The sequence below is a fragment of the Myodes glareolus genome, chromosome 1 (assembly GCF_982192425.1).
Source record: "Myodes glareolus chromosome 1, mMyoGla1.1, whole genome shotgun sequence".
In the NCBI taxonomy this organism is placed as follows: domain Eukaryota; kingdom Metazoa; phylum Chordata; class Mammalia; order Rodentia; family Cricetidae; genus Myodes; species Myodes glareolus.
In genome coordinates this window covers 30,025,742-30,128,571 of record NC_142026.1, presented here as the reverse complement: position 1 = coordinate 30,128,571, position 102,830 = coordinate 30,025,742, and the positions used below count along the sequence as shown (strand labels likewise).

Below are 102,830 nucleotides of genomic sequence, written 5' to 3'. Positions count from 1 at the left end.
GTAGAAGTGCTTGCTGCTTAAGAATAGGGGCCCTAGTTTGGATCCCCAGCACCCATAAAAAAAAGAAAAAGCCAGGCATGATTGTGTGTGTGTTTGTAACTTCGGCGTTGGGAGATGGTCACTCCTGGGAGTTTGGTGGCTGGCCATCCTAGCTCAAACAGGAAGTTTCAGGTTCAGTGAGGGTCCCTGCCTCAAGGAAATAAGGTGAAAAGTGACAGAGCAGGACATCTAGTGTCCTCTTCCAGCCTGCTCACACATGTGCACAGGTGTGTACATCCGGTCACACATGTGTACATGCACATGAAACATTAGAATGATTCATCAAACACATCTTTCACATAGAATCCCTACACTGTCCCTCATTCTGGTCTTTGAAGACACGTTAGTCAACACAAACACAAAACAAGATAATTGTTTGTTACCCTTCTCATCACCTCCCGTTGTGGTGGAGTATGAACTGGAGAAGACTGCCCCAATATGGGATTAAGCCATTACCACACTGGGTGTTTGGGATCCCAGGGAAGCACAGAAACCATGTTGTGGATTGACACACTTCAGTTAACAAGAACAGTTAGCTGGAAGTGGAACCATCAAAGCGAAAAAGCAAGTTTAGTACATTTTGAGATCTTTCCAGAACTGCGGACTTTGATGGATTAGGTCTTTGTTTTAGTTTTGGCAGGTGGTGCTGTGGATGTGCTAAGTCTAACAGCCTGAATGGTACTTCAGTCGAGTCAGTTGTGCTGAGGTCTGGGGCCTAAGAAGGTCTGTGGCCGTGTTTTATTTCCCACTGGTCTTAGGGAATGAGTCAAATCATGGACTCATCCTGTTTTAGTTTAAGATGCAGGGCCTCACTGTTAATCCAAACTGAATAAGAATTAAAGGCCCATCCAGTGCTGATAACAGAGTAGTTATCCAAGAGGACCAAGAGACTGGTACCAATTATTTCCCCAACCATGGCAAGATTTTCTCTAATGACTTCTGATCATTTAGCATAGAAACAACGGATCTTTTCCTCAAAGTCATACATAGTATTCTTTTGTTAGTTAGTCTGTTTGTGTTTTGGGGCAGGGTTTCTTTATGTAACAGCTCTGGCTGTCCTGGAACTCCCTTTGTAGACCAGGCTGGCCTCGAACTCACTGAGATCCACCTGTCTCTGCCTCGTGAGTGCTGGGATTATAGGCATGAGCCACCACCACCTGGCCATAGCATTCTTTAGGTTCGTGCGAATCTAAGCCTCTCGAATTTTGTAGGACCATTTTCTGCAAGAGAATCAACTGTTGTTTTAATTTAGAAGCTGAAACTTGCAATACCTCTAGGTCCTGATCAACCTATCTACTCAGTTTGGAAAGCATAAGAAGAGACACTTTTAGCTAAACCATTAGTGTATGCCCACCAAGTAGTCTCCGAGGCCCAGTAATGTTGTCATCCATATGAATTAACCCATAAGGCAGACTAACAGGCATCGGAATAAGAGGGAATGTCTAGGTTAAAGGTTTTGGATACCAGACAAGTTTTAGACCCTTAGAAATCTCCTAACTTAATTTGGGTGGCCCCCAGTCACACTGAGTTTTGTCAGTCAATAGCCTGACAGTCTGGTTCATTCCTAACCCTATGTGGTATGGTGGTTGAGTGTCTACGCATAATCAGCAATCCTGGTTGATTTTCTATCTCCAGGGTCCCTTCCTGTGGCACAGAGTCTGATTCCCCACGTTCTTCCTGTTTCTCAAAGGCCAGAATCTTTTAAAAGAATTTTTTAGGAAGCCTCAGTTTTATAACGCCAATTCTTGCAATGGAAACTCAATTGTTTTCTGGCAACCAGGGGGCCCAGTTACAGGGCATGTATAGAATTGTAAATTCCATGTTTCTATCTCAAAAGATAAATTCTCCTATCTTTTCTTTTCTTCATATAACCAGACATTTAAAGTAGGTATCAGTAAATAAGGATCAAGATAGGTTGCTGGTCTGTAGTCACACTAGCTAATGCCTTTCCAGTATTTATCTCCCTCAGTTCCCAGGTCCAGGCCTGAGGGCTGTGGGGGTTGAACCATAACCCTGTATTCATACCAAAACCAAGTCTCAGGAGGAAGAGGTAGAGAGGTAGGGAGTGGAAGGGCCTGGGGCTGAATGAAGCCTTCATTTTAATAGGTTAATAGACTGGAAACAGCAGTCTATTGGCAGCAGCATCTGTGGCTTTCTCTTTCTTGACCTGGATGACCCATACGGGTCTGCCTGGTCCTCTAGCACAAGGTAATGCTGAAATTGATCAATTGTTGATTGGAAGCATGTTGCAGGCCTTAGAATTTCATAAAGTCTATAATCAAACATGGTCGCCTGCAGAGAGTAACCCAAAGGGCACTCAAAGAAATGAAATCTGGCAGATGGATTTGTTCCACTTTATGGAATTTGGTAAATTAAAATATATATACACCATACCATAGTCACGTATTCAGGTTTTCAATGGGCAACTGCCCTGAGCTCAGAAAAGGCTGATTCGGTAATCACACATTTATTGGAAGTTATGGCCATCATGGGTATACCTGCACAAAGAAAGACAGACAATGGTCCAGCATATGTATCTAAGAAAATAAAATGCTTTTTTGCTTATTATAACATAAAGAACATTACAGGTATGCCAAATAATCCTACAGGCCAGGCAGTTATAGAAAGATCAAATCATACTATAAAGGATATGCTGAACAAACAGAAAGGAACGGAAAATACCCCCAAAAATAGATTGCTTAATGCTTTATTAACCTTGAATTTTCTTTTTTTTAAAAAAATATTTATTTATTTATTATGTATACAATACTCTGTGTGTATGTCTGCAGACCAGAAGAGGGCACCAGACCTCATTACAGATGGTTGTGAGCCACCATGTGGTTGCCGGGAATTGAACTCAGGACCTTTGGAAGAGCAGGCAATGCTCTTAACCACTGAGCCATCTCTCCAGCCCCAACCTTGAATTTTCTTAACGCTAATGAGAAAGGAACAACAGCAGCGGAGAGGCATTGGATAATGGAAAAAGCTTCTGAATTAAATCAACCAGTATATTTCAGGAATGTGTTGACTTCACAATGGAAACCAGGAGATGTACTACATTGGGGAAGGGGTTTTGCTCCTGTTTCCACAGGAGAGAAAAAAAATATGGATACCTTCAAAATTAATAAAGATTCGCTTTAAAAAGGAGAAACCTATTGAAACAGAAATGACAGCTCATCCACACTGGTGATAACCATACAGGTGGTAAGAAAAGCATTTAGGATAGGGGCAGGGTCCTGTTCTTGTCTTTGCAGGAAAATACTCATCTTGAAAAATTGAAAAGAAACCCCTGATGTTTGAATGACGACAGGTAGAAAAATAACTACCCATAAGGATCATCAAGAAAATCAAATATGGTTCGTAAGTACAAATGATACAATGTACACATTTATATATATGTATGTATGTATAGGTATGTATATATTTATGAATATATAGAGCTGGTTTTAGAGTTGGACAATGGCTCTGTCCTTCTTTAAATCCAAGCATGTTGTTAAAAGAAAAATCACAGAGTTTCTGTCTCATGTCAAGAGCCGTTTGATGTGGGACAGAAAGAAAAAAAAATTTAGAAAACATCTTTGCTTTTCTTCATATCTATTTTTGTCTTTATCATACCTTTCATTGAATATATATGTCTGTATATGTCTATATAAATAATGCTTAAGTTTTCCACAATGAACAATGAATTTTCCTGCAGTAATTTTTGAAGTTTCCAGGAAGAAGATGGGGCCCCATCACAATAACTCCACCTGGTTGATGTGACATCATGATACTGATAGCGCTACTACAAGACCTGTTTTGGGTACCAGCTGCACAAGACAGTTCCAACTTGGTTAGCTGAAATGGTGCACATCTTGTGCAACATTCTGGCCAGACCTCCACAAAATACTCAGAGACTATTTGCAATCTTACCAGACATTAATCTTGAAATTTAACCATCATTTTACTTTCACAGGATCCCCCAGAAAGAACATCGCCCCCATGACAGCTGGAAGTAATTCTAGGGGATGACGTCCCTTCTCCCAGTAAAGTTTGTCCTCGAGTTTAAGAACATCACTTAGGAGCTGATTATAATTAGTCTACGACTGAGAGTTGGGTGAGGAATTTTACAAGCTCAGGGATCTTTTGAAGAAAAAAAAGAGGAAAATTGGATGATGGGATAATAGATGGTTATTTGTGAGTTGTTGTTTATAGATAATTACATTGGCATATATTTTTGTATATGGATACAAAATTATTGTATGCATGCATGCTTCTACCTCTGTTAAAACATGTTTATGTATTGATATATATATATATTTACCATATTGCAGTGTACATTTCTACCTCTGATTAAGATGCTTATATATTGTTTATGTATTGATATATATATTTACCATATTGCAATGTATACTTGTACATTGTTTACATTTGGAGGTCATTGACCTCATTTATTGCACAGTTGTTTATTCTCTTAGTCTTTAAATTAGATAGATATTAAGAATTGTAGATCAATAGTCATCTATGTTTGTCATGTTTATAGTTAGACTAATCAGGTTCTTTAGATACATAGAGATTATATTCTGCATAAATAATCTTCAACCTCTTCAAAAAGCTGTAGAAAATGGCATTTAATTTAATCTTAGAGTTCTGTGGTAGTGAGACACAATCACTCCTAGCAACACCTATCTATGCCCAAGAGATTGTTGAGCACCAAAGACACTCCACTTGGAGCTTGTCTTCTTGGCAAAACCAGTCTCTGGGCAAGGAACAGCCCATACCTCAACTGCTGACAAAATACATAACATCCAGAAATGGATAAGCAGAACTGTCGAATCTTGCCAAGACAGGGTAAGGTGGTTTTGAAAAATTTCTTGCCTGTTAAAAATAATCTGTCAGTTATTCTAGGCCTTAGCTAAAGTTGGTTGCTTCAATGCTGCAAACATGACTTTGGGTGATTGCCCCGGTAGCCAGTTGTCTCTGTGATTTGTTACATGTTTTGGAAGTTGTTTGATTGCACTTCCTAATTACTCAGGTAACATTATTTCCCTTCTCAGTTCTTAGATGGGGTTGAAGAATATATAAATGTAGTTACTTTCCTCTAATGACTTGGCCAAGTTATTTATTATACAAGACTTAAGCTAGTTAGAATAGGATATTTGTTCTTATTATATATAATTTCATAGTAGGTTTAGAACTCTCTTACTTAAACAAAAGGGGGAGATGCTATGGGAGCTGCTTCTGCTCTGTCAGCCAATAGATTTAAAGATTGTAACATGAGGGTTGGGCTTGTTGGGGTTTCTGTCCCACCTGGTCTCCCATGCAGTTAGTCACAGAGAAAATCACACAGAGATCTCCATAAGTTATAAAACTGATTGGCCTATTAGCTCAGACTACTTATTAGCTCTTGTAGTTTATACTAACCCATTAGTCTTATCTATGATAGCCACATAGCTCAGTACCTTTCTCAGAGGGGCAGCTCACATCTTGCTTCTTCGGTGATCTGGGCAGGACTGCCGGAGGGAGCTTCCTGCTTCCCAGAATACTTCTGTTCTCTTTGCTCCACCCCTACTTCCTGTCTGGTTTTCTCACCTATACTTCCTGCCTGGCCAATCAGCATTTATTTAAAACATGATTGACAGAATACAGACAATTATCCCACACCATAAGATACCAGCCCACTTGGGCGTCTCATTTGCTTTAAAAAGCAGTGGTAGCTGTGTGCTCGCTCTCTTGTTTCCAGCTCCGCATCTGGCTACTAGACTCATTTTCTGATCTTGCAGGGGGCTGTTGTCTGGGACAGTGATCTGTAAGTTTTTTCCCTTTAAATAAATAACCATTCTATTAATCATAATTCCAAACTGGTGTGGGATTGTTTGTGACTTACACCTTCAGTAAACAAGGCCTGTCTATCCTTTGGTAGACTCTAATAAGAGTTTTGTTGAAGTTTTTTTTTCTTTTTTTTAAATGTTCTGTTTATTCTTTTCACCTGGACAGAACTCTAAGGTCTATAGGCACAATGAAATTTTTAATCTATGTTTAAAGCTTTAGCTATTATTTGAGAGGTTTTGACTATGAAAACAAGGCATTGTTGGACCCCATTGCTAGGGGGAGGATTCATCAGGGAGTCAGTTCCTGGAGGAGCTTTTTAACCACTGTTTGAGCAATTTTAGTTCAGGTGGGTAAAACTTTTTACCCACCTGGACCCTTCCCAAGCAGGCTGGATCTTGGTGAAGTCAGTTTTCTCAGTTGACTGGGGTGCTGGTCTCTCATTTGGACCCCTTCCTGGGTAAGGGTTCTCTGTTTTGAATTCACTTGAGCACAAACCTGGCATCTGGCTGAGACATCCCATGTTAGGCTGGCCCATGTCTAGGTCTAACATACCTTGGTCTGAGCAACTCAGAAAGTTTTGTGGACCCCAGCTGAGTAGCCTGGTGAAGGTTAGTTACCAACATTCTTGCCGGTTGTTTCTGGGAGAATGATCATTCTCTCTGGGGTCCTCCATTAATCTGTGGATGTAAGCTGTCCATTTCTTCTTTACCATGGAGTCTCAGGCAGTACCAGGACACATGTCATCAGAATGTCAACAGGCCCCACTGGCCTTAGAGCCACTTGTCAAAGGACAGGTTAGCAGACCAGCAGTGGAGGCCAGCAATATGTAAGAGAAGTTTAATAGCCTCCAGAAGGGCCAAAGCTTTTTAATGTCCTTTTTTTCAGCGGTAAGAAGCCCTCTTGCTCTATAATCGTGGACATGTCCAGTACTAAAAGTATGCTGGCTGGTGATCTTTGGATATGGTGTTGGACTTTCCTTTCCCCGCAACTGTTTTAGTTAGGGTTTCCATTGTTGTGAAGAGATACCATGACCATGGAAACTCTTATAAAGGAAAACATTTAATTGGGGTGGCTTGCTTATTGTTCAGAGGTTTAGTCCATTATCATCATGGTGGGACATGGTGGCGTGCAGGCAGACATGGTGCTGGAGAAGGAGTTGAGAGTTCTTACATCTTGACCTGCAGGCAGCAGAAAGTTGTCTGAAAGCTTGGTGCAGCTTGAGCATATATGAGACTTCAAAGCCCACCCCTACAGTGACACACTTCCTCTAACAAGGCCACACCCACTCTAACAAAGCCAAACCTCCTAATAGTAATGTGGGACAGCTACATTCAAACTACCGTACTTGAGAACCTGGGTCAGATGAATCAATTCTGCTCTCCGGGCTGAGGTACCTGACTTGGGTCCAAATCATTTCGGTTAAAGTAATGAATGTAGCTCCCATGTACCTGGTTTCATCTTTCATCTCCTAATAGTCATGGATGAGCACCTGCATCATTAGGCAAGAGGGTTCATTAAACCATCAGTTACCATCATAGCTCTTAGGTGGGCCGTCCTGTGCCTACAGGGTCTGTCTTAGTTAGGGTTTCTATTGCTGCAACAAAATACCATGACCATAAAGCAAGTTGGGGAGAAAAGGGTTTATTTGGCTTACACTTCCATATTGCTGTTCCTTATTGAAGGAAGTCAGGACAGGAACTCAAGCAGGGCCAAATCCTGGAGGCAGGAGCTGATGCAAAGGCCGTCTGGCTACTGACTCATTCCCCATGACTTGCTCAGCCTGCGTTTTTATAGGACCCAGGACCACCAGCCCAAGGATGGCACCACCCACCATGGGCTAGGCCCTACCCCTTTGAACATTAATTTAAAAAAAACACCTTACAGCCGGATCTCATGGAGGCATTTCCTCAACTGAGGCTCCTTCAGTTCTGATGACTCTTGCTTGAGTCAAATTGATGCACAGAACCAGCCAGTACAGAGTCCAGTCATCATTGGGCATTTTCATGGCCCCAGAGTTTTGGTTAAAGCTCCCTTTGCCTGGAAATTCTAAGACTGGAATAGAAGTCAGAGATGTTTTTTAAAGCCTCAAATGCTCAAATGCCTTTTGTTTAGTCTCAGTCCAGATTAGGGGATCAGAGTCCTCCTTTTTGCTGGTGCATAGAGACACTGTTATTTTTACAAACTCTGGTATTCAGAGGCAGCAATATCCAGCTGCACCTAGGAACTCATGAATCTGTCTCTTGGTCTTCACAGTTGGGATCTGAAGGACAGCAGCAATCCTACTCTGAGACAGTCTCCTTTTGCCTCCCTTCAGCTGGCAGCCGAGATAGGTAGTCTTCTACAAAGTTGGGCTGTCTTAGCCGACATTTTGTAGCCCAAGATCTGTAACTCCTGCAGCAGTCCCTCTTGGCTCTTTTATAATCTGTTCTTCCATGAAACCTCTGACAGAAGGGAAGGAAGTCTGCATTTAGTGTCTTTAAATCCTGGGGAGCAACCTGGTCCAGGTATGTTGCCCGCTAGAACATCCCACTGACTCTGTCCATTTAAAAGCAAAGATGAGTCAACTCACCTCTGCCAATGGGAGGCTGAGAAACATATCTTTCAGGTCCAAGACAGTATACACCTGTTTCTTTGGAAGAATCATGAGAACCAGGGGTAACAGATTCTGTCCCAGACAGGAGAGGTGAATTTCAGGGTGACTGGCATGGCACCAGATGCCTGTCTTTTCAAGCAAGGCAATACGGACTCATTTCCCCATTTGTTTCCAGGGTCATGGGTATTGTTTATTTGACAAAAGTAGCTGAACTAGTTAGTTGAACAATTATAGGAGCTTGGCATTGGACCAGTCCTGGGGGTGTGGGTGTTGGTTTCTCCTAACAGAGGACAAAACACCAAGATTTTGCTGGATATCTGCAAACCTAACTGTGTCTCATCATTAGAGAAGGGGATGGTGGCTTTCAGTTTAAGCAAAAGATCTTGTCCCTATCAGTTTTGTGTTGCTAAACACCCTTTAAGCTACCTCAAGCAACTGGAATCTGTTTTACCTTTAAGTTTTTTCAACTTTTATACCTTTTTTCCCTAATATCTTGGGCCAAATGGATGGCAAAAGAAATCTTTTTAACCGTTGTGTTTACTCTTTTAAAAAAAAATACCTAGTGAAATTGTTTAAAGTCTCCTTGAACTGAAAGGAAAATTTGTTCTGTCCAGGCTGGCCATCTAGCAGCAATCCCCCGGCATAGCCCAGCGGTGAATTTGTTTGTTTGTTTGTTTTTGTTTTTCTGTTTGTTTGTTTGCTTGCTTGCTTGCTTTTCTTCAGAGAATCGTAGGTTTTACAGATCACTGGCTGAAAATGAGACATAAATTATGAAAGAGAAAGGACTAGAATATTCTCTTTTCCCTTGGGCTCAGCATAGGGAAACTTTTCCCCTTCCCTGGGGCTGCTTAGAGCATGCAGAGAGCAGAGGGAATGCTTACCTAGGGAGCTATTTCCCACTCCCCCGTGTGCATTTGCTTAGATAGAGGAGCAGGGGAGAGAAGGTAGGGGCTCTGGATGAGAGGACCAGCCACTCCCTACCTCTCTACACAGGGACCAGCCCTGATGTGAGCAGGAGTTAAGCAACAAAACAAGCAAGTGCTGCTGCTCCCGGAGTGTGACGGAGGTTTTTTTTTTGTTGTTGTTTATTTGTTTGTTAGTTTATTTGCTTTTCTCTTTCTTTATTCCTTCCTTCCTTCCTTTCTTCCTTCCTTTTTTTCTTTCTTCCTTTCTTTCTTTTATTTTTCTGGGTGATCTGGCAGAATCAAAAGGATTCTGGTCCTGAATGGGATGGGGCACATGTCTTAAGCCAGGGGTTTCTCACACCAAAGAAAACCACTGGTCAATACAGGGAAACAGAACTGACAGAAACATATAGAAAGACACACAGAGACACAGTAAAGACAACCAGGAGTTGCCACCACTCAGTCATATACCTGGACAGAAGGATCCAATGACATTCCAAATAGATTCTGGACACTGGATCAGTAGCTGTGCCTGATCCTTCCTATGTGTCCAAACAGAAAGCACCTTAACCAGACTTACCTCCAGAGGTGACAGACCAAGCAACTTTCTAATTTGTTTCCTTCTTGGGTAGAGATATTAGGTCCCTCTGAAGCATTAGACAGCAATTAGGGAGTCCTGGGGACCTGGGACGTCCATCCAGGTTGAGCACCCTCTAGGACCCAGGATCTTGAGGTCTGGTCTCTGGGATCTCGCTGGGGCCTCCAGAAATGTAGTCACCAGAGAAGACTGTTCAAACATGGGATTAAGTCAATAGCAAGTCATTATTAGTCAACTGGTGGCTAAACTTGGTGTTCAAGATTCCAGAATAGCCCTTGAACCTTTCTCAGGGTGAGCTTTTAAACACAAAAACCATGTTCTGGGTTGGCATACTACAGTTAACAAGAACAACTATCCAAAAGCAGAACTATAGAAACCAAAAAGAAAAGTTAGTACATCTTGAGACTTTCCCAGAATTATGGACTTTGATGGATTAGGCCTTTGCTTTAGTTTTGGCAGGTGATGGTGTGCATGTGCTTAGTTTTACAGACTGAATGGTACTTCCATCGAGTCAGTTGTGCTAAGGTCTGGTACCTACTAAGGTCTGGGGTTAAATAGTGATCTCTCAAGTCATATGTTTCGGTTCAAAAACTTGCATGTATGGTTACCAGGTTATGCATATTTTTTATTGCCCATTTGGATACAGAAGTAGAACATGGATTTGCTTTCTGGGATTTTCAGATTCAATACACAAATGATTAATGGATTAGAACCAGAAGTAAATGTGCCAGAAATTGGTTTATAACAAACATTCTCGAAATGCAATGCCTCAAACAACAAATTATTTGCTGTCTACAATTTGGGTCATGTCTTTCTAAGTGCAACTGGGGTCAGTCATGCTAAGGGATTGCTGTGGGCTGAGGAGATACAGGTATTGAGGTACCATGTGGCAGAGTTCGCTTAGGCAGCTCTCCTGGTGATGTGGTAGGATCCAAGAGAATGAGAATAAATGAGAGGCTCTGGGGGCACAACTTGGAACCAGCATGAACTCCTTTATCAGCTGAGGCAAGTCAGGACTCCAAGGACAAAAATATGCCTCACCTTGAGAGGAAGAGTTTGAAAGTCACACTGGAAGGACACAAATATCAGGAGGGTAGAGATAGGGGTCATATTTTAAAATGACACACAGCATGAGTGTACAGAGCATGACAAGAAGCAACTTGCCCAAGCTGGAGAGATGGCTCAGTGGCTACTGCGCTTATCACTCTTGTAGAGGACCTAGGTTTGATTCTCAGTACCCTTATGACAGCTCACAATGAGCTGAACTCCTGTACCAGGGGACCTGATACCTCCACAGGCACCTGCATACACACAGTGCACATACATACATGCTGGTACTCACACACATATTTTTTAAAGCAAAATGTCCTTGAATTAATTGTCATGGAAGACACTAGACCAATGAGGATAGTGAGGAATTATTGGACTATGTTTGTTTTCCAAGTGAAAATTCTTATTATTTTTTCTTATCAGATGGAGACAATGATCTTATATTCACATGTGATCCATCCTTTTGGGTTATACTCCATTAAGTTTCCCACCTTTGTTTCTTTGGTTACTAACTGGAAACTAAGAAATGAATCTAAATGTATAGGTTGTATAAATATCATCTTTATCAGTTAATTGCTTCCTGTACTTCCTTATAGCAGCTCGAAGATAATGTAGAGGGAAAACTGTTACCAAGAGTGAACTCATTACTCCCCAAAGGTTGGAAGAACTTTTAGGATTGCCTAATGGGAAAAATTGGAAGAGAATGCTAGAGAAGGCTTACAATTCTTGAGACAAACATTGTGGGTAATTTTGGAGAAGAATCAGAAGAATTTGGTTATACTCTGTGTGTTCTGAGACTTTGAGAAAAACTCATCTTAGAAATGATGGGCTAGGGGCTGGAGAGAAGGCTCAGAGGTTAAGAGCACTTCCAGAGGTCCTGAGTTCAATTCCCAGCAACCACATGGTGGCTCACAGCCATCTATAATGAGATCTGGTGCCTTCCTCTGGCATGCAGGCATACATGGAAGGATTGTTGTATACATAGTAAATAAATAAATCTTAAAAAAAGAAAAGAAATGATGAACTAATCCGTTTTTATGTTGATTCATCTGAAGCTGAGTTTTGTGTAGGGTGGGACATAGTGATCTAATTTTATTCATTACATGCAGGTATTAAATTTGCATAGCATCATCTGTAGGAAAGTGCTGACTTTTCTTCCATGTGTACTGTGGCTTCTTTGTCAAAAATATAATAGATTTAAATGCATGGACTTATTTCTACATGTTCACTTCTGTTCCATTGGTTAGTGCACCTGTTTTAATACCAGTACCATGTTGCTCATATTTCTATAGCTCTGCACTATTACCTTAAAATCTGGAAAGGTGATACTTCCCACAGGGCTTTTATTGTTCGATATTGTTTTGGCTATCCTGGGTCTTTGGGAATCCATATAAAGATTGGTTGGTTTTTCAATTTATGTAAAGACAGGAATTTTGATGGAGGACAATATTGATGAAATATTGAAATAGATGGTTTCTTTGGTAAAATGGCTATTTTATCAATAATAATCCTACTAATTTATGAACATGAGAAGTCTTTCCATGTCCTGCTAGCTTCTTCAGTTTCTTGTTTCAGTGTATTAAATGTTCATTGAATGATTATTACACTTTCTTGGTTAGATTTGTTTCAAGATATTTTTGAAATTATTGTGAATGGATTTATTTTCCTGATTTCTTTCTTGATATGTTTTTCACTCGTATGTTTGGAGTCGTTGACCTCTGAGATTCTTCTGGACCCCCCAGATATTAAGGCTATTGACAATGCTCTTGTTTGCCTTCCAGAATTTGGTGGTAGACACTATTGCTGAATAGTGACATATACTTGAGTCACAGAATACAAAGAACTCAAGCTGGTACTTTTCTAGAAGCCCCACTCCTTCTGGATAATTTCAGATATGATAGAAGGTACTCTGTGCACTACCAGAGAAAAGTCATCACCAATCCTACCCCAACTATGAACACTGTGAGTTATAATAATGATTGGCCAGGCAAGACATGCTCACTGGTACCATGGTGTCAAAAAAGTTATGGGAGTAACCAAGCACTTTCTGAATGAAACTAAGACGTATTCTATAAGCTGAAATTTATACCTGCCACTAATTTCAGGTCCAAGATCCTGTGGTTAGACAGGTCATAGTCCTACGAGAGAAACTGCTACTATTGTTCTACTAAATAGGCACAGTGTTAAACTTGCTCCTAATGATTTGTTATTATACCCACAGGATAGAGACCTCTCAACCCTCATCAGAGAAGCTTCCTTTTGCACTAGATAACAATAAACTCAAAGGCCCCAAACTGGTTCAATACAGTGAGTAATATATTTTAGAATGCTCAGCTACAAAGAGAACATCTATATCATATACTTTCCTTCCAAGGCTCTGGGCTTATCATGGAAGGTGGGACAGATATATTGTAAGGGTCAGACATGATGAATGACTACAAAAAAACAGCAGGGAAGTTTCTGCATATGAATTAAAAAAGTTAAGACAGCATACATGAGACTTGTGCAAGTTCAAGCCAGACAAAATCCCAGCATGATGAGGGGAGGTGAGCATGAACTCCTATCCCTAGCTGAGATGTTATTGGTTATCAATAACCATGGGGAGTGCAAATATAGGATTTCTTTAAGGCTGTGACCTCTGGTGAGTTGGTCATACTCCAGGGTGTACAAGTAACATAACCTGAACTTGGCAGAGTTTTAAAAAATTAGACACAAGGTTGAGTAGGTAGGAAGGGCACTGGGTCTGGGGGGAGAAGGAGAGAGTGAATGTGACTTAAACAATTGTAATAAATTCTTAAAGAATTAAAAAGAAAGAAGAAAAATAAGACTCTTTTGTGGAGTTCTCAAAATAGAACAACATTAAAGTGATTGCCTGGTTGTTAGTATATGCTTCTAACCAAATTTGTAGTGTAAATCAGGCACAAAAATATTGGAACAAAAATGTTTTGAAAAATTGGAACTGGAGAAATCATTGAGTGGGCAGGATCTGAGTTTGAATCCCCAACACCCACATACAAAGTTACATGTGGCCACATGCTTGCCTAGAATCTCAACACAGGGCATCGGTGGTAGGGAGAAGAGGATTCCTGGAGTTTGCTGGTTGGCAGCAGAGCTCCAGACTCCAGATTCCTCTGGCCTCCCTGTATGTGCACAGGCATACATACCAGCTCACATGCGCAAATAGCTCCTCCTCAAACACATACAAAAATTGAAAAAAAAAAAGTTTGCAGCCTGGCCAGGAAATAAAAAGAAAGATCATGTGTAGTTGTGATCAATAAAATGCCAATAAAGTGGGAGTACGTGCTTTGAATCAGAAAAATAGGAACACTGCCTCAGCCTTAAGGGTGTTTGTGACATCTTCAAGGCTTCTACTCTCATGGGCTCAGAGACATAGAAATCTCTCAATCTGTTCCATAGGTTTTCCAGAACAAAGTCATTTCAGGAGAGAGATCCTAGGAACTTTTATGTTCCCATGGTCACTTAGGATTCATTTCTCTGCATCCAGCCAGCCTTCATTTGGTGCTTTCTGGCAAGAGACCCAAATGTCATTCATAGGACACTGGTTTTATCGTCACACAGAATGCATGTTATGGTGTCATGGAGGGTTCCACCAGATCCCAAAGCCTGGGAAACCAGGCAGAGCTGTCCAGCCAGATTTGAACACCCAATGCAGAGATAAGTAGCAGACCTGAGGGAGCCTTAAAAAGGATCCAAGGAAGGAAGAGAGGCCAGCAGTCTGCCACACTGATGTGGGATTTCCCCCTGTATGCGATGATTACCATTAATGAATAAAGAAACTTCTTTGGACCTATAGCAGGGCAGGGTGGAGCAGAGCTAGGCAGGAAGGACTGGACTGAATGCTGGAAGAGAGAAGCCATGGAGCCGCTGGAAACAGATGCTGAGAACTTTACCCGGTAAGCCACAGCCACGTGACAATAGAAAGATTAATAGAAATTGGTTAACTTAATATAAGAGTTAGCCAATAAGAAGCTAGAGCTAATGGGCCAAGTAGTGGTTTAATTAATAAAGTTTCTGTGTGATTATTTAGGGTCTAAGCTAGTTGGGAAGCTGGGAACCAACAAGCGACCTTCTTACTACAGATTGGTGCACCAACATGGGTAACTACATCCACATAAAAACCTAAGAAAGCTTAAAAAGTAATCCTAGATGCAAAAGAACAGAGTTAAGCATGGTTTGGTAGCGGCATTTTCTTGGGTGGGCTCTATTTGCTAAAGCAAGCAGAGGCATGGCTCCTTTAAGAGAGGTCTTACTGATTCAACAGTAAGAGCCACACATTTTCAAAATGGCAGCTTCCCAGTCATGGGCCATGCTGCTAGCACGAACTCTGATTCTTTCGAGGAACCGAGCATTTGAATGGGGTTTGTGAGCAGCATACTGAGGCTTGCTTGGTGGCAACGTGGACTGGCTGTGTGCCTGGAAGTGGGGTGGTGTGTGGCTCAGATGTGCAAGCAGCTCTGCCATGCTGGGCTGGGTGGGGCAAGTAGGAAGTATTGTATATACCCTAGTAATGGCACAGTTTAAGTTTTAAAGAAGCACTTAGCATTTAAAGAAGCGATCCTGGACAGTAAAGAATTACAGATAAACACTACAACAGATTAGGAGATAAAAGACCTCTAAATGGGTCACTGTGTTGGATAAATATACGTAGGCTTGGGAGAGAGAAGAAAAAGAGTATAGAGAATTATAAAAAGAAGTAAATGGTTAAAAAGGGGTAAAGTCTTTAAAGAGATAGTACAAACAGTCATAGATTAAAAGAAGTAAAGAAAAATAAGCCACATAAATATGGAAAATTCACAGAGAGTCTTGATTATGTATATTATTTGTTTTCTGTGAATTTTTTTGACCATGAAAGGGCTTAGTACAGAGAGATATTTCATTGTATGGGTTGCTAAGCTAAACCAGCATGTATATTAAAAAGGTATCTTGACTTCAGAATTTGGGTCTAAGGATATGTTGCTTTGGAAAAGAGGTTCTTTTTTGTTTCCACAGAGGATGAGAACCTGTGGAATCATTCCAGACTAATATGGTTTGATGGGCCAAGAGCCCCTGAAAGTTCTCCTTGAACACCCTTCAAAAATTATTTCGTCCAACAAACAGTAGGAAGAAGTTTGGACAAAACTATGCCTATGTTACCAAATATTATCTATAAATGTTTGTTTACATTTAAAGGGGGATATGCTATAGAGATTTGCATTGGCATAAATCATGGTTTGTTGATACAAATTTAATGTCAGTCTTGTTATATGTATATTTCTGATCTTGATTAAGGTATTGTGATTATGTAGTTCATTTAAAAATGTAATGTATAATTAAGAAATACCGGTTAATAGATAGTCATCTTTAATAGTCAAGCTTGTAGTCATGTTGGATTTTCCAGATGTACAGAGATATATTTCAGAAGATAGGCATTCTTCAAACCTTTCAAAGACTACAGAATATGGCATTTAAAATGTTTTAAGAACTTGGGACTTTTCATTCCTCCACCTGAAAGGGGCTGAGACAGAGCCTCTCTTAGCCCTGCCCTATGTCTGTCTGTCTTCAGTCCTCCAGAACCTCTATGGTTAATTTTGGTCAGCTAGTAGCTAGTTCTGTCCTCTGATTCAAAACAAACTTTATTGTCAGTCTTGGAACATCAGAATGTAATCAGAAGACCACACAACACAGCAACAGTGGTTCATCTGCCCTAGCAGCATTAACTGCGGCTGCATTAATGAGCCCTGGAACTACAGGTGATCCTCCACTTGTGTGCAGGGACACCTGTGTGAATCTCTTCGGTTTTCAAATTCGGTGTCACTGTCATGTAGCGCTTTTACAATCAGAGGGTATTTGACAATGAATAAATAAAACACCAATGGAGAAATAATAAATACAATTTGTCTGAGTTTATTAGTAAATTCTCAGTTTGGGAAACACTACAGAAGCTGTACTTGCCTAATATCCTTTCGCTTTCATCAACTCCAGATCTGCTTCACACAAGCAATAGCAATGATTATCTATCATCTCCGACACAGTCTCACAGCATCACCCCTCCCCCAGAGCTACGAAGGCTGCGCCCCCCACAACACACGAGCACGACAAGGAATGGCGAGCGCTGGAGGAGGCCACAACAGTCCGAGGATCCAGGTGAGGACTCTATCAGCTGAAGTGGGGGGGGGGCGGGGGGCGCAGTGATGATATGACAGGACATGGAACGACTGTGGGGCTGTCAAATTGACTACAGAGTGCCATTCTTTCCCAAGGAGATGGCAAGTATTGCCCATAGCTTCCCTGATGGCTGTGGTCAGCAATTAGATTGGCTTTATTTTAAAAAAATAATTGTTCTGAGTGTGAGATGTATGGCTGATTACTTCCCTAATAAAAGCAAAATAAATTTAACACTGATTCTGTTTTCAAGTGTCAAACTGATTGAAGAATGGACTGATACCTTCCCTTCACTTCCCACCCACTTCTCAATGGGTCTTGGATTTGTGTGACTTCTTAACTCCCTGCTTTTTCCCAAAGCATTTCCGGAAGCCATAGGAACAACATTTAAAGACAATGAAGACGACTGTCAACACGATGGCCAGGAGGAAGCCAATCACATCCAAGGAGTGGTACTGGTACCAGGTGAGGTCATGGGCAGCCGGACGCAGGTGTGGCGCCCCCTTGTTCCTCATCACGTACTCCACCCAGAACACAGCCAGGTCCAGAGGCTCTATGGGACGGTCCTTGTGAAGTCTGGAGAGCCGCATGATGTTCTCCTTGTAACTGAACACAAAGCGGTTGTTAGTCTTGGAACACCCACGTAACTGAGGAGAGCATCCCCCTAGGCTTGGCTCCAGTTAGGACGAGAAGCACATCCCTGTTATAACCAGAACAGCACACTCCCAACACACACTTAATCGATATTCTTTATCTCTAACAAGGAGGAGGAGGGATAGATGGTGAAATGCAGACAGAAGGGGAGGAAAGAAAGGAGAGGGTAGGGAGGAAAGAAAGCAAAAACAAAAAATAAAGTTATTTTATAAATATTTAAACTTTGTTTCCAATTTTTCGCCTTTTAGTGATTTCTTAGTAGGAAATTATATTATATCGTCATTATGGTAAAATGAAGTAAAAACATCAAAAAAGGAATCAGTTGCAGATGAAGGAGTAGCGTGGTTTGAATGCGCTGCCCACAGGCTCTTGTGTAGGAACTTTGGTCCCCAGTGCAAAGGTACAGAGAGGTGGTATAACCATGAGGAAGTGAGAAGTCATTGAGAGAGAGGATGGCCTTTGTTCCAGAGCTGGACTCTGTCACTGAGAGCGGGCTGTGATCAAGCAAGGGTGCCGCTTATGTTTCGTCTTTTGCATCCTTGGCAACATCAGGTGTCTACCATGGAGGACACATGGTAGCAGGAGACCCTTATCTGATGCAGCTGCCCCACTCTAGACTTACCACAACTTCTCAGACTCTGAGCTAAATAAACTTTAACCCTTCACAGATGGTGTGATTCTGGGTATTCTGTTATTGCAACAGAAAGCAGACTAGAGTGACGTGCCTGAAACTCTCTTACATAGATATTCCCGTAAGTATGCACACACGCTGCTCTTAGATTAAACCTACCACTGGCCATCATTTCTTCTTACAAACTTTGTGGTATTACTTTTAAGATTTAATTTTATTTTTTAATTGTGTTAATATGTCTGTCTCTGAGTGGGTATATGCACATGAGTGCAGAGCCCATGGAGGTCACTAGGAGGCATGGGGTTCCCTCTAGAGCTGGGAAACAAACTCAGCTCCTCTAGAAGATCAGCAAGTGCCCTTCTTAACTGCTGCACCATTGTGCCACCTCCCTGCCTTTTAAATTTTTGCTTGGGGTTTTTGTTATTGTTTGCTTGGTTGGTTTTGTCTTAAGACAGAATCTTGCTACACAGCCTCAGCCAGCTTGGAACTGGCTATATAGCCTTGAACTCTTCTTGAACTCATCACAATCCTCCTGTCTCTGTCTCCAAGTGCTTAGATTACAAGTGTCTGTCACCATGTTCGTCTTGCCATAGGTTTTAAGTAAAATAGTTCCAGCAACCTTGAAAGCAATACACTAAGTTTCAAGTAGAGACAAAGTGATCTCACAGTGTGCACGTGTATGTGGTGTATGTGTGTGTGCGTGTGTGTGTGTGGATGTGTGCGCATGCACACACATGTTTATATAGTCACTCATAGGCCATAAGACAATGTTTTGTTCTGTCATCGTCCACTTCATTTCTTTGAGACAAAGTGTCTCACTGGATCTGGAGTTAGGCTAGTGGCCAGCAAGCCCAGCAATTCTCCTGTCTCCCGCTTCCACGATGCTGAGGCCTGGCTTTTCACATAAGTATAAGTGCTGGGATTTGAACTCATTCCTCAGGCTTACACAGCAAGTGCCCTTGCCTATGAAGCCATCTCTCCAGCTCCACCCCTATGCACCTTTAAATGGAATATTTCGCTCTTTACAGGATCTTAGAGATGAGATACCTATTATGGTGACATTATTTTTAATTGAAGATTGTAAATCTAGGGAAACTAAAAAATTTAACAAATTCATATAAAGTCCTTTACAAGTAGGAATAATGCCCACTTTATCTTGTGTACGAATCCAGATTTTTATGTATTTGTTGCTGTGCTATTTTGCTGATTGCAAATGCTGTAGACACGAACACAAGCATGCTGATTGTTTTTCTTTTCCTCTAACTTACCTCTTGTCATTGATGACTGCTTTTAGAGCGTTTTCCAAATCATCAGCAGTCATTTCGAGAACATTCAGGGACACCCCAGCCCCTCGAGTTTCCATGCGCTTGGCATTGTCCATCTGGTCGCCAAACAAGGGCATCATCACCATTGGCACGCCATTGCATATCCCTTCATAAATACCATGGGAACCAGAGTGTGTGATGAACGCACGCGTCTTTGGATGACCTGAGAAGCACAGCAAAGAGGGACAACAGGTTCTTCAGCCTGACAATGTCTAAATTCTGAAAAGCCCAGAAGGATCATTATGTACGCATGACCATTGTAAAAACTCTGGGAGTGGGTGGGTGTGGGTTGATGTATGTGATGTGTCTCAGTCACCATTAAGCTAAGCAATCATTTAGAACATTAAAGTCTATCATTTCCTTAATTTAACCCTGGTTTGACCTACATGTCAGATGCTCCCAACTTACCAAGCAAATCATTCTGGGGTAGCCATTTTACAAGTATTGTGTTCTTCGCAAGATTCGATGGTCTAGGTCCAGTGTAGCGCCAGAGGACCTAGTAGAGACAAAAAGCACAGGCTCAATAAAAGAACACAATTTGATTTTTAAATCGCTAGCCTAGCTAGAAAGGCCAGTCCTATGAGTAAGAAGAACCCGGATGGGCTTTGCATGATGGGAGGTTTGGTGAATTGGAAGTCCCCAGAGTTCAAGAGCAACACTGGATCTTGATGCTAAAACTTGGCCACCTGAGTGTGAGAAGCCATCAGGCCTCCCTCAGAATTCCTTCATGTTTCTGCACTTCAAAGGGAAACTTTCTTAACAAGGCAAGCGGATGCAAAAACTCTCCAAGCAGGAACAAACAAAACAAAATAGTTTTGCGGAGAAACATTCTTCATTGATGTGAAAAAAAATCATGCTAATTTTTTAAACAACATTCTCTCTAATACTTGGGAGTTTCCTAGAGAAAATAAGAAATCTGAGTGAGGAAGACCATGATATAGGAATACCTGAATGAATTGGAAGAATAATAATCTATAATAATAATGATGATGATGATGATAACTTTGTGGAATGGCAGAGGAGTTTCACAACTCAGATTCCTGCATTTAGACACTGAAGTCTAGAGTTAGAGACTAAAAGCAGAGACATAAAGGAGTCTTGAAGAACCATCTCACCGTCTGAGGAATTCTGCCCAAAGCCTCGGCGATTTCCATAGCTTTCTTCTCCGGAATCTCCGAGACCATGGATCCCAGAGAGAAAATCACGATGCCATGCTCTCCAGAAGCGTTGACATAGGCTTCGAATTCCTAGAGTGGGAGAAGAAATTTCCAATTCATCTCTTTGTTCTCACATCCCATGGGAACTGCACATATTAGACTACAAGAAAGATACTTCCCTCTTATGAGAATCAGTAAAGGTATGTATGTAATAGACAAAAAACCATCACGGTAACTCTGTCTCCTTGTCCCCTGTCAATTCAGGAGGATTTCTTACTTACAGGGTTATCTGTGGGGTTCCCTGGAGATACAGAATCCAGGTAAGGTGCTGATTTCCCATAAAAGAAAGAGAGGCACATACAGGAGTGCACATACACATGACCGTGCACCCATGAACATGACACACGGCCATATACACATGTCTACCTATAGCCCTATACAGAAAACAGACATTGAGTGGCATGGCAGTTCTCTCCCGCTGTACATAGTTAGTAATCTAACTAACCATCAAGAGTCTCTCAGATGGATTCAGATGTTTCCAACGAGCGCGAACAGCATCAACGTGATGGCATGATGTAACAAGTTACACACAGCTGTGGGACTGTGTGGAACATGGTGCTTTTATTTCTAAACCCCAAATATTCCTGGGCAAAGCATGTCCTGACCCTCCCTACGTGTAGACACAGAGAGGCTTCTACTAAACTCTATCCTGAACATATCAGGATCCCATGCCCTGTGCAGTCTTCCCAGGGGCACAGCCCTCTTCCAGCCCTCCGAAGGTCAGGGTCCTGCAGTTCAATGGATGTCAGAGCATTGTCACGTTGGTCTCACTTACTGGGACAATCTAAAGACCCGGCTCTTCTGTCACTGTCCTGGATTTTGATCCAGAGCATCCTGGAGTTGGTTGCTCTGAAGCTGTTCTTTTCTAGGATCCCATCACATTTTTTTTTCTTTCTTCCCCTCGCCCTTCTCTCCTGGGGACAGGCATCCCACATCCTAGGGCCCTTTGCTTTCCTTCTGCCTCCTGATAGTAGCGCGTAGCTCACCTACATTCCAGAATCTTTGCTCCTTCAAGACATGTGCAATCCTGCCGGGAGAGGCACAGTCTAGTTGGCCCTCCCTTATGCCTTTGCGTGCCTACTCAGCAGCCACCAGTAGGTGATTAGCACAAAATCAGATCTGTAGGGTCATAAACATTCACAGTCAGATAGTATGATTTTAACTGAGGCTTAACTGGCACACAAGTTTGTGTACAGAGGCCCAAAGAGTAAGCCACAGAGGCCAGATAGTCAATGACCCACTCTGACTCAACTTCTGTGGGTTCAACAAGGGTGAGTCCTCTCCACTTGGTACAATATGCCCTAAACTTTGTCACAATATCACAGTCCTTGAGACAGCCAAACAGTGAGGCAACATATTAACTGGAAATAATCTTTGATCTCTGACTTGTTTCTTCTAAACATGATAAATGCTCTGAAAAAAAAAAGCCTTTTCTCTGGGGACAACCCCCCCCCAAGCTGGTGGGACCTTTAAACATTAATAATCTGCTGAGACCTGTGGCTTTGGTTCTGAGCTATGAACATGTTTTGCCTTCCCAGGATCCACTTAGACTACCGATCAGAAGCTTTTCACTTGAGCCAAGGACATGTACGTGAAGCAGGTCTGCTTATATGTTTGGTCTCTTCATTATCTTCACATCACTAGCCTCCAGGATCTCCTTATTGGCTACTTACTTCAGACCCAACATGTATGACTATGGTCTGTGTATTGTTTTCTCCCATCTAGACCGTCTCTCGTTCAGACAGAGGGCTGACACCTTGTCCTATTAGAAGAGGCAAAAAGCTGCGGGTACTAACTTCCTATAAGAAGTTCTATTTAACCAGGACCATAAAGGCAGTGTCTCTTGCCAGGAGTTATAAAGGTTAAAGAACAATTGCATCAGACTTGAAATGCTAGTGCCTGAATCCAGTGCCCCAGTCAAGTGCAAGCTTCATAATACACAGCTGTGTTCTCTGAGTAGCGCCCCAAACGCACGGTTCTTTTGACAGTTAATGTCAGTTGCATTAAACTGAATTCCACAGAACAAAAAGCCCAAGGTATAGTTTTCCAAAATACTGTCTACAAAGAAGGAAGTCAGAAGAGGATGCCAAAGATAGACAAATTCAAAACTGGGAGACTTAGGGGAGAGAAGTTAACATCCATCCCAGTTGAAACCATCCCAGCATGTTCAGTGAGCTCAGCACATACCTATGGAAGGTTCCTTTCCCGGAGAGAACATGGGCAAGGAGAGGCCCCACTCACATACACACCTGGGATAAGGGCTTTTTCTGAAGGCAGTTTATACCACCAATAAAAACCATGTTGGGCATGATGGGCCTGGGATAATCTCTCACAAAGTCATTTCTCATCAGCCAGATAGATGCAGAACTCAGAAGGTCCTTGACCGTCACCTCTTTTTGTAAGACTTCTGAGGCAAGCGGCTCATAGGGGGAATAGACCACTTTGCATAGAAAGTTCTCTGACAAAGCAATGAGCATGTTCTTCACTCGCTGTGGGAAGTTCATGCAATCTGTGTTTACAGACATACTCTTGGGCACGTAGGACAGTGGAAAGGGGCACTGGGTAGCTTCTGAATCCAGGCTGCACGGCAATGCATTCAAGAAGAAGACAGAAGGCAGAGCCAGAAACTGGGCCACAATGGGACCACAAGGAAGGAAGGGGTCTGTTAGCAGAACGTCAAAGTGGCTTTCTTCCAGAGAGGCCATGAACTCGGCATTGTGCAGTAGGTACGAGCAGCCGGACAGGAGCATCGCAGAGTCCCTTTTGACTTTCTTGTATGTTTTAATCAAACGCAGCAGGAAAGGGTCTTCCTCAAAGGCACTAAGCCCAAGTTCCACAAAAGAGGCTATCACGTCTTCCTTCTTGAAAGGCACAGGGTACTTCTTTAGAGTGTAAAAGGATTCTTCTTTTATGTACACTGAGGCTTCAGGTGCTATGACCACTACCTCGTGTCCCTTCTGCTGGAGCTGCTGAAGAACTCCAAGCATGCTGAGCCAGTGGCTGCCATCTATAGGGAGCAATAACAGCTTCCCAGCATGGGACACAGAGGGGCCAAGCACACACAACAGAAGGCCCACGAGAAGCAGAGGCAAATGGGAGCTCCAGCACGCCACAGTCATGGTACCTCTCCCTCCGGTACTCTCAAAAGATCTACTCAGGCCTGCTCATGGTTCATGACAATAAATTTGTGTAACCAGTTAATGTTTGACCATACCCCATGACTAAAGCTGTCGATTGACTGGCAGAGACCATAGAACATTTGCTTTTCAAGATGAGGGTGGAGCTTTACGGGGTTCCTTAGAAGATAACAACTTTTGAAATGACTGCAATTTCTCCCTCAAATCATGTCTTTGAGTGACTATAGCGAGCAAACCATCTCTGGCCACTTTGGATTCATTAAATTAGCATTTATTCATAAGTCTGAAAGGGTTACCATGAAGTGTCAAAGCATGGCACCTTCCCAAGAATAAAACTGAAAATTACTCAGAAGGTCTTTTGGAAAGGAAGAAACTGAGAAGGGCTGAAGCTCCACTTTTATCCACAAAAGCCCTAAGAAAGCCCCCCACTTCACTCGGGGCTCCTCTTAACCACTTCCATCACTTTTTAAAATGTGCGCATGCGCATGAGCGTGTGCCTGTCTGTCTGAGTGTGTCTGTGTATGTGGTATCTAGTCTGGAGGGTAACTTTGAGTGTCATCTCTCAGAGGCCATACATTTTGTGTTGAGATGGGCTCTTTCATTGGTGTAGACCCTTCCAATTAGGCTAAACTGGGAGACCACTGAGCCAAGGAAGTTTCATTTCTCTGGTTCCCTAGCACTGGGACTATAAGCATACCCCACCATGTCCAGACTTTTTATCTGGCTTCAGGACACTTTACTAACTGAGCTAGCTCCTTTACTGGCTGTTTTTACTTCATACTGAATGAATCTAGTAAAATGCTGGGTCTCAAAACTGCAGCTAAGACCAGCTGAGTCTCAAGTGTCCTGCCTTTCCAGGACTCAGGATCTATCAAGAGAAATAGATCCAGAGCTCAAGCTAATAAATGTGGTCCACTGAGAGAGAAAATGAATGGAGCCAGGCTGGGGTAGAAAAAGACAAAGACAAAGTCATACGAGTCTTCTCCAAGAGCAGAACTCCGTTCCCTCAGAAAAAACAGAAAGAAAGCATATTCCAAACAGAAAAATCACAATACATAAAAGCAGAAGGATTTCCCTCATTTTGCACACATTCTGAGGCCAACAGAAGCAAAGACATTTGCCAGGGTCCTTGGCAGAGCTAAGACACAGGCCCTAGTAAGAAGTTGAATGAAAAACTGTGATCCTCAAGGTCATGACCCCACCATGATGAATGGGAAAAGGGCAAAAGAGAGGACTTTGAGTCCAAGGAAGTGTTCAAACAGCACTATCTGGGGCCCTCCAAGATGAAGGGAAGAGCTGTTGAACAGAAATGCCTCCTGAAGTGGGCAACAGAGTGTGAGCAGAACCAGCCTTGTACCATTCCTGGGGATCCACTGATGCCTTATACAGTCCGAGGAAGGAAGCACAGATCTCAATACTGACCACAGTACTGGTCCTTCATGCATGGGGGTGTGCTGGGAATAACAAGGACAAACAATTTAACTTTAAAGCACTGGTGTTCTAGAATATACAGCTGGCAGGAAACCTCTCATTCGAGCACTTAAAGTCTCTTTTTCCTGGGCCTTCACCTTTCCTCAGCAGAGTCCCAGTTTTGCTTGTGTTTTTGCACACACACGCATGCACACACACATACAAAACTGGTCCACATATGCACTTTGAACTCTTTCCCCATGCTCAATCATTCCATCGCTCTTAATTCTCAGTAAGCAGAAAAGATGTAGCAATCCTTTTTTTTTCTGCACATTTAACTGAAATCCCAAAGCTCACAATCCAAGTTAAACTTAAGGATCAGTAACCCTTGGAAGCCCCATTTCGTGAGAACTCACCTGCAGCTTATGTGGAGCAAAGAACCCATAAACACAATGCTTTTATGGCTCTGTTCCTGTCCTTACTCAGAACCTTGAGCTTTTCCATTTAAATGGTGCCAGAGATGGAACCCAAGGCCACATGCAAGGCAGACAGTGTACTGCTTCAGAGCATCTTGCAGCCACTATGGACCTGAATGGTTTGGGCCCCAACCCTACCCTTGGCCAGGGAACACTGCTCACGGATCTAAATGCAAGGCAATCTATATTTCTTATTACCAACAAGGAGTATCACTTCAAAGAAATCCAATGATAAGTCTGTTCTGGAGCATGAGCAGATCAAATATATTTCAAACCCCTTCCTTCGGCAACATGCATGGAACATGTGGATTCTATGTTAGTACCAGAGCCAAAACTCAAATGACCAATGGCCAGTGCCTGTGAGGAGGGGTCCAGGGGTCAGAGAGGTGTCAAACAATTACAGGCCACAGCAAGATGTGCTCTGCAGGCTGAGAAAACAGAACACAGCGGCAACGTGGTCCTGCTTTGGAGGCCCTTGAAGAATGTGGTGTCTTTGAAAAGCCCCACTTTTCAAAGGGAATTTGTTTTTAAGCTGGAGCTAGAGTTAATATTCCCACTGGTGGGACACCTAGCTCCTTTGAGGGAATAATGGAGATTCACGCCAAACAAAGCACACAAGCTTGCCATCCTCCTTCGGATGAGCTCAGGACCTTCTAGAGGGAAAAGGCAGCTTTCCTCAAATCTCTGCAGCAATTTTCTCTATCCTGTCTCTCATCGTCTCGAAGTTCACACAGCGGTCTGTAAGCTAGACAAGGTCTAAACGGATACATTCCTCGTAGATAGGCTTGCAGGTTCGGAATCACTATCTCAGCCCAGGTGCCAGTTCACAGCCATGCATTCAGGAACTGTCTTTGTACAGACGTCATCTGCCTTTACTAATACTTAAGTCAAGTGCTCAGTCTCTCAGACCCAGCTGCCACGATCCTACTCCAGAGCTGCAGACCCTAGGTGGTCCTACCAACTCACTCTATCAGTTTGCCCCTCATCCCATACCATCACTGCTTCTGGTGCCATGGTCAACAGCTTCATTGGGCCCACAAGAAAACTCAAATCCTTTAGCCTTGCCCTTCCTTAGACCTTGGGTCACCTTTTGAAGATTATTTCGTCTCTCTCTCTCTTCTGGGTAGTTAATCCACCTGCCCTTTCCTCCTAATCAGGTTTCTATCACAATTTTATTACCAATTGCCAGTCCTACAGGTAGGTTCAAGTTCAGTCACTGGGTGTGACATGAACTCCAATGATTTTTCTGGTGCCCTAGTGCTACTGGTTAGACCTAGTGCCCTTCACGATAGAATCCTCAGAAGTTCACTGGTTAATCATTTCCCCTTAGGACCAAGTAACCTTTAAAGACATATGCTGCCTCACAACTGATCAAGTCAGATGTTCAAAAGTCAGTGTTCAAAAAAATCACACACACAAGGAAGTGAGACAACACAAGTGTTAAGCAAGGACAGAAGGAAACTCATAGTCATGATACCACAGTTAGTGGAAACAAGAACATCTCACCTAGAGGGCTACAAAACAGTCCACAAGTTCTAATTATTTTGTTCAGGACAACAATGGCTCTCCAAGTATTAGCTAGGGAACCCTGGGAACTTTTCAAGGGAATGTCAAGACTATTTCCATCCACGGAGATATTGGCTTTTTAAAGATCTTTTTTTTTCCTCGTAAGCATGTGGTGGAGTTTTCTAAAGGTTACTCCATGTGTGAGATCACAGCAGATTGAATACAGAAGCAGGAGAATCCAGCTTTATTAAGCCCAATGCTGAAGTTATTTAAAGAATATAAACATATCCCACCTTTCTGAGTTTTTGAAGAAGTTATTTCCTCATAGAACATGATTTATATTAGACTGCAGCTAACAGATATTGCTTTACTTTCTTGTGATCTAAGATCTAAGATCTTGGAACTAAGTCATAGAAATTAGAACAAAGGGTCCTGAAGCCAAAAACATTTGAGAACCTCAGTTTTTAATAAACCACTGTCCTTCAGAGTCAGACAAAAGTCACTTCTGTCAATTTTCCTATCCTCTTACCTGGCTAAAGGAAAGCTGACTTGGGGCAGGGCACAAAACCCCTTTTTAAAAAGTCGGCCTTGGTGAAACACATTTGTAAATCCACAGCGCGGGATGGAGAGGCAGCAGGGCATGACTGTGAGTTCAAGACTAGCTTGATCTACACAGCTGTGAGGAGAAGGCAGAGCAGCAGCGGCAGAAGGGGAGAAAAAGGAGAGGTAGGAAGGAGGAAGAGGAGAAAATAAGAAAGGAGGAAGAGTTGGAGGGAAAAAGGGAAGAGAAGCTGGAGAAGGAGGAAAAGGAAGAGGAAGAAAAAGTGAAGTAGTGCTTTTGTATGGCAGCCAGAATGATGGCCTCTCCCCTAAGTTGTCCTTTGTTCTTCAAAACAGACAAACAAAACAATCAACAGGACAAGTCCGCTAGACTCTAACCCTGAGCATCACCGAGCGTCACTGGACGCAGAACCAACCCTGGAGCCTTCCATTCTGATAGGCTGAGGCGCCGCCGCCCCCGCCAATGAGCGGCGCCTACATCACAAGGGCGCGCGGCGCCGGCCGGTAGGGGGCGTTCAGCAGCCGCCAGCCGCGCTGCAGCGCCGAGGCCGCGGGCCGGCCAGCCGCCATGGTGGACTACTACGAGGTGCTGGGCGTGCCGCGGCAGGCCTCAGCTGAGACCATCCGCAAGGCGTACCGCAAGCTGGCGCTCAAATGGCACCCGGACAAGAACCCCGAGCACAAGGAGGAGGCAGAGAGGCGGTTCAAGCAGGTGGCGCAGGCCTACGAAGTCCTATCGGACGCCCGCAAGCGCGAAGTCTACGACCGCTGCGGCGAGGTGGGCGAGGTGGGCGGCGGCGGCGCGGCCGGCAGCCCGTTCCAGGACGCCTTCCAGTATGTCTTCTCCTTCCGAGACCCCGCTGAGGTCTTCAGGGAGTTCTTCGGGGGCCGCGACCCCTTCTCGTTCGATTTCTTCGGAGACCCGTTTGACAACTTCTTTGGGGATCGGAGGAGCTGCCGAGGTAGCAGAAGCCGAGGGGCCGTACCCTTCTCGACCTCCTTCACCGACTTCCCAACTTTTGGGGGTGGCTTTGCTTCGTTAGATACCGGATTCACATCCTTCGGTTCTCCGGGAAACTCAGGCCTTTCTTCTTTCTCCATGTCCTGTGGCGGTGGGGCGGCAGGCAACTTCAAGTCGGTGTCAACCTCCACCGAAATAGTTAATGGCAAAAAAATCACCACCAAGAGAATCGTTGAGAATGGTCAAGAAAGGGTGGAAGTGGAAGAAGATGGAGAGTTAAAGTCCCTGATAATTAATGGCAAAGAGCAGTTGCTTCGCATCAATACTCAGTAAAGATGTAAAGTGCGTTTAAAGGACTATCAGGACTTTTTTTGTTTAAAAGCGTTTTCAAGGGAACTCTACTTTCAGAACATCTGTATTCAAGACATTCTATACAGTTCATGCAGGTGCCTCGTATTGTTGGGACTGCAGGGATAGGACCTCTCTTGGTCTTTATGCCTGTTGTAAATATATGTATGCGTTTGGCACTCATTAAACGTAATCCTGAGGCAGACCACCGTTATGTCTTAGTGGTAGGAAACACTGTTCACAGCACCTAAAACCGCACAATGTCCATTTTGTTGATATTTCGACCTAGAGAGCTTTCTATGAAGCGGAGCCATACAGCTCCACTTCCCCTCACTCACACTGTGATGAAAGATACTGCGTATGTTGATGATTTAGTTTAAAATACATCGAAAAAGTGGCTTTTAGTTTACCTAAAATGATGCTTATATTGGAACAATTGACTACTGTTTCAGTGAAAGGCTAAAACCAAGCCTTTGAAAGCAGTTAAGTTGGAGAAAGTACACAAAGTAGATTCTGGTCGCTGCTGCAATGCATTACCATGAATTTGGTCATGTCTATCACAGTTATTCTTTCCAAGTTTTGTAGGCTAGAAACCTGAAATCCATTTCAGTGGGAAAAAAAAAAAAGGAGGGTTGCCAGGACCGTGCTTTCTGAGGGTTCAGGGCTGCATTCTATCAGTCAAGGTAAGTGCTCAGCCCTAAATTTGTTCTACAACAGTGGAAGATACTGGAAGTGAAAAGACGTGTGTTTTGAAGGGTAACCAAGCTTTTCAATTTCCATATGTAACATATATGTAAATATGTATGTTACAGTAGAGTCCATTCTGTTAGCACAAGTGGGTGCTTCCTAGTCAGACCTGGCAGAAGATGGTTGCCTTCAGAGAGGCCACCACAGAATGTTCTGCCTCACTCCAGTGTCCTCTGTGAGGACTGCAAAAGACATGGGAGCAAAAGGGATCTGACTCGGTTTAAATTGCCACACTTTGTAACTCTCTACCAAAAGGGCATGGGACCCAAGCACATTATTATAAACCAAGACTCTATAAATAGGCTGGATACCCAAACGACCTTGAAAGTGTAACCTCATGCAGTGACGTGTACAGTTCACAGCAGAAACATGAGATTCAGCACTGTCCCCAGGGCACACAGCCTTTAGAAATCACACAATGGAATAGTCACTGCAGAACTGGGGTAGCTGTTTTCTTTCCAAGTCAGGCCAACTACCAGACTTAAAACAAATGTTTTCTTCAGCCTAGGGAGCTAATGGAGGGCTGGGGAGATGGCCCAGGGGTTTTGGTGCTTACTAGGCAAGCATCCCCAGAAACCCACATAAAGGTCTGATGTATGTGGTAGTCCTCAGAAGGCAGAAACATGGGATCCCCAAAGCCATACTAGCAAGCTCTGAATTTTTTTTTTCTTGAGAGACCCTGGATAAGGTGGATAAGTAATGGAGGATGATTCCTGCCATCTGCCTTGGACTTATGCGTGCACACACCACACACACGCACACCACATAAAAAAAAGTCACTGGTGTGGGTTTGTATCTGAAGGTAGGAGGTATCAACTGGATTGAGGAAATGAACATATCTGTGATGGTTACATGTGGAAATCACCACCCTGGGTAGGACAGAATGAGTGGGTCTGAAACCACACAGTGGAAGAAAGAGCTTGAGCAGAGAGCCCATGGTAGGCAAAGAGCCTGGCATAGCAAGGCCACTCCGGCTAGTTTTAACAGTTGAGAGCAAACACAGGAATCAATATTCATATATCCTGGATTAATGGTCCAGGATAAATGGAAAGTTCCTGGTTGGACTAGAACTCAGTATGTAGGCCAGACTGGCCTTGAATGCACAGCAATCTACTCCTCAAGTGTGGGAATTCACAGCATGTGCCACCAGACCCAACTATAAGATACATTTTTTTAATAAATTGTCAAGCTTGAGAATCTCTTCAAAATTTGCTTAGTCTCAAAACACTTATGCAGACATGCCTGTGGAAGGTCATCTAAGGGAAGGTTTGTCATAGTGGGCATAAGGCATTTCCTGTGCAAAGAGGAGCCTCTTGAATATACCAGAGGATCTATAAGAGCACGTTCCTGCACACGCCTGACTACTTGACTTTGATCCTTGGGACCTATGGTGGAAGGAGAGAACCGGCAACCGGAAGTTGAAGTTGTTCTTGACTGCCACATAAGCACTTTGGAGCACATGCACCCCCGGTCACACACACACACACACACACACACACACACACGTACATCTTCCCTAATTCTTTAAAGCATTCAGATCCACTACAGGGGATCCCCTCATGGAACCACTGGGAGAATTTTCTAGAATGCACCGGACAAGGAAGAGGAAGACAATGTAAAATCCAGAATACTAGGAGGCCCTCTTCCATCTAAAACAGGATCAAGAATTCCAAATGCCAGTCCCAGTGGCTGGAGGTTCACAGACAGCTATTTTAGGTTTAGCTTCGTCAACATGGAGGAAAGCATTTGGAAGAAAATACACTGTCTTCAAGTGATCATCGTCCCTTTGATTTTATGTTGCAGCCTCCAAGCTAGAAAGGTACCTTCTCCATTTTAGGAAGTCATTTACCTGTATCAACTTGTTTCCAGAATTTCTAGTTCCACATTTTCATCAGTTCTTTCTCCTCTCTTCCTTACCGTCATCTTCCTCATGGCTTTTTCCTAACCTGTCTCCTCACCCCTTTATTCCTCATCTTCCCCTCTTCCCCTCTTGGGCTCTCACTGTGTAAACCAGTTCAGACTCTCATTATGTAGCCAAGGATGGACTCATAATCCAGCCTCAGCTTATAAAGTGCTAGGATTACAAACCTGACATTCTAAACCCAGATCACAGGTTTTTCTCATTAATTTCCTTAGATCTCCATTAAACCATTTAGTATAGTTTTAATTACTCAGACAAGCTGACTGGACTGGGAAGTAGCCAGTAACCTCAGGACTATATGTACAAATTATTTTTCATCTCTACACTATGATAAAAAAGTTTTGTTATAGTAGACTTCTCTAGACTTTTTCTTTTAGTTTTCTACATACAAAATTTGAAATAGGCAATTTAGTTTTGTCATGGAAGATCTGCAATCATACAGTAGCTGCTCACACATCAACTATTGAGCAATATGTAGCCAGTCCGATTGATCCTATAAACTCATTAACTTGCTTCCAGGTTTGTTGAGTGCTCAAGCGTCCTATGAATACAAACCGACTTCATCCCTGCCACATCAACAACTGCCATTCACTGATTCCTTTATCCTTCAAAAAAAATCTGAAAGCAACACACCCTCTGATGAGTCAGGTTACAGCTTAATTTCTCAGCAACTGTGCAGACTTAGTATACTCAATAGAAAAACCATGTCCAGATACATGGGCAGTCCCAGTAGAGTCTCCTACAGCCCCTCAGTTCCATTGCTTTCACCTTAGCCCTTAGTCCACATAGTGGCCTCTGAAAATCTAGAGTATAGTGCTGTGGACACTTTAATAGGTGAATTTAACTGAAACCTCTTAAGAGAGATAGGTAACTTTGAACACATGAATAAATAAGCACTTGAAAGTAAAAAAAAAAAAAAATCCTGGAAAATTCTTGAGATAAAGGCAGAATACAGACCTGATGGAGTGGCTTCCTGTTGGCACAGTTTATACCCCCAATGAAAGCCATGTTAGGCATGATAGGCCTAGGGTAGTCAAATACAAAGTCCCCTCGGAACAGCCACATGGATGCATGGCTGAGAACCTCCACCAAGGACACCTCTCTCTGCAGAAGTTCAGAGGCCAGACTTTCATAGGGAGTGAATGAGATATGGCAAATGTACTTCAAGGTCAGAGGGTACAGCATATTCTTGACTCTTTGTAAGAAGCTCATGTGGTCAGAAAATCTTGTGAGTAGCCTTGGAACATATGAAGAAGGGTTTGGACACTGTGTGCTCTCATAGTCTATGTCGCAGGGAATGGAGCGTTGAAAAAACACGGCAGGAATCTGAAGGTACTTGGCCAGCACTGCCCCACAGGGAAATACAGGATCCGTTAAGACCACATCGAAGGAACTGGAGTTCAGTTGCTGGATCAGGGTCTCATTGTGCAGTAGAACAGCACAAGAATTTGCATGGAGTTCTGAAAATTTTCTTATAGTTGCCATAGTTTCAAAAAACATCTTCACAAAATGTTGTTCTTCAAAGGCCTTCTTAGTGTTGGCCAGTATGTTCTTCTGATATTCTTCCTGGGTGTACGGAGAGGGATAGGTCTGGAGGGTGAAGAAGTCCTCTCCTTTGACGTACAGAGTCACCTCGGGAGCCATGACCACAATCTGGTGGCCTCGGGCATGGAGCTCCCTGGTGACATCTTTCATGCTCAGCCAGTGGCTGCCATCCACAGGAAACACCAGCACCTTTGCACCTTCAGCCCAGCGCAGGGCACACAGCAGGAGCAGCAACCCTGAGAGTCCTGTGTCCATCTCCCTAGAGGCCCAGAGCCGTAGACTGTCCACACCCTGTGCCTCCCTCGTAAGTTTATTCCTCTTCTTATCACCAGGCCACCTATCGCTCTGCATACCATTGGGTAGTACAGTGCCCTTTAGTTAATGGTCACAAAATAAATCTCACCCTTCCTTTCACTAATGTACCCATCTGACTGCCTCACCCAGAGAAAGTTAAACCTTGCTTTTCTTGCCTAATAAAAACTCCCGTGACATGCTTCTCTCTTCCTAGGGCATACTAGTTCACTTCTTGTTTTCCTCCAGTTCCCCAAACAAGGCATTGGACACCCATTTCTTTCACGACCTAGACTTTTATTAAGTTGCCATTAAACTTGGAACAGTGCTCTTATCTCCCAAAACCCCTCTTCTGGATAAGACCCTACTTCAATAGCTCGTTAAGTCTCTCCTCCAATTCACAAGTAGCAGTCAATGTATCACAGCATTCAGAACACTGCAAAGCAAGCTAGACCAAACCAAAGACAATATCCCTAAATCATGGTTCCTATCCTTTACAGTACCAGGAATATAAGGATCAGGGAGTATGATTTGAAGTATCTTACTGCGGACAAAGATGGGAATGCTGGAAAGATCTCAAAGTCAAGACCAAAAATCTGACTCTGCTGGAAGATCTCTTCAGAGTCTTGTAACCACTCCATGGAATGAAGCTGATCTTTGTAAAGCCCCTCTGGACAACACCAGCCTCTTCACTGACATAGTGAACTCTGGAAGCATCCTGCTCCCTCCCGTAAGCTGATCTCCTTGAAAGGGACAAAGAGACTGCTAGGGCTATGGCTTAGTTTCAGGTTCTGTTCTCCTGGATACTGGGGCTGCAGGATCTAAGGGCCCTAGGTAAATATTTGTTTGGGTCTTCACTGCACTCTGAGGTTTGTGATTGGGTTTCCTTTTACAATCTGCACCAGACCAGAATCCTGACGAGGATGGAATTCCCCATAAAGCATGGGCTACAATTTTCTGGGGCACTGTGCTCAAATTCAAGAAAAGGTAGATTTGAGGCTAGATGAGGGCAGGACCCCAGTTGTGGGCACCATATACATAGCCAGGAATCTGTCCCTGCCTCAGAGAATTCCTGCCACTTGGGATGAGCAGTTGCTGCCACCTCCTTCCTTTACATGCCCTGGGGCTGGCTCCACTCTCCACTAGGCAAGCTCCTTGGGGTGTGACATTCTGCACCTCTGCATCTGTGTCATGCTGCCAGGATGGCCAGGCTGAGGCTTCCCTCTGGAGAGAAGCCACCTTCTTAGGATCCGACTGGGAGCAAAACCAGCAGCTGTTTATGTGTGAAATGCCTCATATGTGCCAGGTGGCTCTGTGCATGCAGCCTTTGTATTTCACCCTTTCATGGAGGCTAGGAGTCCAGAAAAATGTTCTGCAGATTCTTTTCCGAAGGCAACTTTTCTGCTTGCTTTTTTCCCTCTGCATATTTTACCTCACCTCATACCCCACTGTTTCCCTTCTATGGCTATCTATACAGAATTACTCAAGTGTAGGCCATAGCAACTCCTGTCCTTACCATGCGCATTAAAGGAAAAGAAGAGATGGAGCTGGTGGCTGAGCAGTCAGAACCTGAAATCTGTGATTGCTGCTTTAGCTGCTGATGTCAGCGTTAACAGGAATACTCCCATCACTACATCTAGTAGAAGAAGCAGGCAGCCAGGTCCTGAAGGCAGAACCCACTTCTGCCCAAACTCCGTATGCTGCTCTTGTGCAGCTGTTCTGGGGAAAAGCACACAAGGTAACTGGGTTGCTCCCCTCAGAGTGAGGGCCTGAGGTGTGCTCACAGATCCAAAGCATATAAGAGCAGGTTACCATGTCTGAACAGTTTCTACATAGAAGCTAGGCCAAAGGGCACTGCCAGTTCTGCTCACCGAGTGCCATAAATGTAGACTAGAATCGTGAAGGGTGCGTGGCAAAGATTGGCCTTTGCAATGTCCTTGTTTCCTTTTTTATTTTAAAATGTTGTGAATCTGTGGGTGTTGCTTTCACTGCCAATTATGATTAATCCCTAGGCAAACAGTATTATTCCTTGGAACTAGGAAATGATATTTAGCACAGCACTTCGATCCTTACATTTGCCCTGGGCTGGAAATGTGCAGGTCTAACTAACTGGCCCTGAATAGTTCATCCATCCTGGTGAAACAATAATATATTATCATCCTTAAGTAACACTGAAGTGACTCGGCTGTGTATGGATGCTGTGGATGTCTTAATAGCTGACCGTCACTTGGCTAAAAGTAAACCTTGCCTCTTTGAAAGTAGTGAAGCCTGACAACGTGGGCATTCTTAGTTTTGAACACTCTTGTATCAAATCATCCCACACTAGAGGACTTAAATACACATTTAATCTCTGCATGGTGTGGAAGCCACAAAGCTGTGTTACTGGAATCACACTCCATGCACCCTAAGAGTGCGAGGTTGGTTGGTGGGGTGTAAGGAATGGCCTCAGCTGCACCTTGGTTCTACATTTATGGTAGCTGTCAGAAATAGGAAGAATTATTTCACAAAGGCTATGTAAACCTCTCCATTGTCACAAAGCCGGCGCTTATTGGAGCCTGACAAAAGGCAGCTTTCACCCTAAATGTAGCCTTGCTGGGAATACTATACACACCTGAACAAGCCGGTTATACTGGCACAGTTTATGACTCACATAAAGGGCTTTTATAGCATGGTGGCCTTGCAAAGTCCAGCACAAAATCCTGCTCCCCCACAATTATCTGTATGGTCTACGATTTGAAAACAGCAGGACAGATGACATGGGCCAAAACCTCTGCAGAGAGTTCACAAGCGGCTACAAAACTGGGTTTGGATATAGTTCAACACCCTTAAAGACTTAAATAAATGCAGTGGGTCACACACACACACACACACACACACACACACACACACACACACACCCTTTGCATCCCACCCTTTCGAGGAGGGTAGGAATCCAGATAAATGCTCTATAGTTTCTCCTCCAAAGTTAGTTCCCTGCCCTCTTTTCCTCCATCTGCCTTCTGCACTGGCCACATCTCCATATGATTAACCTCATGTCAAATCCCATTGTTTCCCTTCTATGCAGAGTTATCTGAGTCTAGGCAGTTTATTTTTTAAAGTGTGTGTGTGTGTTTACGCTCAAAGGGGTAGCATGTGCCACAATGTGCACCTGAAGTTCCAAGAATTACGTTACTTTCAGGGAGTCATTTCTCCCTTTCCGACCACGGACATCCCAGGGAATCAGACTCAGGTCGTCAGACTCTGAGACAGCACCTTTACTTGCTGAGCCATCTCATTGGCCCAGACTGAACATTATCCTCGACTCCACTCATGTTTTAAAATGTTTTTAAGATGCGTACGCTGCTTGGCATCTATGCAAACCAGCAGCCACACAAGCCCTACGTGGGCCTCCTTGGTTCGGGGATCACTCCAGAAGCCCATAGCCGTGGAGCTACCTTGCCAGGCTGTGACATCTACCCTAGTTTACTCATTCCCTTATCTCCCTGCTCCCTAACGTTCAGCATGTCATTGTGTGGCACGGTGCCCTCCTTCCACTAATCATTACAGAAGAAATCCATCGTTGGCAGTGACTAATGGCTTACCCTTCCGCCTCTCCACACGAGAAACTACTCTTATCGCCTCTTTACCAGCCAAACTCCGGTGGCCTGTGGCTGCTGCCTAGTGACTATCAGAGTTCACCTCGTTGGTCTTCCTGTATTGAAAGCAAGGTTCAGCACACTCACTAGATTTAATCACTTCTTTCATTGAGCTCAGAGAAGAACCTGATGGCTGGCGCAGTGGTTTGAATGAGAATGGCCTCCATAGGCTCACAGATTAGGGCTCAGAGAAGAACCTGATGGTTGGTGCAATGGTTTAAATGGCCACCATAGGCTCATAGATTTGATTGTTCAGATCCTAGTTGGTGGTACTGAGTTGGGAGGGAATAGGAGATGTGACCTTGTTGGAGGAGGTGTGTTACTGCAAGTGGGACTTGAGATTTCAAAAGCCATGCCATGCTCAGGCTGTCTCTCTGTCTCCCTCCCTCCCTTTGTCCTCCTCCAGTTCCTACTCCTCTTCCTCCTCTCTAGGAGGAACTGCCTCCAACTTTTGGATAAAATATACGCTCTCAGCTACTGTCCCAGCTTGCTGCCATGCTCCCTGCCATGATTGCTCATGGTCTCACACTATCAACTGTCAATAAGTCTCCAATGAAGTGCTTTTTAAATAAGTTGCCTTAGTCATGATGTCTCTCTTCACAGCAATAAAAAGTAAAACAGTTGGCATCGATTCTACTCTGCTAGACATGATATACTCAGACACACTTTCAGGATTCTTCTCGCTACAAGTTGCTTCGGTACATCACAGAACATGCTTAAGTCAACTTTGAGAAACAAAGAGATTGCTGGATCTCCAGATTGGTGCATTTCTGGTACTGTAGTGCCATTAATGATGTGGGACAATGCATTACAAATGTCTGGCCTATGCCAAATTTCTCTTCTCCGAGTTGCTGAGAGCTGTAAGCTTCTGCGCTTGCTTAGAGGATCTAGGTGGGCACTAATCTGGGCCTCTGCTGCCCCCTGTGGTTTGTGATTAAGCTCCATCCCACAGTTCTTGCCAGCTCAAAATTCTTACAAGGCTGGATTCTCCGTAACATCATAGGCGGTCTTGTGCGACACTGCTCAAATAGCAGAATGACAAAGCAAATTTGAGATGTAGCCGAGGGCAGGGCTATAGCTGTAGGGACTGGGCATAGGGCCAGGAATCTGGCCCCACCTCAGGGAGTTGCTCTCACAAGTGCTTGCGGTTGCTGCCACCTCCTTCCTCTACATGTCCCCGGGTTTCCACTCTCCATCATGTGAGCTCTGCTGGGGTGTCCTGCACTTCACCTCACTGCTCCTGTGTCATTCTGCCCATTCAGCTTGGTTGTCCAAGCTGACATGAGATTTCCCTCTGCAGCAAAGCCATGCCGGTCATACCTAACTGGGAGCAGACTCAGCAGCTGGGCAGATGTGTATATGAAGATGCCTCCCATGTGCCGCCACGCACTGTGCAAGCAGCCTGCATATCCCACCCTTTCAAGGAGGGTAGAAGTCCAAATAAATGCTCTTCAATGTCTCCTCCAAAGTTAGTTCCCTGCCTCCTTTTCCTCCATCTGCTTTTGCACCTGCCATGTCTCTATAAGTTTTCCCCCACATCAAACCCCATTATTCCCCTTCTATGGTTATCTATGCAGAATTATCTGGGTCTAGGGAGTGGCCACTCCTGCCCGTGCAGTGTCTATAAAAGGAAGAGAATGGAGCAGTTAGGGTGAGAAGCCAGAACCTGAAATCTGTGTCTGCTGTTTCAGCTGCTGCTCCCAGCATTAGCAAGAACACTCCCAAAACCACATCTAGGGAAAGAGGTGGCCAGTTCTTGGAGGAGAGACGCTATCTCTGTCCCAGGCTCAGTGCGCAACTCTTGCGGATGTGTGACTGTGGAGGATGCCCATGGAGGAGCACACTGGGGACCATTTAATGGCTCCTCTCACTGAGAGGGTCTGCCCTGTGCTCAGAGCTTCAAAGCACACAAGGATCTAGATACTATGCTTGAAAAAAATACTCTAGGTATTGGGTGTGCTGTTGACTCTGCTTGGTCAGAACCCTACATCTCAACTAGATTCAAGAAGAGACTGTAGCAAAGTTTTTCTAACAGGTTTGACTTTGCCTTTTTAAATTTTTGTGAATACCTGCGTATCTTTTAGCATTAAACTATTGCTGAGTCAAATAATTTTATTTCCTGGAAGATTGATTGCCCAGCACCTTAAGACTTAATTTCCCCCATTTGGGGGAAAATCTGCGCCAGGGATCTTCCTCTGAAAAAGCTACAGTTTGTTCTCCAAAAGTGTAGCTAAAAGTTAAAAGGGAAATGAAACAGGCTATAATCTCAGCAACTTTTATGACACTCTGGGGTAAACAAATAAGTGGCTTTCAGATCATTTAATACATAATTACTAAACATATTTTTAAAATTTCTAATATTTCTCAATAATTGGCCACCCTTAACTTGGCTTTTTAAAAAAAAAGGTTAATTTTGTTGGACATGGTGATACATGCTTGTAATTCCAGGGTATGGAAGCAGGAAGAGCAGGAGTTCAAAGTTGCCATCAGGGGGCTGGAGAGATGGCTCAGAGGTTAAGAGCATTGCCTGCTCTTCCAAAGGTCCTGAGTTCAATTCCCAGCAACCACATGGTGGCTCACAACCATCTGAAATGATGTCTGGTGCCCTCTTCTGGCCTGCAGAATACTGTATACATAATAAATAAATTAAATAAATATTTAAAAAGACAAACAAACAAAAAAAAACAAAGTTGCCATCAGTTACACAGCATGGTCCAAGTCAACCTAAACTATAATGAAACCCTGTCTTAAACAAGTGAGTAACCTTGTAGAGTGGGTATAATGCTATTCCCATCATTCCTGTAACAAGTCATTAAGGCCTCAGGAAATCAGTTCACATTTATCCTCTCCAATGAAAGAATATCAGTGTTTCCAAGATTATTCTCTGCCTGAAAGTTTAGGGCCAAAATATAAGTGAATGCCTCAAAATTCCAGTATTGGCTAGTCCCATGCTAGGTCTACACTCAGCTTTAACTTGGCTTCACAATTACCACAGGTGTTGGAAATATCAAAAGAATTTCTAAAGTACATCAAACTTGTCATGGCGTCTAGGGGACAGAGATCAGAGCAACTTGACGAAAAGCTAGCTTTCACTTGAGTGACTGACTAGATGAGGCACCTTGAACACATCAGTAAAGTCCATGCTATCAGCAAAGATCAAGGTCTAGTCTGGTTGTGGGAAGTCCTTTTGTATATGTGTTGCCTTTATTGGTTAATGAATAAAGAAGCTGTTTCAGCCAGTGGCTTAGCAGAATACAGCTAGGTGGGGAAAACTAAACTGAATGCTGGGAGAAAGAAGGCGGAGTTAGCAAGATGCCATGTAGCCACCAGAGGGGAAAGATTCAAGCTGTCAGTTGTAACCTTGCGGGTAGGCCATGACCCTTGTGGTAAAATATAAAATAATAGAAATGGGTTAATTTAAGAGATAAGAGTGAGCTGACAATATGCATAAGCTAATAGGCCAAGCAATGTTGTAATTAATACAGTTTCTGTGTGATCATTTGGGTTCTGGGCAGCTGGGGCCAAACAAGTGGCCTCCTACAGCACCAATCCATTACTGCCTTGGGAGAGGCAGAAGGAAGAGAGCAGACTAAAGTTCTTGGGGCATCAGCAGAGAAAATCTTCCAGTTTTGAATGAGATTCAGCAGCTCACTCAAATGGATTGGTTGTCTGCTGAAGGCAAAGTAACGACACCAGACTGAACTGAGACAATGTTACATCATATGACAAAGAGAGTATAGCTGTCATTGAGGATCTTGAAGTGGAGAGACTGTCCGCATTCACATAAGTGGTCCAACATCATTACAAAAGATCTTGTTAGTAAAGGAGGGAAACATATGACTTAGAGATGTGGGCAAGCTCCACCACATCTCCATGGAGACAGAGTGCCATTGAATTACAAAAGAAAAACCAAGATGGAAATTTTCAAGAAAACCAATAATGTAAAAGGAATGGATTGTGAGAGATAAAATCAAGTCTATCCTATCTGAATAGCCAGAATTCTCACATCAAGAGGAATCAACAGGAGGGAGTTTTTAAAACACTGTTGAAACATGGAACCAAAATTCTAAACTATTTCATTAGACGTAAAGGTAAGAGCAATGTGAAAATAACACGAGATGGCAATGTTGGGAGCAGATAGGTAGGATATCTGAGATGTCACTTAGTGATCAGAGCAAAGTACATCGCCACAACGCTAGCGCCTCCGTGTACCGAGCCAGCTTCCATGCCTACCGGTGACAACTATCAAAAATGCTAATAAAACCTCTGCAAATATTGGTGACTATGAGGTTGGAAACAGAAGGTAGAAGACACCCTTTTGGGAACTGGGGAATCTCAGGAACACAGACATACAAAACATCAAATGTGACAATTTGGATGCACCCACAGAAGATTTAAAAACCCTGGTCCTGTGTGACTCTGGAGCACCTGAACGAAGGCTAGTAACCATGGAGACAAATGTAAATGAGACCACACATGCTGACAGCTTCTATTTCCACTCTCAAGTAATAGTGAGCACATTCCCAGGCCTCCCTAGAGAGAATCATTAAGGATTCATGGGTAAAAAGTCCCTTCATCTTGCTGCTGAAAACCGGAAAGCAATAAATGTCTACTCGAGTCAAGTCAGCCCTCAGTTCCTCTGCATCTGCTCAGCGTCAGAAGAACTTCACCCCTAGAAAGACAGTGCCCACACAGGTGAGGAGTGTTGCTGTGAGTCAGTCCCAGGACAGACAGACAGACCGTCGGTATGGCAGTGCAGTCCCCTCCGTGAACACTGTAAACCTCAAATGTCAGTTACGGATATTTTGAAAACTGAAAATATCAGAGACAGATTGTGGCACAGCCATATCTGATGGGAATGGCAAAAGTCATAAGGCCAGCCTAGCGGCCTGACACAGATTCAGCAAAGCTGAGTCACGTGATGGCCGCCACGCCACTTTTGGTTTTCATCTCTACCTGCTGCATATTTGGAGGTGTTGTGTGACATTTTATTTGTGTTCTGACAAATAAAGCTTTCCTGGAGATCAGAGGGCAGAAATAGCCACTAGTAAATCATAGAAGCTGGGAAGTGGTGGCTCACGCCTTTAATCCCAGCACACAGGGCAGAGACAGAATCTTTTGGTCTGAGGATTCAGAGAGGCAAGAAGTCTAATGGCTGCTGCTCTGCTTCTCGGATCTGTCAGTTTTTACCCCGATATCTGACTCCTGGTCTTTACTGATTAAGATTAATTAGGATCATGCTTTATGGGAGACTCTTAATATTTGCACAGTTTGAGGCTATTGTATTGATGGAAATTTTCTCATGAATTATTTTTGCCTTCTCCCAGTAACACTGCTTCTAAGCTTCTCCAGGAAAATCCTGAACATACTACCCTTCCCGCTTTTAGGAAAACATCCTTATCTACCTTAAGGTCTTCCTTATGCCTTGAAGGATATGACACACACAAAGAAGTCAGAGGTTTCTTCATGAGGCTTTGATATATTCTTGAAACATCTGTTCCTATCCTTAGGAACAAGATAATCAAAACAAAGCAAACTTAAAAAGGTTAACAAGATTCAGTGGGCTGGAGGAGTTGGCCACAGATCAGATTGCAAGCCTCTTCCCCTTATACACTCAGGCAATTACGTGGCATATACAGCAACAAAGTTAGGTTAGATGAAGTTACCTCTGCCCTATACAGAGACTTTAAGTGTTGGGCAAAGAAGGATGTAGAAAGATGGTAAAAAGAATGAGATGTCAGGACCTCCCTTTGTTAGAAAAGTTAGCACATGCTGAGCCACTGTGGTTTCATATGAGCAAGGAACAACAGAATGCCAGGATTAGACATAAAGACAAATTCTATAAAGATATAAAATACAAAGAGTATATTATGCCAGAATCTGGAAAATAACTGCAGCAACTTTAGTCTGAGAATATTTCTTGGGCACTCTGACCATTAAGAGTTAATAATACACTACTCAGGACATAGCAATCTGCCTGAAGTAGCTTGGAGACTTGGTTTTGGTCTAGCAACTGTGTAGTCACAAAGGATACCAGCCTGAGAACAGGCTGTCATATGCCTCTAGATTCTTAGAAACTGGGCTATGGAGTTCATGAGTAAAAATGGTTATAAAAGATAACTCTGTTCTGTCACAGTGTCTCAATGATGACTAAAAATATGCGAGGAAGAAGTGAAACACATGCCCAGAATCAAACTGTTATGATCTATGTTTTGGAACAACATTAATCTATCCCTGCTTACTAAATTCTGTATAAATAAAGAAGCACTCTGGCTGCCAGTCAGTCAGGCTGCAAGGTTCTCCTGCCCATGATGCCTGGCTCACTCCTTCCCTCATTGACTCCCTACATCCTCTCAGGATCTGTCTACCTCCAGGTTGACTCCTGGCAACATTCGAGAGTTCAAGGTTAAAAAAAAAAAATTCCCTGGAAAGCTAATGACCACATCAAAATGAGATATTTAGAAAACTAGACTGTTGTAAAGATAAATTATGGCTCCAATGCAGACCTGAGAGAGTGTCTTCCTGTTGGCAGAGTTTATGCCCCCAATGAAGACCATACTGGACATAAAGCCCCCTAAAACAACCATACAGATGCATGGCTGTAAATATTTACCAAGGACATCTCTCTCTGGAAAATCTCAGAGGTGTGGTGCCCCAAAGGAGTGGAACATATGTGACACACGTACTTCAAGGTCATAGGGTCAATGTGTTCTTGACCTTTTCTAGGAATCTCATGTGGTCAGAAAGCCTTGTGAGCAGCCTCGGGACAAGTAAGGGCTGAAGTCGGACATGGCAGCTTCAAAGTCTGTTTCACAGGGAATGATGCAGAAAAACCACGGAAAGAACACCCAGGTACATTGCAGACAGAAAAAAAAAATCAGGATCCGTTAATACCACATCAAAAGAACTGGAGTTCAAGTGTGGGAGCAGAGCCTCATTGGGCAGCAGACCCCTCAAGTTACCTCATGGAATGTTGACGCAGTGTTTTTTACTTTCTGTTATTTTTAAAGGCATCCTCACAGAAAACTTCACTTCTCAGAAAATTAATTACCAATTAGTACTGAAAGCGACATCTATATTATTCCCTGGTGTATGGAATGCCCTAGGGATTCAGAGAGCACATGGCCTCTCCTGTGAGAGCCAGGTTCACTCCAGGCTTACTGCCTGCTCTAGGAAAAGGAACTGCCCCTCCCTGGAGCCAAGATCTGAATCCCCCAAACTACTGCTGAGAGTTGGAGAGCAGGCTCAGTTTCTCTGGTCTGGGGCTCCCAAGATCCTGGAAATAGCATGTTCAGGTGGGGGGGCACTGTCCTGACTAGTGGACATGCTCAGTGGACACCCACCACAGCTCCTTGGTCCCATTAGACGCCCTCACTATTGCCTCCCGTTCTTCTCACTAGACACTCAGATCCTGACTCATCGACAGAGGACGCCTTAAGGATTTAACCCACCAAAGCTTTTGGAAAGATGAGCAGGTAAATGAGCAACTCAGAAAAAAGACATAAGGAAACCAATATTGGTGGAGCAGACTTTGGATAGGGGCTCAATACAGACCTGAGAGAGTGGCTTTCTGAAGGCACAATTTAGTCCCCCGACGAAAAACATATTGGGCATGATGGGCCGGGGGTACTCAAACACAAAGTCCAACCTGAAGAGCCAGATGGATGCGTGGCTGAGAATCTCCGTGAAAGACACCTCTCTCTGAAGAAGCTCTGAGGCCAGGTTCTCAAAGCGGACATAAGCGATGCGGAAAATGATCTTGTATGGCAGATTGTAGAGAATGTTCTTTACCCTCTCCAGGAAGGTCATGTGGTCTGAATTCCTTGTGAATGCCCTTGGAACATATGAGGGAGGGCTTGGAGCCTGGGCAGACTCAAATTCAATGTCCGAAGGAACGAAGCGCAGAAGAAACACAGTAGGAATATTCAAAATTTTCGCCAACACTGCCCCACAGGGATACACAGGGTCTGTTAACACGACTTCATAGGAACTTGAGTTCAGATGCTGCATAAGGTCCTTGTTGTGCAGTAGACTACTGCAAGCACTCAGGTAGAACATCGATATGTTTTTCATAAGTTCCATATTGTTTAAAAACATCATGACAGAATATTCTGTCTCTAAGAACATTTTAAAGTAACCCAGCGAGTTATGTTCATAGTCTTCCTTGGTGTACGGGACAGTGTAGCTTTGCAGAGTGACAAAATCCTCTTCTTTGATGAACGTGGACACGTCTGGAGACAGGACCACTGTCTCGTGGCCTCGGGCATGGAGCTCCCTCACAATGTTCTTCATGCTCAGCCAGTGACTGCCCTCCAAGGGAATCGCCAGGACCTTCCCACCCTCAGTCCAGGGAAGGGCACAGAGCAGGAGCAGCAGCCCTGAGAGTCCTCGCAGAGACACCAGGAGTCCCGTGGCCATCTCCGGAGAAGCCCGCAGCAGAGGACCTTCCTTGCCTGTCTCTACCTCCAACATGAGTTTCTTCATCTTATATAACCATAGAGTCACGTTGTACAGTGGCATGTCATAGGTGGGACAAGGCCCACCGTCAGTTAATCATTGCATTATTAACCCATGCCTGGCCTTCACCTTTGTCTTACCCTTCCAGCTCTGCACAGAGAAAAACCACTCTTAACATCTCTCTTCTAGAAAGACTCCTGACACCTGCTGCTGCTCTCTGATGAGCCTCAGTGATGTATGCTATGAATATGTTCTATTGCCATTGGTTAACAAAGAAGCTACTTTCGTCAGGGAAATAAACTGTGCTTTCAGAAAGCCACTCTCTCAGGTCTGTATTGAGCCCCTATCCAAAGTCTGCTCCACCAATATTGGTTTCCTTATATCCTTTTTCTGAGTTGCTCACTTGCCTGCTCATCTTTCCAGCAGCTTTGGTGGGTTAAATCCTTAAGGCGTCCTCTGTCGATGAGTCAGGATCTGAGTGTCTAGTGAGAAGAACGGGAGGCAATAGTGAGGGCGTCTAATGGGACCAAGAGCTGTGGTGGGTGTCCACTGAGCATGTCCACTAGTCAGGACAGTGCTCCCCCCCCCCCCCCCGAACATGCTATTTCCAGGATCTTGGGAGCCCCAGACCAGAGAAACTGAGCCTGCTCTCCAACTCTCAGCAGCAGTTTGGGGGATTCAGATCTTGGCTCCAGGGAGGGGCAGTTCCTTTTCCTAGAGCAGGCAGTAAGCCTGGAGTGAACCTGGCTCTCACAGGAGACTGTGACCCTGGCTCCAGATGTGTCTGTGTGTATCAAAGCAGAGGCCATGTGCTCCCTGAAATCCTAGGGCGTTCCATACACTAGGGAATAATATAGACGTCACTTTCTGAACTAACTGGTAATTAATTCTCTGAGAAGTGAAGTTTTCTGTGAGGATGCCTTAAAAAATAACGGTAAGTAAAAAACACTGCGTCAACATTCCATGAGGTAACTTGAGGGGTCTGCTGCCCAATGAGGCTCTGCTCCCACACTTGAACTCCAGTTCTTTTGATGTGGTGTTGATGGACCCTGATTTTTTCTGTCTGCAATGTACCTGGGTGTTCTTTCCGTGGTTTTTCTGCATCATTCCCTGTGAAGCAGACTTTGAAGCTGCCATGTCCGACTTCAGCCCTTACTTGTCCCGAGGCTGCTCACAAGGCTTTCTGACCACATGAGATTCCTGAAAAGAGTCACAAACACTCTGGCCTCCACAGGAACAGACTTGAGTCAGCAACTTCCTCTGGAGCAGGCCCTATGTAGTGACCTCCACAAGGGCAGGCCTGAGTCAGCAATTTCAACAGAGGCAGCGCCATCCACAGAGCAGATACAAGGAGCAACCTCCAAGGGACCAGGCCCAAGCCAGAGACCTCTGTGGGACTGGGCCCCAGCCAGGGACCTTTGTGGTATCAGGCCTGAGCCAGCAACTTCACCTGGAGCAGGTGTGAGCCAGCAACTTCCACCTGAGCAAGCCCAAGGCAACGACCTTCAGAAAGGCAGGCCTGAGCCAGCAACTTCAGTCAGAGCAGGCCCAAGGTAGCTACCTCCACAGGAGCAAGTACAAAGGAGTGGCTGCCGAGGGAGCAGGCCTGATCCAGAGACCTCTGCAGGACCAGGCACAAGTCAGGGACCTCCATGGAGCAGTACCAAGCTAGAGACCTCTGTAGGACTGGGCCCAAACCAGGGACCTCTGTGGGAACAGGCTCAAGGCAATGAGCGCCACAGGGGCAGGTTGAAGGGAGCCACCACTGAAGGAGCAGGCCTGAGCCAGAGACTTTGTGGAACTGGGCACGAATCTGCAACCTCCACAGGAACAGCCCCAGGCAAGCAACCTCCATGGAAGCAGGGCCGAACGACCCGGGATTGTAGAGCAACTCCCAGGAGTACTGAATGACCTCTGGGAACACGGAACCTCTGGGGTGACTGGAACTGTGGCCCTGACTGCACCACAAGGAATAACCATCTGAGCCTTGCATCCACTGGCACCTGGAAGATTGATAGCCAGAGACATAGCCCCAACTACACCAATCAGAGGAAAAGATGGGTAGACAAGGTAAAAACACACTCAACACCACAAAGAGCAACACAACACCAACAAAAATTAAGTGGCCCTAAAACATCAAGGTGTGAACACCCAAATATAGATGAAGCAGAAGAAAACAAATTAGCAGATAACTTTAGGAAAATGTTTGAGGTTCTTAAAGAGGAAATGAAAAATTCCCTCAGAGGAGGAGGAGAGGGAGTGGGGGGAGTGGGAGGGTGGTGGGAGGAGAGGCGGAAATGAAAACCTTTATAATTTAATAAAATAAAAAAAGAAAAAATAGAAAAATTCCCTCAGAGAAATGGAGGAAAAGACAAAAAAAATGGAAGAAATCAACAAATCTCTTTAAAAAAAACACACACACAAAGAAAAAGCAATCAAACAGATGAAAGAAATGATTTAAGACTTGAAAACCAAAATAGAGACAATAAAAAAACCACAAACTGAAGGAATTATAGAAATGGAAATTATGAGAAAATGATCAGGAACCACAAATGCAAGTATAAATAGCAGAATACAAGAGATGGGAAAGAGAATCTCAAGTGCTGAAGATACAATAGAGGAAAAAGACTCATCAGTCAAAGAAAACATAAAATCTTACAAAAGCTTAACACAAAATACCTAGGAAAGATGGAACACCATTAAAAGACCAAACCTAAGAATAATAGGGATAGAAGAAGGAGAAGTCCAACTCAAAAGCACAGAAAATATATTCAACAAAATTATAGAAGAAAACTTTCCCAACCCAAACAAAGATATACGTATGAAGATGTAAGAAGCTTACAGAACATCAAATAGACTGGGTTAAAAAAAAATTTCCCTCACCACGTAATAATCAAAACACTAAACATACAGAATGAAGAAAGAATATTAAGAACAGCAAAGGAAAAAGACCAAGTAACATTTAAAGGCAGACCTACCAGAATTACACCTGACTTCTCATTGGAGACAATGAAAACCAGAAGGTCCTGGTCAAGTGTTACGCAGACATTAAGAGACCATGGATGCCAGCCCAGACTACTATACCCAGCAAAACTTTCAATCACCATAGACGGACAAAAGAAGATATTCCATGACAGAATCAGATTTAACCAATACCTAGCCACAAACCCAGCCCTACACAATGTACTAGAAGGAAAACTCCAACCCAAGGAAGCTAGCTACACCCACAAAAACAGACAATAGATGATATTATAGCAGCAAATCCCATAAAGGGAAAAACACCCACAATAGCACCACCAACAACAAAAAATAAAATGACAGGAACTAGCATTCACTGGTCATTAATATCTCTTAATATAAATGGACTTGGTTCACCTATAAAAAATACAGGTTAACAGATTGGATACAAAAACAGAATCCCTCCTACTGCTGCATACAAGAAAAACACCTCAACCTCAAAGATAGATATCGCTTCGGAGTAAAGGGAAATTTTCCAATCAAACGGACCTAAGAAACAAGCTGGTATAGCTATTCTAATGTCTAACAAAATAAACTTCAAACAAAAATCCACCAAAAGAGACAAAGAAGGACGTTTCATATTAGTCACAAGAAAAATCCATCAAGAGGAAATCTCAATGAAAAGATTTTGTTCCTCAATAAACTTCTATGCCGATGCAATAATCTAAATCAGACCAAATCAAACTGAATTAGAAAAGGCCCAGGTTTAATGGATGCCAGTGCTCCCAAGTGGCCTTCCAGCTCCTCAACAAAGAGATGGAAAGGAACACCCGAAACAATGTGTTTGTTCTCTGGGTTGGAGTTTAAATACCCTGTGGGAGTGGTCTTGAGCATCTCTGAGGAGGAGTCATCCTTTTGGTGGGCTTTTTGGGGGGTGGAGACCAGATTGAGGCACTCCTAGGGGAGGGGACTTGGGATGGAACTTTCTACTCAAACATCCCAGACTCTTTGGATATATGTATGTCAGGGACTGGGGTGACGCTTCCAACCAAACACTCAATACTGAACATCTATGCCCCAAATACAAGGACAGCCTCATATGTAAAAGAAACACTACTAAAGTTTAAATCATTCATTGAACCCCATATACTAACAGTGGGAGACTTCAACACCCCATTCTCACCACTGGACAGGTCTATCAGACAGAAAATTAACAGAGAAATAAGGGAACTAACAGATGCTATGAATCAAATGGACTTAACAGACATCTATAGAACATTCCATCTAAACATAAAAGAATATACCTTCTCAGCACCTCATGGAACCTTCTCAAAAATTGACCAAAGACTAGGTAACAAAGCAAACCTCCACAGACACAAAAGAATTTGAATAACTCCATGTATCTTATCGAATCACCATAGCTTAAAATTAGAATTCAACAGCAACACTAATTTCAGAAAACCCACAAATTCATGGAAATTAAACAATGCTCACTTGTTTAATGAGTCAATGTGTCAAGGAAGAAATAAAAGAAGAAATCAAACACTTCCTAAAATTCAATGCAAATGACCACACAACATACCCAAATTTATGGAACACAATGAAAGCAGTGTTAAGAGGAAAATATATAGGAAAATAAATGCCTACATAGAAGAGCTGGAAAAATCCCACACTAGTGAGTTAACAGAACCCCTGAAAATTCTAGAACTAAAAGAAGCAAACTCACCCAAAAGAACTAGAAATAATCAAATTGAAAGGAAATCAAATTAGCAGGAAATAATCAAACTGAGAGCTGAAATCAACAAAATAGAAACAAAGAAAACAATACAAAGAATCAATGAGACAAAGAGTTGGTTTTTTGAGAAAATCAACAAAATAGACAAACATTTATCCAAACTAACCAATAGGCAGAGAAAGAATATCCAAATTAACAAAATCAGAAATGAAAAGGGGGACATAACAACAGACACGGAGGAAATACAGAAAATCAACAGGTCATATTTCAAAAACCTGTACTCCACAGGATTGGAAAACTTAAAGGAAATAGACATTTCCTGTATAAATTTCACTTACCAAAATTAAATCAAGACAAGATAAGCAAGTTAAATAGACCTATAACTGCTAAAGAAATTGCCATCAAAAGTCTCCCAATCAAAAAAAGCCCAGGATCAGATGATTTCAGCACAGAATTTCCAAAGAAGAACTAACACCAATACTCCTCAAATTGTTCCACACAATAGAAATAAAAGGAACATTGCCAAACTCTTTTTATGAGGCTGAAATTACCCTGATACCCAAACCACAGAAAGACATTACTGAGAAAGAGAATGACAGACCAGTCTCACTCAAGAACATTGATGCAAAAATACTAAATAAAATACTGGCAAATAGAATCCAAGAACACATTAGAAAAATCATCCACCATGATCAAGTCAGCTTCATCCCAGAGATGTAGGTATAGTTTTACATGCGAAAATATGTCAATGTAATCCACCATATAAACAAACTGGAAAAAAAATCACATGATCATTCCATTAGATGCTGAAATAGCCTTCAACAAAACACAACATTTCTTCATAATAAAGGTATTGGAGATAGCAGGAATACAAGGAATATAACTAAACATAATAAAGGCAATGTAAAGTAAGCCAATAGCCAACATCAAACTAAATGGAGAGAAACTCACAGTGATCCCACTGAAATCAGGAACAAGATAAGGTTGTCCACTCTTTCCATATCTATTTAAAATGGTACTTGAGGTTTTAGCTAGAGCAATAAGACAACAAAAGGAAATCAAGGGGATATGAATAGGAAAAGAAGAAGACAAACTCTCACTATTTGTTGATGATATGATAGTTTACATAAGTGATCCCAAAAATTCTACCAAGTAACTTCTACAACTCATAAACACTTTCAGTAATGTAGCAGGATACAAAAAAAAAATCAGTAGCCCTCCTTTACACAGATGAGGAAGAAATCAGAGAAACATTACCCTTCACAATAGCCACAAATAACATAAAATACCTTGGAGTAGATTTAACCAAGCAAGTGGAAGACCTGTATGACAAGAACTTTAAACCTTTGAAAAGAAAAATTGAAGAAGACACCAGAAAGTGGAAAGATCTCCATGCTCTTGGGTAGGCAGAATTAACATGGTAAAAATGGCAATCTTACCAAAAGCAATGTACAGACTCAATGCAATGCCCATCAAAATCCCAGTAAAATTCTTCACAGACCTCAAAAAAACAATACTCAACTTCAAATGGAACAGCAAAAAAACCCAGGATTGCCAAAATAATCCTGTACAATAAAGAAACTTCTGGAGCATCACAATCTCTGACTTCAAACTCTACTACGAAGTTAGAGTACTGAAAATAGCCTGGTATTGGCATAAAAACAGACAGGAGGACCAATGGAATCTAACTGAAGATCCAAATATTAATCAACATACCTACCAATACCTGATACCTGATTTTTGACAAAGAATCAAAAGATATAAAATGGAAAAAAGAAAACATATTCAACAAATGGTGCTGGCATAACTGGATATCAACATGTAGAAGAATGAAAACAGATCCATATCTATCCCCATGCAACAAAACTCAAGTCCAAAATGGATCAAACACCTCAACATAAAACCAACCACACTGAAACTCATAGAAGAGAAAGTGGGAAGTACACTTGCACTTGAATACATTGGCACAGGAGATCACTTCCTAAATATAACTCCAGTAGCACAGACATTCAAAGAAACAATAAATGGGACCTCCTGAAACTGAGAAGCTTCTGTAAGGCAAGGACACGGTCAACAAGACAAAACATCAGCCTACAGAATAGGGAAAGATCTTCACCAACCCCACATCGGACAAAGAACTTAGGAAATCGGTCATCAAAAAACAAAAAAAAATCCAATAAAAATGGGATACAGACCTAAACAGAGAACTCTCATCAGAGGAATCTAAAATGGCTGAAAGACACTCAAGGAAATGCTCAACATCATTAGCTATCAGAGAAATCCAAATCTAAACAACTCTGAGATTCCATCTTACACTGTCAGAATGGTCAAAATCAAAAACACAGGCTCCACCTGTTCTGATTGGAGGAAGAGATGGGCAGACAACAGGGTAAGAATACACTCGATAACACAAAGAGCTAGGCAGCACCACCAGAAACCAGTGGTCTACAACAGCAGAACCTGAGCATACCAGTGCAGATGAAGCAGAAGAAAACATCCTTAAAAATAACTTTAGGAAGATTATGAGACCCAGGATCTCTTAATACAAAAAGCCCTGTAGACTCTACAAATGAAAAGAACATATCTCGATACAGCATAAGTTGTGTACCAGAAAATTATAGCCAACATTATAGGAAATGGGGAGAAATCCAAAGCACTTCCACAAAATCAGGAACTAACCCAGGTGCCCACTCTGTCCACTCACTGAGTCCAGTGCCAGGATTCTTGCTAGAGCAAGACGGGAGAGAAACAGAAGGGCACAAATAGAAAAGGAAAACAGCCAAGTGTCCTTATTTGTATACGATGTGGCTGTACACAGAAGACTCCTAAAGACTCCACCTGAACTTCTGAGAGATGAGAAACATTTTCTTCCAAGTGGTAGAAGATGAGATTAACAGTTGTCTTCCTAATCACCAACGGCAAACACTGTGAGACTAATCAAGAACACAACTGCACTAACAACTGCCTCAAAAAAGAAATACCTTAGAATAAAGCTAACCAAGGCTGCAAACGAACTCTACAACGAAGATTTTTAGACCCTGAAGAGAGACGTTGAAGGTGACACTAGATGACATGTTGCTCGTGGAATCAACAATTGGCATCTGAAATCCCTTTATCCCTCTGCTAGACATACGCAAGTGGCGTTCCTCCTGATAGGTCATGTCACGGCTCAATGTCTCTGTTCCCCCAGATTCAGGAAATCTCACCCTCAGGAAGACGGTACCTAGACACATGGAGAGCCTCAGTAGAGACCCACCACCACTCTTCAGTCTGTCGGCGACCCTTGCCTCAGTCACTAGTCCTATCAGCAACCATTGAATAATAGAAGGATCCAAGGCTGGAGAGATGGTTTCTCTTCCAGGGGAACTGAGTTCAATTCCCAGCACCCACATGATGGCTCACAACCATCTGAAATCCCAGTCCCAGAAGATCCAATTCTCTCTTCTGTTTTCCACAGTCACTGTCTGCATGTGCTACACAAATATACACACAGGAAAAACTCCACACACATAAAATAAAAGCAGAAGGATCCAACTCTGATAACTTATTCAGAAAAGGCTATCGGAAACATGGGAAGAATCATTTAAAAGATGAGTAGGAAAGTTAGCTTTAGAAAATATATTCTGCATAGAATATTGATTGGTTAAAGGCTTCAATACAGACCTGAGAGAATGGCTTCCTGATGGCACAGTTTATGCCCCCAATGAAGACCATGTTAGGCATGATGGGCCTGGGATAGTCGAACACAAAGTCCCTTCGGAACAGCCATACGGATGCATGGCTGAGAACCTCCGCCAAGGACACCTCTCTCTGGAAAAGCTCAGAGGCCAGACTCTCAAACGGAATAAAAGACTTATAACATAAGTATTTTAAGGTGAGAGAGAACAGCATGTTTTTGGTCCTTTGCAGGAAGTTCATGTGGTCAGACAGCCTTGTGAGTAGAGTTGGAACATATGAAGAAGGGTTTGGACACTGTGAGGCCTCATACTCAATGTCACAAGGGATGTAGCGCAGAAAAAACACCACAGGAATATGTAGGTACTTGGCCAACATTGCCCCACAGGGGACAACTGGATCCGTTATGACCACATCAAATGAGCTAGAGTTCAGATGCTGGATCAGGGTCTCGTTGTGCAGTAGATCTGTACAAGACTTTAACAATTCTGTTGACACATTTTTGAAAGCCTCGGCTATTTTGAAGAATGTCTCCACATAGTTTCTGGTTTCAAAGACCAGGTTAACGCCTCTTGCCATTTGTTGCTTATATCTCTGCTTAGTGTATGAAATGGCATAGGTCCGGAGGGTGAAGAAGTCCTCGTCTTTGATGTACAGAGTCATATTTGGAGCCAGGATCACAATCTGGTGACCCTGGGCATGGAGCTCCCTCACAACATCCCGCATGCTCAGCCAGTGGCTGCCATCCACGGGAATCACCAGCACCGTCCCGCCTTCAGCCCAGGGCAAGGCACAGAGCAGGAGCAGTCCCACCAATCCTTGCAAGGGCACAAGGAGCCCCGTAGCCATCTCTGTAGAAGCTCACGGGAGCAGATCTTCCTCACCGGGCTCTGCCTCTTGCTTTTGTTTTTTTCATCTTATATCCAGCCCAACCTGGCCACATAACTGGGTGGCACAGGCTCCCAGACGTTAATCATTGAAGATTGAACTATCCTTGACTCCTGCTCAACCCTGCTTCTAAACAACACAATATTGATCTGATTTCTTTCTTAGAAAAACTGTGACAGGACACTATCTTCCTTCAGGGGACATCCTCGTTCATATCTTGTTTTCCTCCAATTTAAAATTAAACAAGGCTGTGTATACCCATTGCATCATCTCATCCTCTGTTAGCATATTCTAACAGGCTGGCCCTGATCATTATGATCTACAATGACACATTTTTATCTGTAACTTTATCGGGTAACTCTCTAAAGCCTCACTTCCTCTCCACAAGGAGAACTCAGTACACTGTTAAGGTAAGGATCATCCTTAAGTCAACTTGCCCCAGAAAAAGAGGATATGTGGCTCTCTGGTGAGGTTCATTTACCTATCTATTTCTGTAATGAGCAGGGAACAGTTTCTGAAGGTTGTTGCCAAGTGTGGGAATAAAGGAAGATCCTTCAAACTCAAAACTAAATGGCTTGATTATAAAGCAAGGTCTGCTGAGAATTCTGTGTGCACCTGTGGATAAGAGTCACCAAAATCTAGGCTAGTCCAACCCAGGCAATGACATAAAGTGGGCTTAACGAGCTGTTTCCCACGAGCTCCTCACTTTGCATTAGCCTAGGGTATGGCTCTGTCTAAAGTGCTATTCTCCTGGATGCTGGGGGTTGAAGGCTTCTGTATTCACCCTGGCCTCTGAGTCTTCCCAGTGGACACTGCAACCACAGGCACCTCAATAGTTTAACTTGGTGTAGGAGGTCCTTCTGTTTGTGTGTTGCTTTCATTGGCTAATGAATAAAGAAACTGCTTGGCCTGATAGGGCAGAACTTAGGCAAGCGGAGGAGACAGAACTGAATTCTGGGAGGAAGAAAGCAGAGTCAGAGAACTGCCATGGAGTTGCCAAAGTCAGACATGCTGAATCTTTCCCGGTAAGCCACGACCTCGTGGTGATGTACAGATTATTAAAAATGGGTTAAATCAAGATGTGAGAGATAGCCAATAAGAGGCTAGAGATAATGGGCCAGGCAATGATTTAATTAATACAATTTCTGTGTGGTTATTTCAGGTGTAAGCTAGCTGGGCAGCCGGGACAAACAAAGGGCCACCTTCCTTGTGCAACATTAACTCACCAAAGACTGTGGGAAGGAATGGAGAGATCTTTGGAAAGATTAGACATGGAGGAAATTAGTTCTTACAGAATGGGTACTGCCTGAACCATAAGCTGGCTAAGGCACCAACAGAGACCTGACATAGTAACTTCTTGCTGGGATGTGTACATCACCAGTACCTCATCACAGGGATAAAGAGGAACCCTTAAAACCACATCAAAGGAGCTGGAGTTCAGTGACTAATCAGAGGTGTGTGCAGGAGACCCTGGCAGGACTTCACACAGAAGGCAGATAACTTTCTCAAATATGCCAGACCTTTCAAAAGTGTCCTCAGGTCTCTCAGACCAAAGAATTTTTGAAAGCCACCAACTATACTTGGGTTCCTCCTTGGTGTAAGGAATGGTATAGGCTTCTAGGGTGGGAAAAATCCTTTCCTCTGAATTGTGAATTCACCTCTGGAGCCAGGACTATAGTCTGGTATCTCCCTTTGCATCTCCCGATGCTCAGCCAATGGTTGCCTTCCATAGGAAACATAAGCATCCTTGCATCCTCAGCCTAGGGCGGGGCACACAGTAAGAACAGAGGTCTTGTGAGCCCTCACATGGGCACACGGAGTCCTATGGCCACTTCTCCAGAAGCCCCCGCTAGTGGACCTTCCTCACCAGGTTGTATGCCTCCTACATTAGTTTCTTCATCTTTACCGTCTTACCAACAGATCACCTGACAGAGTGGATTGACACTGGACAGCATGACCCTGCCCTGAATGAATCCACCCCTGTCCTTCACCACTGCCCTATTTTACAGCCTCCTCCTCAAAGGATCTGACCTTTTCACTTCCTTCCTAGAACAAATCCCAAGACCTGCTGCTCTTACCAAAGGCACCCCAGTTCACCTCTTTTCTCCCAACTCCTGAGAAAGGCTGTGGGAAACCCCTCTCATTTCACTACTTCCACCCTGGTAGCCACATCTAGTGAGCTGCAGTTGGGCTCTGAATAGTGTCTGATGCCTTGGTCCCCAGTAGAAGCACTGGATGTAATCCCAGGGTTTTGATTCGAAATGTCCCATAAAAGGCTCGCTGTTGTAAGTGTGGGCCCCACCTCGTGGCACTACTGAGTCAGTGGATGGATTGTAGGCCCATATTTCCATATGGTATGGCAGCCAGGCTATGAAGCCATAGTTCCCCACCTAAGGTGGTCATGTGATCTTCCAGACAGGCTGTTGCTCCCTAACAAAATGTCAGGACATTGTTTTGCTCCTTTCTTTGTAATTTGGAGGATGCCTGATAGAGATGCTAATTCAAGTGACAGCTAGCATACAAAGCAGATAGGTAAATGTGGACGTGACTAAAAGACATTCACCTAGGAAACAGAATGCTAATGTATTTCCCCCTCAGTTTGTGTTTTGATATATAAAGCTGTTTGGAGAATAAAGCAGGAAGGATTCTTCAGAATGTGAACTCAGGACTTCATGAGGGACCACTGGGAATCTCCCTCCTGATCAAGCCATGTGAGTTGTGTCTTTATTCCCATGTTTCCACGTCAGTTCAGAGAAAGACAGTTTATGTTGGGGTCTGGTCGAGAGAAATAATTTATGGTCTAGCACTGGACCCCGTCAATGAAGTAATGGATGCCAGTCTCCATGGATTAGTCCATAGGCATATTTATACTTGACTGTCATTTAAGGAAGTGGGGTCTAGACGTGGGTGTAGGTCGCTGGATGTGTGCCCTTAAATGTTGTCTCCTCTCTCGGAACGTCTCCTCTCACTCTACCTCCCAGCTATCGTGACTGAGTCTCCCTGCCGCGTTTCTGCCTTGCCAAAGACCAAAGGCCAAAGAATGTGGAACCAGCCTACTATGAACAGATGCTTCTCAACCCATGCGTCAAAGCTAACCTTTCTTACGTTAACCTATTTCTCTTCAGCCCTTGTCACAGCTGTGAAAGGTCTATTTGGTGCCTTGTAAGTCTCTTTTCCTATTCTCAAGAGGCACCTGGTACATTATAAAACAGAGACGATGGCTAAAGACAACTTGAACAAAACAAAGAGGTACCATTGTCCTTCTAGCTTCGTTCATATACTGCACCATGAGATTGATCCGCAATGACCGGGAACACTATTAAGTGCTGGCTGCTTCACTGATTGGATTAGCAGGAAGGAACCCAAACTCAAGATCCTGTGACATGAATCTATGGAGGGGACTATTCAGAATTCTGTATCCACACAGTGGAATAAGAGCTATCACCATCTAAAGCACACTTGGACAAGACCAGCTCAGGCAGTTACACACAGTGAGTTGACACAGCATTCTGTTCCCACGGACTGCTCACCTTGGGACCAAAGGGAGACAAACAAGTGCCTAGGATCTCAGCAAATGAGAAGCTCTACTCTGAATGCTGAGGGTTGCAGCCTTCTGCATTCTGTTTAGCAGCATGGGTAGACATTAATCTGGGCCTCTGCTTGGGTTTGTGATCCAGACTCTGTAGCACGAGGGCCTGCTAGTTGGAGTTTCTGTTCTGTCTAGTTCCCACAGCCAGTAGCCCCCAAAGAAATTATACAGAGGTCTATATTAACTATAAACTGATTGGCCCATTAGCTCAGGCTTCCTATTAGCTCTTATAAGTTACATTAGCCCATTATTCTTATCTATGTTAGCCACATGGCTCAGTACCTTTTTCAGTGGGGCAGATCACATCATACTTCTTCCGTGATCTGGGCAGGACAGAAACCCCAACTACCGGGCCCTCATGCTACAGAATGGTGTCCACATGGACAACTGCATCAACATAAAACCTGAGAGAGCTTGGGAAGTAATTCTGGACAGAAAAGAACAGAGTAAAGCATGGCTTCTTGGTAGCAACAATTTCTCGGATCTGCTCTGCTTGCTAGAGGCAAGTGGTCTCATTTAAGAGAGGCTTCCTGACTCAGCTTTAGCTGTAAAACCCTGCAGCTCTTTAAGAGGTCCTGCCACAAAACTCTTAAATGGTGTTGATAAAAAACTGACTACGTGCTTTTTGGTTTTCAGTGATAGCAAGAAAAAAGCTGCACCATTTTAAAATGCCAACTTTCTGGGCCATCTTGCCAGTGCAAACTGTGACTCTTTGAGACAGAAGGTCCGGCTACAGAGAGAGCATTTGAGTGTTGTTTATGGACACACTGTTGCAGCTTCTTCTGAACTATCCAAGAAGCACTGGCCTTTCCAGCCTGTGGTATCAGCCTTAGACAGATTAGGGGGAGCCCAGATTAGGAGGATTACCATTTTTTTAAAAAATCATTGTAGTTTTAATGGTAAAGTAATTCTAAAAATGCTCTCTGATATTTAGTTTTCAGAAAATAAAGCAAGTGCTGGAGGGGGTGTAAGGCAAACCGACACCCTCATTAGCAGCTGAGGCACTCTTCACAGTTGGCCTGCCGACCTTGAGCAACAGGCCTATTGTCTAACAGCCAGACAGACTACCCTCAAAACAGCAGCAGGCAGATAAACACTCCGTGAAAGCCTCAAGACACCACAGTACAAAGACTGCAGCTGACTGTCTTGGTTCCTGAAGACAAAGCTTCAACCAGGTCTGTCCAGGGTTGTTTATGCCAGAGGATTTGCTTTCATAACCATGAACTCTAGTGAACTCTAGATCACCCCGCCAGAGCTCAACCCAAGCCGCCTGGCTAGCACTCCCCTCGGCCTGGCAGAGGAGCGGCTGTGCTTGGTGCTAAGGAGGCAAGGTTATGATTGGTCCGTTCAAATGGCTAAAGAGGCCAGGCAGGCTAGGATTGGTTCAAACATCTTTTCTTGGGCTGCTAAGGTTCCCTTGTGGGAGCTGTCTCCTGCACACCCTCCAGTGGAATGCCTTTTCTTGCGTGGCCTTACAGGGCCCGACTCTCAGTACTGAGGGCTGAGTGAGTAACATGGAGGAAGCAAGAAAGGCAGCCGTAGTTGAGTGCCTGCAGGCCAGGCGGCAGAAGGGTCCTGCCAGCCTCTCCACAGCTAAAAACAAAGAAGCTAAACAGTTCGGGAGCCTCCAGAAGGAAGGAAAAAGAATGGGGTGGTGAATGGGGACAGCAAGACAGGTTATACCTGAGCCCGGAGAAGAACGAAAGGTATGAGGGTCAGAGGAAAGTAAGTGCAGGAGCTGGCTGCTGGAAGCATTCAGAGAATGTCTAAGTCTTCAGGGCCAAGGGTCTCGGACCCCAACTCACTCTTAACTGTATTTTTAACCTTCTGTGTCCTAGGAGATATTCAAAGGTGTAAAAATGTGTCCCTGCTTTCTTCTACCTGGGTAATACATGACCAAAATGCAACTGAAGTAATTTGCCTAAATGAGCAACATTTGAAGGTCCTGGTGCATAGTCTTCAACTCCTTCCTTCCTCCCTCCCTCCCTTCCTTTCTCCCCTTCCAATTGCAATCCCAATTCAACCTATAACAAAGCCTCGTGTGCCACGCCAGGGGCCTGAGTTTCATCCCCAGCATGGAGAAAATTACAGAAGAAAGTGTGGCGCAGCCATGCTGTGCTCTTCAAAGGTGTGGAGGAGTATCTAGAGGGACCAGCCTGAACTGAAGCTTGCACAGAGGGGAGAGTGAATAAAAAGCAGCCTGGTGCCAGGGACAGCCCCATATGAAAGCAGGAAAAGGGAATATCCACCAGGGGACGCGCAAGAGCCCTAGCGAGAAGGCCTGTCTACAGGGTCATCCAGAATTGCCGATGGGAGGGAGCATCGTGTCCTGGGAGCCTTGAAGACACAGCACTCTAGAAAGAGCTTCTCCTCTGTGGGTGAAGCATCCCAGGCCCCAAAACTATGTCCAGTTAGCACCTTTCAGATGGACATGGAGAGGGATGGGAACAGGCCTGCAAGAGGGCCCATTACAGGGGCTCCATCACTAAATTACCTCAGTGGCACTTTGGTCAACTATTAACCTGGTAGAAGAAAACAGGAACAAGGTACACAATCAGCTCTGGTTCTGCACAGCAGTGGGGGAGGAGAGAACATTTCCAGCTCATCCTACAGGGCCGTCTCGCGAAGATCAATTTGTTTTCATTGAGATGAAAGTCAGCACATAGGCACTGGCCATCAAGTCTGACTGCTGGAGCTCAACCCCGGAACACATATGGTGACAGAATTAATTCCTGCAAGCTGTCCCCTGATGTCCACATGCACGCGCATAGTGTGTGCACCCTCACCCTACACTAAATAAATCGTTGTAAAAAGCATGTTTAAAATGTATAAGCCTTCCAAGGTCTTTCCTGAATATATACACAGAAATCCTCGGTAAAATAATGTCAGACCAAATCTAGCCACACATAAGAAGGGTCACAATAGGATAATAATAGTTACAATAGCATTGTCCCCGAAAGACCAAGTTGGCCTAAGATCAACTGCTGTACTACACTTTGTCATAGAACAAAGAAATCACAAGGTGAACTTAACAGACACTAGAATTGCATTTGACAAAATCCAGCAGCCCCTGGATCGTAAGAATACAAAACAAATTAGTGACAGTTGGGAATTATCCCAATGTTTTAATCCGAGGATCTACCCAAATATCTCTAGGTATAGCATGTAATGGTGAAATGCTAAATGCTTTCTTTCCCTCTGAGATTGGGAGCAAAGAAAGGACGCCTCCCTTCCTCATACACTCTAATTAGGCAATTCAGCAGCAAAAACAAACAAACAAACAAACAAACAAATAAAAATCCTCTCAGGCTGGAAAGGAAGAAATACAATCTCTACAGCGCACATGATCTTCTATTTAGAAAATCCTAAGGAATCCACTTCAAATGTCAACAGTAAATAGATCCAGCAAGGTTACAAGGTACGTGACCATTATCCAAAAATTGATTACATTTCTATATACTGGTAATATATAATTCAAAATTAAAGTAGAACAATCACATTTAAAATTACACCTAAAACTAAAAGGCACCTGCTGCTCTTTCAGATGACCAGAGTTTGGTACCTGTTCCTTCAGCTGCAGGGGCTCCTACACCCTCTTCTGGCTTCTGCTGGCACCCTCCACACACACACTTACACCTCCACACAGACGCATGCACATGCTCATAAGTAAAATATTTCAGTAATAGATGAAAGTGCGAGTCTTAAATGGAAAGTTCAAGACAGTGTTGAAGGCTGTTCAAGAGGACCCAAACGCGCAGAAACCTGCCCCTCATTCTCGAAACGGATCCTTTAATGCCATTAAGATGGTATCAGGGATATAAAAGAAAGGTAGGGAGGATGGCCCACTAGACAGAGTGTTTGCAGGAACAGGCCTGAGGACTGGAGCTCAAATCCCCAGAAGCCATGTGAAACCAGATGTGGATGTGTGCATCTGTAACCCCAGCACACCTACAGAGATGGGAGGCGGGGACAAAAGCATTCAAAGAGTTCATGGGTTGTCTACAGCAGTGAGCAATCATGGATCCTGTCTCACGCAAAGTAGAAAGGTTGTCCTCTGACCTCCACATGGCTCCCTTGTACCTACACTCACATACACAAACACACATGCGTGCACAGATGCACACATACATGCACATCTCATACACATACACATAAAAAGGGAAACTACAAAGAAAACTAACCTGGTAAGAGAGTTCTATGTAGAATGGGCACATTCTACATACATTACAACTTAACCACAAGTATAGAAACGGTTCAGAGACGCACAATGGCCTTGACACCCTGTCCCTCCCCAAAAGACATGAAAATGGCCAATAAGCAGTTGAAAAGATGGTGACTATTGAGCCATTATGGAAAGGAAAATAAAAACTCCATAGCATCCTTACCTACTAGCATGGCCACAAATTTTAAGTGGAAAATAACAAGCGTTGGCAAAGATGTTGAGAAACTAGAACCTTCCATTCATTATTAGTGAGAAGATAAAATGGTGAAGCAACTGTGAAAAAAATCAATAACTTAAACATGAAATTGTTAGATGATCCAGCAACTCCACTCCTGAATATATATCCAAAAGAACAATAATGTAACCAAAGATTTGTACCAAAATGTTCATAACAGCCCTTTTCTTAAAGAAGGAAACTATTCAAATTGTAGAAACTCAAATGTTGATAAACTGATAAAATGTGAGATATTCATATCCATAATATTATTCAGCCAGAAAAGTGAAGTACTGATACATGCTACAACATGGATGAGCTTTAAAAATATACAAAGAAAGTTGATACAAAAGACTACAAATTCTCCAGGTGGTGGGTGGCTGTGCACGCCTTTAATCCCAGTACTTGGGAGGCAGAGGCAGGCGGATCTCTGTGATTTTGAGGAAAGCCTGGTCTACAAGAGCGAGTTCCAGGACAGGCTCCAAAGCTACAGAGAAACTCTGTCTTGAAAAACAAAAACAAACAAACAAACAAACAAACCCACAAATTCTTCTCGAAATTTCCAAGATATGCCGAAGTCCATGGAGACAGTAGGCAAAGGTTGAAAGGTTGTCTAAGGTTAGGGTTAAGGGAGTCTTTGGGATTGCTGGAGATGCTGTTAAATGACACTGGAGATAGTTGACAAGTCTGTGGACATAAAACTATACACAAACTGTCTTCATTCACTCTATCAACTTGACACAACCTAAAGTCACCTGAGAAGGGAGTCTCAATTGAGGGATTGGTCTGTGGCGTGTCTGTGGGCGTTTCTTAATGTTAGTTGAGGTGGGAGTGTATCACAACCCGCGGGATACAAACAGGGGTCCCTGATAAACCTAGTGGAGAGGAACGAAAGGAGACAAGGGACACAAGAAATGATGGCAAGACAGGATTTCTGATCAAGCTGTCTAGCTTATTATTTAATGCAGATCTCAAAATACAGGGCTTTGCCTTCAGCAGGGGTGGCCAGCTTACTGTGTGTAGGCAATGCCTTTCTTATACAGCCGAGGCATGCCTGCCCGGGGAAATCCTGGGCCTGAGTGAGCTGGCAAGCAACTTCCCCTGAGGGTTCCTGCTTGAGATCTTGTCCTGACTGCCCTCAGTGATGGACTGTGGCTTAGAAATGAAAGCCAAAGAAACCCTTTCCTCCCCTAAGCTCCTACTGGTCAGTGTGCTTTATTACACAACAGAGAGAAAACCAGAACAAAAATCATTAAACTGTAAACATTAAATGAGTGAGTCTATATGGTATACAAATTATATTTGAGGGTTTTGGTTTTATTTTTTGGTTTTTGTTTGTTTGTTTGTTTGTTTGGTAACTCACTTAAAGCAGAAAGATAAAAAGATACGTAAAACATTTTTTAAAAACTTGAAGGCATACATCTGATCCAGTCTTACCTAAATTATTGCTAAATTTCTAGCTATTTTGGACACTGATGTTGAAACCAAGTGGGAACCTGGACTCACTCCAGCATTCATAACTGATTAACAGAAATTCAAAGCCAAAACGTTTGTAATCTCCAAAGAAACTAGCCACACATCACAGGCATGGTAGGCACTGGGTTAAATGAGGGCTTTAAAAAGTGCACGGTAGGGATGAGTCAGCACTTGGGTGGGGGTGCGCCCCAGGGAGAGAGCTCGGTGAGCTGCAGACCCAGGCTTAAAGTTATTCTCTCGGTATGCCCTCTCGCCTTCTCGGTTCTTCGCCATTTCTTCCCCAGTTTTCTATCTCCCTCTCTCTTCTTTCTTCTCTTTTCCCCTTCCCTCTCCTGCCTCCCTTTTGTCCTTCACCCTCTCCCTCATTCTCCCATTTCCAGGCTGTCCCTGATTACATCAGCCACCCCACCCACTTCAGCTTCTCTGAGTGTCCTGAGTGCTCAGAGTACAGGTTTGTGACCCCATGGTAGACCAGGCCAGTATCTTCTTTTAAAGAAACAAAATCTTCCCTCCTTCCCTTCCTTCCTTCCTTCCTTCCTTCCTTCCTTCCTTCCTTCCTTCCTTCCTTCTTTTCTCTTTCTTTCCTTCCCTCTCTCCCTCCTTCCCTCCCTCCTTTCCCTTCCCTTCTTTCCCTTCCCTTCCCTTCCCTTCCCTTCCCTTCCCTTCCCTTCCCTTCCCTTCCCTTCCCTTCCCTTCCCTTCCCTTCCTTCCTTCTTCTGTCCCTACATCTTTCTTTCCTTTGCTTTTCTTTTTACTGCAATGGGACTTGAACCCAGGGCCACGCACATGCTAGGTAAACACGAGGTTGCTCCCATTTAGCTCCATCCCAAGACCCAAATCAGATCTTCACAATGATTTCAGCCCTGTGCCTCCACCAGTCCCCCTGGCTCTAAGAATGCCCATCACAGCAGGTGGGAAAGTCTGAGAAAGGCTCTCTGGGTCTGCGGGAGGGTTTCTCCTCAGAGGGAAATCCTAGATAAAAGACAGGAGTGGCCTGACGCCCTTCAGCCGAATTAAAAACGCACATTATTATTTCCAAAGTAGTTGCATATCCCAAGCCATAAAGATATGCTTGTTAGGACCACCACGTCTTTCTGATAAAGGCCAGAAGGCAAATGATCAGATTGTAGAAGCCACTTACATCCTGTCACACATTCCTCCATAGCCGTCAATATCCCTTTAATACTATACTGACCATGCTTACTAAGCTCCCGTGAAAGCAAGACTTTGGGAGCTATAACCTCAGACTTTTGTTGGCCGACCTCTGACTTGGGATCCATGGACTAAGCTGGTTGGAAGCATTTTGGTCTGAACCTGTGCTCTGAGTCACAGTTTCACCTCTGTGGATTAAAGGTTTCTAGGCTCATTCAAAGGTTCTGAGACAGTCACCAGAACACTGACCCAAGCAAGAACCCTGTCTTCCTTCATGCAGCCTCAAGGACACACATCTTTGCTGCTCTGAACCCAGCATTCCCTTGCCTACTATGGTGTCACGTGACCAACTTCCCAGCAGTGATACCAAATGCAGAAGAGGGGGCCCCAGCCGACGAGAGTCACACGTGCCTATGAAGAGGTGGTGCCACCAGGAGACAGGAGTCCACCCACCTGAGAGAGTTTTTCCTTCTTCTTGCAGTTGGTGCCTCCAATGAAGATCATGTTGGGCATGACTGGTCGGGGGAATTCGAACACAAAGTCATACCGCAACAGCCACAGGGAGTTCTGGTGTAAGGTCGGTAGGGACACATCTCTCTTGAGGAGATCTGAGGCAAGAGCTTCATACTTTGAATACAGACAATAAAATATGTAGTTCTCCGCGAGGTTAACAATGAAGTTGGCCACCCGTTGGGGGAATGTCATGTGATCGGAGAATTTGGTATAGAATCTGGGAACGTAGGACACCGGGCTTGGACTTTGTCCATGCATGTGCTCTAGAGAGCATGGGAAACCTCTAAAGAGGTAGACGGAGGGCAACTTCAGATACTCAGCCAGGATCACGCCGCAGGGCATGGCTGGGTCTGTGAACAGAGCGTCAAACTTGCTCTCCCTGAGGAAGCTGAGGGTGGCGGAGTCCTTCAGAAGGCTCTGACAGTTGAAATAGCACAGGTCAATAACAACCATGTTGTTGCCATATTCTCTGAAAGGAGCCATCAGCTGTGAACGAGGAGCAAAGTGGTTGTTCCCAAAGGTGCGGTAACGGGTCTGCAGCTCTTCAAGGTCATAGGACACTGGGAAGATTCTCCTCTTGTAGTATTTGGATTCTCCCAAAAGCAAACTGATTTCTGGTACTAGCACGGTGATGTCATGCCCCCTTTGACTGAGATGCTCCACTATCTCCTTCATGCTAAGCCAGTGGCTTCCATCCTGGGGGACCACCAGCAGCTTGTCACCTAGAACCGAGCCCCAAAGCACTAAGAAGAGAAACCCTGCAGGAACTCTGGGAGCAGCAGCGGGAAGGCAAGCCATCCTAGAGGAAGTTAAAGTAACAACAGTGAACACTCCTGAAGCCACAGCGCTCTGAGCTACGCCCTCTAACGTACCCAGTGATTTTAATACTCCCCGCCTTCCTCTCCCTTGCTCTGAATCATGCCCTCGACTACAAAGGAAGAAAAATTAATATTTAACCATATTTAAGCACATAACTGACTTTTCATAGCTTATCAACCTTCCTTGGAGAGCCCAGGTTTCTTAGCTCTATCTCCACTACTGGACCTCTCCCTCTCCAGGGGATCTTTGCTGCTCACTGTTAAAGGACAACCTGGAGTGGGGTCACCCCACTCCCACCCCCGCAGACCTGTGCCTCGTGAGGTCCGTGGAGGAATGGCTCTCTCTCTCTCTCTTTCTCTCTCTTTCTCTCTCTCTCTCTCTCTTTCTCTCTCTCTCTCTCTCTCTCGCTCTCTCTGCTCTGACACTTTCTTGCCAACTTTGTTCCCAACAGGAAGGAAGCACTAACTTAAAAGAGGGCATAATGTTCAGAGCAACACAGAGCCCTGTCCCCCAAATTCTTAATCTTCACCCTCTCCTGTGTGCCTTTGGATCCATAGATCCATACAACCCTACCTTTATAAGGATGCCAGTTTTACTATGATAGGACCCATCCTAAGGACCTCCTCTTCACTACCCCCATCTGCAATGGCCGTAACTAAGGTCAACTTCAAAGGTTGACCTGGGCATCGACTTCAATGTTTTTTTTGGGGGGGGGGGATATGCAAGTTAGGCCTTAACCCCCACCCATCTTCTCAAATGGTACAAGCTCGGAACACAGTTATGACCATCATCTGTGCAAGAAACTGAGGATACTGCCTAAGCAAAGGATATTTCCTGTTACCCTTGAAGCTTTAGAAAGAAAAATCAAAATTAGCTGCTTCAAAATTAGCAGCTCAGCTGCTCATAAACTATTGGACTTAGAATTTCTTCACGATCAGTAAACGGTGGAAAATGATGACAAGTGTAATTTAAAAATTTAATTGAGGGGCTGGAGAGATGGCTCAGTAGTTAGGAGCACTGCCTGCTCTTCTAGAGGACCTGAGTTCAATTCCCAGCACTGTCATGGCGGCTCCTAACTGTTCCTGACTACAGTTCCAGAGGAACTGGCACCCTCACACAGACATGCAGACAAAACACCAATACACATAAGATAAATAAACCTTTTTTTAAAAAAACTAATTAAAGGCCAGGGATGAAGCTCAGATGGTAAAACGCTTGCCTAGTCAATAATCCATGCATCAGGCAGGTGAAGGCAGAAGGATCAGAAGTTCAAGGGCATCCTCAGCTAGTGGTAAGTTTGAGGACAGCCTGGAATACACAAGTGTTTGCCTCAAAAACAAGATCAGGCCAGAAAACAAGGCTCAGCAGTTAAGAGCACTGACTGCTCTTCTAGGGGACCCAAGTTTGATTCCCAGCTCCCTTCGGCTCCACATCCAGGGCTCTGATACCTTCTTCTGCCCTCTGTGGCTAGTGCAAGCTCATGGTGCACAGATTTATATAAGCAAACTCCCATACACATAAAATTAAAATAAATAAGATCCCAAAACCAATTTTTTAAAAAGAACTTAAGTAGATTTTATTTGCGATTCTAGAATCAGGATAGCGTCTCAGATAGAGTGAGTATTTCAGGGAGCCAACCTGGGAGACGCCAAGCCAAAGGCCTTCAGAACCTTTCCAGCGCACCCTTCACAGTGTTTGTGTGGGTTCACGTAGTCAAAGGGACCACTTCAGAAATTAAAGTGGACAACCGGGCGGTGATGGTGCACACCTTTAATCCCAGCACTTGGGAAACAAAGGCAGGGAGATCTCTGTGAGTTCGAGGCCAGCCTGGTCTACAAGAGCTAGCTCCAGAACAGGCTCCAAAGCTACAGAGAAACTCTGTCTTGAAAAACAAAACAAAAAGAAAGAAAGAACAAAAGAAAGAAAGAAAGAAAGAAAGAAAGAAAGAAAGAAAGAAAGAACGAGAAATTAAAGTTGGCATACCCAGACACACACAAACATCTTCTAGTTAACCTATACAAACAAGAATAAACCCATCAAGCTAACATGAATCAGCTGGGGGCTAAAATCTGTCAAAGAGTGGCTATGTTTGATGTTTTCTCAAGTTCATTTAGTGTCTGACTTCCTAGGTAACAGGAATTCCTAATCTCCTTCTTCATTTGCTCTACTGCAATGGCACATTCCCTTGCAGCTTCCAGAAAATTCTACAGTACCCTTAGGAGAAGATGCACCTGAAAAAAGCAAATAACCATTTCGGTATCGCTATGAGAACAGCCGTAGCATTCACGTGTCCTAAAATGGGCTCAGAAAGCCACAGGGCACCTAGAATGTTATTTTGAAACCCTTTGTTTGCTATTAAGGGTAGATAAACATTCTGGCCAATGGCCCAAGCCTTTCTTATTGATGCATGCCACTGATTTCCATGACGTGACAGAGCCCCAGAGTGTGAAATCTACACTGAACAAACATGATGAGCATGTTCCCAGGACAGCCCAGCTCAGGTCAGATGTGACCAGGGGTCTGCAGCTTCCTACCCTCCTTGAGGTGGTTTAAATGAAAATGGTCCCTGTAGGCTCATAGAGAATGGCACTATTTAATAGGATTTAAATGGGTGGACTTGTGGGGGGGGGAGCATGTCACTGGGGGTGGGCTTTGAGGTTTCAGAGCACAGTGTCTCTCTCTTTCCCGGACATCTGCTTATTCAGATGTAAAACTCTCACCTCTTTCTCCAGCACCATGTCTGTGTAAGCCAGCCCCAATTAAAGGTTTTCCTTTATAAGAGTTGCCATGGTCATCGTGTATCTAGACAACAATAAAGCCCTAAGACACTCCCCCTAGACAATATGCATAATAACCAAGATGTCGCATCCCCTTTCCTTTCTGCTAGTGTCCCATCTGTGATATCCTCCCTGGTAAGTCCACGGTCAAACAGCCCAGCCTGTCACTCTGGAGCTGACATTATTATCTCACCTATTGTGCATTTACTATATCTCCCCGGACCGCCAGGAGCATGCGCAGGGCAGATCCAATGATGTACATTTATTGTATCTCCCGACTACTCTCTCCCCGACTCCCAGGAGCATGCGCGGGGCAGAGTCAATCAATGCTCTTCTTACTCTCTGCTGTTGCCTCAGCACCCAGCTCGGTGTCCGGTATAGAGGAGGCTTTCAGTATGCATCCGCGGGAAAATGGGCTAGCTTTGCTATCCATTTTATCCGCGTGCTTTATTTCCATTCACGTAGTGAAGGTTCACTCAAGGAACAACAAACACAGAACCAGCTCCCTCTTGAGGAGCTCGTACCCACTCTTCGACAAACGTATAAAGGAAAAACCAACTTTTTCCTTAAGGAATTCATTCACACAGCACTTGTGTTACCAGACTGCGCGGACAGGCGGGCGGGCGGTCGGGCGGGGGTGGGGGGAGGGGGATGTCCTCCTACCCAGCTAGTAAGTATGATTCAAAGCCTGTACTTAGCAGAGCTGACAAAGCCCTCAAGTTGAGGGCTTAGTCCCACAAGACTGTCTCCACTTCAGACACCCTCAGCTCCTAGACTGCTTGGTTACAGACCTGAGACTCCCCTGTTTGGCTTTGCATGCTCTCTTAGAATGGCTCAAAGAACTAGCAGTACTCGGTTAATGGCTCTTGGCAGCAATGCAACAAGACACAGATGGAGAAGTGCAAAGGGTGTGGGGGCAGGGACAGGAAAATTCCCTGTGCTCTGGGGCAACACACACATCTTCAGCAACCTGGCAGCTCTCCAAACCCGCTCCCTCTGCACTTTGGCACAGGCTTCATTGTACAATACACAGGATTGATTACATTATTGCTGATCAGTAATCTACCCACCCCTTAAGCCCCTTTCTCTGCCCTGTCCTCTAATCTCAAAGTTGGTCCCAGCTCCCCTCCTTAGAAACTTTGCAAAAGTTACCCCCTTTAACATAAGCTACAAAAAAAGAAAAAAGAAAAAAAGAAGTCGAACAGCTTGTTACAAATAAGGAACCCTTACAGTTTTGCCCTCTCTCTCATCCATCCCTCTGGAAATTACAGGCATCTGTGAAGCTCTGGACAGAAAGTGAGGGCAAAAACACATATATTTCAAATTCTGTATTATACTCTTACAACACATAATCTGTTACTTGCCTGTAGGATATTAAGGTTAGAGAAGTGTGCTTCTAGGTAGCACGTGATGAGGGCTTGGGGAAGAATCAGAGATCCAAGAGTCTGCTTTCAGTCAGCCACCATCAGCTAATGAAGCAATTCAGCCCCTGAACTCTGGGTTTCCCAACCACCACCAAGGAGGGAGGGGCATGTTTGCTCTGTGGAGGGCGGACCAGGGAGTGCTGGCTGCTGAAAGAAGGCTGCCCAGGGAGAGGGTGCTCTTTGCAACCCAGATCTGGCACACCCAGACCTTGTCACGCACATGCATACTTTGGTTTGCCAAAGCTTGCCTTAACCTTGGCACCCTAGTGTGATGGGGCTCAGGAAAGCAGATTAAGGCACCATCCCAAGGGCAAGCCTGGTCCCAGGAATTCAGCCAAGATGAAACTTAGTTGTTGTTCAAAGCATACAAAGACTCCACTGAGTCCAGGCTGGGGAGAGGCATTCATTCTCAGGGTTTTATTGTTATTGTTATTATTATTTTACCCAGAATGAAGAGAGACAAAGGGAGGGTGCCCGCATCCTGGCTCTGTCTACATAGCTGTGAGACTCTAGCCCCAGAGACTCACTCCCAAGGATGCACAGTGCAGTTCTGTGCTTCCCAAGAAGCCTAGCGAGGTTCTTCACAAAACAGAAAAGCTCTGGAGAGAGAAATAAAGGCTTTACATAAGCTGGTGTGGACTGGGAGAAGCAAGGGAAACGGTAAACTCAGAGTCATCATGCCGGACACACATTCTACTGAGAGACCCATGGCCTGGGCCCTTCAGAGCAGAGTCCTGATCTTATTTCAGACAGGCCCGGAGAGACAGAAGTTGAAGGCAGGAAGAGGGCAGGAGAAGATGGCAGCTAGGAGCTGCCACAGCACAGCATCACCAGAAGGTTTGCCTTGCAAGCTCTGTTCGCAGTAGAGACTTGACTCTACTGTTTCTAAGACTGGTCTGTGCATGTGAGTGGATGTATGTGTGTGCGTGTGCGTATGCGTGTACATGCGTGCCCACAGACACAGGAGTGTGCAGGTGTTTCTGTACGAGGCACTAAAAGAGGAAGTCTGGTAGGTCTGTTACTCATAAATTTGAACACTAAAGAATTGCTGCCCAGGAGGCACACACAGGGCCACCATGGGAGGGAGGTGTTACAAAACTCCCTACATTTCTTCTGAGTGTACAGGAAAATGTCAGCTTTCATGTAGGGATTTCTGAAGAACAAACAACTCAGGCATGGGGCGCTCACCAGTGGAATGAAGGGATGGATTCTAGGATGGAACCTCTCTCTGTGGATAGTGAGCAGATTGCCCCCCCCTCCGCCCCGGCAAGGCCAGTGAAGGACACCTGGCATTGGGAGTAGGGCAAATATCAGAAGGGGGCAGTTTCCTGCCAGGTCCTGTGTGTGTCTGGAAAGGTTGGCACGGAGAGGAAATCCCTTCTCAGGTGTTCATTCTTCCAGATCCTTCAGACACCTATAGGCCATGGATAATAGACCCCAGATCTCCAGGATGCCAGAGGACATAAGAACAATTCGAGACTTGAAAAATCAGAATCCAGAATGTGAAAATGGTAGAATCAAATTGATCCATTGCCCTAGTTTTATCTCTGCTGCCATGATAAAATACACTAGCAAAACGAAGTTATGGAGAAGGGCTCATGTCTGCTCACAAGTCCATCAATACAGAAACAAATACACATGAATGCGCATGCATGCGCGCCCACCCACACCCCCCCACACACACACACACGACTACACACATACTTTTCCTCCAGGTAGTGTTTCCTCCTTATCAGACACAAGACCCAGGCTAGAAATCCTGTTCTCCAGCAACATGAAACCAGTGTGGCTTTCCAAGAGGTAACTTTCTCACCTGAAACAGGGATAAAGAAATCCATTCATCTGGCTGTCACTCAGTGAAAACTTCCCTTTTACTGATACCATGCGCCTGGTCTTAGTTAAAGGGTTATCTTTGAGATCTGAACACTTCTTTGTGAAGTTGCCTTAGTTTTCAGACTCACCTTTAAATAACCTTACACATGTAGAAGACCTTTCCCACGTATAGATCCTTTAGCAGATATATAAAATCATATCCATATAACATAATACTTATCTGTAAAACTAGAGTTCAATACACTTATATCTTATAGGTACATCAATATAAATTCATATATGGCTTTTATATCTATAAGTACAGGAGTTGGGCAACGAGTAACTCTAATATCACTGCTGTTCAGAGAGTTTCAGGTCCCACCCTGGAAAAGAGGGCAAGGGTGCAGACACGGCCTGGATAGTACTTGGCACTTGACGGATGGGGAGTAAAGGGGAGGAAAACAAATCTTTGAACTGACTCACCCTCCTAAGATTTTGCCACCTGCAACTCCCTTGACTGACCGTTCCAAGTAGCCCCGCCTCATGGTTTAAAATTTGATTTATATGTGCGTACTTTGCCTACCCATATCTCTGTGCACTGCTTGTGTGCCTATTGCCCTTAGAGGCCAGAGGGGGGCATCATATCTTCTAAGACTGGTGAACAACTGTATGGGTTCGGGGAGTTACACCCAGGTTCTTTAGAAGAGCACATAGTCATGTCTCTCACCCCATCCCTCATTTTGATACAACTGAATCTCTAGACTTGTAGAAAGAAAATTATTTCACTTTGTCTAAAAAGTCATCTCCCCTTGTAAAAATATGTCAATTTATGACAAAGTATGTCCCAGTTACAAGATCTGCTGGACCTTGAAAGTGGCCAGAACAATAGATAGCAAAGCACGGCCTATCCCTAACCAAACTATGCACCGTGATACCAGAGGTATAATGTCCTTGCCAAGAATGTGATGATCATAATTATCAAGACACTTTTACTTGCAAGTAATCGGATCACAGTTTAAATGGCCTGAACCAACTTTATTATTCCACAGTGTTTTTAGAGGTATGTGTTCTAGCAAAAGGAAATGAGTGGTATAGATTGCAGAAGAGGAAACTGTGTGCATGTCACTGTATACCTAATACCTTTTTGAAACTAATCAGAGATTAGGGATGTGGGACTACACATGATACACATGCAAAAAAACAAAGCCATCCTTTATCAATGGCCACCTCCAACTAGCAAAGGGAAATCGCCCGTTTATACCATAAGTTCTCCCAAGCCAACAAAATACCTTGGAATATATCATGAAAAAAAAGATATGCAGATAAAATAAGTTAACAAATTTTTATCAACAGATGTAAAAGAAGATCTGAAACAGCAAAAAAAAAAGCAGACTAATTCAGAATAGGATTAACTCAAAGAAAAATCCTGGTAATGTTTCTCAGATGAGAAAAGAAGATATTTCACATGATGTTAAAAGAGTCTTAGCAGGTTTTTGTTTGGTTGGTTAGTTGACTGGTTGTTTTTTAGAGTCAAACAAAACCATTTTAAAATTTAAGGAGGAAAGTGCATTCTGGAGCTCAATAAGAAAATTCAGAAAAAATGGAAGAACAGCTGGGAGTGTATCTCCCAGACACTAACTTACAACGAAGCTGCTTAATCAGGAGAAAAGCCAGCCAGTGGGACAAGAATGAGAACTGAGCAGCAGATACCAGGAATTCAGAGAATTAAATACGACAAACGAGCATTTCAGTTGAGAGGCCAAATAACGGAACTAACAGCAAATGACAAGAAGACTGCCCTCCGAGGAGACACAGACATCCTTTATACTATATCCTTCAAAAATCTCTTGACAGAAACTAAAATGAAGTTGTTAACAGTGGAGGAATTAAACACTTAACGGTAGCATGGAGAAAATGAGTGTATACGTTTGGATGGTAAAGGAATTAACAAGCTGAATAAAGATTATCAAAGGTAAATTTCTTAGATTTGATTACTCCAAAGGGAAAATTACAAATGGGAAAAGATGAAGAGTTATTAGTGGAGAAATACCTGCAGAACATGCAAAACTGTTAAGAGGTAGTATGCCAAATCCTCAAGAAGCTCATAGGATCTCATTAAATATCCCTGTCTTGGTATAGAATATGAAAATGTAACTCACTAAAGAAGATATGCAAATGATAATACGCCCACAAAAATCAATGAAAACGGAAGCAAGTACTGTGTGAGACGTTCTGCCCAGAAAACCCAACAGACTTTAAAACTAGACAACATCAAGACTTGGAGACGATAGGAGAAGACCCAAACTCTCATGATCTCTTTATGCTAGTGTGAAGATTTGAAATTAGTGTCTCAAACACGTTAAAAATGAAGAGGCATATATACCGCGAGAGCCAGGCATCTTAGTCCCCGAAAGACGAGCCTCTGGGGAGAAGCCCAGTGTGGGAACATGAATGTCAGGAAAGCACTTAAAGAGTACTTAGCACAGTCTCGTTCTTAAAAAGCACGAGTTAGGAAATCTCTATCCACACGGCTGATTAAACAGAACTGTAATGTCACCAAAATAAAAACTTTTAAGTAATCATTTAAATGGGAAATGTCAGGAGGTGCCTAGAATAATGTCTAGGGCTTACTGGAAGATAAAAAAGGAAAAATAAGGAGCATGATGCCAATCCTGACGCTGGGTTCTATGCTAATTTCATGTGCAGTGATTGATGGTGGGCATGTGGAAGACTTGAGCATCACTGCTAAGACTGTCCCCTTATGGAATGACTCAGGATTCGAAGCAAGGCAATCTTCGTCTCATTGTGGTTTCCACTATTATTTTTTCAGAACAGTAATAAGAAAGGCAGCTAAGAAATGATAGATGACTATGTATGTTCATCAGTAAGGACAGATTTATAGACTCTTCAGATCCGTATAAAAGAACTGATGAAGTGATTCAGTGAACCAGAAATTCTAATTTCAGTGACTGTAAATGAGAAGATTCAGTTGAATACAGAATTTCTCTTTCTCGGTATCCAGAGCCTAATTAGTTAGGGTTTCTATTGCTGTGTGAAAATACCACGACGAAAGCAACTTGGAGAAGAAAGAGTTTATTTTGCTTAGACCTATGAGTCTATCACTAAGGGAAGACAGGGTAGAAGCATGAAGACAGGAACTAAAGCAGACACCATGGAGGAGTGCTGCTTACTGCCTTGCTCTTCATGGCTTGCTCAGTCTTTTCTTATGCACTCCAGGACCAGCACTCACAATGAACTGGGCCCCCCAAAATCAATCACTAATTAAGAAAATGCACTAAAGACTTGCCTACAAGAGCATCTTAAGAAGGCATGTTCTCAACTGAGAGTTCCTTCTCCCAACTGATCCTAGCTTATGTCAAGTGGATATAAAACTAACAAGCACAGCAGGGTTTCTGGAGATAAAACTCAGGACCTCACACATACTAAGCAGGTACTCATGAGGTAGCTGTAGCCTAGTAATCCAGCTCATTCTTCATGAAGGAGAGATAATATACCTCGGGCAGTGCATTTCCCTGATGGCAGCTGAGTCCACCAATGAAGACTGTGCTGGGCATTACAAGTCTGGGGAACTCCATCGCGAAATCAGTGTATTAACAACCAAACAGACGCTTGACTGAAGAGATCCCACACTGTGACAGGTATCTGAGACTTCAGAGGCCGTTTCTAGGGCACTTTTGAAAAACCAAGGACAAAATACACACTTCCCCATGTAGTAGAGAGGTTCTCCACTCATCCTTTGAAAGTCATGGTGTCTGTGAATCCCAAAAGAGCCCTGGGAACATAAGAAATGGGAGTGGATCATTGAGCACCCTCTTTATGGTGGCGGCAAATATTCCCATTGAAGACCGTAGACGGGAACAAAAAGCACTAGGAAGCCATCAAGCCGTATACATCAAAACGATCCAGAAACTCCGCAGCAAAGGAGCTCTGCTTCGAGTACTCACTAATTTTTTTGTCATTAAACAAATTCCTACAGTGAAAAAAAAATCCAAAAATACCATTTGATGGACTCATTAATAGAGGAAGTACAATATCTTCCTATGTCTTCCCTTGTCAATGAAAATCTTGATTTTTGTGGTCCAAATTCTCCAGAGTATGACAAATTGAGAAATTGAATCCATCAAGGGCACACTCCCTGACACTGGGTAACCAATAAGAGCAGTAATAAATGATCAGTCCTCACTGGGATGCCCATTGTATGTTTACCTGCTAGAGGAAGCTTAAAGTCTTTAGCCCTGGACAGAGTTGTGTGATATTTCATCGGGCAATTTACAAACAGCTATGAAGAAATGGGCATGACCCCAAGGATCCCAAGAGTAGGAGAAAGTGAGTTTCAAAAAAAGCTTGCATTTCTGGAACCAGTCTCAGAGAAAAATGGGTGCAATTTCTGCAGACTATCAGACTCTCCTCAAGAATGACATGCTGCTACGCTCCTAAGGGGAGTATCCTTAGTGAGTGTGCATATGTGTGCACATACATCCACACACAGAGCGAACCAACTCTTCCCCCGGTGGATATATCTGCACCACAGCTCCTTCATTTACGGCTTAGAGAACATTGTGAAAGAGGGGCCACAAAGATTGCAAGAAGAGTCTGACTTCCAGAAAGTCTGCTGTGAAGCAGTCTGTTCTGCAAAAATGAAAGCGGAACAATGGCAAAATCAATGGACATACAGATGTGGAAGGGGGGCGACTGCACAAGGTCCTATCCCCAATCAAAGAGCAGGACAAAAGACTGCTGGGAGAGGGAGGGTTAGCCTATGGTGGAGAACATAGAGTGGGAGGTGGATTTGATCAAACCATATTGCATACATTTATGAGATTATATATATATATAATACACACACGCACACACACACATATATGTATATATATCATCAAAATAGCATTAAAATCTACAAGTGTTAGATGATGACTATCACTTACTGGAAGGTGAAAACACAAGGCAAAGAACCCTATGTCCAGACTGATTCTGGATCTTATTTTTAAAAAATAATTCTGAAGGTTTGCAACTACATGTACTATTTGTGAAGTAATAAGAAACATACAAAACTCTTAGGAGCATTAAAAAAAAAAGACAGAGGTTGAGTACAAGAATGAGCAAAATGAAACTGAGTTTCTTACTGTGTTTCTCACTCTGTTTCCAAAAACGATGCAGGTTGGTGATTATGTACAAGAACGTCAGTGGTGCACACGCAAATCAAGAAGCAATATTTTTAAGTCGCACAATTGCAATTATGTGTAAGTGGTCAAAAGAGTCAGTTGGCACAACAGAAAAGAAAATGACGAAGGAAAATAACAGCCCACAGCTCAGCAAGGAATAACATCATTGTCCACACACCTGGCCTCTCTGGAGCAGGCTTCCTTAGGCCACCAACCAGCTCCGAAATCATGGCATGGAAACTCTTTGCTATGAATGTTCAGTCTTATTTTAACTCGTATTTTAATCTGTTTCTTTATCTATGTGTTGTTTCACGTTTTTTACCTTTTTTTCTTTCTGTATATCTTTTCTGCTATCTCTACTGCTGACTGGTAGGTTCCTGACTTTTGGCCCCAGGCATATGCCTGTCTTTTTCCTCTTGTTCTTTTCCCTTCTCTCTTCTTTGACCTAGATTTCTCCTCCCAATTATCCTCTCTGCCCACCCACCCTCCCCATCCTATCTTCTACTGCCTAACTATTGGTTACCCAGCATTTTATTAGACCAGTCAGGTGCCTTAGGCAAGAAAGGAGAAAGAAATGCAACATATCTTGACATAATTAGACAATGCAGCATAAACAAATGTAACACATCCTTCCATTGTTAGCAAAGGCAGCAGAAACAAAGGTAACAGAGCTTCACACAGTTAAAGTCATATCCTGTAGCATGAACAAACCAACACATCTTTATAATATTATATTATATATAATTATATTATAAATATATGATATATTTATACTATATTTATATTTGTATTATAAATATATACTATATTTATAATAATATAATAATATTCCACAACACCTCTCTTCACGGTCTAACGGAGAGATAGCATACCTTGGTAATAGGCTTTCCCTGGTGGCAGTTGATCCCACCCACGAAGACAATATTGGGCATCAGAGGTCTGGGGACCTCCAACATAAAGTCAGTGCGTAACAGCCAAATGGACACTTGACTGAAGAGGTCAGATGCAGTCACCGGGGTCTGGAGAACTTCAGAAGCAATATCTGTAGCAGTTTTGAAAAAACTGGGACAAACTATATGCTCCCCAAAGTAGGAGAGGTGGTTCTTCACTCTCTCCATGAAAGTCATGGTGTCTGTGAGTCTCAAGAGACCCCTGGGAACATAAGAAGGAGGACTGGGGCACTGGGCGCCCTCTTCAAGATAGTGACAAAATATTCCTCTGCCAAAGACCACGGACGGGAGAGACAAGTACTTGGCAACAGTCAAGCCACACATATCGAAAGGATCCAGAAACACAGCATCGAAAGAACTCTGCTTCAAGTTCTCCACTAACTTCTTGTCTTTAAACAAATCTCTGCAGTGTGAAAACACTAATTCAAAAAAACCTTCGGCTGGACTCTTTAGGAAAAGATTAATTCCCTCTGGCTGAGCTTTCCATTGAGCATTAAGAAAAACCATGAACTCTCGGTTAAAATCCTCTATGGTGTGAGAAATTGAGTAAGTCTTCACTGTAAAATTCACAGATTTCCCCAGCTGCCAACTCACCTCTGGCACGACTACCACCACCTCATGTCCATTGTGGATGAGCTTCTCCACAACCGACTGCATGGTGAACCAGTGGCTCCCATCCATGGGCACCACCAGCAGCTTGCCTGCCTGGGCAAAGCCAGAGGCCAGCAGCAGACACACACACAGAGGGAGGGAGGCTGGGAAATCAGCAGGAGCCATGGGAGAAGCTCAGCCTGAGGCAATCCAGCCACTGAGAAGGTGATCTCTTCTGATGAAGGAGGAAGTATGACTGAGTTAAATCTGCTCCCACAAGAGGGCGTGTACTTGCACTATTAAGAAACAACAATCCCTGACAGTGATTTACTTGGGAGAACAGTATTAAGTGGTCAAATATTATGAGGCACACTTGCTTGTTTTCCAGATAGGATCTTCTTTCTGGGCAGAATCAAGCAATGTGAGTTTCGAAATAGTTACGAAGAAATATACCGAAAGCTAAAGAGTGTAAAAGTTTTCACTAAAGGAAGGAAGTTTCAAAAAAATCTTACATTTCTAGAGTAGTTCTCAAAGCAAAAGCAGACTGTGTTCCCAAGGGATTGGCTGCCTGCTGCTGGGTCAAAGCCTAAGGGGAGGGTCCTTAGCCCGGTTCTAATAACAGAAAGTGGTTAGAAACAGCTCTGCCAGATGAGCAATGCTGCTGTCTTGACGCATGTGCAGTAGAATTTTTGTTCCACTTCCCAGCACTGTGTTCTCTGAATTGCTGACATATTGTGACCAGCATCTGCATGGACCCCTCCAGGGATTTAAGGCAAGGGGACCACCATTCCTGCTACAATGTACCCCTGGATGCATCTGATGCTGTAGACAGCCCATATTCTATACAGAGGCTGGGACCTAGGTCTTGTTCCTTGTCAGTTACCTGGGACCTTCTCCACAGATCCATGGATTTGTCTCCCTTGTCGCTGCTGCATCTGGGGGTTTGTTTCCCCGTTGTGGTTACAAAGAATGCTGCTGCCACCCACACCTCATGCATGGTTTTCTCCTAGGAATTGGTTTCAAGTGCTTTCCCTGTGCATCCAGGATTAAGACAGCTCACTCAGAATGAAACTGTGATGTTCATTGTTGAGAAGCATCAGGCAGCTCTACACGGGGCTGTATCAATTTATCTTCTCACCAGGCCTATGTTAGTCTCTGGTCTCCACATAGACTCTCAAGCTATTTTCCCCCTCTTGCTGCTTCGGTTTGGGTTTTGTTTTGTTTTTGTCTTCATGATGGTGTGGGTAGCATCTTATAGTTCCTACTTGCCTTTCTGTAACCATGCCCACGTCCTGCCTGATCTTGCCAAGACAAGAAAGCAAGGCTTAATTTTGAAAGGCCTAACACGGGAGTCTCTAATCTTCAGAGACAACCTTGTCTCTTTTTGAATGGACTGAAAATCTCTCATTCACCAAACACACCCCAGAGTGAGATAAAAATGCTACCCATTATCGCCTTTGCCTTTGAGCACAGAGTCCAACCGGAATAGCTGCTCTACCTAGAGAGGCGTTTGTTGAGCTGAATAGACTTTGGGTCTGGTTAATTTTGGTACAAGAGGAATTTTTTGTATTTATTTGCAAGTACATTTGAAAAATAAAGTTCATTTCATTTTTTTAGAAACAGGTATAACTCACTTTATATTATGTATTTCTTTGATTTTTAAAAAATTATTATTTATGTGTATGTTTGTTTTGCCTCCATGAATGTATGTGGAACATGTGTGTAGTATCCATGGAGACCAGAAGAGCTCCCTGGACCCAGAGTTACTGTGACAATCTGTGATGTGGGTTCTGGGAATTAAGCCTGGCTCTCCTAAAAAACTGCCTATATTCTAACTACTGAGTTATATCTCTAGTGACAGAAATTACTTTAAATAATTCTAAGGATTAGGAAAGATTGTGGATATTTTGCTTATTTTAATATTTAGCATATTTTCAATTCTGATAGGTTTTGAAAATGTTATTGTTTAATGGAATGCATATTTTACTTGATAAAGAACTATATTCATTTTATAAAAATAAATTAATATGTATATCTTGATATTTTATCCTGTAATTGTTTTAAAGATAAGCAACACTTTTTGAAACTCTGAATATGCCAGTTAAGAATTAAAACACACAGGTCTACACTGTAAAACACACAGACAGAGAGCAACGAAGTGTTTGACCATAATTCACTTGAATCCTATTTTAAACAGCTTACAGCAGCAGCACATTCCAGATTTTCCTACAGCCTGTTGTAGGGTTTATGCTGGTGTGATAAGCACCACATAAAAGCTCCCTTTTTCCTTTTTTCCCATGAAAAGCATCCTGGGGAGGAAAGGGTTTATTTCAGCTTTCCATTTCCTGCCACACTACATCACTGAGGGAAGGCAGGGTAGGAACTCCAGGTAAGAACCTAGGGGCAGGAACTGATGCAAAAGTCCTGTATGGATGCTGTTTACTCGCTTGTTCTTCATGACTTGCTCAGCCTACTTTCTGATGCAATTCAGAACCACCTGACTAGGGCTGGCACAGCTTCCATGGTATGAATCCTCCCACATCAATCACTAATTAAGGAAATGCACACAAGCTGGCCCACAGCCAATTTTAAGAAAATAACTTCTCAATTGCAGTTCCCTCTCTTCAGATAATGTATGGTAGGAAGTAGACACTACCAATCCGAATAGAGATCCATAGCCCAAAAGGGAAAATAAGTGGTATAATAATAATGGAGTCTTTAGCATGTTACATGGGTACATGAGAAATCTTCTAAACTAATAAAGAATCTTAATAATATAGTCATATAGAACATAAAATAACAAATGTATACTTCAACTACCAATAACTACCTCAAAATTAAAATGAAATAGCCTGTATACCGTAGCTTTCAAATAACAAAAAACTAAGAAATACATTTTAATGATGAAGATAAAATTTGTGCAAATGTTCAATTTAAGAATAAAATTTTGTTAATGGAATAAAATATGTAAAATATGGTATGTTTTCCTGACTAAGAAGACAATATTAGATCACATCCACCAAAATGAAGTTATATCCCTTTGTGACTTCTGACCACATCAAGAACCCCAAATACCTTCAATGCACCTTCTCACATTCAGAGGAAGATCATGTCTTCTCCCCTTTCTAAAGAGCTGAGACAAAACTACAATGTTCCATCAATGCCCATTCGAACGGATGATGAAGATCACTTTGTCCTATGGCACTACAAAGGCCAGCAGATTGGCAAAGTGGTCCAAGTGTCCAGGAAGAATTACGTCACCTACATTGAACGGGTGCAGCTAGGAAAAGCTAATGTCACAACTGTCCATGTAGACATCCACCCCAGCAAGTTGGGTATCACCAGGATAAAGCTGGACAGAGACCACAAAAAAGATATGAGAAAAGAAAGTCAAGTCTCAGCTATTAGGAAAGAAGAAGGGCAAATACAGAGAAGAAATGATTGAGAAGATGCAGGAGTAGGGGCATCTCATACGGTTTTCTTTAAAGACTGCATAAGAGAAAAAAGAAAAGAAGACACTACCAAAAGATGCCAGTATTTCTCCATTTAATGAAAACATTTAATGCAATATGCACACAGACCTAATGTGTGTTTGATTTGTAGAGCTCAACAATAACAGTTTTCAAGGGTTTATTTTTCATTTGAGTACCATGTGACTGTATGGGTGTGTGCAGGTGTGTGCTGGTGCCCAGAGGGCAACATCAGGAGTTAGGCTCCTGCAGCAGAAGCTCCAGGTGGTTGTGAGCAGCCTGGCATGGCTGCTGGGAACCAACCCTGGGTCCTCTGCAAAAGCAGCACCAGCTCCCACTGCTGAGCTGTCTCTCCAGCCTCAGCAACACAATTTTTAAGTTTTAAGGAAGAATATATTAAGGGAATCACCAACATAATTCAGAAATTAGTAAGTATGGGATCTATACTAAAACCTGCCACAGAGGAAATCAATGGAAAGACAGTGTTGGTGTAGGAGGTCCTTCTGTCTTTGTGTTACTTTCATTGGTTAATAAAGAAACTGTTTGGGGACCTTGAGAGAGCAGAACTTAGGTAGGCATCGAAAATTCAAGGGAATACTGGGAGGAAGAGAGCCAAGTGAGAGAGAGATGCCATGGATCCACCAGAGACAGACACTGGGAATTTTACCTGTAAGACACTGCCATGTGGTAATGCACAGATTAATAGAAATGGGTTAAATTAAGATGTAATAATTAGTCAATAAGAAACTACAGCTAATGGGCCAAGCAGTGATTTAATTAATACAATTTCTATATGGTTGTTTTTGGGGCTGAGCTAGCCAGGCGACTGGGACAAACAATCGAGCCCTCTTTGCAACAACTGGTGCCAACGTGATGGACTATATCCACTTAAAAACCTGAGATAGCTTAATTTAAACACAAAAACACAGAGTTTAACACAGCTTTTTGCTGTTTACTGGTGGCATGCCACAGCTCCCTTAAGAGAGATTTTCCTGACTCAGCTGCAGAAGACAAAAAGCAGCAGTTTTGAAATGCTGGCTCTCTGGGCTGTGCTGCCAGCATGACCTCTGGCTCTTTGATGAGACAGAGCATTTGGATGGGGTTTGTGAACAGCATGCTACAACTTGCCTAATGGTGACATGGACAGTTGTGTGCCTGGAAGTGGGACGGTGTGCTTGGTTCTCAGTGGGCTAGCAGCCCTGCCATGCTGGAACAGGCAGGACTAGCAGGAAGTACCATATTACCCCTAATAATGGTGCAGCTTAAGTTTTTAAGAAGCGCTTAGCATTTCAAGAAGTGCTCCTGCACAGTAAAGAATTACAAATTCACAATAGGACATATTCAGATATAAAAGACCTCTAAATTAGTCACAGTGTTGAATAAATGTACGTAGGCTTGGAGGACAAACAAAAAAGTGTATAGAGAATCATAAAATAAAATTAGTGCTTTAAAAAAGGGAGGTAAGATCCTTAAAGAAATAGAGTACAGATAGTCATAGATTAAAGGAATAAAAATAATAAAATGAATATTAAAAACTAACAGAGTACAAATAAACCATGTAAAGATGGAAAATTCACAGAGAGTCTGGGTTATGTATATTATTATGTTTTCTTTGAATTATTTCACTGTGAAGGGGCTAAGTACAGAGAGACATTTCATTGTATGGGCTGCTAAGCTAAACCAGCATGTATAGTATATTATATAGGTATCTTGACTTCAAAATTTGGGTCTAAGGATATGGTACTTTGGAAAAGAGGTTCTTCTTTTGTTTTCACAGAAGATGAGAACCTGTGGATTGCTTCTAGACAAATATGGTTTGATAGCCACTTGCCCCTGAAAGTTTGCCGTGAACACCCTCAAAAAATTACTTCACCCAACTCCTGCCTGAGATAAACCTAGCACACAGGATATACCATGAAAGACCTGATTAACAGTGTCCCCAAAAAGCAGGAAGCAGTATGGACAAAACGATGCTCATATTCCCAAATATTGTTTATAAATGTTCTTTTACATTTAAAGGGAGGTATGATATAGATATGAATAATTTGAATTGGTATGAATGTTGGTTTATTGATACAAATTTAAGGTCAACTTTGTTATATGTATATTTCTGCTCTTGATTAAGGTATTGTGAATGTGTATTTCATTTAAAATGTAATGTATAATTAAGAAACATAGGTTAATAGATAATCATCTGTAATAGTCAAGTTTGTAGTCATGTTAGTTAGATTTTCTAGATGTACAGAGAAGTATTTCAGATGGACAGGGATTCTTCAGATCTTTGAGAGACCATCAGAATATGACATTTAAAATATTTAAGAGTTTAGGACTTTTCGTGACAATTAGACACATCTGCTCCTGACAGCACCAATCTACTTCAAGAGGAAGATGGGAATCAAAGAGGCACCATAGCCATTTGGGCAAGAAACTGCTCTTGCCTGTACTGCCTCACTGGACACAAAGAACCCACACAGAGAGGATTGCTGAACTTGCCTAAAGGTGAGATGGTCCTTCAGGGTTCCTGCTTCATGAAAGAGTCTGCGAGACAGTCTGCAGCACACAGAAGAAAGTGACTAAACTGTCTTTGAAATTTCCTGCTTCATGGAAATGTCTGCTGAATACTATGGGCCTGTAGGCTGAAGATGGATGTCCCAATGGTACAGAGGAACTTTGGGTCACTGTCCAGGCAGCATGATGTCTCTGTCAATTCTAGAGTTTTGGAATTTGCTTACAATGCACTTCCTGGAGTCTTTGATGGAGCTGAAGAATTTATAGTTATAGTTATAGTTTTCCTTAGTTATGATAATAGATAAAGTAGATATAAATATTGTAACTGTAATTCCTGTATGATAACTGTTTGTTATATGTAATTACACTATGTTAAAGCCTTCCTTTTTATTTAAACATAAAAGAGGAAATGGTGTAGGAGGTCCTTCTGTCTTTGTGTTGCTTTCATTGGTTAATAAGGAAACTGCTGTGGGCCCTTGAAAGGGCAGAACTCAGGTAGGCAGGGAAATGAAACAGAATTCTGGGAGGAAGAGAGCCTGGGACTAACAAGTGGGGATTCTTTGAAACACAGACTTATCCATGAGTGTTGCAAACCTGAAAGGCTGGAAGCCGGCAGAAACAAAATGAAAAAGTAAGACCTGATAAAGACAAGTTGAATGACCGTCAATGAAGTGTGAAATCCTTCCTATAACAGAGTTAGTAAATAGCAGTTGTCATTCAACAGCAACTAAACTTACACATATACACAGTGTAGGATCAAGTTTTCAGAAAAAATATTGTCAGTCTTAGAGGAATTTAAAATGCTCATATATGAGATGCTGTAAACATTCTGATATCTTAGTCTTGGAATCAGCCATATATGATAAAATTTAGATAGTTTTAAAGAAAAAGTTACCATTTAAAATGAAGGGAAAAGTTAACTGACCCAAAATAGAAACCATGCCAAATGAAAGATGAACAACCATAGAGCCTGAGTGATCGCTCAGCAGTTAGGATAACTGGCTGCTTTTCCAGAGGACCCAAGTTCAATTCATAGCACCCACATGGCTGCTCAAAGCCATAGGTAACTCCAGTTTCAGGTATCCAACGCCCTCTTCTGGTTCTTATGGGTACTGCATGAATGAGGTACCCAAACTTAAAGGCAAAACACTTTACACACACACACACACACACACACACACACACACACACACAAAATTAGAGGATAAATGGCTAACTGAAAAGATCAGCACATATTTGAATATAACCAAGTGTTAATATTTCTGAACTCGAGAGGCTGCTAGCAATTAGAAAAAAGAATAAAAGAATGTCAATGTGTAATTTACCATAGAGAAAACGCAAATGGCCCAACTGTATACTGAAACAGTTAGTAAATATTGAAACAGCTACATGGAATTTTTAATCACCAAAATTAAGAAAACGTTAATATTTGGACAACATGCGGCATAGATGAGTGCACAGAAAAATGAGAACTCTCACATACAGCTGATGAAACGCTGAAGTTTGCTCTGAGGTTTGAAAGCAATTATCTAAATGCACTAAAATGTAGCATGTGCACAGCTAGACCCAGCCACTCTGCTCGTGGGTCTCTGTGCTGCTGAGATAATAGCACGGTTAGGAAATGCTCTGTGCTTAAGAAAGGACTAAGGAACCAGGTCATGGTGGCACAAGCCTTTAGTCCCAGCATTTGGGAGGGAGAGGCAGGCAGATTTCTAAGTTCAGGGACAGCCTGGCTTACAGAGTGAATTCCAGGGCTACACAGAGAAACCCTGTATCAAAAAAAGAAAACAGAAAGAAAGGAAGGATTAAGGATGATTGGCCCCATCTGGAATTAAATATACATCAGTATTTGTGTGTTAGAAGGACATTTAAAACAACTCACATGTCATCTGAGGGTAGGGAAGAAGTTGGAGAGGAAAGAGTGTGGGTGGATTTGGTCCAAACACATTTTACACATGCCTGACAGTCTCAAAAAAAAAACTGCAGAAAGAAGTTCTGAGAGAATAGGATACATCTAGTGTTGTGATGCAAATTACTTGCTGGAAAGTGAAAACGGACAGTGAAGATCCTGTATTCAGGGTGACACCTCGTCTTATTTTAAGAAAATTGTTCTGAGTGTTTATAACTACACATGCTAATCATGCAATAACCCCACAAAACTGAGGACACAAATTTCCTTTTACCCTTAAAGAATGATGAGGAGGATGAGAATGAACGAATGAAACTTTATTTCTTACTGTACTTATCACTGTATTTTTAATAATAAAAATAAAGGCAGCATGGAGATTCTGAGAATGTCCGTAGGCCACACGCCTATCAGTAAGCAAGGATTACAAGCCGCACTAGTTCATAATCTTATGTGATTGGTCAAAGATTGTGTTGAACAAACTGAAATGACAATTGCAGAACTGAAAGAAAACTGAAAATGACAGGTATGAGTGACAGCCCATAGCTCAGTAAGGGATAACTTTATTATCCAAAGCCAGGTCTCTTTAACATGCTGAAGGAGAGGAGAGACAACATACCATAGAGAGCGGCTTTCCCTGGTGGCAGTTGATCCCGCCAACGAAGAAAATATTGGGCATCACAGGTCTGGGGACCTCCAACATAAAGTCAGTGCGTAACAGCCAAATGGACACTTGACTGAAGAGGTCGGTCGCAGTCACTGGGGTCTGGAGAACTTCGGAAGCAATATCTGTAGCAGTTTTGAACAAACTGGGGCAAAATACACGCTCCCCCATGTAGGCGAGGTGGTTCTTCACTCTCTCCATGAAAGTCATGGTGTCTGTGAGTTTCAAGACATCTCTGGGAACATAAGAAGGAGGGCTGGGGCACTGGGCGCCCTCTTCAAGATAGTGACAAAATATTCCCCTGCCGAAGACCACGGACGGGAGAGACAAGTACCTGGCAACAGTCAAGCCGCACATATCGAAAGGATCCAGAAACACAGCATCAAAAGAACTCTGCTTCAAGTACTCCACTAACTTCTTGTCGTTAAACAAATCCATGCAGTGTGAAAACAGTAATTCAAAGAAACCTATGCCTGAACTCGCTAGTAGAAAAGTCATTAACTCTGACTGAGGATTCAATTGAGCATCAAGGAAAACCTTGAACTCCCGGTTTAAATCCTCCAGAGTGTGAGAAATTGAGTATGTCTTCACTGTAAAATTCAGGGATTTTCCCAGTTGCCAACTCACCTCTGGCACGACTACCACCACCTCATGTCCATTGTGGATGAGCTTCTCCACAACTGACTGCATGGTGAACCAGCGGTTCCCATCCATGGGCACCACCAGCAGCCTGCCTGCCTGGGAAAAGCCAGAGGCCAGCAGCAGACACACACACAGAGGGAGGGAGGCTAAAAAACCTGCAGGAGCCATGGGAGAAGCTCGGCCTGAGGCAATCCAGCTGCTGAGAATCTGGGCTCTTCTGATAAAGGAGGAAGTGGGACTGAGTTAAAACTGTTCTATAAATAGGGTGTGTATTGCCACCATTAAGAAACAACAATCCCTGACAATGATTTACTTGGGAGTACAGTAATAAATGGTCAAATATTAAGAGGTCCTCTTGCTTGTATTCCAGATAAGATCTTTTTATTGGGCAGAGTCAGGCAACATGAGTTTAGAAATAGTTACAAAGAAATATACCTGACCCTAAGGAGTCCAAAAGTTTTCACCAAAGGAAGCAAGTTTCAAACAATCTTGCATTTCTAGAGCAGTTCTCAAAGCAAAAGCAGACTGTGTACTCATAGGATTTGCTGTCAGCTGCTGGGTCAAAGCCTGGCGGGAGTGTGCTTAGCCTGGTTCTGCTCACAGACACCTGTTAGAAACAACTCAGCCAGATGAGCAATGCTGCTGCCTTGGCGCATGTGCAGTAGAATTCTTGTTCCACTTCCCAGCACTGTGTTCTCTGAATGGCTGACATAGGGTGACCAGCATCTGCACGGACCACTCCAGGGACTGAAAGGAAGGTGACCACCATTCCTGAACAATGTACCCCTGGATGCTTCTGACGCTGTACACACCCCATAATATTCTATGGAGAGGCTGGGAGCTAGGTTGACCTCCTTGTCAGTTACTCAAGGACCTTCTCCACAGATCCATGGATTTGTCTATGCTGTCACTGCTGCACCTGCGGGCTTGTTTCCCCCTTGTGGTTACAGAGAATGCTGCTGCCACCCACACCTCTTGCAGGGTTTTCTCCTAGGAATTGGTTTCAAGTATTTTCCCTGTACATCCAGGATTAAGACAGCTCACTCAGAAGGAAACTGTGATGTTTACTGCTGAGAGCATCAGACAGCTCTACACAGGGCTGTATCACTTTATCTTCTCACCAGGCCTATGTTAGTCTCTGGTCTCCACATAGACTCTCAAGCTATTTTTCCCTCTTGCTGCTTCAGTTTGGGTTTTGTTTTGGTTTTGTCTTCATATTGGTGTGGGTAGCATCTTATAGTTCCTACTTGCCTTTCATAACCATGCCCACGTCCTGCCTGATCTTGCCAAGACAAGAAAGCAAAGTTTAATTTTGAAAGGCCTAACATGGGAGTCTCAAATCTTCAGAGACAGCCTTGTCTCTTTTGAATGGACTGAAAATCTCTCATTCACCAAACACACCCCAGTGTGTGATAAAAAGGCTACCCATTATTGCCTTTGCCTTTGAGCACAGAGTCCAACCGGAATAGCTGCTCTACCTAGAGAGGCGTTTGTTGAGCTGAATAGACTTTGGGTCTGGTTAATTTTGGTACAAGAGGAATTTTTTGTATTTATTTGCAAGTACATTTGAAAAATAAAGTTCATTTCATTTTTTTAGAAACAGGTATAACTCACTTTATATTATGTATTTCTTTGATTTTTTAAAAATTGTTATTTATCTGTATGTGTGTTTTGCCTCCATCTATGTATGTGGAACATGTGTGCAGTATCCATGGAGACCAGAAGAGCTCCCTGGACCCAGAGTTACCGTGACAACCTGTGATGTGGGTGCTGGGAATTAAGCCTGGCTCTCCTAAAAAACTGCCTATATTCTAACTACTGAGTTATATCTCCAGTACCACAAATTACTTTAAATAATCATAAGGATGAGTAAAGATTGTGGATATTTTTGCTTATTTTAATATTTAGCATATTTTAAATTCTGATAAGTTTTCAAAGCTTTATTGTTTAATGCAATGCATATTTTACTTGATAAAGTACTATATGCATTATATACATATAAATTCAAATGTATGTCTTGATATTTTATCCTATTATTGTTTTGAGGAAAAGCAACATCTTTTGAAACTCTGAATATGCCAGTTAAGAATTAAAACACACAGACCTACACGGTAAAATACACAGAGAGAAAGCAACGAACTGTTTGACCATAATTCACTTGAATCCTATTTTAAACGGCTTACAGCAGCAGCACATTCCAGGCTTATCCTACAGCCTGTCTTAGGGTTTATGCTGGTGTGATAGAACATCATGACGAAAAGTATCCTGGGGAGGAAAGGGTTTATTTCAGCTTTCCATTCCCTGCCATACTACCTCACTGAGGGAAGGCAGGGTAGGAACTCCAGGCAGGAACCTAGGGGCAGGAACTGATGCAAAAGCCCTGTATGGATGCTGTTAACTGGCTTGTTCCTCACGACTTGCTCAGCCTACTTTCTGATGCAATTCAGAACCACCTGACTAGGACTGGCACAGCCTCCATGGCCTGAGTCCTCCCACATCAATCGCTAATTAAGAAAATGTACCACAGGCTTGCCCACAGCAAACTTAGAACAGTAGCATTCAGTTGTGGTTCCTTCTTCTCAGATAACGTGTGGTAGCAAGTAGACACAACCAAAGAGAAGAGAGGTGCATAGCCCATGAAGAAAATAAATGATATAATAATGGTTGGGTCTTTGCAAGTTATATGTGTACATTAGAAATCTTCTAAACTAATAAAGAATCTTAATAATATGGCCATAAAGAACATAAATGGACAAAAGTATACTTCAGCTATCAATAACTACCTCAAAACCAAAATAAACTAGCCTGTATACCGTAGCTTTAAAATAACAAAACTTAGAAATACATTTTAGTATTGGAGATAAAATTTGTCCATAATGTACAATTTTAAGTACAAAATTTTCTTAATGGAATAAAATAAAATCTAAATAGGTAAAACAGGGTGCATCTTTCTGACTAAGTAGACAATAACAGATTACAGCCACCAAAATGAAGTTCAGTCCCTTTGTGACTTATGACTGAAGCAAGAACAGCAAACATCTTCAATGCACATTCGCACATTCCGAGGAAGATCATGTCTTCTCCCCTTTCCACAGAGCTGAGACAGAAGAACAATGTTCCAACTAGACCCTTTCGAGAGGATAATGAAGTTCAGGTTGTCCGAGGAGAGTACAAAGGCCAGCAGATTGGCAAAGTGGTCCAGGTGTACAGGAAGAAATACGTCACCTACATTGAACAGGTGCAGCTAGGAAATGCTAATGGCACAACTGTCCATGTGGGCATCCACCCCAGCAAGGTGGGTATCACCAGGATAAAGGTGGGCAAAGACCACAAGAAGATCCTGGAAAGAAAAGCCAAGTCTCGACAAGTAGGAAAGGAGAAGGGAAAATACACGGAGGGAATACTGAAAAGATGCTGAAGTAGGGGTGTCTCATACAGTTTTCATTAAAGACTGCATAAGAAAAAAAAGAAGACACTATCAAAAACATGCCAGTATTTCTCCACTTAACATAAAGAGTTAATGCATTATACACACATCCCGAATGTGTGTTTGATTTGTAGAGCTCAAGGGTTTACTTTTAATTTGAGTACCATGTGACTGTATGGGTGTGTGCAGGTGTGTGAAGATGCCCAGAGGGCAACATCAGGAGTTAGGTTCCTGCAGCAGAAGCTCGAGGTGGTTGTGAGAAGCCTGGCTTGGCTGCTGGGAACCAACCCTGGGTCCTCTGCAAAAGCAGCACCAGCTCCCACTGCTGAGCTGTCTCTCCAGCCTCAGCAACACAATTTTAAAGTTTTAAGGGAGAATATATTAAGGGAATCACCAACACAATTTGGGAATTAGTAAGCGTGGGATCCATACTACAACCTGCTGCAGAGGCAATCAATGGAAACACAGGGTTGTCTGTGAGTGTGGTGAAGCTCAAAGGCTGGAAGCAGACAGAAACAAACATGGAAGAGTAAGACCTGATAAAGACGTGTTGAATGACCATCAATGAAGCGTGACGTCCTTCCTCAAACAGAGTTAGTACATAGCAGTTGTCATTCAGCAGAAACTAAATTTACACACCTGTAACCTGTAGGGTCAAGCTTTCAGAAAAATATTGAGAGCCTTAGAGGCATTAAAAATGTTCACATATGAGGTGCTGTAACATTCTGGTGTTATAGTCTTGGAAACAGCCATATATGGTAAAATTTAGATAGCTTTTTCAAGAAAAAGTTAACATTTAAAGTGAAGGGAAAAGTTAACCAACCCAAAATATAAACCATGTCAACTGAAAGATGGACAACCATAGGACCTTAGAGATGGCTCAGCGGTTAGGATAATTGGCTGCTTTTCCAGAGGAACAAAGTTCAATTCACAGCACCCATATGGCTACTCAAAGCCATAACTAACTCCAGTTTCAGGTATCCAATGGCCTCTTCTGGTTCTTATGGGTACTGCATGAATGGGAAGCCCTAACATAAAGGCAAAACTCTTTATACGTAGAAATCAATAAAAACTAGAAGATAAACAGCTAAGTAAAAAAGTGCAGCACATATTTGAATGACCAAGTGTTAATATTTCTGAACTCTAGAGGCTGGTAGCAATTAGAATAAAGGGTAAGAGGATGGCAATGTGTAATTTACCATAGAGAAAATGCAAATGGTTCAACTGACGACCGGAACAGACAGTGAACATTGAAACAGCTACACAGAACCTTTAATCACCAAAATTAAGAAAACTTTAACATTTGGACAAGATCTGGAGTAGAAGAAAGCATGGAAAATTGAAGACTCTCACATAGAGCTGATCAAATGAAGAAGTTTGCTCAGAGGTTTGAATGCAATTATATAAATGCACTAAAATGTAGTGTGCACAGCTAGCCCCAGCCACTCTGCTCGTGGGTCTCTGTGCTGCTGAGATAATAGCAGGGTTAGGAAATGGAGGCATTTTCAAGACGAGGTAGAGGACGAGAATAAACAAAACAAAGCTTCATTTTTATTGTGCTTCTCAGTCGATTACCAAAAACAATAATAAAGGCAGCCTGGCAATGCTGAGAATGTCCGTGGCCACACGCCTATCAGCAAGCAAGGTTTACAAGCCGCACTACTGCACAGTTCTGTGTAACCGCTCAAAGACTATGCTGAACAAACAGAAATGACAATTGTACAACTGAAATAACAAGGTTAGAACTGAAAGAACACTGAAATGGCAGGTGTGTCACAACCCACACCTCAGTAAGGGATAACTTTATCATCCAAAGCCAGGTCTCTCTTCCTGTCCTAAAGGAGAGACAACATACCTTAGAGAGCGGCTTTCCCTGATGGCAGTTGATCCCGCCAACGAAGACCATATTGGGCATCAGAGGTCTGGGGACCTCCAATATAAAGTCAGTGCGTAACAGCCAAATGGACACTTGACTGAAGAGGTCGGTCACAGTCACGGGGGTCTGGAGAACTTCGGAAGCAATATCTGTAGCAGTTTTGAAAAAACTGGGGCAAAATGCACGCTCCGCCAAGTAGCCGAGGTGGTTCTTCACTCTCTCCATGAAAGTCATGGTGTCTGTGAGTTTCAAGAGATGTCTGGGAACATAAGAAGGAGGGCTGGGGCACTGGGCACCATCATCAAGATAGTGACAAAATATTAACCTGCTGAAGACCACGGACGGGAGCGACAAGTACTTGGCAACAGTCAAGCCGCACACATCGAAAGGATCCAGAAACACAGCATCGAAAGAACTCTGCTTCAGGTACTCCACTAACTTTTTGTCTTTAAACAAATCCCTACAATGTGAAAAAAGTAATTCAAGGAAACCTTTGGCTGGATTCCTTAGTAGAAAAGCCATTAACTCTGTCTGACTTTTCCAATGAGAATCACGAGAAACCTTGGCAGCCCGGTTTAAATCCTCCAGAGAGTGAGAAGTTGAGTATGTCTTCACTGTAAAATTCATGGATTTTCCTAGTTGCCAACTCACCTCTGGCATGACTACCACCACCTCATGTCCATTGTGGATGAGCTTTTCCACAACCGACTTCATGGTGAACCAGTGGCTCCCGTCCATGGGCAACACCAGCAGCCTGCCTGCCTGGGCAAAGCCAGAGGCCAGCAGCAGACACACACACAGAGGAAGGAAGGCTGGGAAACCTGCAGGAGCCATGGGAGAAGCTCAGCCTGAGGCAATCCAGCTGATGAGAATCTGAGTTCTTCTGACAAAGGAGGAAGTGTGACTGAGTTAAATCTGCTCCCTCAGTTGGGCGTGTACTCACACACACCATTAAGAAACAACATCCCTGACAATGACTTAATTCGACAACAGTAATAAATGATAAAATATTACATCCCTGACAATGATTTACTTGGACAACAGTTAAATGATAAGATATTACAAGGCACTCTCGCTTGTGTTCCTGACAACATTTTTCTTGGGCAGAATCAGGCAATGTGAGTTTAGAAATAGTTACTCCTTTAGGAGTTCAAAAGTTTTCACCAGAGGAAGCAAGTGTCAAACAATCCTACATTTCTAGAATAGGTCTCAAATCAAAAGCAGACTGTGTTCCCAAGGGATTCTCTGCATGCCACTGGGTCAGAGCCTAATGGGAGGGTCCTTAGCCTGGTCCCTCTCACAGACAGTGGTTAGAAACAGCTCAGCCAGATGAGCAATACTGCTGCCTTGGCACATGTGCAGTAGAATTCTTGTTGCACTTCCCAACACTGTGTTCTCTGAATGGCTGACTTAGGGTGACCAGCATCTGCATGGACCACTCCAGGGAATGAAAGGAAGGTGACCACCATTTCTGTTACAATGTTCCCCTGGATGCATCTGATGCTGTAGACATCCCATATTCTATGGAGAGGCTGGGACCTAGGTCGTTTTCCTTGTCAGTTACCTGGGACCTTCTCCACAGATCCATGGATTGGTCTCCCTTGTCACTGCTACAGCTGGGGGCTTGTTTCCCCCTTGTGGTTACAGAGAATGCTGCTGTCACCCACACCTCATGCAGGGTTTTCTCCTAGGAATTGGTTTCAAGTCCTTTCCCTGTGCATCCCAAATTAAGACAGCTCACTCAGAAGGAAACTGTGATGTTCACTGTTGAGAGCATCAGGCAGCTCTACACGGGGCTGTATCACTTTATCTTCTCACCAGGCCTATGTTAGTCTCTGGTCTCCACATAGACTCTCAAGCTATTTTTCCCTCTTGCTGCTTCAGTTTGGGTTTTGTTTTGTTTTTGTCTTCATAATAGTGTGGGTAGCATCTTATAGTTCCTACTGGCCTTTCTGTAACCACGCCCACGTCCTGCCTGATCTTGTCAAGACAAGAAAGCAAGGCTTAATTTTGAAGGGCCTAACACGGGAGTCACTAATCTTCAGAAACAAACTGGTCTCTCTTTCCCATGAATGAACTGAAAATCTCTCATTCACCAAACACACCCCAGTGTGTGATAAAAATGCTACCCATTATCACCTTTGCCTTTGAGCAGAGAGTCCAACCGGAATAGCTGCTCTACCTAGAGAGGCATTTGCTGAGTGGAGTAGACTTTGGGTCTGGTTAATTTTGGTACAATAGGAATTTTTTTTATTTATTTGCAAGCACATTTATATAATAATAACTTCATTTAATTTTTTGAAAAGCAGGTATATCACACATTATTTTATGTATTTATTTGATATCTTTGAAAATTATTATTTACGTGTATGTGTGTTTTGCCTCCATGAATGTATGTGGAACATGTGTGCAGTATCCATGGAGACCAGAAGAGCTCCCTGGACCCAGAGTTACTGTGACAAGCTGTGATGTGGGTGCTGGGAATTAAGCCTGGCTCGCCTAAAAAGCTGCCTACATTCTAACCACTGAGTCATATCTCCAGTGACAGCAATAACTTTAAATAATCTTAAGGATGAGATAACTTGTGGATACTTTGCTTATTTTATTATTTAGCACATTTAAATCCTGGCAAGTTTTTGAAAACTTTATTGTTTAATAGAATGCACATTTTACTTGATAAAGCACTATATTTCTTGTACACAAATAAATTCATATGCATATCTTGATATTTTATTCTACTATTGTTTTAAAGGTAAGTAACATCTTTTGAAACTCTGATTATGGCAGTTAAGAATTAAAACACACAGGCCTACACGGTAAAACACACACAGAGAAAGCAACGAAGTGTTTGATCACAATTCACTTGAATCCTATTTTAAACGCCTTAGAGCAACAGCACATTCCAGTCTTATCCTACAGGCTGTCTTAGGGTTTATGCTGGTGTGATAGAACATCATGACAAAAAGCATCCTGGGGAGGAAAGGGTTTATTTCAGCTTTCCATTCCCAGGTCACACTACCTCACTGAGGGAAGGCAGGGGAGGAACTCCTGACAGGAACCTAGGGGCAGGAACTGATGCAAAAACCCTATATGGATGCTGTTTACTGGCTTGTTCCTCATGACTTGCTCAGCCTACTTTCTGATGCAATTCAGAATCACCTGACTAGGGCTGGCACAGCCTCCATGGCCTGAGTCCTCCCACATCAATCGCTAATTAAGAAAATGTACCACAGGCTTGCCCACAGTGAACTTAGAAAAGTAGTATTCAGTTGTGGTTCCCTCTTCCCAGATAACTGTGGTAGCAAGTAGACACAACCAAAGAGCAGAGAGGTGCATAGCCCATGAAGAAAATAAATGGTATAATAATGATGGGGTCTTTGCAAGTTATATGTATACATTAAAAATCTTCTAAACTAATAAAGAATCTTAATAATATGGCCATATTATTAAGCTGGGGGCTAAAATCTGTCAAAGAGTGGCTATGTTTGATGTTTTCTCAAGTTCATTTAGTGTCTGACCTCCTAGGTAACAGGAATTCCTAATCTCCTTCTTCATTTGCTCTACTGCAATGGCACATACCCTTGCAGCTTCCAGAAAATTCTACAGTACCTTTAGGAGAAGATGCATCTGAGAAAAGCAAATAACCATTTCGGTATCGCTATGAGAATAGCCGTAGCATTCATGTGTCCTAAAATGGGCTCAGAAAGCCACAGGGCACCTAGAATGTATTTTGAAACCTTTTGTTTGCTATTAAGGGTAGATAAACATTCTGGCTAATGGCCCAAGCCTTTCTTATTGATGCATGCCACTGATTTCCATGACGTGACAGAGCCCCAGAGTGTGAAATCTACAGTGAACAAACATGATGAGCATGTTCTCAGGACAGCCCAGCTCAGGTCAGATGTGACCAGGGGTCTGCAGCTTCCTACCCTCCTTGAGGTGGTTTAAATGAAAATGGTCCCTGTAGGCTCATAGAGCACGGCACTATTTAATAGGATTCAAATGGGTGGACTTGTAGGGGGGGAGCGTGTCACTGGGGGTGGGCTTTGAGGTTTCAGGTGCTCAAGCCCAGCACAGTGTCTCTCTCTTTCCTGGACACCTGCTTATTCAGATGTAAAACTCTCACCTCCTTCTCCAGCACCATGTCTGTGTAAGCCAGCCCTAATTAAAGATTTTCCTTTATAAGAGTTGTCATGGTCATCGTGTATCTAGACAACAATAAAGCACTAAGACACTCCCCTAGACAATATGCATAATAACTAAGATGTCTCATCCCCTTTCCTTTCTGCTTGTGTCCCATCTGTGATATCCTCCCTGGTAAGCCCACGGTCAAACAGCCCAGCCTGTCACTCTGGAGCTGACATCATTATCTCACCTATTGTGCATTTACTATATCTCCCCGGACCGCCAGGAGCATGCACAGTGCGGATCCAATGATGTACATTTATTGTATCTCCCGACTACTCTCTCCCCGACTCCCAGGAGCATGCGCGGGGCAGAGTCAATCAATGCTCTTCTTACTCTCTGCTGTCGCCTCAGCACCCAGCTCGGTGTCCGGTATAGAGGAGGCTCTCAGTATGCATCCGCAGGAAAATGGGCTAGCTTTGCTATCCATTTTATCCGCGTGCTTTATTGCCATTCACGTAGTGAAGGTTCACTCAAGGAACAACAAACACAGAACCAGCTCCCTCTTAAGGAGCTCGTACCTGACTCTTCGACAAACATATATATATATATATAAACACCAACTTTTTCCTTAAGGCATCCATCCACACAGCACTTGTGTTACCAGACTGCGCAGGCAGGCTGGTGGGTAGGTGGGGGTGGGGGGAGGGGGATGTCTTCCTACCCAGCTAGTAAGTATGATTCAAAGCCTGCACTTAGCAGAGCTGACAAAGCCTTCAAGTTGAGGGCTTAGTCCCACAAGACTGTCTCCACTTCAGACACCCTCAGCTCCTAGACTGCTTGGCTACAGACCTGAGGCTCCCCCGTTTGGCTTTGCATGCTCTCTTAGAATGGCTCATAGAACTAGCATTATTTGGTTAATGGCTATTGCAGTGGCTCTTGGCAGCAATTCAACAAGACACAGATGGAGAAGTGCAAAGGGTGTGGAGGTAGGGACAGGAAAATTCCCTGTGCTCTGGGGCAACACACACATCTTCGGCAACCTGGCAGCTCTCCAAACCCGCTCCCTCTGCGCTTTGGCACAGGTTTCATTGTACAATACACGGGATTGATTACATTATCGCTTATCATTAATCTTCCCATCCCTTCAGCCCCTTTCTCTGCCCTGTCCTCTAATCTCAAAGTTGGTCCCAGCTCCCCTCCTTAGAAACTTTGCAAAAGTTACCCCCTTTAGCATAAGCTACAAAACAAGAAAAAAGAAAAAAAAAGTCGAACAGCGTGTTACAAATAAGGAACCCTTACAGTTTTGCCCTCTCATCCATCCCTCTGGAAATTACAGGCATCTGTGAAGCTCTGGACAGAAAGTGAGGACAAAAACACATATATTTCAAATTCTGTATTATACTCTTACAACACATAATCTGTTACTTGCCTGTAGTATATTAAGGTTAGAGAAGTGTGCTTCTAGGTAGCACGTGATGAGGGCTTGTGGAAGAATCAGAGATCCAAGAGTTTGCTTTCAGTCAGCCACCATCAGCTAATGAAGCAATTCAGCCCCTGAACTCTGGGTTTCCCAACCACCACCAAGGAGGGAGGGGCATGTTTGCTCTGCAGAGGTCGTACCAGGGAGTGCTGGCTGTGAAAAGCAGGCTGCACAGGGAGAGGGTGCTCTTTGCAACCCAGATCTGGCACGCCCAGACCTTGTCACGCACATGCATACTTTGGTTTGCCAAAGCTTGCCTTAACCTTGGCACCCTAGTGTGATGGGGCTCAGGAAAGCAGATTAAGGCACCATCCCAAGGGCAAGCCTGGTCTCAGTAACCCAGCCAAGATGAAAGTTAGTTGTTGTTCAAGGCATACAAAGACTCCACTCAGTCCAGGCTGGAGAGATGCATTCATCCTCGGAGTTTTATTGTTATTATTATTATTTTACCCAGAATGAAGAGAGACAAAGGGAGGGTACCCGCATCCTGGCTCTGTCTACATAGCAGTGAGACTCTATCCCCAGAGACTCACTCCCAAGGATGCACAGTGCAGTCTGTGCTTCCCAAGAAGCCTAGCGAGGTTCTTCACAAAACAGAAAAGCTCTGGAGAGAGAAATAAAGGCTTTACATAAGCTGGTGTGGACTGGGAGAAGCAAGGGAAACGGTAAACTCAGAGTCATCATGCCGGACACACATTCTACTGAGAGACCCATGGCCTGGGCCCTTCAGAGCAGAGTCCTGATCTTATTTCAGACAGGCCCAAAGGGACAGAGGTTGAAGGCAGGAAGAGGGCAGGAGAAGATGGCAGCTAGAAGTTGCCACAGCACAGCATCACCAGAAGGGTTGCCTTGCAAGCTCTGTTCGCAGTAGAGACTTGACTCTACTGTTTCTAAGACTGGTCTGTGCATGTGTGTGCATGTGAGTGGATGTATGTGTGTGTGTGTGTGTGTGTGTGTGTGTGTGTGTGTGTGCATGTGTGTGTGTGTGTACATGCGTGCCCACAGACACAGGAGTGTGCAGGTGTTTCTGTACGAGGCACTAAAAGAGGGAGTCTGGCAGGTCTGTTACTCATAAGTTTGAACACTAAAGAATTGCTGCCCAGTGGGCACACACAGGGCCACCATGGGAGGGAGGTATTACAAAACTCCCTATATTTCTTCTGAGTGTACAGGGAAATGTCAGCTTTCATGTAGGGATTTCTGAAGAACAAACAACTCAGGCATGGGGCGCTCACCAGTGGAATGAAGGGATGGACCCTAGTGGTGTCGGAGAATTGTCTGTATTCTGTCAATCATATTTTAATAAAATGCTGATTGGCCAGGCAGGCAGTATAGGCGGGAAAGTCAGACAGGAAGTAGGGGTGGAACAAAGAGACTGCAGGAAGCTCCCTCTGCCACTCCTGCGCTGACCACCAAAGAGGCAACATGTAAGCTGACAGCTGAAAAAGGTACCAAGTCACGTGGCTAACATAGATCAGAATAATGGGTTAATATAAGCTACAAGAGTTAACAAGAAGCCTGAGCTAATGGGTCAATCAGCTTTATAACTTATAGAGTTCTCTGTGTGGTTGATTTTCTCTGGGATTTGCCGGCTGTGGGGTACTGGGTGGGAACAGATACCCCAACTAGCCGCCCCTCATGTTACATATGGCGCCCACGTGGCTAACTGCATCCACAAAAAGCCTGAGAAAGTTTGGGAAAGAATAGAGTAAAGCTTGTTTTCTTGGTTGCAGAAATTTCTTGGGTCTGCTCCACTTGCTAGAGGCAAGCAAATGCTCTCATCTAAGAGAGGCTTCCTGACTTGGTTTTAGCTGCAAAACTTTGAAGCTCCTTTAATAGGTCCTGCTGTGAAACACTTAAATGGTGTTGATGAAAAGCTGAATGCATGCTTTTCGATTTTCAGTTGTAGCAGGAAAAAAGCTGCGCTGTTTTAAAATGCTGGCTTTCTGGGCCGTCCTGCCAGGGCAATCTCGGACTTGTTCAGGCAGGTAGTTCAACTGAGTGTGGTCTGTGAGCAGAATGCTGCAGCTTGCTTGCTGGCAAGGACCTTGAAATGCCATAGAGTTGTGGCAGTGAACACAGCTTGGTGGTACCTCTGCCACGAGACTGGGAAAGCTAAGGAATGGGCTGAATCCAGCCGTCAAAGTCACGGCTTTAATCCTACCCATATTCCTTAGACTATTAAAGGCTCATGTGGTCAGAAAAAGAGAGATATACAGTAAAGAAAGATTCAAAGACAAAGAAAACATCTAAATGTTTTACAGTATGTCAAAAATATATGCAGGCTAAAGGTTAAAGTTCTTAAAAGTAAAAAAAGAAAGAGAGTAGTTGGGTATGGTGGTACACACCTTTAATCCCAATGCCTGGGAGGCAGAGGTAGATTGACCTCTGTGACTTTAAGGTGTGGTAACACACACCTTTTATCCCACTGCCTGGAAGGCAGAGACAGAGAGATCACTGTGAGATCAAGGTGTGGTAGCACACACCTTTAATCCCAGCACTGGGGAGGCAGAGAAGACAGACCTCTGTGAGTTCAAGGACAGCCTGGTCTATAGAGTTATTCCAGGACAAAGAAATACAGAGAACCTGTCTCAAAAAGTAAAAGTAAAAATAAAAGAAATAGAGGTAAAATAAAGCCGCATAAAGATGGAAAATACACAGAGAATCTTGATACTGTATATTATTATGCTCTCTTTTAATTGTTTGAATGCTGAGGAAGGAGTAACAGTCACCAAAAGACATTTGTTTATAAATGCTGCTGAACTAACCCA

The 102,830-nt window shown here is 43.3% G+C and overlaps 3 protein-coding genes and 4 pseudogenes across 7 annotated transcripts; 3 read left to right on the top strand and 4 right to left on the bottom strand.

The window, feature by feature from the left end:
* Nucleotides 1-16,880: 16,880 nt before the first annotated feature.
* LOC125405343 (UDP-glucuronosyltransferase 1A6) lies at nucleotides 16,881-71,506 on the bottom strand. 5 transcript variants are annotated; one of them, XM_085696926.2, is made up of 6 exons: nucleotides 71,363-71,506; nucleotides 66,343-67,201; nucleotides 20,884-21,015; nucleotides 20,177-20,264; nucleotides 19,712-19,931; nucleotides 16,881-17,764 (listed from the first exon to the last, which is right to left on the bottom strand). In XM_085696926.2, the coding sequence occupies exons 2-6, from the start codon at nucleotides 67,198-67,200 to the stop codon at nucleotides 17,467-17,469; spliced, it is 1,596 nt and encodes a 531-aa protein (XP_085553052.2). In that variant the 5' UTR covers nucleotide 67,201; nucleotides 71,363-71,506; the 3' UTR covers nucleotides 16,881-17,466. The 5 variants fall into 5 exon arrangements, with proteins under 5 accessions (XP_085553052.2, XP_048297726.3, XP_048297724.3 ...); XM_048441769.3 differs by lacking the exons at nucleotides 66,343-67,201; nucleotides 71,363-71,506 and adding an exon at nucleotides 54,337-55,229; XM_048441767.3 differs by lacking the exons at nucleotides 66,343-67,201; nucleotides 71,363-71,506 and adding an exon at nucleotides 45,078-45,986.
* LOC125405344 (dnaJ homolog subfamily B member 3) lies at nucleotides 28,610-29,589 on the top strand. Its single transcript, XM_048441771.3, has one exon. It carries the CDS (start codon nucleotides 28,644-28,646, stop codon nucleotides 29,367-29,369), a length of 726 nt encoding a protein of 241 aa, XP_048297728.2. The 5' UTR covers nucleotides 28,610-28,643; the 3' UTR covers nucleotides 29,370-29,589.
* Nucleotides 71,507-75,838: 4,332 nt separating the features above from the next.
* On the bottom strand, nucleotides 75,839-78,058 carry LOC148123284 (UDP-glucuronosyltransferase 1A8 pseudogene; annotated as a pseudogene).
* A 4,924-nt stretch (nucleotides 78,059-82,982) lies between these two features.
* LOC146896127 (large ribosomal subunit protein uL24 pseudogene) lies at nucleotides 82,983-83,419 on the top strand (annotated as a pseudogene).
* A 5,009-nt stretch (nucleotides 83,420-88,428) lies between these two features.
* LOC148123283 (UDP-glucuronosyltransferase 1A7 pseudogene) lies at nucleotides 88,429-89,331 on the bottom strand (annotated as a pseudogene).
* A 2,805-nt stretch (nucleotides 89,332-92,136) lies between these two features.
* On the top strand, nucleotides 92,137-92,566 carry LOC146896126 (ribosomal protein uL24-like pseudogene; annotated as a pseudogene).
* A 1,305-nt stretch (nucleotides 92,567-93,871) lies between these two features.
* Nucleotides 93,872-95,359, bottom strand: LOC146896125 (UDP-glucuronosyltransferase 1A7-like). Its single transcript, XM_087907572.1, has 2 exons — nucleotides 94,431-95,359; nucleotides 93,872-93,889 (listed from the first exon to the last, which is right to left on the bottom strand). The coding sequence occupies exons 1-2, from the start codon at nucleotides 95,283-95,285 to the stop codon at nucleotides 93,872-93,874; spliced, it is 873 nt and encodes a 290-aa protein (XP_087763698.1). The 5' UTR covers nucleotides 95,286-95,359.
* Between the last annotated feature and the right edge of the window lie 7,471 nt (nucleotides 95,360-102,830).

Excerpts from the sequence above, each read along its gene's own strand:
- LOC125405343 (XM_048441768.3), bottom strand. The coding sequence starts at position 24,104 with ATGACTGTGGCGTGCTGGAGCTCCCATTTGCCTCTGCTTCTCGTGGGC. Across the intron at positions 21,016-23,234 it reads AGAAAAAGCCCTTATCCCAG|GAATTCGAAGCCTATGTCAA; the intron begins GTGTGTATGTGA and ends CTCCCACTCTAG. Across the intron at positions 20,265-20,883 it reads TGGGCAGAATTCCTCAGACG|GTCCTCTGGCGCTACACTGG; the intron begins GTGAGATGGTTC and ends TGTCTCTACTAG.
- LOC146896125 (XM_087907572.1), bottom strand. The coding sequence starts at position 95,285 with ATGGCTCCTGCAGGTTTCCCAGCCTTCCTTCCTCTGTGTGTGTGTCTG.
- LOC125405344 (XM_048441771.3), top strand. The coding sequence starts at position 28,644 with ATGGTGGACTACTACGAGGTGCTGGGCGTGCCGCGGCAGGCCTCAGCT.